Raw genomic sequence first — 105,893 nt, 5'->3', positions numbered from 1 at the left:
AATCTCAACTAAACCAGACGACAACAGTCTGTAAAGCCAATCATTACATTTCCTCGCCCTTGTTTTACTAATCCAGAACTGACAGATATGAATTACTGTCTGTTGATGGCATAAACACATTAATTAAGTGCCTAAGAGAACCTGTTTGACAAAAACAACCTCCTAAACCGGCTACTTGTCTGTGTTTGGACTGCAGTGATCTGCAGCTGTAGCTAACAATGCTAACCACACTGCACTAGTGCATCTCAAAAAACGTAAAAATTAAAAGTTACTTTTTTTCTAGTAGTTATATAGATGTATTACACACAGAGTGCTCTATTTTAAGTGTTTATTTCTTTTATTGTTGATGATTATGGCTTACAGCCAATTAAAACACACAAAAAAGTATCAGAAAAGTCTCTCAGAAAATGTTTATATTATATAAGACCAATTGGTACTTTTGGCAGTGTGGGCAGTGTGCCAAGTCCTGCTGGAAAATGAAATCCACATCTCTATAAAAGTTGTTTTTAGCAGAGGGAAGCTGTAAGGTATGAAGTGCTGTAAGATTTTGTGGGAAAACAAAACTGCACTGACTTTAGACTTGATAATAAAACACAGTGGATCAACACCAGCAGATGACATGTCTCTTTATCCAAACCATCACTGATTGGTGGAAACTTCACACTAGACCTCGAGCAGTTTGGACTGTGTGTCTCTCCACTCTTCCTCCAGACTCTGCTCCCTTAATTTACAAATAAAATGTAAAATTTATTGATGATCAGTGATGGTTTGGAGAGTCATCTCTAATGCTCTTGTCATTGAATGCAATCAAATCCTCACAGCAATGCTTTAAAAAATTAATAGAAAGCCTTCCCTGGGTAGTAGTTCCTCCAACAAAAGTAGCATAAGCTCTTTTAAAATATCATTTTATTTCAGAAGAATCAATGAATGTGTAAATATCCCAATACTTTTATATATATATATATTTTTTTTCTAACACAGGAAGTGACTAATAAACCCAGGGGAGCTCATAACAAAGAACTTTCAGACAACAAATACTTTAATATATTCTAACAACAGCAAATCATTTTACTACCAAAATGCACATGCACCCTGTTTATTCCTTTTTCCTATTCTACAGGTCAATTGCAAATCTGATCAAAAAGCTGTTCAAAATCAGTAGTTCACAAGGATGCTGATTTTTTAATACTGCTTAATTAAAATATATATAAGGCTTTTATGTTTTTTTCTAGTTATTTTTTCCAAGAGACCAAGTTTCACACATTAAGAGAAGAACATCTGGTCTTTTGAGATTTCAATCTGTGACTCAGAAACAGTGATACTTTAATCATATGGTTCTTGAATTTTTCATTAACCAGCAAGGTGTGACAAACTGCTCCTTAGTGTTCTCTGGACCAGCCCTAATGGATGGGGTACTTCTTACAGAGTGTTCATTTAAGGAATTTATGCTTGACAAATTTGCTGCTGTTAGTTGTTAAACTCCATATTTTGTTAATTGAACAGGGCAGACGATCTTAGACTCTACGGCTGTTCTTGTCTTTTACAGAACGCAAAGACTGCCAGTCCACCCAGTCTCTCATTAGTTGGTTCTGGTTGTAAAAGTGCATTGTACTCATATTATTATTATAATTAACTGTAATAACCCACTAAATACTACTAGGGCACAGAGCCAGCAGTGTTTTATAACTTCCGTTTGGTAAGGAGCTACAAATGCCTGTAATTATGGGTGTGTGGCGATTTACCAGTCATTTCCTTGTTGCTAATCTATTAAATGCATGCCCCAAATTCCAGAGGTGCCGTGAAACAACCTACAGCTTACCATCACGCAAGCAAGCTCTGATCTTATTAACAATATTATATATTTAACTGCTACTTAGCTTCATATATTCCCAACACAAGGAGGGTGAAGACTAGCACATGCCTCCTCCGATACATGTGAAGTCAGACTCCGCCTCTTTTTGAACTGCTGCTGATGCTGCTGTAGCATTTCTGAGTAGCATCACAGCACTAACACTCGAACTTGGTTCTGATACATCAGCTCACAGATGCAGCCTTGTGCTGATCCACATCACCCTAGGAGTGATGAGGAAAAAGAGAGCACCATCTACTTTACCCACCCAGAGAGAGTAAGGCCAATTGTGCTCTCTCAGGGCTCTGGCAGCTGATTGCAAGCTGCATGACTGGGATTCCAAACAGCGATCTCCCGATCATTGTAGCAGTGCTGGACCAGTCGTGGCCCTTCTTACTTACAATATAAATCCAAGTTACTAAGTGCTTGCATGTCCTGTACCGTGATTATTGAACATGCATATTTTTTCATAAAGAAATACACAACTTTCCTCATCCATCCTTGATTTATATTAGAATTTTATTCAGAATACTAAAAACTTCTTTAAAAGTGACACTGGAAATTACAATGGTTGCACCCAGAAAAGGTTATTATATCAAATCTCTGAACAAGATACATCAATATAAGAACAAATGGAAGAAAAATATACATATATATATATTAACAGCTGTACCACATTTAAAAAAGTAGTGAACGGGTACTTATGCAGACAAAGTGGTTTACAGAGAGTAGATCGGAATAACCATGTGCATAATATGGTCCACTATTACAACATAAACAACGGCCACACACACACATACACACACACAGCTCCCGTTATAAATCCACAGCTAAAAACCCACAAACTGGTGATTTCAATTCATTAATACGTTCGATATATATATATATAGAACATGCCCGAACTTTGTTAAAAAGTCACTTGGCTTAATTACATCCTATGCCTGACGTTTAAAAAAATGTTTTTTTTTTTTTAGCATGGGTCGTTAAGAATTTGTACAAACACTGAGAAGTGCAGAACCAGTGGATCGAGCCAAGATCATCCCGGGAGTTCAATAAAACTTTTATAAAAGTATCATTGAGTTTTCCCAAGGTACAGTGCTTCTCTAAAGTCTTGTACTCAAGTCTACAAGTGCAGTGCAACCCTTTATTTCTAAAAACAACTGGTCCTTAATAAAAATATAGACATCGTATTTGTCGTTCAGTTAATAAGATTAAACATGATTTAAAAAAAGATCATGTTTTTCTGCCTTAGTTTAGAGACAACAGACAAAACACTGCTTTTGGTGGCAGGACCTTTTAGCTTGAAAACCAACCAAAAAAAAAAAAGCATGTTGCTTATCCTGAACTTAAAAAATGAGGGACGACCCATTTTTCTCCTCACTAAGTCTCCTCCCTCTCCTTAACATGTGCAATGCTCCTGACACATGGCTCCTGCAATACATGTGAAGTCAAACTGCGCTTCTTTTAAAACTGTCAGAAATGCATCATCATCACTGGAGGAAAAACGCTGGACCTCCAGCACTGATACATCAGCCAGCATCACACTGGGAGTGATGAGAAGAGAGAGGAAGGCCAATCGTGCTCTCTCTCTCTCTGACTCTGGCTGCTGATGCCGAAACAGCACGACCCATGATGATAATCTGAACTCGTGAGCCTCACAAGATCCACAGAAGTAGTCTCTTTGTTTGCTGAGCCATTCTGAACCATCATTATCTAACACTGCCCACCTTTCATATCAGGTGGTCACATGGTCACGTTACCCTCGTAAACAAAACAGGAGACAAACGGAAAGATGCGTCTATGTTCAATCTTCATATTTACACTGACATGCCAGAAGTCATGGGATAGTAGTATGCAAATTGTTCATTAAGTGATACTTTGTGAAAGGCTTGGGAAGTTGTAAGTTGTTGAGATGTTGAGATGTTATCTTGTGAAAGAGGCTGAACACTGGTCAACGTGCTCATAGCAAGGCCGTGGTGAACTACTGAAGTTCATGATCGACAAGCCCTGATTGATAGTGTGTACCAGGAATACTTAACAGAAAATATCACCTCCCACATTTGACTGACGTAAGGCTCTGGCAGAAATTACATCCACATTCAATACAAGAGGCCACAAACACATATCCCACAGTTTAGTGTTGCGTTCTTTAACTTCCATAGCACGTGGCAAAGCCATGGAACACAATACTAGATCCTGTCCCTGTCCCATGACATATGTCATGGCATGTCAGTGTAAGATGTAAGCCACATAAAACAAGCAAGAGAGAAAGAGACAGTGGTGTTTTAGATCCTGAGTTGTAGTGTTAAAAAAAAACAGCTACATGTGCAAAACTTTGTGGAACAAGTAAAGAGGAGGTCGATAGATGTGTGAAAATCACTACAGGAGCATCACCCAGGCTCACAGTGATGCCGTTTGTCTGGCGTTTCACATTAAAACTGCCAATCAAATCCAGTCTCCCCTGAGCTAGGTAGTATTCACTCTGTGTACGCTCTCTGAAGAATCATCAGCTTATGGTCAGCCGAAGCCCTGTTCTTAAATAAGAAATTCATTCAGAAGCTAGAAGAAGAGGAAGAGGAAGAAGAAGAAGAAGAAGAGGAATCACCCCAAACATACAGAGAGTTAGAGCTTTGGAGAGGCAGCATGAAGCTTCGCACCAGGTTGTTCAGTTGAGGAGAGAATGTAGAAACACTTGTGTACAAAAATTTAGTATACAAAAACCTTAATGGGTCCAACTAGGCTCAGATATTTATACATATATATACTTAGATAATTTAAAATTAAGCAATCAAGGCATGATAGAAGTTAGACTTTAGTTTTAAATTAAAGGAGTTAACAAAGCGCATCACCAGTTTAGGAATGTGTAATTCCTTTAATCCCTAAAAAGGTTAAATGCAATATTTTGTTAACTCCTTTAAATCAAAGCAAATTAATGTCTTGCTTCCCATTTAATAATTACGGTCCTGAAAAAAATACACAAACACTCAAAAAAAAGTGAGTGGATGTATATCTATCAAATCTGCCTTTCAGTGTGCGCCGGAGAGAACAACAGAGAGAGGTAAAAGGTAAAAGTAGAAAAAAAAAAAAGGGAAAAAAATAATAATAATAAAAATAAAAAAGAGAGAGGGATAGACTGTGTGTCAGTTTAAATCACTGGTGCCCAACAGTAAACATTTGTGTGTGTTGGTCTGTGGGTTAAGGTGGTCCATGCTGGTGTTTATCTGGTGTACTCCGACAGTAATGGGCTCTCGATCAGTCCTGCGGTGTCCATGACATTCTGGTTGGGCTCCACTGTGGCGAAAAAACGCACATCTCTGTCTTTATCCATTCTCAGCTCACACAGGGCCTCCTCCAGCTCGTCAGAGTACGCACTGCCTGGCTCCTTGAAGTAAGCTGGTAACAGAAGGGAGAAAATAAAATAAATCACATATCAGGAATGCATAATAAATATAAACATTTTACTACACACAATAAAATATGAACATTACCTACTAATATATATATATATTGGCAAGTCACATAATGGCAGAATGTATAGGACTGATCACATCATCATGAATTAATTTATATAACCTAAAGCGAGTATGCAAACTGTGTGTCCCCTTTCGAGTTTAAAAGGTGAACAAGTTTCAGTAGTTTAAAAGATCAATATTTATTACACAATCTGTACTAACTCATTATCAGGACGCAGATATTTAGAACCCAGAAGGACTACAAGACAGATTCTAAGCTGAGCTTCAGCTAAAGTTGACATATGCTAGCTAGATAATTAAGCAATAATTAACCACTAATAGGAATGAGCACTTTTGATGTAATTTTAACACTCACTGTTTGTCTGGATTGAATTAAAATGCCTAAATTGTTCATCCACACACCACACATAAAGCAGAAATTATTTAATTTAATTGAAATCTACATTGAAACTAAAACGTTAAATAAAGGAGATAACATTTCATTCCCTTTAGATTACAACACATTTGATGCAAAAAAAAAAAAAAAAAAAGGAACTGAGGTTGTATTTTTGGTCATTGTTAACAAAATTTGTATGGAGAATTTCAATTAATTTGAAAACAGAAAACTGTAAAGAACTCTTATATGGTAGTGATTTACATATTTTACACTTTTCCTTAAATAAAAACAAAAATTACTTGACCTAAAGGGCAAAATAACCCACTCTCCCACCAGCTTCATTTTTACTATAGAGCAAATTGTATGTGTGCAACTGTGTGTGTGCGAACGTGTATATATGTCTTACGTTTTTCCAGCACACTTTGACGTAATGCCTTGGCAACCCGCACGCGCACATTAGGAACAGGGTCTGAGGAGAGGCTGAGCAGACAGGGAAGTAGGTGCTGAGCAAACTGATCCATTGGCATACAATCCCCTTCCACGATGGCCTGGAGACACAGAGTGACGGTAATAAATATTCAGGGATTAGACAGACGTGTCTGCATGAACAACATGAAAGAATCCTGTACCTTTTTAAATAAATGACCATACTTCATCTTTAGCTTAACTCACCTGACAGATGAAGGCAAACGCCTGTCGTCCGACCCATTTCGGACAGTGGCAAAATCTCACTACAAGCTCATTAATGAAGTTCAGACTGAGGTCATGAGCCCCTGAGGAGTAGAGTTTCTGCAGGATCTCCACCACCTACAGACACACATAGAAACACATGATTAAATTAGTGTAGTGCTTCAAAGTATACCAAACATATATCACAGCAACATTAACAGAACAAAAAATAAACAAAATACTGGCTAGTACACATTCACTAGATGGCTGTTGTCGGATTTAAACTGGAATTTGAAATCTGGAAACATAGATTTTGGCCGTTTTCTCAAGCTAGAAATTTCTTTGCAACAAGGCAAGCAAACCAATCAATTGCCTGGGGTCCCGAGCTAGCCTGGGGCCCCCAGACAACGACTGCTTATGAAGTAATTGCAACAACAAGCTGTGAGCATCCCTTTAAATTCTGTGATGGTCAATGCAGGAAACTACAAGGACACTTTTCAGAATTTTCCTCAAGGGGGCGCCTTCCACTAGTTTCTGACATTAGTCAGCCAGCCAGGTTCATCATTCCCTGCAGCCGGAACAATGTGAAAGTTAAGCAATCATGAAGCCAGAAAAGAAAGAAGAAAAGGAGGAGGAAGAAAAGGTCTTGAAGCGGCCCTGATTTAGGGTCTCAGGAGGTTAAAAACTGTAACTGTAAAAAGGGAAACAAAAAGATTCTTCTTCACTGCTGGTTAAGATCTTTAAGGAAATGATTAGCCTGTGCTGACAAAAATTTAAAGATCATTCCAAACAGAGAGGGATTACTCACTAATTTGTAGGAAATCCACCGGACTTCTGAGACTTTATCTGAACACAGGTTGAGCGCTATCTGTCTGAGGTAGTCGTACACGTCGCTGTGGCTGTACAGTTCAATGATCAGGATCAGCTGCCTATACAAAGACAAGCATACATACTTAAAATCAATATGTACTTATATTAGTAGAAAAATAACAGTAAAGTCAATACGAAGATGAAGAACAATGAAAGTGACAGTCAGCAATCAATCAATGAATAAATAAGCAACTGAATTGAAGCTTACTCAGCTAACTCATAGCGGAACCTCCAGTTTCTACTGTTGTCCGTCACCATGAACTCCTGCAGCTGATACAGATACTCCCTGCGCTTTTCTGCATGGAGAAGCTGGTAGGGAGAAAAGTCAGGGATGACGACCACGACATCATCTTTTCAATGTACTCACAAAATGACAGTGTTAAAAGAAGATATTAATTCTAATAACTAAAATATACAAATTAAGAATTTTAATTGCAAAAATAAGTCTAAAATCAGATGATTTTATTTAAACAGACTACAGCAAAAACAATCAGTAAATAAAATGCATCTAAAATAAAAACACAAAGTAGTTCCATACCTTGAGGAAATCATACAGGTGCTTAAGAACTCCGATTCGCACTTCATCCAGGTCTTTAAGGAAGCCATTAAAGATGGGCACCAAATCAGCTGCTGTCAACTGATCCCCCAGAATCACTGCCAGCTCATGGATAGAGAACGCCAGCGTTCGTCGCACTTTCCACTGTTAAAAAAAAAATTATAAATTAAAATTAAAGTACATAAATAAATATATTTCAAGAGGACACAGAATTGATGGTGAATGGTCAGTGTTTAATAAACTGTGCAACATATCATTTAGACTGTAATGCATATCTTATATCTAAATTCTTTTTATTTAATAAATGGTTAATGTAGTTTCTAAATCAGAACTTGAGGGGCCTTGAACACACGCGCACAAAAGACAAACTTGGTGCAACGTATGCTACTTTCCATCTGCTAGCATGAACTTTAACAGAAAGAGATTACACATTAAATTATCCATTTTTCCCCATGTGGATTGATGTAAATTACTGACAGAAGACAATTAAAAGTAGGATCAGATTATGGAGATATGGTTCTCATCTTTACATCTTTTATTCACAGTAAGACAGACAGCTTTACTCACCTGCACATCAGTGGCGAGGGTTTCGTAGGTGTCCTTGAGGCAATGCCAGTTCTGTCTGCCTAGAGTCAGGGCAACACCTGGTAAACTAAACGCACAATGCTTCGCTATTTCAGTATCCACTGTCTGAGCTCGGGCTGGATCAGTCATAGACAAGTACTGATCCAATAACTGCTGAGGAATCACATTCTGCAGGAGTGAAGAAAAGAAAGATAAAGATTCTGATGAGTGCAGTAGTTTAATATACCTTACAAAAAAAGTAGATAGAGAGACTTTAAAATATGTTAAACTGTGGCAACAGAAAGTAGAAAAAAAGTAAAAACAAACAAACAAAAATAATAAAACAATACATGTTTACATTTTTTTGGTTAAGTCACTGAATTTAATATATAGCAAAAAACAAATGCGATAAATCATCAGAATGTTACTGTAGAAATAGGAGGGGATGATATGTACCTAATTACTAGGGGTTATATGGTATGTCTATTAGGTTCGGTGCACAGAGTAACATAGAGAATACACAGTTCACATAATTAGGAGAAGATGGTAAGTGTGATTTCCTTCCATAAAACTTCACCTGTAAGTTCAGATCTGTAAGATCTTGCACTCATACACTTTTTTTATCTTTCTTTATTATTTATGAGTTTAAAAATAATATAAAAACCTCCTATTTATATTCACTATTTTGAAACCTAAAGGTGACAACAGTGAGAGCCCTGTTCTCACCTATAGACTTTAAAATACTGAACATAAATAGGTATTCTGAGACCATTTACATTTTTTAACTCATGAAAAAAAAAAAAAACATATTCCATAGATAAGTTATTATATATCATTGGCCGTGAGATTTACCTGGACTTTAGTTTTCTCTTCCTCATCACAAGACAAGTTCATGTCCATGTCCTTCATTTCTTCAATATTCTCAATCAGACCAGAATTCTGTGCAGAAAGACAAAAATATATATTACAGATTTCTAAACAAGAAAATAAATCAAACTTCAATATTCATAATATTTTGCTTAGAGAACAGTTGTGCTTACCACAAAGGGTGTTTCAGGTGCAGCCTCGTGTGCTGGTGAGGTAGAGTTTACGAGGTGTGCATCAGTCTCTGCTTCCTTATTAGTGGATGTTGGATTTTCAGAAGTTTCACTTTCTGATGGTGGAACATCTTGATCCACATCATCCGCATGGCTCTCCAACTCAGCAGCCTTGAGTGCTGCCGACAAAACCTGCACTTGGGCTACACACACACACACACACATATACCAATTAACTACTGAACAACTAGTTAGCACAGAGAATTGTTTTACTCGTCAAATAAAAAATCTTAACTAATGTGTAGAACTGTATTATTTATAGAAACACAAAGATCACATCAGTTCAAATAAAAAAAAAATCTGGGCTGAAATCTTGATCAGGACATGCCTACCTTGTACATCAGGGTCATCCAGGTGAGGCTGGAGGCTTTCTAGAACTTTCTGAATCTGAGAGCTTGTTGCTGGACCCCTAGAGCATAGTTCTGGAACAATGTCTTCCTCCTTTACCACTTCCTGTTCTTGCTCCTCCTCTTTCTCTGTTACGTGTAGTAGTTCCAAGTCCTGGCTGATATCAGGCAGTAGTGGTCTCCAGTAATTAAAAGAGTTATAGATAGTGTCTATCTGCTGGTTCTGTGTGGGTTTCGAGCTCTCAGGCTTGGAACTGTGGTCATTCTCTGGTGCTGGAGATGGAGGTGAGGTGGCTGTGTTGGAGCCTGGCTGGGATGAATGATGTGAAGAGGCAGTGGAGTCAGGGGTGCTGCAGGTTGAAGCATTGTTGGAACAACTCTGTTGTTCATTGCTGTGGAGATATATTACACATTCAGATTATTTTATTCTACAGGTATAATATATCAAACTCAAGTACAATCAAATGTGTCTGTTTAAAAAACACAAAATAGCTATTGTCTTATTTGTGCAGTATATATATATATATATATATATATATATATATATATATATATATATATATATATATATATATATATATATATATATATTTATTTATATATATTTTTTATATATTTTTTATATATTGTAATTTTTTATATATATCGTAGTTCAGCTTTCTTTTAATTTCTAATGGATTCTGAGAGTGTGACTAAAGAGAGATAGATTTTGCTCATTATTATTGCTTGAGCTGAACAGATTACCTCTCTGAAGGCGGTTTTAGGATTTCATGCAGTGTGCCGTCCTCATGGAAGTGGAATCCTGTGCTGGATGGATTAGCAAACGTAGAGATGAAACGCCCAAGAGACTGAAAAGCAGCCTGGCGTACCTGAAAAAACAAAGCATATAACATGGCATAAAAAAGGGGAAAAGATCTGAGAGTGTGGAAAGTGTGGAAAATCTTGCTTTATTTCTATACGCATTAATAATTTATGATAATTAACTTTTGGTTTCTATACAGTATTGGTTCTACTGTATATACAGCCCTCTCCATAAAGCTCCATTCAATTAAAATAAAGTATAAAAGGGAAAACAAACTACATGCATTTTTCTTCTACAATTAATAAAAAAACACCTTTCTGCAAAAAGCCTTGATTTTTTTTTTTGTTACACAAATATCTGAGGTGTTGGATTCGTTAAACTCCCAGACACAAAGTGAGATACACCAAGAGAGTGATATATTAGAGACCCAGATAAAGGGCTTGTGAAGATAATAGTGAATAGCACTGATGACATCTACAGGCCACAGAAGGGGATGAACTTAAATTTCACCTATTATTTCAAGTAATTTTGTCCTTTAAATAGAAAGTTTTATTCAAACTATACAGCTCTGGAGAAATATATAGATACCACTTAAAAAGATGAGTTTCTTTGATTTTACCAAATGATCACAAGCCATTAAAACTGAACTGCTTGAATTTTTGCACCAGGAGTAAAGACAAAGTTATCCAAAAGCAGTGTGTAAGACTGGTGGAGGAAAACATGATGCCAAGATGCATAAAATTAAAACTGTGATTAAAAACCAACCAGGGTTATTCCACCAAATATTGATTTCTAAACTCTGAAAACTGAATATGAATATGAACTTGTTTTCTTTGCATTATTTGAGGTCTGAAAGCTCTGCGTCTTTTTTTGTTATTTCAGACATTTCTCATTTTCTGCAAATAAATGCTCTAAATGACAATATTTGGGAGAAATGTTGTCTGTAGTTTTTAGAATAAAACAACAATGTTCATTTTACTCAAACATAAACCTATAAATAACAAAATCAGAGAAACTAATTCAGAAACTGAAGTGGACTCTTAATGTTTTTAGAGCTGTACGTGTTTGTCCTGAACATTACTCTTTTTCCAGAGGGTAGTGCTGTAAACTCTACATAAAAACTAAACACTTCTAATCATTTTTATTATTTGTATTTATTATTGTATAAATATGTTTAGATCTTGTCACATAATACTTCCTCCTAGAGCTGATCATTAAACTGCTGTCATTTCTATTGTGGGTAAAAAGCATTTTATCACTTTCTGCCATTGAGAACACAAGTCTGTATACACATGTCAAATGTCAGGAATGCATAAAACACAGCATTTCCTCATGCTTACCCAGCGGGACTGATCGCTGATGAGGTTGATGAACAGGGGCGACAGTTTAGTGCGGCGCACTTCTGGAGACGTACAGTTAGAAATGATCATAAAGCACTCGGCACAGGCCTTACGAATCCCCCACAGGCTGTCTGAACACAGGTCAAAAAACTTTGGCATCTGGAACCAGAAACAAAATAAAGGGAAATTAAATGAGGATCAATTCCCAAATGTGCATCAAGCATTCAGAAAGCTGATGTGGAAAATGAGCTAAAATTGGTCCAAATAAGTTCAAATCTATCCTTACCAGTAGTTTCTCTGTGGCTTCCTGGCCAACAATGGAACAGAACTCGCCAAAATTTGCTGCACAAACCTAATTATGATTTCAAAAAAGGAAATGAGGAAAAAAGGAAACAAACTTTAGAAGTAACTAAAAAAATAAAATTAAAAACAGAGATAAAAATATCCATTAACTATATATCTATACATTTTTATTAGAAAATAAACACATAATGTACAATTAGTTAAAATGTGTTTAGATAAACAGATTATAGTAAACCGTAAACATATCCTTACCTTGCGGACCTGAAAGAGCCTGGTATCACTGCAGAGCTCACAGAAGCGCAGTAACAGCAGCTGCTCCACTGTGTCTTTAGTCAACATAGTTACCAGCTTGCACATGATCTGTTTTGGAATATAATTAGACACAGTTAGCTCATCAATTGCCTAGAAATTAAAAAAATAAAAAATAACTCACAAATTACCAAATAAATATAAATAATCCGGTCTTACAGATAATGAAATATCCCACACTTCCCAAAATGAAAAAAATCATCATATATAAATGTCACTATTCGACCCATATATCAATCATTTATCAATAACACATGCTGCTTCTTTTTCCAGCCAACCACGCAATATACCACAGCAACCACTTGGCAATCACCTGAGATATCACAGCATTTGCCTGGTAAAATCCTGGCAATCACTAAGCAACACCAAAGAAACCATATTATAACACTAAAAGCACGCATTTAGCGACCACTTATCAACACCATAGCAACCACATGGGATATTATAACAACTGTCTAGCAACCACTTAGCTATACAATATCAAATACCTAAATATACTAAATATACTGAAACACTATAGTAGAGCTTCCATTAACAACCACTTAACACCGCCACAGCAACCACAAAGGACACCATAGCAACTGCCTTACACCCATAAAACTGCCAAACACAGCATATACATGTAATACTGAAAGGTATTAAGATTCATCTTCTCTCTGATAAATGCACTCTCTTACCGCAACAGCCTCAATCTTAAAGTCATCATCGCTGTTCGGTTCAGTGAGCTCCAGAAGCGCAGGGCAGACTTTGCCTTCCATGTCAGTTTTGCATATGAGGCCCTGCTCAAGAAGCACCAACAGAGCTGCCTGGCTTGTCTTACGCACCTAAAACATCACAATAAAACACACACAAACACACACTTAGGCACAGATGTAGTGACACTTGTTAATTGTAAGAAGTAAAATGGTTTTACAAAACAACACAGAGAGCTAGTAGAAAATGTACCTGATTATTGGGGTCAGTGAGATAACGGACCACAATGGGCATCAAGTATCGTGAGAAAGCTGCTGGGAAATTAGGCCGATTCTCGTGCAGGAACATGGCAATGTTTGGTACCTGTTCCATTAGCTCAGCTCGCACTGTGGGCTCTAAAACACACAAACATACACATACACAAACCCATCACAAACTTTCTGACTCTGGAATATGCAGCGTCTGTGGCCTACAGGTTTTAAAAGCATGCTTGGGGCCAGAAGAACACTAGTGGTGGATCCTTCAGCATTCATGTTCAATGCCACAGATGGATAAAATGTGAATTTCTATGTTTAAAATCAGCATTTTTCAATAAGCATATTAAATTAAAAATGAATATTCCTCAATTTTGTCTACAATAAGTATTGGAAATAGTATTGAACAAAAATACTTTTCGGTATATTATTTTAAAGTTTAAAACTTTGGTATCATAACAACCGCACATGGTACACTGTGTTTCTCTCAGGGTTGGAGCATTTACAGGAGATGTGATCCGAGATTAGACAACCTGTTGCTCCAAACCAGTTTACCAATAGACACAAGGTAAACGTATTCTCAAAAGCAAAAAAAAAAGACTGTAGAAGCAAAATACTGATAGCATGTTTAAAAAAACATAATTAGTGAATATATATATCTTAAAAAATCAAGACACTGAAAATGGCTAATGCAGATAAAAAAAAAAAACATTCACAAATTCAAATTTGCACTTGCAAAATATGTTTTGAGAAATATTTTTTTTCCCATTTTTAATATTTAAAATTTTTTTGAGAGAGTGCTATTTTTTTTTACATAAAACTTCTACTGCATTAGAGCTGTTTTGGTCAATTTATTTATTCAACTACATAGACTTATTGTTCCCACCGTACAAAAGATTTGTACATTTGTACAACATAAAAAGAGACATACCTGCATCCTCGGACATTCTGCCAACTGTCTCCATCACGCTGATGAAGTCATTCTCATCATCACTGAATTCTCGTAGCACATCTAATAACCCACGTGCAACAATTTGTCTAAGAAAAACACAGTAGAAAATAAGGAGATTAAAGCACTGTTTGAGACAAGGTCATTTATAGTCATAAACAGAGGACAGCCTGCTGTTCAGTGGCTTTTATTGGTTAAGTGCTTACACAGCTGTGCTGTGAACGTAAATTGCTGGTGGTCGGCTTGTTGTCTAATAAAGAGGTCTGTCTGAGGTCCACATTTGTGCTAGAGTGTTTTGTAGAGTTAATTTCTTTAATGACAAGGACATATCATTGTACAACTATTACAAAACTTTTAATGGAAGTCAGTGTAAAAAGATTGAATCTTTCTATTTCTATTTGTCCATTCCCCATATAAAAAAATGCCCAAATGTTTGGGAACCATATGTATGAGTATATAAACACACTACTGTCACTCACCTGTTGAAGACATTCTCACTGAAGGCATATTTTTCTAGCCGGCCCAGAGGAGTCAGGTTATCCTGCCCTGCATCCAGGAATGCTGTGATTCTAATACCATCACACTCAGAACCATAGTCGTCAAATCCAACTGCAACAAACAATAGATTGCTTCAGTTCAAGAACAGGATGTGGCCTTGTGTATCACTAAATTACACCAAAATAAACACTACAATCATCCCTACTATCACATTGCTCTATCAAATTATTTACCTTCACAAACATTTGCCAAATATTCAGTATTTATATAATTGCAGCCACACAAAACTCATGCATGTCTCAATGGGTAACTTTACACAAAACCTTGACACGATGTAGGAAACATTGTCATCACATCTGATCACAGTGTTAAATTATTGAAACTTTACTTCTTAAAATCTTTTTAACAATTTCATACTTTTTATAAGTAAAAATGCTATTAAGTCACAAATTAAGACATAATAACCCAAAGACATACTGTTAAATTACTTTATTTTCAAAGCAAATTATAATATTTCAGCAACCTGGTAGCTTCCTTTGAACTCAGTTTTTAGATATCAGCTAATTTAAATGGCATGTCACGAGTAACAAAAATCAGTTTTTGCTAAAAGAGCAAATCATGTGTATGAATACTTACAGTCATCTAGCTCATCATGACCATCTTCAAAATACAAAGATAGACCTGGAAAGAGCCAGAAAAAAAAAGCTGTTTAAAATATATTCAAACACAATTTAACTAAACTAATAACATACAAAAACATCTGTACTCTTGCAGCGAGTAAACATCCACAGTGCAGAAGTGTGGGTTTCACATGTCTTTTAGAGTTAAAGCAATAAACCAATGAAATGACATTTCTGTTTCTCTCAAGAAAGAATGGGCCAGTTTCCTAAGCATCTTAACATTAAAAACCTCTTAATGAGAATGCATGAGAAAGCGAGACAGAGCTCAGTGTGATGCCACCCCAGGTCAATGAAGGAATGCCACAGCCTATATAAATAATATTGCTATCCATGTGCATCCCTTCATGATCACTATAAAATTAAACAAATGAGGTGCATCTGAAGTGTAGTCTATCCTAAGAAGGTTTCAAATCAATTGTAATGGAATGCAAAGCCTAAATTATGAAGATTGTATCTCTGTCCACATATTTGTATTTTCTTACTAAATGTCAGCACATTTAAATCCTACATTTAGTTGTTTTTATGGTTTTAAAGCAAAAGAGAAAGCTTGGAACAGGAGCCGTAGCAACAGGAAGCAGGTAGAAATAATCATTGACGATTTAGACAAAATAAATATCAGATAAGTCTACTACCAAAATACTCTTTTGTAGCAACCCCATTATATTCCGATTCAAAGTATCAATATTCAATATTAACACGTGACTTGTAAAAATAGCATTAGAGATACAGGTTATGTGGTCCTGGTAATATGCTTAGCCTAACTTAGATCTGGAGATCTGATATTATCGTTACTAGTAAACATTTCACAGCTGATATATGAGATACAACTCTTTATTAATATATCCTAGTTTCATTACAGATATCTTTATTTAAGTTTTTACTAATGAAAACTGAGTTAATACAGAAGTTAACCAGCTAACATAAATACCTGACAGGTAAAAAGCACGCAGGAAACAGTCTGTCACATAGATGAATACAGCTAAAGGGTCTGTTCACATTGTTTTATTCTGTTTAGTGTTTAATTAACGAATATTTAACTAGTAATGCTAGTTTAATATGTTATACGTGTCCCAAACTTTACTCTATATTTTTTAAAGAATGGAAAAGAGCTTAGCTGAAGGATTTAACCAGATAAAGGCTTTGTTTTGCTTCTACGAGGGCGTTAGCTAGCTAAGCTAAGTAGAGGTGGGTAACGCAGGTCCAGAAAGTAAAAATCCATCCCAGGGTTTTGTACCAACTGCTTGGGCGGCCCTGCTGCAGCCAGAAGACTAGCTAGGCAGTTGGTACAAAACCCTGGGATGGATTTTTACTTTTTGGACCTGAGTTACCCACCTCTAAAGCTAGCTACCCTTTGGCATTCTGAGCACGATACTTAACTACAGTTAGCTAGGTTATTAATAAAATATGGATAAACATATATTAGCTATAAAACACAGGTAAATTTTAAAGTTACAGCGAACAGTTACATAAAACCCAACAAAAAACTGAACAATTCTGCGGCTAAACGTTAGCTAACCTAAGCTAAGCTAATCTATGCTAAGCTAAACTAAGCTAGGCTAGGCTAAGCTAGGCTAGGCTAGCTGTTCGCTACCGTGTTGGTCTAAAGCTTGGACTGGAAGCCCTCGTTAATCCACAGAAAAGGCGAGAAACGTCAGATTATTATTATTAATATACACGCTACATGGCCGTGTTATTAAACACGATTATATTTCGATATAATAACGATAGTAAATGATTTAAAAAAACAACAGAAACCTGAGGGAGGAAAGGAATTATTCCACATTACCTGCCATCTTGATGTACACTGTTCTGCTGCGGAGCTGTCATTCACCCCGCAGAGTAAAGCGCCTCCTGAAAATAATTCCTCCTGCTGGAACTCTTTAAACAGGGCTTTAAACATTTATCTAGTATTATTGTACAAAAAAACATGCATATATTTACAAAGAAGGATTGCAAGTAAAGAGAAAAAAGTACGGGTTCAACCAAAGAAGAAAAAATAAATAAATAAAACAAATATAAAGATTTAGGGTTTACATTCTAAAACATTATCTTCAGTTGGCAATGGGCTCCGTGGATAAAACAAAATCCTCAGGTAAATAATAGTGTCCATAATTGTCCCAAAAATGTAAAAAAAAAAAAAAAAAGATATTAGTATGTGCAGTGATATTAAAAGTGCTATTTAAACAATAATTTATTAAAGCAAGCATTTTATCTAACTTCATTATAAGTCTTAAGCCTGACTCAGTGCCTATTTTCACCTTCAGTAACTTTAGAAAAAATGAAATGCTCAAATAGCAAAAATGTGTTAAATTAACACCTTTTTAGTATTTTTTTTTTTTTTACATCTCTAATGCACTGTTAAAACAACATTGATCTGCAAGATTTATTCCACGTGATGGTTTTATATGTCTTGTTTGTATTAATGCTTATTTAACTTACATTAAATATGCATATCATGTAAGTGTAAAATTTAGAAAATCTAATAAAAATCTTCACATAATCTTTTTTAATCATAACAATCTATGAAAACAAAATACTCAAAACTAAGTATCTTCAGAAGATATATTACATTTAAATAGAATTGCAATCTTCAATGTAATCTTTAATGATCTGCATTTAATGATGTTTTTTGTTCAAAGATGGTTTTAAATTTTTATTTTAATTATAAAAAGACAGAATTTTTTTTAGAATTCTTTCTTCATGAATAGAATATTTTGTTAGTATAATAATAATAATCCATAGAGAACAACAGTATGTTGAATTAACTTCACAGAATTCACAGACGCAATGTTGATCTCCGACATTTATTCAATGTTGTTTTTAATTTGTCATGTTTAAAAATATTCAGTCATCTGACTAAAATAAAATAAAGTCAGAAGAATTGTCATAACAATCTTAAAATACTATTTTGCTAATAGTTACAACCTATGAAAACAGAAAATACATGTTATTGACAGTTTTTTATAACATATTTTCAATTAAGTAGATCTAATTTTGTGACTAGTAAATAAAAATAGCACGCTCCTAAAATAAGCAATAAAATGTTCTCAAAATGTAAAGAATTTCAACAAGCTTCTCAATTTTTATGGAACAGCCGATGTCACGTGACACACCAGCCATAACTCAAGGTGGCGCCTCCGGAGTTGTTCGCTGTGTAGCTGTTGGAGCTAATAGCGCAGCTAGCGTCAGTTCAGAGCGCTGATTTAACCGGTAGTTTACAGCGTTTTGAAGTCATAAAACCTTTTGCGGATTAAAGTTATTTTCTCTCTCCAGCTTTACATTCTGCAGGAAGGCGGGTACAATAAAACAGCGGGCAGACTTCCTGCCACATAGCTGTATAAACGCTGGCTATGCTAAGCTAACTGGCTAACACAGTTCAGTGTAGATAAGAGAAGTAGTTAGACAGCTAGCTTAGCTTAGCTTAGCCTAGCCTAGCCTAGCTCAGCTGACTGCTGTGAGCCGGACTGTAATGTTTAGGGACGCTTTATTATTTTGGGGATCGATATGTCTCTCCGAGAGCTGAAAGTCTGCCTGCTTGGGGTAAGATATTTATGTAGCGTTACATTTATTTATCGCTGTGTTTATGTTAATGTGTAGTTAGCATTAAAAGCTAATTCTTCTGCTGACTGTGTTCATATTATATTGCTGTCAACAGATCCACAGTAGAAGAAAACTAATATAGTTAACTAGTTATCTATACTGGTACTGAGTCTCTGTTTTTATTCACACATAAACTGTAACTTAGTTAAAACACAGTGTCAGATTTGCTATAATATAGGAGAGTTAAAAATTATCGTTTCAGTTAGAAATGTTGTGTAAATACTTCAGAAAAGTTAAGATTAGGGATTGAGCTGGGAGGTTAATCCAATTAATTTGATTAATAAAATGAACCGTTTTTTTTAAATTTAGTTATTTATAGGTTTATGTTTGAGTAAAATGAACATTGTTGTTTTTTATTCTACAAACCACGAATTTCTCCCAAATTCCAAGTAAAAATATTGTCATTTAGAGCATTTATTTGCAGAAAATGAGAAATGGCTGAAATACCAAATAAAGCAAATGATGCAAAGAAAACAAGTTTTTATCCATAAAGATTTAAGAGTCCAGAAATGAATATTTGGTGGAATAACCCTGGTTTTTGATCACAGTTTTCATGCATCTTGGCATCATGTTCTTCTCCACCCGTCTTACACACTGCTTTTGGATAACTTTATGCCACTCCTGGTACAAAAATGTAATCAGTTCAGCTTGGTTTGATGGCTTGTGATCATTCATCTTGCTCTTAATTATATTCCGTAGTTTTTTTTTTTACTGAGGTTCACCATTTTTAAGTGGTCTCTTTACTTCTTTTCGAGAGCTGTATAGAAGCTTTGTTTAATATAATAATATAAGAACTACATGTAAGGTTGAAGGGGTCTGCTTACTCTTCGTTAAAAAAAATAATAATTGAACTAAATGTAAAGAAAACAATAGCTTGCAATTTACAAATGGTGTTGTTTGTTATGTAAATTTTTGTTACAAAATTGCCAGATTCGAACAATATGGCAAAAATCTATATCATGTATATTTCTTAATTTCAGTAAATACAATATAGTTCCGATATCAATATGAACAGTATAAAATCCACCACCCATTGTGTACGTAATCACACACTGAGAACTGAGTGATAGTAAAAATATATCACAATATTTAAAGACTGTTTTTACAATATACATAATTTATAGTTATAGCTATATGAGTTAAAGTACAGATAAGCTCATTACCCTAGGTAAAAGTAAAAGTTCTCACATTAGACCTCCACTTAAGTAAAAGTTCAGAATTATTTGCCTTCAAGCCAAATACTGAGGTATTGAAAAGTGAAAGTATCACAATTTATGTTTAAGTTTCAGATTAAAGACTTGTTGTAATATATTGTAATTATTCATTTCTTACAACTTGATTAGCAATGTGTATTTTTGGTATAATTAAGTGATTTGTGATGAGTGAGTATTGTTGTTCCATTGTGTTGTAGGACACCGGTGTTGGAAAGTCGAGTATTGTGTGGAGATTTGTGGAGGATAGCTTTGATCCGAACATTAATCCTACAATTGGGTAAGCTTATCGCTACTTAAAGTGTTCATCTTCACTCACTAGTCATGTTGAATATATGATCACAGAATAGCAATTCTTTTTATTTATTTTCTGATGTGATGGAATTGTGTCTTTACTCAAAAGAAGCAGTAGAAAATAAGTATAATAAGTGTGTGTGTGTGTGTGTGTGTGTGTGTGTTGTGATTAATTTTTTTTTCTAAAATGAAGAAAATGTAAGAATACTGACTGGTATGGGTGTAACAGTACACATCAGTCACATTCATGCTGCGGTTTGACCTCCATGGATCAGTACTAATTTTGTACAACAGGAAATTATAATGTAATATATATATATATATATATATATATATATATATATATATATATATATATATATATATATATATATATATATATATATAATGTCAGTAGGGAATGACGATGAACGCTAGGCTCATATTCATTTTTACACTTTACTTACATAAGTTAAATGAAATGGCTTTTATCAGCTAAACGATATGAGCTGTAAAGGGCCTGTACAGTAAAAATAGCTAAGCTAATTATAGCATTTGATTGTTTACCAACAGACTTGCTTCGTTTCTCTGTGTAAATGTAATTTAGTTTGGCATACTGAGGAATTGAACATTCCCTGAATGCGTCTTCACTTCCTGTATTTATTGTTTCAAATGAAAAGCCTTTGGGCTGTCGTTGCAAAATGACTGTAGTGGAAACATATAAATGGTAAATAAGTTGCTCTCTTGCACAATTACGGTGATTAATGTGTACAGTGTATTCTTCATGTGACTGTATGCACCAACCCATGACATCCATATTGTGACAGTGAATATACCTAGAAACATACTGTTGACAGCAGAATTACTAATAGAACTTAACTTTTTTTTTTAGAGCATCATTTATGACGAAGACTGTGCAGTACCAAAATGAGCTCCATAAATTTCTCATCTGGGACACAGCAGGACAAGAGAGGGTAAGCAAATGCGTAATCCCTGCAAAAGTGTTGCTCACACTTTCACTTTCTATCTTCAGCTCATCTGATGTACAGTGACATCCCTTTTTCCTGATGTTCCTGACAGGGGGCAGTGTTACTTTCATTTAGTCTCTCTCAGGCTCTGTGCTTGTGAAGGGAGTTGCTCCATGCACCTACTGCAGTGTCCCACATGTGCTCATGTAAGACTTACTTGAAGTTTATGCATTACTTGAGGGGGCAAGAATATAAACAGTTATGCTGTGTTAGTGAGTGTAGGTGGTTGGTGCATTGTAGTAATGGGTAACACTGCCTTTCCTGTGGCAGTCGAGGGTTTGATGCCACACATACGATTCCTATTTTCTCAACATTTTGACATCATTTTTACATTCTTAACATTTTCGTTTATGTTCATAGTGCTGAATATTAGAATATTCAGAGCATACACTGTGGTCAACTGTTACAGTTGATACTATGTCCTTTGTAGTTCTATAATAATTTCAGACTGTAGTTCTGTATCTGTTTCTCTGCATACTTTATTATTATCCTCCTTTCGCCCTGTTCTTCAGTACTCAGGACCCCACAGGAGAGAAAACCCTCCACAAAGCAGTTATTTGGTGGTGGGTCATTATTCTCAGCACTGCAGTGACACTGATATGGTGGTGGTGTGTTGTGCTGGTATGAGCATTGTACTCTCTATTAGACAATCCCAGAGATTGTCTTTAATTATAGTGCTACTATGTGTTCTTGTATGGTGTTTTGAGCTCATAAAGTGGAGAGCAAATGAAGAAACAAGTTGATTGGTGTAAATTTTGCAAGTGCACTTCCCTTGTACATTTATTTACATGCTTTTACAGTTTTTGGTTGAAACACAAAAAAGACCTGTGTGGATTTTAAACTAGAATATCAGCCGATACTTTTTTTATATATTATTTAAGACTTTCTTTAGTTTATTTGGATTTGACATCAGGCTTTACTTCTGCCAGTACAGAAGTACAGAAAGCTGAAACTAGGAACAAGCTTGCCAAAACTGACTGGGGGGAAATGAAAACATAGCTGGTCCTATGAATTTTAATTTCTGCTAGGGGAAATTTTAGCACCCACAGCATAATTTTATGCATCCATAAGGAAAGTTTTATGAGGTGAACCTTGGACCTATTAATGCCAAGCATTAGGGATGCACCAAAATAAACATTTCTGTCTTTTGAATTATTCTAAAATTATATGTTTTTTTTTTTTCAGTTAAAGATCTTCTCCTCAGGGTTTTTTATTGTGTTTTTTTATGACATCAGGAAGGAAAATACATCATATAACCTCTGCTCCAACTCTCAAAATACCAGAGACAATACACATATGTGCATTTACATAAAGCCAGGTATGCATATAAAAATATATACACATACATACATATGTATATACATATACTGTATACATACCAATAAATATATACATACATAAACATGTGGGCAAATTAGATTAAATAATAATAAGTGATTAGTTGAAGATTTTCAATTACCAAGTCTTTTTGGTTGCCAAATATTCAGTGCATCCCAACCAAGCATTACTTGTATGTCGCAGCCTATTCGAGTATTATGTGCATCACGTCATGACCCCTCTTTTACCATCTTGTCCAGCTACTTCTTTCATAACAATTCATTTTCACAAAGCAGTTCTTTTAATAAAAATTACAGTGCGATCCACGTTCTTCAGTGGAGTACAGTCACTAGATTTGAATACAATGGAACATCTATGGAATGTGGTTGAACTGGCAGTATGACCGTGCCCTTTGACTGGTTGATGCAGTCATAGCAACTTGAACCAACAAAATGATTAGTCAAAAAAATATCCCCAGTTTCATAGAATACATGTCTTACAGCATTTCAGTTGTTTGAGAGCAACAGGAGGTGTTTCTAATAAACTTCTTGGTAAGTGTACAGTTTAAGGAGGCGTTATATATAGCAGATATGTACGTGACAGGTTAAAAACAAGCAGGAAGCCATTTGTTATAGATATTTATAGCTTTGGCTCTATAATCAGGACACTGCCATTTGGCCTAGGGTAGAATGGCCCTCCCTTTCCTTCAAAGCCAGTGCGAGAGTGTGTTGTCTGTTGTCTGCAGCCTGGCAGTTGACGGTCTCCTCCATCTGTCCAGCAAGTTAGACTGACATATAAAAAGACATTATATTATCTTTTCAATTTATATGATTTAAGATACATTTTCTGCAGGATGACTTAATTCCGCTGGATTGGTTTAACTGATTAGGAGCAGAATTTATGGTTCAATTCGTTATGACAATTTGTCCTGGTTCCACAGAAGCAAAGTGACCCCAGACCTAGACACTACCACCACCATGTTTGACAGGTAGCATGATGTTTTTTATGGTTGAATATGGCACTAGCATTATGCCAGATCAGAGTCAAAAATCCTCCACCGTTGAGTTTCTAAAGATGTTTTTTGGCTGATGTGAGACAAGCTGTGGTTTGAGCCTTTCAGCTAAAACATAGATGCCAGTTTCTCAGTTTCTTTCTTATTGAGGTAGATTCACCTAAATGTTCAATACAGCAACTGCTACCTTGGGCACTTGTGTGCTGTATTGTTGCATTGTCTTCTTTGTTACTTGGTGCTTGTTACTGTTGAGGCCTGACCCAAGCTATCTTTACTGTGCATAGCTTAGTACACCAGAGCTCCATTACTAATACCAATACTGGTATTTCAAGTTTTGTATAATCAAAGCATTACTTATTTATGTATAGTGTAAAGCATGTGAATCAAAAAGTCTGGAGAATTTTATAAACATACCTGGAAATTAATGAGTTGTTATTAATATTATTTTTTTTGTTTGTTTTCCTTAAATATGCATATAAATACAAATACTAAATACCTGTTCCTGTAGATACAGTAGCTGGGGGTCTGTGCCCAGAGAATATTGTGAACTATATTATACCCTAAAAATATGGTGCCATATAACCCACCCCTAATTATCATATCACTTTTTAGCTGTTTTTAGCAAAAGTAAAATTAACACTGTTCTCATTTCCCATTATATATCTAATAGAGACAGATTATATCTGTCCAGTATCATTTATTTTACTTTAATCCTGGATATATGGAGATATTTGTAGTGCATTATTATTATTATCAGGAGAGTCTGGTTCATTGACTCTTATTGTTACAAATCTAATAAAATTCTTGTTTTTAAATATCTTAGTAAGGGGTGTGCCATATCATATCGTATATTGTATGCAATTTTAATTCAGTGTTTTGTCATATCACCAAGAATATTGTTATCGCAAAAATATCATAAAAAATATAATGATATCATTTTAGGGCCATACCGCTCACCCCTAGTTTGTATTGCGCGTTGCGTATGTCTATTGATTTTATAGCATTGACATCATGCATTCACAAAAGTTTACAGCACAAGTTTACAGGGATGTGGATGTGTTAAAAATAAACCTGATAAAGAGCTGAGTTGTATTTCCCTTTTTCTGAAAAGCTCAGGCTGGGCTCTGAGAGTGCAGGGACTGCTCCAAGTGTCTGTACAGGTGGCTGAACATTGGGTGAACTTCCAGTGAGCTCTTGACCACCCTCAACATTTGGACTCTGCTGCAGGGAGGCATGTTTTGGTACGCTTAAACAACGTATCTGTGGTTTACCATGTAAACCACTTTTGGAACGAAGACCTGTGAGCTTCTGAGGCTCTTTTAGGGTCTTTGGAGGCACATGGCTGTGCACATGGCACTCATCTTACTACTGATGGCTCCCACATGTGTTTGTGGCCAGCTTCAGTGATCTGCCATGCCTCTCGCTGCTTCCTGGCAAGGAGAACTGAAACACAAAACCTCTCAGGGCTTTACAGTGGATCTAGTTTGGGTCATTTCCCAGTGGGCGCTGTCCTCTCTAGCCCTCCAGTGTTCTGTAGGATTAAAACTGCCACTTCCACAGATTTCTGTAAAGTGTTAATTTTGTGCTGGGGTTAGAGAAAATTACGTTTTGAAATTGAATGATACGCTTTAAGAAGGCAGTGGTGCTCTGAGCAGGACCTGGGTAATGAATTTGAATGAATATCCCAGCACCAGCACTCTGCTTTCATTCATTTTCTTTAACAACTTAACCCTGTTCTTCACATTCCGTTCTCCTTCATGTTTTTCTGAGCTGTTTTTGCTCTCAATTCCACAAACAGTTCTCACGTGTGCACAACATCCAACACTGGAACACTTGTGCCAAATATCTAGATAATTAGAAGTTTCTTGAGGCCCCTCCTAATCCTTCGCATGAGGTTAATGCTTATCGTACAAAAAGGTTAGAGGTGTAAGACTTCATGATTCTAGTAAAACATTGACATCGCCGTATCAGTTCTTTCTTTTATAAATGTTGCAATATTAAAAATATACAGTCCACTCTATAGACCAAATTTTGGAGTAAATAAACAAATTTCTCCCGATTTCGCTAGTCCAGTTGTCCCACCCATTCAGCTGCTCCTCAACTGTTAATCCCCCATCAATAGTAATGCTACAACACAAGGAGTTTAAAGACTAGCCCCGCCTCATTTGATACATGTGAAGTCAGCCACCACCTCTTTTCAAACTGCTGCTGATGACGAGTAGCATCACAGCGCATTTGGAGGAAAGCGCAGCGACTAGGTTCTGATACATCAGCTCACAGACGCCTTGTGCTGATCCACATTACGCTAGGAGTGATTAAGGGAAAGAGCGCCATCTGCCCACCCAGAGAGAGCAAGACCAATTGTCCTCTCTCAGGGCTTTGGCAGCTGATGGTAAGCTGCATGATCAGGATTCGAAACCAGCAGTCTCCCGATCATAGTGGCAGTGCTTTAAACTGCTGGACCACTCGGATCCCACCTTATAAACATTTTTTTAGTCGGACCCTAAGACTATCTAGTGGTCAAGGTTTAAAACATCACTAAATTAACCACTGTCTGACACATTAAGATAGTGGACACATTAAAATATAAAGATGGAAATTGTTTATATTAATATCAGTTATATCGAATTGTGAAATATATTAATATACTTTTTGCTCATATCTTCCAGGACTAGTTTCCCAGGTGGTTGCTAAAATGTTGATAAGTGCTTGCTAGATAAATGTTATAATATTGCAAGATGATTGGTATGGTATCACATGTGGCTGTAATGATGTTGCTTAGTGGATTCTAGGGTGTTACTAGGTGGTTGCTATGCAGTTTCTATGGTTAATAGGTTAATAGGTTTCAGGTGGTTGCTCAGGTGTTGCATATATTAACACTAAATGTGTCATTCTGACATGTGTACAGATTTTTGACCAGCCATAGTTCATTTATTATTATTATTAAATCATATATATATATATATTGCAATGTAGACCAGATTATTTTGTAAACATTTCTAATTTAATTAGGGTAAATAGTCAATGGTATTTTGTCTATGTATACACAAATGTTGGGGTCACGTCTGTTTTATAAGCTTGGCCTAAAATAAAAATCAGTCAGAAGATTTTTTTTGTTGCTTTAGTCCTTTCCTCTGTTGGAAACCAGAGGGAACAAAGTGACGAGTAATGTCTGACATGTTTCTGTTGGAGCTGTCGCTGTTTCTGGGTTGGCGGAAACTTAAAAGGCTATTTTTTCACTTATGAAATGTTTTATCTTTGTGTCTTTATTTTCTGTTAATCTGCAGGAGACAAAAATTTATAAAAGAATTATAAATGCAGAATGTATATATATATCTATAAATTAATCTATAAAACTAATTTCCTCTCTTTCCCTCTCTGTCCACCTGTAGTTCCGTGCTCTTGCCCCAATGTACTACAGAGGCTCAGCGGCAGCCATCATTGTGTATGACATCACTAAAGAGGTACATTTATTTGCCATCCTATATGATTTAAAAATCTTCATATGCATACTCATTGGTGGTTTACGTTTTTGATTTTTGGGACACGTGCTGATTCATTATTCCTTCTGAATTTAAGGGTATTAAGCATACTGGTAGTTTATCTGCATTTTTTTTTTTTTTGGAGTAATTGTCTTTACTGTCCAGGAAAGTCTTTGTATTAGATTCTGGATGATCACCACCTCACCTCTCACAACTCTTACCCAACTCCCTAACTCCTCCCAAAAGTAGTGGGTGGAGCTTCATCATTCCAGAGAACGCAGGCATAAACCTAAACACACCAGAAAATTCATACCAATAAACCACAAGAGCACATTGTACCTCCTCTGACTGGTCAGAGATGTCTGGGCGGGACCAAGAAAGTAAATATAGTGAGAAGATTCTGTGTTCCTGCGTTCATATCTATGCAGTGTGAAGCTGCTTTAACACAGAAGGCTGAAAATGTGCTGCAGCGCTTTTAAACACAGTGTTTTCAAAAACTCAGTTAGTTTAGAAATAAGAAGCACAAAAGTGACTCTTCTAAAAGACATTACGTGAACTAATTTCCTCATTTCTTTTTCTTTCTCGTAATTTATACAGAGGTTAAAATACATAAATTACTTTATTCCTCTCTTTCTCTCTCATTCCCACTCACTCAGGAATCCTTCCAGACTCTAAAAAACTGGGTGAAGGAGCTGCGCCAGCATGGACCTCCCAACATAGTGGTGGCTATCGCTGGAAACAAATGTGATCTCTCTGACGCCAGGTTCAGTACTCTGACACATGCACAGCTTCCAGAAAAGCCCACCTCATCTTTTAACCCACAATAATTTAGCAGCAGTGTAGACTTAGCTCCTGTCTGCTCAGTACAGAAAGATTGTTCTCCTAATTACTTTGTTTTACTGTAATATTTTATATAGGTAAAATACAAAAAAAATCCCAGATAAATTAAATGAAAGCAGTCAGCACTAAATGAATAGCTGAATGTTCACAACTTTCTCTTTCACACGTTTGTTGTGTTGTTTATTTTAAGTGTATGCACTAAACCTTTTCCTCTTCTGTTTTTTCCTTCCTCTTTTGTTTTACAGAGAGGTATCAGAGAAGGATGCCAAAGACTATGCTGATTCCATCCATGCAATTTTTGTTGAAACTAGTGCCAAGAATGCTATTAACGTGAATGAAATCTTCACTGAGATAAGTAAGCAAGTTCAGTCATTTGTAGCTGTTTACATTTCGATTTAGGATAAGTAAAAAAAAATGTAATCATCTTTAGTGTGCTCATTTTTTATTAATTGGATAAATCTACAAACTTATAACAAAAAATTCAGAAAAAGGTACTCAAAAGAGATCATCCTACAAAACAATGCACACAAATACAAGTTCACATTCATATTTATTACGTCTTAAAACAGAAAGTCCCATTTGTTGGGGAGTAGGTTGGGGCCAGATTGAGACCCTTCCTCTCAAGGTTATTTTGGTCCACATCGAAGTGTAATTGTTGTATTTGCACCTGCCAAAACAAATTAATCAAGATAGAGATTTTTGAAAACTCTTCTACCAGTGGAGCTATGTGGATGGGCAAAAACGAAACTGTTAGAAAATGCAGACGTCACTTAGCAAGTCTGCACAAATCATGTTTATAGCTTAATTTAATGTTACTCTTACATTACCTAACACAGCTGCAAACAGAGATTCTGGACCAGACCTGTATACAATAGCTCACAGACGCAGCCTTGTGCTGGTCCACATCACCCTAGGAGTGATGAGGGGAAAGAGCTCCATCTACTGTACCCACCCAGAGAGAGCAAGGATAATCGCTCTCCCTTTTCAGGCTCTAGCAGCTGATGGCAAGCTGCATGACTGGGATTCAAACGAGTCTCAATCTAATGTAAATCTTTTTGTCGCTGTTTTTTCTTTCAGGTCAAAGGATTCCAGTTCTAGACACAGGCAGCGGCAGTTCAGGAGTGCGAGGGTTCAAGCTGCGCCGCGAGCCGTCTGAAACAACCAGGGAACGCAGCTGCTGCTGATGCAGTCTCGTGCACAAATAGATCAAATATTTTCTAATGTTTCCGTATCTCTCTCTCTCTCATTCTTTTCGCGTAGGAGAATGGTGACGTTACAGAGAACGCTTATGAAGGACTTTCCCCATTCTTAACCTGAATCGATTCTCCTGAGAAATTTCTTTTAGTTTTTGCTGTTTTTGTTGTTTAGGGTCTTTCAGTAACTAACACTCCTTGTTATGACATGAACGGCTGTAGAGCCGGTCACAGCGTATCTGCGCCTCTGTGGGGATCTGCTACGGTTTTATTGGTGCGTAGACTTGAAAGGTTGCTATTCTATGAGCCACTAAGCTTTTTTCTTTTTCTTTTTTTTTTCTTTTTTTTAAGCTTTACTAAAGGCTTACTCTACTCTTAAATCACTACACGTACCAAATCACATGGGCTAACCCAGCCTCTCGAAGAACCTGGCACCCTTAAGACTTTCTGTGCATAGCCAAATGAATTACGGGCACATCAGCACTTAACAGTCAGCACTAAACAAATCGTAGATTATTGTATTCTTTCTTTTGACTATGATCATGCTAATAACTATAAATGATCTTAATTATAAATAATGAAGATTATACACTCATTGCCAAAACAGTAATGCACCAAGAAGGAGTTATTTATACATATATTTTATATATGAATTAAAATATAATGACAGAAAGATATATGTAAGTGATTACATTATTAGAGTTAAAAAAGCAAGTTTATTGGGGAAACTGTACAATTGAAGGAAGCTCTAGTACCATGTTAGGCTCCCTCTAACCTGGATTCATGTCATTGAGTGGCAAACATTTGTTCATAGATGTTGCGTCTGAATCAGTAGTTTTTGCACACTTGTAGGTTTTCGATTGGTGTCCCAGTTGGGACCATAAATGCATGATTAGCATAAAATCTGGCAACCAGATTTTACAGGCTAAGTGTCACAATGTATCACACCAGCAGTTAGATCAGTTTGTTCCTCTACAGGAAAGGCAGGATTGAAACAGAACTTTGATTGGTTGTTGGACAGAATTCAATACCAATTGATAGCAGTCCATTTACAACACCTACAACACCACTGCAAATGAAAAATTAAAAAAAATATAGATTTTTGAGTGCTTAAAAGAGTCATGTCTAGCAGTCAGTGATCTCTCATCAAGAGGTACACTACCCAAAAAAATAGCCCAGGAGACTCTATTCATAAAGCAATTAGGAAAGACTTTTTTACACCCTCTTGTGGTAAAACCCAGTATCTAACCTGTGTTAGACCACACCTGTAATCATTTACATATCTGCCAGAGATATAACTTTATATTGAGATTTGCAGCAGTTTTTTTTTGTTCTTTCAGACTCTGAAAGACTCCTAAACCTTTTAGAACCTAACCCTCAATCATTTTTTTTGTAAATGCACTTGTAAATGTTGGAGTGTGCATTGTCTGTCTCTACATTTTCTGAGTGATCAAGCATAAAAAGTTCAGGGCAGAGGTTTTTTTTTTTTTTTAGAAAGCATTACAGTATTAAGATCATCTTAATTGGGGAACTCAACCACAATGGCAATTTTACTGAAAAAGACTTTAAATAGAAGTCTCTGTAATTCTAAAATCAGGTTCTAAAATCCAAATCAAGGGATGGAATTTCCAGCTTTTCCCATGCAACTAAATATGGTAGGGAAGAGTGTGTGCTAACAATCAAGGAAACGAATGCTCTTCTAAGTTTATAATGTATATAACAGTTTAGTTGTACTGTTGAGTTTAAGGATCCTTTTTAAGAATTCTGTCATTTGCCAGTTACCAAGTGCCATATACATTTTAGGTTTGGTTTTTTTTTTTTTTGGTTAAACATGTTTACAAGAACTTAACTTAAGTACTAGACAAAAAAGAAGTATGTAGGGTATTTCCAAGTGAAAAAGTGAAATATTAAAAAAATGTTATTTTCAAAGTATGTATGAATTAAATCAGTCTAAATCATTTTTTACACAGCATAAATACAGTGACATACAATTGTTTGGGTCCCACTGGTCAAACTTTCTGTTACTGTGAATAGCTAGACAAAAATAAAATTTACAAAAAATGATTTTCAAAAGAAAAGGTTAATTATTTATTATTTATAACAGTATTACATTGTATATTTACATCTAAATTGAAGGGGCCTATAGGAAAAGTCTAGGCACCCTACATGGTCAGTACTTTGCAAGAGGTTTCTAGACCTTTGCTGACTATGATCTAATGTTTCTAGTTTAAAATAACAGTCTGTGAGTTTAGGGGATTTGGAGACCTCTCTGGTGAGAATGTGTAATTGCACTGAGCTTGTGGAAAAGTACTTTTAAAACGTGCATTGTGGTGTGGTATCCTTATAGAGTGGATAAATCTGGTGATTTTATTTGATGACTCTCACTAACTCTATAACCAAATTACAAGTTTGCCATGCTGATTTCTTCTATCAGCCTTATTAGCAGTGTCCTTGTTGCTCAGGTAAACAGGAAAAGCTGTCACGGCCAGAAAAAGCAGAAACAGAACCCTTGTTTTTTTTTTGCATGAACACAGCTCTAGAAAAAATGAGGAGAGCACTTCAGTTTCTGAATCAGTTTCTCTTTGCTATTTATAGGTTTATGTTTGAGTAAAATGAACATTGTTGTTTTTTCTATAAACTACAGAAAACATTTCTCCCAAATTTTAAACAAAAAAAATGTCATTTAGAGACTTTATTTGCAGAAAATAAGAAAAGGCTGAAAAAAGAAAAAAAGATGCAGAGCTTTCAGACCTCAAATAGTGCAAAAAAAAACAAGTTCATATTCATAAAGTTTTAAGAGTTCAGAAATCAATATTTGGTGGAATAACCTTGGTTGGTTTTTAATCACATTTTTTTTCATGCATCTTGGCATTATGTTCTCCTCCACCAGTCTTACACACTGCTTTTGGATAACTTTATGCTTTACACTCCTGGAGCAAACATTTAAGCAGTTCAGTTTAGTTTGATGGCTTGTGATCATCCATCTTCCTCTTGATTATATTCCAGAGGTTTTCAAGTTGGTAAAATCAAAGAAACTCATCATTTTTAAGTGATCACTTATTTTTTTCAAAGCTGTATATTTGGCTTTGCAGGGATGATCACAGAAGCACAATGATTACATTTATTAGAATATTTGCCCCCTTCCCGCTCAGGAATACTAATGCATTCAATTTAAAAGTAGAAATCTTATGGATTGTATCATACTTGTTTAGATGTTTCTTAGACAACTTTTTCTTCAGATAAGTCTTCTATAGAGGTTATAAATATTCGCAGGTGTTGCAGCACAGTAGAACAGTGCATCTTCAGTGCCAATTCTCATGAATCATCTTGAAGACATTCAACAGTTAAATAGGGGATTTTGATTTTCTCTTTTTTTCTTTCTTTCTAGTAAGCCTACAAGCAATTCTGTAGAAAAGTTATCTTTGTTTCCAGACATTAATTTGACCTTCACTCTTCCTGCTAACTTAATTTCCTAATTATTTCCCATTTTGAACTAAGGCAATGGCTACTTGAAAATGAGTTTCTATCTTCAAAAAGCCTTCTTCTGCTTTGTGGACATATGCGATTTTATTTCCAGAGTGTTAGGCAGCTGTTTAGAGCAGCTAAGCCATGGCTGCTAATTGTTGGGATGTTTGAGGGGTCACAGTATTTATAGAACCTCCATAATCCTAACAGGCCAATTAAGATCTGAGACCTTACTAAAAGTGATGTAGAAAATTGCTGTAAGAAATATCTGTTTGAATGCCCAGACTTTTGCATGGTGCTTCTTTTCTATCTCTCTCTTTTTTTTTTTTTTTTACGTTTTTACATTGTACAAAAGAGGAAGCACTTTAACTTTATGCCTTTCTGAGATCACTTCATGTTTTGCTCATTTAACTTTTCACAGTTTCACAGTAACACAAAGGTTAACCGGAGGAACTCTAGGCTTTGCATGACTTTTCCGATAATCACCGCTTTGAATCCCGGGCAATGCTGGTAGCCATCAGCAGCCGGAGTCCGAGAGGGCACAATTGGTCATGCTCTCTCTGGGTCCCAATGTAATGTTGGTCAGCACAGGAGTTTCCTCTTCAAGTGTGTTGGCTACCCAGTGACTCAGTTAAAAAAAAAAAAGAGAAGAGTGCCCCTAGTGTTGGAGCATTACTAGTAATGGGAAGTTCTAGTGAGTGTGGGGCAAATTGGTGTTTAAAGTTGAACTAAGTTTGTTTCTTTTCTTTTTTTGCCAACAAACTCATCATTTCCACTTTCTGCTTTATGTGCTTTGACTTTAAATGAATACAATGACTTTATTATTAACTTAACTGTGATTAGAAGTTAAGAATTGGATGGTTTAAGCTGATCTTTGATGGTCATTTAGGGGGAAACATACCCTATACTGGCGAGCTAGCTGCTTAACCAGCTCCTTACGAGCGGATCGAGTATGTTACACTTGATTTTGGCCATGCTCGTTGACCAGATCATGTGTGTAAACTATCTAAACTATCTAAGCTAAACTATCAAACTTGAGCTAAACTCAAACAAAAACATACTCTATGTTGGTTTTCAGCATGGATTAAACTCCAAAATGTAAAAGTATGGATGGTTAATAACATATCAGGATAGAAACTATAATATAATACACCCTTAAACCCAATATTTGTATTGTGGCATTATGTACAGTATGTGCCTTGGATGGTCTTGCGCTCCCCTCTTTATTAATATGAATGTTAAGCCTACACGTGGCTGTCTTGAAGCCACACTTTACAGTGACTTGCAAAAGTATTCAAACCCCTTGAACTTTTCCTTTTTGAACATTTTGCCCCCTTACAACCACAAACTTAAATGGATTTTATTGAGATTTTATTTGAAACGAAAATGATACACGGTTTTCATGATTTTTATCAAATTAAAAATCTGAAAAGTGACGTGCAAAAGTATTCAGCCCCCATATATCACTTAGTCTTCTTAATGGAGCCACTATTCGCTGCAGTTACAGCTATAAGTGCTTTGAGGTTTGTCTCTTCCAGCTTTGCATTTCTTCTTTATAAAACAGCTTAAGCTCAGCCAAGAATTTTAAAAAACATGTATCATTTTCGTTACACTTCACACTTATGGAATACTTTTTGTCTATCACTTAAAATCTCAATTAAAAAAAATACATTTGAGTTTGTGATTGTAAGATGACAAAATGTGGAAAAGTTCAAGGGGTATGAATACTTTTGCAAGCCACTGTATTCGTGCATCTAGATGGAGCTGTTGGCTCTGTGCACTGAATGTGTGAGAACTATTGGGCATTGTTCTTGTGGCAGAGCAGAGCTGTTTGGCCATTATCCCCTACAGTGATTAGTCAGGACCCGAGACTGAAGACCCAAATCAAATTACGTTATATTTAGTGAAATATATAAATACTACACCTTTCAGAAACTCGTAAAGTGGAATTTGAAGGATTGGAAGATTTAGGATTGTTCATTGTAATGAGAAACTTAACCTAATGAATTTATCTATTTGTATTTTGGTATTTGCAGATTTTATCTCCAAAGTAATCATTTATTCAGGGAAAGTGCTTTACTAAATGAAGATTGTATGGTACTTTTTGTGGTATGTGGTTATTATCCATTTATCCATTTAGCTTGGTTAGAATAAGAACACCATTCATTGTGATGTACAGTATATAAATATAACCACGGTTGTATAGGAGTAGCTTTATACGTATTTTTTTCTTTTTTATATTAATCTCACTCGATGTGTAACTGTCCAGATGTACTACCAGAAGCCTTGCACACAGCTCAGAATCACTTTGTTTTTGTTTTTTTTTACATTTTATATGTATTTTTTTCATTTTTCTTATCTCGTGCCATGTAAAAGCTTCTTAAAGTGTCTTTATAAAAGCAAAGTAAAAAAAGTTTCCATTTTATGTTAGGATGTGTTTATATGTGTATGTTACATTTAATTTGTTGTGGTATTAGCCTACGTTACAGAGCTTTACTCCTCAGCTGGAGCACACGTTCACATATTCACACATTCAGCGGAAGTTCTGTGGGTTTCAGTGGAATAGCATGTTACATTTAGAGTGGGAAGTTTGATTCTTCACTTCCCTTCAGCAGTCTAGAATGAATTAATTTCATGTTACTGAAAATGCCAACAGTCTTGGGCTGGTCCTGAGAATGTGTTGTGAAGTTCTGATGTATTTGGGTTTTTTTTTTGTGTATTGTTACCATGGGGGCATGTTAAATGAATGAATTTGGTCATCTTCAATGGTGTTCACACACAATGTAGTTTACATATATTTACCTTGTATTGCAATATTTACACAACGCACTAATTTAACCCATTGCATTTTAATCAGTTACTGTATAGTTAAAGAGGTTTATTTTTTTTCTTTCTTCGCTTGATTGCAAACAACATTGCTTGTAATAAAGGGATGTTCTGAGCTGTTTAATAGTAATAAAATGGCACAGAAACAGAAACTGCTCCGTGTGAGTTTTGTTTGTGCTATAAAGGAGAGCACACCTTAAAAGTTTACACACTGAGCTCAGTATAAAAAGTGTTCTAACTGGTGTGAAAAGGTGTTTGTACCCCTTTTTTTAATTTAATTTATAAATTTTTGCACGTTTTGGGTCATCAAACTAATCTAAATATTAGTCAAAAACCCTATCCGGACGGGATTCGTTTCTTAGAGGGTCCTGGGGTAATTTTCTCCCTTATGGGGGTACACTGTGATTTTAATCCCGTCCAGAACGACCATGTATGTGTTTTTCTCAGGTGTCCTCTGAAAAAAATTACCTGGTCCTCCAGTAATTTTAGTCCTGTCCAGACTCATATCTCTGAGTTTCGTCTCCTTGCGTTTAATAAAATAGCTACTAATAAAATAGCTAATAACAGGAGGCCACAAAAACATATCTTCCCACAAGTCAGTGCAATATTTCTTAGCTTCAATGGGACATGGCAAAAGTCATGGGATATGATACTAGTTTCTGTGTAATGACACGTGGCATGTTAGTGTATTAATCACTTCATTACACAAACAAGGTTTTGATACAGCTATTAGGTGTAAAATTACAGCTCAATTTATTCATGCACAATTTGTATTTGTATATTTGGACGGTCATTAATCTAACCTCTCATCAAGGGCCACTTTCTGACCACTGGACACTATTGGCTGGGTATTTCTGGTTTGCCAACTATTCTTAACCCAGCAGTGACACTGAGGTGCTTAGCACTCTAGCAATGCTGGTGACACTAATACACTCAAACACAGCCTACAATATACTGCTATCCTGATGTTAATACACTGCATGAACAAAAGTGTTGGCCCACCTGATCATTCATTGTTTCTTTCAATAGAATCGCTATGATGATTTGATTGCATTCAGCAGAAAGAACATTAGTGAGATCAGGATATTGGATGATCACCACCTCATCTGTAACTTCCAGCCAAGTTCCATTGATGCAACTCCATCAATCCAGAGAACACAGATCCACTGCTCCACAGCTTAATGTAGAGGAGCTTTATATCCCTCTACGCCAGGCATGGCATTAGGCATGGTGCCAATACATGTATGTTTATCTGCTGCTGAGAATCCCCTTCAAATAAGCAATACTTCTTTATAGAGACTGGACAATCTGTTTTAGAAATGGTTGCAAATGGTGCAAAATTAATGCAACACTGGATTGAATTAAATCTTGTGACATCGCAGAAGCTACCACAGCGTATGCATGTCACAATCAAACCTAAAGGCGGTCCAACAACAATGACAAAAAAGGTTACACACACCTATATTTCGTTGGACAGCCTTTAGCTTTGATTGCGGCATGCATTCGCTTTTGCGTCGTATCGATAATCTCTCTTCTGCAATGTCACAAGATTATTTTCAATACAGTGTTGCATTAATTTATCACCAAGATCTTGCAGCAGCATTGATGATGCAGTTTGGCATTGTCATCTTGGAATATTGCCGTGTGTATCATCAGGGAAGAAAAAATCTTCCATTGATGGAATAACCTGGTCTGGAATATTCAGCATATATTCAGGTAGCAGTCAGCTGACATCATTCTTTCAGCACAAACTGTTGCTGAACCCAGACCTGCAGACCAACTGCAGCAGCATCAACCATCAACCCCACATCATTTACTTACATAAATCCAGGTGGTGACTTATTTACTTATAATTTTTTTGACCAGGCAGTGTAGTTGACTTGACTTGACTTTTTGTATTGATCCTAATGTAATGTAATGCAATGTGATGTATTGCCTCGTGCACACTCTTAAGTGGCAAAAACATTCTGATAACCTGATGCCTGGGCCCTGTAACAGTGTCAGATTAATGACGGACACCCTTGTACACAGGGGTTTAAATGTCTGAGGCTAAGATAAGATATCCCATATAGGTTACCACCACCATTCCCCACTCTGGCATCACATCAGCCGCTGAGTGGCTGCTGGTGCAGGCGGCGTGACGTCACTCCCAGCCAGCCTCGCTCTCTCCCTCTCTCTCTCTCCCTCAGCCCGCTTTCCTGCTGCATCACAACATAGGGTAGCTAACCTAGCAGCAGCGCCCTGAACTCACTGTTTTTCAGCAGGACAGCTAGTTTTATTCAACCGGACGTGGCTTAAAAATATCGTCGGTTTCTGTAGTTATAAACCCGGCTAGCGTTAGCGAGTTATTAGCGCTGTGTGCGCAGGCAGCGAGTGAATAGTAGAGAGTCTGCGAGGGCTGCTGGTTCGTGTGTGTGTGTCTTTCAGTAGCGCCGTCCGAATCGCTGGGATATGGCCAGGCCGGAGCAGGTCCTGCTTCTGGAACCTCAACACGAGCTCAAATTCCGGGGTAAGACGCCCGCCCGGGCTGGGTGGGGGGCTGTGCAGGCGCGGGGCAGCACGCAGGGCTTCGTGTGTTTTGAAGGGGGCGAGGTAGGGTGGGTATTTTTGGGTGGGAGGGGGGTACTGCGAGATGGCGTTCATGATAGGCCTCGGTCCTGTAACGGTACAAGCTAGCTAGATAGCTAGCCGGCTAGGTTAGCTTAGTGGATGGCGAGCTGTGTTGTTTAGCTAACTTAGCTAATAGCTAACGTTAGGTTAGCTTGCTTGCTAGGTTGACATCCAGCGCCCCAACGCCCTTCACTTCACTTCAGTTCAGTAACGTTACAGTAACAGGAGAATGAGGAATAGACAGCTTGCTGTGGAGAGCTTAACCTGCAGCAGCTAACGTTATCTCAGCTAACCTAATGCTAATAAATTGTTAAGTTAGTTAGCTAACGTTAGCTTGTATAGGTTAGCTATAGCTGTAGTTGTGTGTGTAACAGTTGAGTTATATATTTATTTATAATGGAGCAGGTTTGACTAGACAGCTGGTGTTACTATCTTAGATAGTTTTAACTAACCCTGGCAAACTAGGCCTCTCCATCCACTCAAACGTATGAACTCAGTCAGTTTAGTCTTTCAGTAATAAAACTGAATAAAATAATCCATACCTGCCTATGTTAGCTAGCTAGCTAGCTAGGCTTTCAGGGCCTGTGCCTGGTTGCATTAGCTAATTTAGTTGTTTCCATTAAGAATGCCCTTAACAATTCCTTAAAGGTAAGTGTGTTGCAAAAAAAATGCCTTAAGCTAAGCGTTATCTAAGTATTTTCTTTAGGGAAACCCTTAAATGTTCCCTTAAATATTGATGCTTAATAATTCATGTAATCTTACATAAACTCTCTTAATGCTCTATTCTCTGAAAAGTTGTTTAATGGACCCCAAACCTCACCTAGGCTTGTCACAATAAGATTTTATTGATTAATATCAAACATCAGTAAGGAGAATGAGGGATAGACCGGCTAGTTATGTTAACCTAGCTAGCTAATCTAGATTGTTGGATATGTAACCAACTGGTTTATATATGTTAGCTAGCTATAGTTGTGTGTATTTACGAGGCTGAAGTTGGTTTGATATTCGCAGCTCCAGATTCGTTTGGCTCGATATTCGCAGCCTCGTATTCCCCGGCTGAAGTTGGTTTGATATTCGCAGCTGCAGCTTCACTGAACCACCGTGAACTAAAGGGAGCGTTCACAAACACCCGCTGTTTATATTAAACACCTCACAGATCAACACTGAAGGAGATAGAATGAAGAAAAGCAGTACAGCTGTTTATTAACAATGTAAATATACAATATCTTATTAAATGTAATTTTATATACACGACCTTCCATCACTTATTTTCTCCAGTTTTACTTACAACATGAATTTGCTGTTCTAGTGTAATTCATTCATTTCCTGAGTCAAAAATATCTGAAATAGAGATTTAGCCTCCTACTTTCAAGAAAACCTGGCATTATCCTGTCCGGAGCCAATTGTATATTGTAAAATATTTAATTACTGAATTTATAATTATATATTATAATAAATAATAAAAATATATATTTAATGAAATTATATTTTAAAAGCCATTGCTCTCAAAAAATATAAGGCAGATGTTCAAGTGTGATTTTGAAGAACTTTTTCATGTTGGGCCAGAACAAATACACATGATCTGAAGAGTTCTATTCTTCTAATTTAAGGAAAACCTGGAATTAGCCTGGCCCGAGCTGATTTTATACTTTAAAATGAACTGGCAACATGGAATACCGATCCATAATGCACAAAAAAATTGAATATAAAGCTGATGTTCCAGTGTGATTTTGAAAGACTTTTTTAATCTTGGGCCAGACCAAATACACATCATCTGAAGAGTACTAGTCTTCTACTTTAAGGAAAACCTGGAATTAGCCTGGCCCGAGCTGATTTTATACTTTAAAATGAACTGGCAACATGGAATACCGATCCATAATGCACAAAAAAATTGAATATAAAGCTGATGTTCTAGTGTGATTTTGAAGGACTTTTTAATCTTGGGCCAGACCAAATACACATGATCTAAAGAGTACTAGTCTTCTACTTTAAGGAAAACCTGGAATTAGCCTGGCCCGAGCAGATTTTATACTTTAAAATGAACTGGCAACATGGTATAACGAGCCATTTTGCACAAAAAAGCCACTGTTCCAGTACAATTTTGAAGAACTTTTTCATCTTGGGCCAGAACAAATACACATCATCTGAAGAGTACTGGTCTTCTACTTTAAGGAAAACCTGGAATTAGCCTGGCCCGAGCTGATTTTATACTTTAAAATGAACTGGAAACATGGAATACCGATCCATAAAGCACAATTTTTTTTATGTAAAGCTGATGTTCCAGTGTGATTTTGAAGGACTTTTTCATCTTGGGCCAGAACAAATACACAAGATCTGAAGAGTACTAGTCTTCTACTTTAAGGAAAACCTGGAATTAGCCTGGCCCGAGCTGATTTTATACTTTAAAATGAACTGGCAACATGGAATACCGATCCATAATGCACAAAAAAAACTTAATATAAAGCTGATGTTCCAGTGTGATTTTGAAAGAATTTTTAATCTTGGGCCAGAACAAATACACATCATCTGAAGAGTACTAGTCTTCTACTTTAAGGAAAACCTGGAATTAGCCTGGCCCGAGCTGATTTTATACTTTAAAATGAAACTGGCAACATGGAATAACGATCCATAATGCACAAAAAAATTGAATATAAAGCTGATGTTCTAGTGTGATTTTGAAGGACTTTTTAATCTTGGGCCAGAACAAATACACATGATCTGAAGAGTACTAGTCTTCTACTTTAAGGAAAACCTGGAATTAGCCTGGCCCGAGCTGATTTTATACTTTAAAATGAACTGGCAACATAGCATACCGATCCATAATGCACAATTGTTTTTATGTAAAGCTGATGTTCTAGTGTGATTTTGAAGGACTTTTTCATCTTGGGCCAGACCAAATACACATGACCTAAAGAGTGCTAGTCTTCTACTTTAAGGAAAGCCTGGAAATAGCCTGGCCCAAGCTGATTTTATACTTTAAAATGAACTGGCAACATAGCATACCGATCCATAATGCACAGTTTTTTTTATGTAAAGCTGATGTTCTAGTGTGATTTTGAAAGACTTTTTCATCTTGGGCCAGACCAAATACACATGATCTGAAGAGTACTAGTCTTCTTCTTTAAGGAAAACCTGGAATTAGCCTGGCCCGAGCTGATTTTATACTTTAAAATGAACTGGCAACATGGAATAACGATCCATAATGCACAAAAAAATTGAATATAAAGCTGATGTTCTAGTGTGATTTTGAAGGACTTTTTAATCTTGGGCCAGACCAAATACACATGATCTGAAGAGTACTAGTCTTCTTCTTTAAGGAAAACCTGGAATTAGCCTGGCCCGAGCTGATTTTATACTTTAAAATTAACTGGCAACATGGAATAACGATCCATAATGCACAAAAAAATTTAATATAAAGCTGATGTTCTAGTGTGATTTTGAAGGACTTTTTAATCTTGGGCCAGAACAAATACACATGATCTGAAGAGAACTAGTCTTCTTCTTTAAGGAAAACCTGGAATTAGCCTGGCCCGAGCTGATTTTATACTTTAAAATTAACTGGCAACATGGAATAACGATCCATAATGCACAAAAAAATTGAATATAAAGCTGATGTTCTAGTGTGATTTTGAAGGACTTTTTAATCTTGGGCCAGACCAAATACACATGATCTGAAGAGTACTAGTCTTCTTCTTTAAGGAAAACCTGGAATTAGCCTGGCCCGAGCTGATTTTATACTTTAAAATGAACTGGCAACATGGAATAACGATCCATAATGCACAAAAAAATTGAATATAAAGCTGATGTTCTAGTGTGATTTTGAAGGACTTTTTAATCTTGGGCCAGACCAAATAAACATGATCTGAAGAGTACTAGTCTTCTACTTTAAGGAAAATCTGGAATTAGCCTGGCCCAAGCTGATTTTATACTTTAAAATTAACTGGCAACATGGCCTACCGATCAATAATGCACAAAAAAATTGAATATAAAGCTGATGTTCTAGTGTGATTTTGAAAGACTTTTTCATCTTGGGCCAGAACAAATACACATGATCTGAAGAGTACTAGTCTTCTTCTTTAAGGAAAACCTGGAATTAGCCTGGCCCGAGCTGATTTTATACTTTAAAATTAACTGGCAATATGGTATAACGAGCCATAATGCACAGAAAATTTGAATATAAAGCTGATGTTCTAGTGTGATTTTGAAGGACTTTTTAATCTTGGGCCAGAACAAATACACATGATCTGAAGAGAACTAGTCTGCTACTTTAAGGAAAACCTGGAATTAGCCTGGCCCGAGCTGATTTTATACTTTAAAATGAATTGGCAATATGGAATACCGATCCATAATGCACAAAAAAATTGAATATAAAGCTGATGTTCTAGTGTGATTTTGAAGGACTTTTTAATCTTGGGCCAGAACAAATACACATGATCTGAAGAGTACTAGTCTTCTACTTTAAGGAAAACCTGGAATTAGCCTGGCCCGAGCTGATTTTATACTTTAAAATTAACTGGCAACATGGCCTACCGATCCATAATGCACAAAAAAAATGAATATAAAGCTGATGTTCTAGTGTGATTTTGAAGGACTTTTTAATCTTGGGCCAGAACAAATACACATGATCTGAAGAGAACTAGTCTGCTACTTTAAGAAAAACCTGGAATTAGCCTGGCCCGAGCTGATTTTATACTTTAAAATGAACTGGCAACATGGAATACGGATCCATAATGCACAAAAAAATTTAATATAAAGCTGATGCTCTAGTGTGATTTTGAAGGACTTTTTAATCTTGGGCCAGAACAAATACACATGATCTGAAGAGAACTAGTCTTCTTCTTTAAGGAAAACCTGGAATTAGCCTGGCCCGAGCTGATTTTATACTTTAAAATGAACTGGCAACATGGAATAACGATCCATAATGCACAAAAAAATGTAATATAAAGCTGATGTTCTAGTGTGATTTTGAAGGACTTTTTAATCTTGGGCCAGAACAAATACACATGATCTGAAGAGAACTAGTCTGCTACTTTAAGGAAAACCTGGAATTAGCCTGGCCCGAGCTGATTTTATACTTTAAAATGAACTGGCAACATGGTATAACGTGCCATAATTCACAAGTTTTTTTATGTAAAGCTGATGTTCTAGTGTGATTTTGAAAGACTTTTTCATCTTGGGCCAGAACAAATACACATGATCTGAAGAGTACTAGTCTTCTTCTTTAAGGAAAACCTGGAATTAGCCTGGCCCGAGCTGATTTTATACTTTAAAATTAACTGGCAATATGGTATAACGAGCCATAATGCACAGAAAATTTGAATATAAAGCTGATGTTCTAGTGTGATTTTGAAGGACTTTTTAATCTTGGGCCAGAACAAATACACATGATCTGAAGAGAACTAGTCTGCTACTTTAAGGAAAACCTGGAATTAGCCTGGCCCGAGCTGATTTTATACTTTAAAATGAATTGGCAATATGGAATACCGATCCATAATGCACAAAAAAATTGAATATAAAGCTGATGTTCTAGTGTGATTTTGAAGGACTTTTAATCTTGGGCCAGAACAAATACACATGATCTGAAGAGTACTAGTCTTCTACTTTAAGGAAAACCTGGAATTAGCCTGGCCCGAGCTGATTTTATACTTTAAAATTAACTGGCAACATGGCCTACCGATCCATAATGCACAAAAAAATGAATATAAAGCTGATGTTCTAGTGTGATTTTGAAGGACTTTTTAATCTTGGGCCAGAACAAATACACATGATCTGAAGAGAACTAGTCTTCTACTTTAAGAAAAACCTGGAATTAGCCTGGCCCGAGCTGATTTTATACTTTAAAATGAACTGGCAACATGGAATACGGATCCATAATGCACAATTGTTTTTATGTAAAGCTGATGTTCTAGTGTGATTTTGAAGGACTTTTTCATCTTAGGCCAGACCAAATACACATGATCTGAAGAGTACTAGTCTTCTACTTTAAGAAAAACCTGGAATTAGCCTGGCCCGAGCTGATTTTATACTTTAAAATGAGCTGGCAACATGGTATAACGAGCCATTTTGCACAAAAAAAGCCACTGTTCCAGTACAATTTTGAAGAATTTTTTAATCTTGGGCCAGAACAAATACACATGATCTGAAGAGAACTAGTCTTCTACTTTAAGGAAAACCTGGAATTAGCCTGGCCCAAGCTAATTTTATACTTTAAAATGAATTGGCAACATGACATGAAAGCCATTTTGCACAGAAATAATGAATATAAAGCATTGATTTTGAGAATACCAGAACACTTCATCTCATGTGTATTTGGTCTGAAAAAAAAGTCCAAAATCATACTGGAATATCAGCTTTAAATAATATTTTTTTTGTGCTGCCATGTTGCCAATTAATTGTGCAGTCTAAAATCAGCTCGGGCAAGGCTAATTCCTGGTTTTCCTTAAAGTAGAAGACTAGTACTCTTCAGATCATGTGTATTTGTTCTGGCCCAAGATTAAAAGTCCTTCAAAATCACACTGGAACATCAACTTTACATAAAAAAATTGTGCTTTATGGATCGTTATTCCATGTTGCCAGTTCATTTTAAAGTATAAAATCAGCTCGGGCCAGGCTAATTCCAGGTTTTCCTTAAAGAAGAAGACTAGTACTCTTCAGATCATGTGTATTTGGTCTGGCCCAAGATTAAAAAGTCCTTCAAAATCACACTAGAACATCAGCATTACATAAAAAAAATTGTGCATTATGGCTCGTTATACCATGTTGCCAGTTCATTTTAAAGTATAAAATCAGCTTGGGCCAGGCTAATTCCAGGCTTTCCTTAAAGTAGAAGACTAGTACTCTTCAGATCATGTGTATTTGGTCTGGCCCAAGATTAAAAAGTCCTTCAAAATCACACTAGAACATCAGCTTTACATTCATTTTTTTTGTGCATTATGGATCGGTAGGCCATGTTGCCAGTTAATTTTAAAGTATAAAATCAGCTTGGGCCAGGCTAATTCCAGGCTTTCCCTAAAGTAGAAGACTAGTACTCTTTAGATCATGTGTATTTGGTCTGGCCCAATATGAAAAAGTCCTTCAAAATCACACTGGAACATCAGCTTTACATAAAAAAAAATGTGCATTATGGATCGGTATGCTATGTTGCCAGTTCATTTTAAAGTATAAAATCAGCTCGGGCCAGGCTAATTCCAGGTTTTCCTTAAAGTAGAAGACTAGTTCTCTTCAGATCATGTGTATTTGTTCTGGCCCAAGATTAAAAAGTCCTTCAAAATCATACTAGAACATCAGCTTTATATTCAATTTCTTTGTGCATTATGGATCGGTATTCCATGTTGCCAGTTCATTTTAAAGTATAAAATCAGCTTGGGCCAAGCTATTTCCAGGTTTTCCTTAAAGTAGAAGACTAGTTCTCTTCAGATCATGTGTATTTGGTCTGGCCCAAGATTAAAAAGTCCTTGAAAATCACACTAGAACATCAGCTTTAAATTAAACTTTTTTCTGCCTTATGGATCGGTATTCCATGTTGCCAGTTCATTTTAAAGTATAAAATCAGCTCGGGCCAGGATAATTCCAGGTTTTCCTTAAAGTAGAAGACTAGTTCTCTTCAGATCATGTGTATTTGTTCTGGCCCAAGATTAAAAAGTCCTTCAAAATCACACTAGAACATCAGCTTTATATTCAATTTCTTTGTGCATTATGGATCGGTATTCCATGTTGCCAGTTCATTTTAAAGTATAAAATCAGCTTGGGCCAAGCTATTTCCAGGTTTTCCTTAAAGTAGAAGACTAGTGCTCTTCAGATCATGTGTATTTGGTCTGGCCCAATATGAAAAAGTCCTTCAAAATCACACTGGAACATCAGCTTTACATAAAAAAAATTGTGCATTATGGATCGGTATGCTATGTTGCAAGTTCATTTTAAAGTATAAAATCAGCTCGGGCCAGGCTATTTCCAGGTTTTCCTTAAAGTAGAAGACTAGTACTCTTCAGATCATGTGTATTTGGTCTGGCCCAAGATTAAAAAGTCCTTCAAAATCACACTAGAACATCAGCTTTATATTCAATTTTTTTGTGCATTATGGATCGGTAGGCCATGTTGCCAGTTAATTTTAAAGTATAAAATCAGCTTGGGCCAGGCTAACTCCAGGCTTTCCCTAAAGTAGAAGACTAGTACTCTTTAGATCATGTGTATTTGGTCTGGCCCAAGATGAAAAAGTCCTTCAAAATCACACTAGAACATCAGCTTTACATAAAAAAAATTGTGCATTATGGATTGGTATGCTATGTTGCCAGTTCATTTTAAAGTATAAAATCAGCTTGGGCCAGGCTAATTCCAGGTTTTCCTTAAAGTAGAAGACTAGTTCTCTTCAGATCATGTGTATTTGTTCTGGCCCAAGATTAAAAAGTCCTTCAAAATCACACTAGAACATCAGCTTTATATTCAATTTCTTTGTGCATTATGGATCGGTAGGCCATGTTGCCAGTTCATTTTAAAGTATAAAATCAGCTTGGGCCAGGCTAATTCCAGGTTTTCCTTAAAGTAGAAGACTAGTTCTCTTCAGATCATGTGTATTTGGTCTGGCCCAAGATGAAAAAGTCCTTCAAAATCACACTAGAACATCAGCTTTACATAAAAAAAATTGTGCATTATGGATTGGTATGCTATGTTGCCAGTTCATTTTAAAGTATAAAATCAGCTTGGGCCAGGCTAATTCCAGGTTTTCCTTAAAGTAGAAGACTAGTACTCTTCAGATCATGTGTATTTGTTCTGGCCCAACATGAAAAAGTTCTTCAAAATCACACTAGAACATCAGCTTTACATTCAATTTCTTTGTGCATTATGGATCGGTATTCCATGTTGCCAGTTCATTTTAAAGTATAAAATCAGCTCGGGCCAGGCTAATTCCAGGTTTTCCTTAAAGAAGAAGACTAGTACTCTTCAGATCATGTGTATTTGGTCTGGCCCAAGATTAAAAAGTCCTTCAAAATCACACTAGAACATCAGCTTTAAATTAAACTTTTTTCTGCCTTATGGATCGGTAGGCCATGTTGCCAGTTAATTTTAAAGTATAAAATCAGCTTGGGCCAGGCTAATTCCAGGTTTTCCTTAAAGAAGAAGACTAGTACTCTTCAGATCATGTGTATTTGGTCTGGCCCAAGATGAAAAAGTCCTTCAAAATCACACTAGAACAAAAGCTTTACATAAAAAAAATTGTGCATTATGGATTGGTATGCTATGTTGCCAGTTCATTTTAAAGTATAAAATCAGCTTGGGCCAGGCTAATTCCAGGTTTTTCTTAAAGAAGAAGACTAGTACTCTTCAGATCATGTGTATTTGGTCTGGCCCAACATGAAAAAGTTCTTCAAAATCACACTTGAACATCTGCCTCATATTTTTTAAGCGCAATGGCTTTTAAAATATAATTTTATTAAATATATATTTAATTATTTATTGTAATATATAATTATGAATTCAGTAATTAAAATAAATATTTTACAATATACAAAATTATATTTAATAAGATATTGTATATTTACATTGTTAATAAACAGCTGTACTGCTTTTCTTCATTCTATCTCCTTCAGTGTTGATCTGTGAGGTGTTTAATATAAACAGCGGGTGTTTGTGAACGCTCCCTTTAGTTCACGGTGGTTCAGTGAAGCGGCAGCTGCGAATATCAAACCAACTTCAGCCGGGGAATACGAGGCTGCGAATATCGAGCCAAACGAATCTGGAGCTGCGAATATCAAACCAACTTCAGCCTCGTTGTGTATTTGTATATATTTATTTATAATTGAGTAGGGTTGCTTAGGCAGCTGGTGTTACCAACCAGTTCAGAATCGTCCATGCCTGTATCAAGATGCATCTAAGAATTGAATGTTCACCCACCCCTACATACATAGATGTCTACATCGTTATAAGGTTGCTACAACTTTGTCCAAAAGTTGCATGTGAAAAATGTTTCATCTCCAATGTCACAAGGTTGTAACAACCTCATCATTACTTTTCACTGTCCAAACATCTGGTCATGTTCTGTTATCGGACTGCAGAGCATAACATACAGGCCTGTAGGCATTTATATAGTACAAACCCCAGGTTTTTGAGTGTATTATTTTAATGAAACCCCATTTCTCTTATCACTGTGAATTGTTCACAGTTTCATCAATAATCAGGATTACAATTAGCAGCTCTAACATTAGGATATGTTACAGGTGAGATTGCCCCCATGGTTTACACACTGTCAAAAGGTTTTAAATATTAAGAACTTACTTTTATGTGAGGCAGAATTTTGTTCCATATTCGCCTCTTTGTATTCCAATTATACCTTCTGCCTTAATTGGTGCAGCAGGTCATGACCCCTTTGATTGGCTGATCTAATTCTGTGCCTCAAACCACACTATCTACCCTACTTACCAGCCTAGTCATATTTTTTTCTCTGTTTTAAACACACTGAGTCTTTGTTTAGTGTGCATATGTGTGGTGAAATCTCCAGCATTCAACTTAAAAATTTTGAGATTACTACTTTAATAAATGTAATATATTAAAGACTCTAATGTCAAAAAATGAAAATATATGTACATACAGCACTGGCTTTGTTTCTCAGTTATGTGTTAACCAAAGTTAAGCTTTGGTTAGAGTGCTGAGTTATTGTACGGTATTATTGACATTTCTAAAACATCTCTTAACAAGTTAAGTTTATATGTATTATCATGTGTACCAGATATAAAGCATAAAACCCACAGTTTGGATCCAATCATGGTTGATTATTTTTTGGAGCACTAAAAAGGGAAAAAGAGACTTCTCTGTCTCTCTAATAAAGTACTAGATTATTTTCATTTTAAGAAATGTGTATTGCCACATAGCGAGTTGGACCAGTCACTTTTTGCGTGGGCTGAGTGCTGTTCTTTCGTTGTGTGTATGGGTTTTTGGGGTAAAACCCTTTACTTTTGCTTTTCCCTGGAAGGTTTGATAGTTTTACACATTTTAAAAGTAGCCAGATATGTCCGATATGATCAGATTGCAAGGTCCATATTTCCATATTTATTATAGCATTTAAACAAGGAACTGCTGAGTCCTGTGACTTGCCTACGAATTGCGTGTGAATTATCATATGATCTTGCTAAATACTGGTTGATCATGCCGAAAAATTGACTAATGCCAATACATGGCTGATCAGTCAAATGATTAAAGGCTTTTTGTATAGTCCTTTTAATGAATAAAAATGAAGTATTCGGGCAGTGACTGTTGTAATGCATCCTTTACGTTGGAATAAATGAGTTAGTTTGGCCTTAGATCTTAAACCTTTAGGTTTAATTCCAACATGATTTCCAGTGGTACTGCTTCATTCCATTCCTGTCTGTCAGTTTCAAAGAATGTGCCCAAATACGGACAAAATGAGCAATAATAAGCCATGTTATGTGTGTTTTTACCATATCTCAGCTCTGTATCGTATTGCATCATGTTTTTGACGAAGCCCATAGATGCTTGTTAGGCCTCATTGTGCTGATAGTGATTGAATTTTGCGTTTGAGGCCTTATTTTTTTACTTTTTTATTTTAGATTTTATTAGATTTGCAATACAGCTAGCTGTCTTATTACTGTTCACATGAAATGACCTATTTAAAAAAAAAATCATGGCACTCAGTAGTGCAGTAAATCTGCTGTTTCCATTTCTAGTTCCAGACTCGCAGCATGAGCTTGACTGAAAGCTAAAAAAATCCCTAGTCTTTTTTTCTTCTTCCTCTTCATGTACTCTGTCAGAGCAGGTCCCCAAGCTCTTATCCACAGCTACACTGGCCCATACTTATCTGTTTGTCATTTTTTTCATCCCTCATTCCTGCCATTCATTCCTTTTCACTTTTAACTACCAATTGGAAAACACTTGGAACCACTCAGGAGGTTGCCATGGTGTACCAGAAACAACCTAGCAACACCTTAGCAACCCCCCAACTGTACTGTAACAGCTCTTGGCAACATCTTAGCAACAGCCATCTGGCAACACCTTAGCAACCAACAGCTTTATAGTAGTAGCACCTAACCATCTACAAAGCAACGCCCATACAAAGCAACTGGGTAGCAATACCATAGAATCCACCAGGGAATACCATAGCTTATGTGGGAACCACTTAAGCTGCATATTTATTTTACATTTTCATTAGGAAACACATATTTCTAGTTATTACTACATAGTCACTAAAACAAATAATGAATGCTTCCGGTTTTCTCCCATTGTTGACACAGATGTGCAAATGCACACATGCAGCTTGTCTAGTTCCTGTAGAAAAGTTTTGCCATTAGAATAGGACTCTCTGAAGCAGATAAACGGATAACTGATAAACATAAACTGATTTGTAGGATGGTGTGATAGCAAATGAACTGTGGAGCAGTGAAACTGTGTCCTCTGCAATGATGGTGCTCCATCCAATTCTAGATGAGGTGTGGTGGTGATTATCCAACATACTGATCTTGTAATGCTTTCTGTGACATATTACCAGTGTTTAACCTCATTCACAAGATAACACCTGACAATGTATACAGGTGTACACAAATTATAATTGCTATGCAATTAGTCACCCAAGTTTAGAGCTTTCTTTGGAAGCTAGGAGTGTAATTTTTTAAAAGTTTTCTTTCTTGATCTGTCTGTTAACAGGTCCATTTACAGATGTGGTTACCACAACCCTAAAGCTTGCTAACCCCACAGACAGAAATGTGTGCTTTAAAGTGAAGACGACTGCCCCACGCCGCTACTGTGTGCGGCCAAACAGTGGAGTGATCGATGCTGGAACCTCCATTAATGTATCAGGTATGTAGTTAAACTTAGATTTACACTTACACATACATTTATGTTGTACCTCCAGCTGTAGCTAATAGTGCTGTTACACTTACTTTCATTTAGAGAATTAAAACTAGTCTTGAAAACAGTGATTAAAGTAGATGCTGCTGCTGCTGGTAATACCATATGGCAATATTTAGTATTAGCAGTATAGCGGCAATTAAATTTATCAAAATTACTAGTATAGTGACAACAAGTTTGATCTGTAAGACAAATACAGTTATTTTAACCACTCTTGAAGCCTGTGGTGCTGAAAAAAACTATGTAGGTATATAATGCACAAGGCTCACTAAAATGCAAAGAAAGACCTTGAAATATCTGGTTTAGATGTATTTAATGTAAAAAAAAAAAATACAAACTTATAAAACTCAGATGTCTTGAAAACAGACAAAACCTGCTCAGTATAAATGCACTTTTCCACTCCTAACATTAAGCTGTGTGGTCTTTCCAAGTTTCAAGGGTGACGTTGCTGTGTGTGTTAAATAACTTTTACCCCTTTATAAAGTCAAATTGACTATTGATTGTTCAGTTTAGTCTTTTTTCTCACTCGGATACTGAAATAGCTTCACCTTAAGCAGAGTTTGATTAATCAGCTGATAAAGTGAATCTGCAGTTCAGGGGAAATTTGCCAACACTGGTCTGTGTCAGCAAGAGACTCTCCACTGTAAGACTGGAATTCCAGAACTATGGTTGCATCTAGAGTTCCTCGCTGTGACTTTGGGGCACTGACCAGCAGAGGGGACTGTGAGGTTGCAATCTATAATTAATACTATCCTGTGAGGCCTGAGTAAAATAGTAAAATGGGTTTTTTTTCTTAGGCTAGTTTAGTTTTTCCCCTAAACATCTCATTCAATTCAAACAAAATGAGTTTAAAATAATAATAACGGTAATAAAATTGCAGTTTTAGACTTCAGTTTTGTAATGTCACTTTTCAATTTAATTCAACTTTGCATTGTACTGATCCTTGCTTCTACAATACAACAAAAGAATGTTATGCTAGATCTCGGGTACAGTAATAGATACTGTAGACAGTAGTGCAGAAAGACATTAGTACAAGACAAAGCACAAGGTGAATAGACAATAAGTACAATAGACACAGGCAATAAATACAAGTATGTACATGTGTAATTAAGATGCAGTTATGATAAGTTAATATAATTGAGCAATGTTTTTTTGGGATTCTCGATTACAACTTTAAATCAGTTTGTTAACAGGCAGCACCATTTAATGTGATGTGCTAGCTATTGTTTCCTTTACGTTTAACAAAGAAATATATACAGCTCTGGACAAAATTAAGAGACAACTTTAAAATGATTTTACCAAATTGAAAACCTCTGGAATATAATCAAGAGGAAGATGGATGATCACAAGCCATCAAACCACCAAACTGAACTGCTTGAATTTGTGCACCAGGAGTAAAGCAGCCTAAAGTTATCCAAAAGCAGTGTGTAAGACTGGTGGAGGAGAACATGCCTATATTAATGAAAACTGTGACTAAAAACCAAGGTTATTCCACCAAATATTGATTTCTCTTAAATATTGAACTCTTAAAACTTTAATGAATATGAACTTTCTTTTCTTTGCATTATTTAAGGTCTGAAAGCCCTGTATCTTTTTTGTTATTTCAGCCATTTCTCATTTTCTGCAAATAAATGCTCTAAATGACAATATTTTTATTCGAATTTTGGGATAAATGTTGGGATATGGGCTAAGTGGTTGGTGTTCATATATCACTGTTAAACATCAGTGTATTAAGCCATATAAAGGCTCCATTTGTTTGATTTAAATTTGCTTTCTGTGTGTTGCAGTGATGCTACAGCCCTTTGATTATGACCCCAACGAGAAGAGCAAACACAAATTCATGGTGCAGTCTTTAATCGCTCCACCTGACATGACTGACATGGAGGGAGTGGTGAGTACTGATCCAGAAACAGAAAAAAGGGTCCTGCTATTTACAAATGTTGCGTTACACCTCCAGAACTAGTGGTTTAATGGATCAGGGATGATTGCTGCTGCCTTACGGTTCTGGATGCATATTGATGGACTAATTAATTACTATATGGGCTAATAGCCAAAATGTATCTATAACAGTGTAACCTATTACATTACATTACATTACATTACATTTGGCAGACGCTTTTGTCCAAAGCGACTTACAATATTGAAGTGCAAATAATAGAAGAGGTTAAGTACAAAAATAATAGAAGTTAAAAATAAAGCATCTATAGATAGGGCCTTAAGGAGGTCAGAGGGAAATAATGGGATAGAGATCCTATTACATAGCAGTGTGGATTTATAGTAATAATTATTTATAGTAATAAATCTGGCACAGGGCTGCATTGAAAACATACAGACTGAGCAGTTGTCACAGTTCACATGAACCAGTTTGGTTTGTAATACTTTGTGATGAGAACCGTAAACCACAGTAGTAATGAAGCCTTTAGTCTAAGGCTATTTTCTCGCAGGGTAAAAGTGGCCTAAATCCAATCTAATTCACAATTTTATGTTTTTTTTTTTACTCGTCCTCTTCATGATCAGTGGAAGGAGGCCAAGCCAGAGGAGCTGATGGACTCTAAGCTGCGGTGTGTCTTTGACATGCCAATCGACAATGAGAAAACGGTAGCGGTGCTGATATTCTTTAATTTTTTGCTAATCTACATAAACAAAATTTCTTAGAAAGTTATTAAAAATTACATTGGACTTTTACTGTAGTTTACTAGGTGTGTGTCGTGCTGGGTATTATATTTAATGATATTAGAATGATTAAATAATCATTACCAATAATTCTAATGCTGTAAATCTCATTTTGGTTTGACCCCTTCATCAGTACAGTCACTGTAAACTGTAAAGAATATTCATATTATTAGTTTGTTGTTGGCTCAGGTTGGATATGACATTTTCTGATGATTTTGTATGTATGTGTGTTTGGATCAACAGCATGACATAGACAGCAATAAGATGATGTCCTCTAGTCTTTTGAAATCCGAGTCATCCACGTTGTCCATGAAGTCGATGGTGTCCAGTCTGGACGATGGAGAGGTGAAGAGGATTATGGAGGAGTGTAAGAGACTTCAGATGGAGGTGCAACGACTACGGGAAGAAAACAAACAGATTCGGGTAAGCATTGTGTTACCCAGAATGGTCTGAAACATCTTAGACTAAAAAAAATCTGAATTGTGAAGCCACATAAAATGCACCCAGTGTAAACATACCCGAAATGCATTTAAATTACATTCAAGTTCCATCACTAAATCCACTTCAGGAGGTGATTTCGTTAATGCAGTGTAAACACATCTGTCTGTTCAAGACTCATTTACGAACTGAAACTCCTTTACATGCAGAACCTCACTAGTCATGTGGGTCTGTAAAATTCTATTTTAGAATTTTGGTAGATTTTTAGATTTTAGATCTTATTATTATTAGTTAATTTTTTGTGTTTAAAATTGGTGTACTTGCATATGAAAAATAAAACTTTTAACACTAATTGTTGTTACAGCAGTATATACTACTGCATGTGCTATTTCTAATTTGTGTTAAAAAGTGGGTTTTATTTCATATTGCAATGAAGATTGTTATTGCAAAAATGTCTTGAAAGATCGTGATTTTAGTATTTTAGGACCATATCACCCACCCCTGCTACCAAGTGTAAATCTCTGTGGTTTAAATCTTCTCATGATACAATCCAGATATTATTCACATGAATATACCAGGTGTAAACTCTCAATATCCAATCGTAATTGAATAACGAGTCTTTTTAATGTAAATTTAGCTTAAAAAGGGTCACAATCTGTTTCTTATTGTATCACCACAGCAGGAAGATGACGGTCTGCGAATGAGGAAGAGTACAGTGATGGCAGCTCAGCATTCTTCATCTTCATCAGTTACAGTGAAGGAGGAAGGCTTGAGCATCAGGGTGATCGCTCTTATTGTGCTCTTCTTTGTCATTGGTGTCATCGTTGGCAAATTACTCTTGTAAAGGTTGAGAAGGGAGCGGCAACAGCATGCATTGTGGATGAAACATACAAACAAAACAAAAAACAGCGGATGCAGATTTTTTTTCTTTCTTCAATTGGAATGCCATATCATTTTGGTAGTGTTTAAAAAGGTCAAATTAACGGAAACCATTTACAAGGAGAAACCATTCATTTCATCTCATGTGCAAATAAACATTCAAGGGGAGACGAAAGCTGAATCAGTTCCTACAAAACTATAACAATAATGGCATTGTTCTGGCCTACATCCAAAATGATTAAAGTAAAGAAAAGTCTATTTAAGCTGTTCTAATGAGTTTTATAACACCAGATACCCTAGATGTACAACAAATGTTTAACTGCATTTGGGGGAATGTTGATTATTTTATCCCTTTTTTTATTGAGGGCTACAAATGCAAGCTCCTTATTATCTGTAGAAACACTAAAGCTCTATAAAGTGTTATGTATGCATCCGTCCGTCCTTGAACACAGACCTCCTTTATGAAGTAATTTAAGATTTAAAATGTCAGCGAGGAGCCTGGGAGTGAGGGAGTGCAGGGCTATTGTTACTAAATGATTAAAAAAAAACTAAATCAAGATGAAGAAATCAATGCTCCCGGTGTTGAGCTTTGCACAGACCGAATTCTCTGTTGTTACGATCAAGGTAGTATTACATGTAATATTTCTTTTTTTTTGCTTTTGTTTTTTTGGCTTATCTTATTTAAATTTTTTGGGTGGGGGGCGGGGGTTGATAAGATGATTAGATGATTGATCGCATGTCTCCAACACAAGCAAAGAAGTGTTTTATTTGAATAATTTGAGCTGCTTTTGTAACTCTACAATTATGCCTCACACAGCCCTTCAGCACTGCTCGCTCGGTTCATTCATTTATGCTACATGTGAATTTAAATGTGATATTTATGTTTTTATTTGTTTTAGCTATATATAATATAATATAATATGATATAATAAAATAATGCAGCTACCCTGCTTCGCCATCAGAGCACAACTGACCATGCTTTCTCTGGGTGGGTAGATGGCAGATCTCTCCCTTCATCATACGCGTTGTGACGCTGGCTGATACAGGCATCTGTTGGCTGATGTATCAGAGCTGTGGATCCAGCGCTTTCCCCTGAGAGAGTGTTGGCTGACTGGTGATGCTGCTGTTGTGTTTATTAGTGGCAGTTTGAAAGGCAAGAGGTATTGGTTCATTTCACATGCATCTGATGAGGAGGCATGTTGCTGTATTTATCCTAATAATGTTGGGTTGGGAGCATTTCAAAAGATGGAGGGAGTCTTAGGTCGCGTTCACATTACAAGCCATGTTGCTCAAATCAGATCTGTCCCTGAAACGCTGTCTCACTTATATACATAAATACCTGTATAAACGTTTTCTTCTTCACCAACGACAAAAAAAAAACTCATATTTGAGAGACGACTCGTAGCTTTATAAAGGGAAATGGATGCTTTAGCAGCTCATATGTGGAGAAACAGCAAACAGCTGGTCTGAAATTCATGCTCAGGTTGAGGAGGTGAAAAAGAAAAAAAACAAATAGCCAGGCGGTTTGCTTTTGCTGTTTTTTTTTGCAGCTACAGCTGCACAGCTGCAACAAGAAGCATGTAGCGCTAATGCGTAAAAGCAAATAGATGCATGAATTCTGATTTGACCGTTCACATTCATGTCGCATGTTCATGAATCGAATATGTTTCCAGTTTAGGACCACATATGAAAGTGGCTCAGATCTGATTTAAACAAAATAAATAAATTAGCGCGTTCACACAGCCATGGAAAAAAAATCAGATCTGAGCCACATTGAGCGAAAAAAAAAAAAAAAATCAGATTTGAGTCACTTTAGCTTGGTAATGTGAACATAGCCTAAACGAGTGGGTGGGTTAATTGGCTCAGATAAATTAGGGATAAATTTGCATACAGTTATTACAAATTATAAAACTATCATTAAGCCTGAGATCTGTCAGAATAATGCTTTAGGTTACTGTAACTCTCAGTAACGGCAAATTTTAAAACTTTAGTTGAGGACCTCTTGCCTTGTGATGCTCTTTTCAGAAAACACACCCGATCCACAGCTGACACTATCCCATTAATCTCTCTTCCGATCTCTTGTGCAATACTGCTGGCTAATCAAATTTGTTGCAGTTTTGTGCCACAGCATTAAAAAACACTCTCAGCTCCCTAATGGCCTGTCCCATGCACTGCTCACGCTCATGCTCATGTGTTGTCAAGCCATGCCATCTTGGTTCTGATTTCAGATACAAATGCATGGCTCAGATTGCCTTGTGAGTTCTTTGTGTTGTATGTTCTTACACTGGTTGATCCTGCTGCGTTAGGCTGTAAAGACCTAACTACCCTCTACCATTTTACTCACCCCATTCTTTCTTTCTTTTTTTCTTTCTTCCATGCCCTCTGTTTTGTTTTGATGATTTTTTTGAACTAAGTTATAAATAAAGATTTTATTGCACAGCACTGTTTCTATGAACGAAATGCACTGCATCTGAAGAAACGTTTCCTCAGTATCTTCCCACGAATCCACTTCGTTCTTTCATCCTTTTCACAGTATTTGAGACATAAATGATAACATCTAACAAAAAAATAAGTAAGAGAACTGTACTGTAAGGGACCATTTTGTGACCTGATGTTTTTGTCTCATGGTTTTTCTGTGTGTGGAGGGATGTCCTGTTCATCTTTTTTATCCCCTGAAGGCGATACTTTCAGTATGCCATCTCATTTCTACTACAACCGATTACTAAGAACAGAGAAGCTTAAAACTTTAACCATTTGTTTTGCGAGATTAAGGTTCAGGGAGTAGTCGTAGAGTAAGTCGTACTTATGAGTTTATGAACTGCGGTTTGCTGTAGAGCTGTGGCATAGGATGGATGGCTTTGGAGGCTGATGCACCAGTGAACTGGCTGATGAAAACTCTGAAAAGGAAAAATGGAAAAAAAAAACAAAACAAAAAAATGTCCTTGTGCCCCAAACCTTCACTATGATGATGATATAAAGCAGAAGGTGAACATTTTGTATGTATATAAATAGTTAAGTCTATCTAAGATGAATAAGATATTCCTAGTCAAGTAGTCTATTATGGTGTAAAAAGAAACTCCCAACTTTGTTGGACTATGTAGCATCTTAATAAATTCAATCAATAAAGCCCCAGACATAACTCTTTTTGTGATGTCCTTTGTTCATTTTTTTAAGCACCAAGTGCAGGAATGCCAGAACGCTCGTGCACAATGCTAATGACTAGTTGCCAAGTGAAATGAATTGCTGCTGTTTTTAAAAGATTTTATTACTGAAAGAATTAAAAATATGTAGCTTTTGTGATGAAATTACTACTTCGATATGCAACATAAACAGGCCTTTTACATGTTGAGTGTATTTATTTAGCAGCTCATTATCCCAATGCAAACACAAGGCTATGTTCACACAGCAGGTAAAGGTGGTTTATATCTAGTCAATGTAAAAGAATATTATAACCTACCTTTAGTATTGTTTTTGTCTGCTTCAGAGGCTCAAATGGTGTTAGTTATTTTTTGTTAAATTATTTAAAGCAGCAATACATTATGTATTAGGGTCAATATCAGTTGATATATCAAGTTCTGTCGCAGCGTAGTTGTTTAAATTTTACACAAACACTAACTACATTTTTTGAAGAATTAATACAATATTACAAAAATATTTTTTTTTTATTAAAAAAAATAATTAGGTATAAAAAAGGTGTTCATTTTTGCTATTTTCATAGACAATCTATTTAAACATGTTTTTGGGAACTTCCCCTTTAAGAAAGTAACATTTAAAAAAAGTAACATCTTTAAATTGTTTTATTTTTCATTTATTTCTGCATGTTCAGCAATTATGAATAATATAAAGTGCAAAAAATCCATTGGCAAAAACTAGACAAAATATATGAAATTTGAGATTTATCATATTAAGCAAAAAAAATAAATAAATAAATCCAAGCCCATGGATTTAGCCATTTTTTATTAGTAAGATTTCTAAAAATAAGCAATTGTAAAGTCTCAAAATGAAATAAGTGAAATAAGACTTCAATTAAACAATAAATATTTTTAGTTAAAATTACTTATTTGCAGTGTAGCTTAAAGAGGTAAAGCTTAAGCTGTACGTCATGTACTAGAAAATTATCAAGCTAATTTATTATATTAATTTTAGAAAATCAAAATGTACATTTTAAAAGAGAAATGAGTTGTGATTAACCTGGCAAAATATGATTTCTGTGTATAGAAATATTAAATCTTAAAAATGCTTTTAAAAATATATTTTAGGATTAAACAAATAACTTTTGATGGCCAAATAACAGTTTTTTTAAAGGACCCAATTCCTATTGGGAAGCTTTTCCTAGGGGGATTATTTTATTTGGAAAAACACAAAATAAGAATATATTTCTAATCATATCACTAATACTAATACTAATTCTATAGAATAATCCAGGTATAGTATTAGGTATACTCTCCCACAATCAAAAGTACATATCACACAACAACCTGTAAGCTTGTGATATGTGGTGGAGTCTGTCTAAAAGTCTTGTTCTGTGTGAATATGGGGAGGAATGTTGGTCCCACTGGTACTGAGGAGCAGATTTAACAAGTCCAAGAATGAGAAACAAGAACCAAGGTTCTTCCCGGTTGATGTTAATCCAGGGAATCCCGGCTGGAGCTGAGAGGAATCCTGTGGTGTGCTGAGCAGTAATCTGTCCCCTGCTGACTCTGATCCAGATCCAGTTCTCAGGAACACACACCGACACACAGCTAAATCTCCCTCTATAGGGACTCGCAGTAATAAATAGGAACAAATGAATTCTGTGCATGTTGAGTACAGAACATAAAACCAGCAGATTTCCCAACTTAAAAATGAGCCAAAGACACACTGAGAATACCAGAGAGAGGGAGCACTCAGTTATTCAACCTAATTCTCATTTAAAACCTTTTGAGTCCCCCTGAATTAATGTAATAAAAATTTATGTCAATTTTAATTAATGTAACTGACTTTATAATAATTTACATCCTGTATTTTGGCACTGATGCAGACATCCTGAATTGCAAAAAATAATTTTAGGAAGATACCCCCGGACCTGGACCTGGGTACACAATGCTAAAATCACTATAACAAACTGTACAGCGGGCAAGACTACTACTAGACATGGATATACTTTAGAGTAGTCTGAGGTAAAATCATTTTTAATGGGAGCCATGATGCTCCTGAACGCATCCTATTCAGAAGGGGGAAAAAAAAAAACACTGCTCGCCCACAATAAACACTGATTGGCTGACTCACACAGACTCTTTGCAGAAAACTGGCCAATCAGAACACTCTGTTTTGCATGCGCTTCATGAATATGCACATGAGGGGATTGGATTTCTCTTTCTCTCTTTTTCACATGCTTGTGAACAAATGCTGTACACAGTGTGTCCTGTAGGGGGAGCTGAAAGCACAGATTACACTTCCCGACTGTTGGGGAGCCTATATGCAAAAATCTGTAAATGTGTAATTAACATTGATAGTCTTAAATTTTAGGCAAATTTACCCTGTGTATATAGTTTTGAAGTTACTCAAATAACAAAATTTTATTTTATTTAAGTTCTGAATATGGCATAAAAAAAACATAAAAATGTGAAAATAAATATGTGAAAAATACATGCAGCTTCAGTTCCAGAGGAAGCAAAATGTCAGTCTGGAAAACCTGTAATGAAATGTGTCTACACGTGCCTTGTTTTCTCAGATTATGTCAATCTTCTTATAGTCCACAAAATAAGAGAAAAATAAAAATACAACTTAGATAACATGGCTTTATTCTGAGAAAGTTACATACATGCAGGAAGCAATTTGATGGATGTAAATGACCCAAAACATGAGGTAATATAAATAAATTACATTACAATAAAGAACATACATTGAAATTGAGTTTGCATTAAAGGTGCTGTTTACAATTTTAATCCAATAAATGTTTTCTTAAGATCTCTATTCTTTTTTCAGTTTTTTATCACTGAATAAAAAACAGTGTTCATACGCAGCCTGTAAGCTCTGTAAGTTAAAATAAAATCATTTTGGAACCCCGTCCCCTCGTTACCTACCCCCAGGTGTATCCTGTTTCCTGTTTCTGTTTCCTGCCTGTATTTAGAGCCCCTTTGTTTAGTATCCCTTGTCAGTTGTTGTACATATTACATGTCTGTTAGTTTGATCTGTTTGTTCCTTGTCCTGGTTTCTTTCTGTTTTCAGTCTTTGTAGCCCTATCTGTTTGTTGTCTCAGGTGTAGTATATATTTATCTTGTTTTTGTGATTAAAATTTACTGCTTTGAAAACCTGAAAATGTGAATGTTGATCATGCTAGGGGGTTTCACTTGTTTTTGGATTTGGGAGGATGCTTTTAAAGGGCCACTGATGGGAAAGATAAATATAAAATATTAACAGTTGTTCTCCATCATATCATATACAGCACCTTTAATTTCTGGAATGTTATCAATTGGTCCTTTATTGTCAATATAAGAAAATATAATAATGTGTATCATGTATGCATCATTTCTCTATGTTACAAAAAATCTGTTTAAATGACAAACATATTCAGCTAATGTTACATAACTGATAACTGGAAGGATCAATATATACACTTTCATGAAACATATTATATCATAAATCCCACTTCTCACTTAAAAATAAAGTAGCACCATATTTACACAGCTTTAAACAAGTTGTATGTGTTCTACATAAGGAGTGTTTTAGCACCTATATAACATAACGTTTCCTGACATACAGTACAGGCCAAAAAGTTTGGACACACCTTCTCTTTTTCAACGCGTTTTCTTTATTTTCATGACTATTTACATTGTAGATTCTCACTGAAGCATCAAAACTATGAATGAACACATGTGGAGTTTTATACTTAACAACAAAAGGTGAAACTCATCCCAGAATTACTGGATGGAGCCCCATCATTCCAGAGAACGCAGTTCCCCTGTTCCACAGCTCAATACTACTTTACTGTACCCCTCTTTTTCACATCTGGTGCCAAATTGTTTGTATTTTTCTAGTCCAGGGAGTCGGATTCTATTAGTAATAGGATCTAGAGAAGCTGTCAGCTACTGTGTCAGGAATACTGTGTGATTATTATGCAAATTAAAGTAGTGTTACATGAGTCACTACAGGGGTTGGACAATGAAACTGAAACACCTGGTTTTAGAGCACAATAATTGATTGTGGTGACGGACAGTTCTGGTGGAAACAGGAGAGTTGAGGTGCACATTGAATTCTGTCGTGATTTGTTCAGCCGTGGTTTTATGTTTTTTTAGAGACAATCCGGGTTAGCACCCGAACATCCCTTTCAGACAGCTTCCTCTTACAGCGTCCACAGTTAATCCTGTTGGATGTGGTTGGTCCTTCTTGGTGGTATGCTGACATTACCCTGGATACCGTGGCTCTTGATGCATCACAAATACTTGCTGTCTTGGTCACAGATGCTCCAGCAAGACGTGCACCGACAATTTGTCCTCTTTTGAACTCTGGTATGTTGCCCATAATGTTGTGTGCATTGCGATATTTTGAGCAAAACTGTGCTCTTACCCTGCTAATTGAACCTTCACACTCGTACTGCTCTTACTGGTGTAATAATGTGCAATTAATGAAGATTCGCCACCAGGTTGCTCCAATTTAGCCATGAAACCTCCCACACTAAAATGATGACAGGTGTTTCATTTTCATTGTCCAACCACTGTATTTCATCAATTTAACACAAAATGTATACATGATGTATGTAGCACAACCACAGATTTAGTAGAGACAGCGACAAAATGCCAAAGACTGAGTGCTGTGAACATGCTGAGTTCATTTCTAGCCTCTGTATTGTACTGTGAGCACTGTAGCGTGGTGGTACCGGTGCCCTGGCACTGCATTGAATCATGGGAGTCTGAAAGGATGTAGGCCTTCTCATTGGTCGATCAGGGCTGCCCCCATCTGTAGGCCTTTCTCCAATAAACAGCAAAGCTCTGCCTTTGTGATTCTTCTCCATTTTAAACAGCTCGTATTCTTTGTGTGGGAGTGAAATGCCCAGCACTCTGCAGCCCGCTGTCCATGTGATGTCCTGCTCCACCCCCAGCTGCCACCCTCCTGCCCGCCCACAGCCTCCATCCTCCGAGGAGTTCAGCGCCCGCAGCAGCGTTCTCTCAAACACAGTCACTTTAGCCTGTGTCACTTTGAAGAGCAGCTCAGCAGCTCCTTTCACTTTAGCAGAAGACTCCACCTGTGCGTAATGACCCTGTGCCCTGAGGGTGAAGGTGCGCTGTTGGCACATGGGGTCGGAGTAGTGGGCGTAGGTGCCCTCCCAGCTGCGGTGCTCCTCTCTGAAGATGAAGAGTCGGGTGAGGAAGAGCACAGCCGGACGAGCTTCACAGCGCTGGCTCACCCAGTGTCCGTTTAAGTTCAGAGGAACGGCTGAGGATGGAGGTAAAACGGGAGGGTGATGTAGGGAGGAGCGGTAGACCAGGGCACACACTGGGCACGGGTGAATATGATGCTGTAGAGAAAGAGAAATAAATCATTTTAACCCTCGCTAGTATTCATAAGTATGGAGTAACTTAACAAATTAGTAAGATATTGTATATTCTGTTATTATGTATACAACAATTTCATAAAAAACAGTAGTAATATTACATGTTATACTATGTATATTTAGTAATATATGGAATTGTATGCTCTTTTTTGTTTGTTTTCTTTAATATTTAATTATAAGGCTCTATCAGAAATGAATAGTAACCAATTGGCAATATCATGTAAAGTTTAAATACACAATAGCGGTGCAGTGTAAGAATCGTCAACTGTCATGCAAGTAAGTAGCAACACCATAGCTACCACCTAGAATACCATACCAAACTCTTAGTAGCATTCTAGTAGCCACCAAGCAACATCATTGCAAACACATGGAATACCATAGCAATCACCATGCAATACAATTAGCCTCTATTTGGCTGAGCACTGAGCAACACATAGCAACTACCCTGCAATACTATAAGGCTCCATCTTGAAAGAACTTACCATCACCATGGCAACCACCTATACACACCATAGCAACACCTAGAATAACATAGTAAACTCTTAGTGGCATTATAGTAGCCACCTAGCAACATGGTACCATAGCAATCTCCATGCAGTACAATAAGCCTCTGTCTGCCAAACACTAAGCAACACCATACCAACCACCTAGAACACTGTAGCAACTACCCTGCAACACAATAAGGCTCCATCTATTAAGCACTCAGCAGCACCATGGCAACCACCTGGAATACCGTATCAACTACCTATAAACACCATAGCAACACCTAGAATACCTATAGTACTATAGCATTATAGTAGCCATATAGCAGCATCAAAGCAACCACATGGAACACCATAGCAATGACCATGCAGTATAATAAGCCCAAAGCAACTGCCTTAAAACACCATAGCAACTCCTAGAATACTATAGTAAACTCTTGCAATAGCAACCACCTGAGATACCATTATAACCACTACCTAGCAACAGCATAGCAACCATCTAGCATCAACACAACTGCTTAGGATACCATAGCGATCACCTTAGAATACAATAACGCTCATCTAGCAAGTGTAACGTTTATATACTATATATATATATATACAAAAATATCAGTTTTGGATTTATTCCTCCACAAAACAGTCTGTCAGTAATCCTCTGGCTTATCTTTGTGTTTTTGGGGAAACTTCAGAGCAGCGACAGTAGTGTTCTTTTTGGAGAGCAGTAGCTTCCTTCTTGTTATCCTGCCATACCAATCATTCCTGTTTAATGATGACTTTAATACATGAGAGGACTTCAGTTTTTAGCTATTACCCTGTTTTTTTTCTTGGGACTGTAATATTGTCGTAATATCTGCTTTAATGTGAACTGGATGGAGACCAAACTTTTTAGAAGTGATTTTGTAACCTTTTCCATCTGGTGATGGAGAATACTCTTTTTTTTCCTGAGGTAATCAGGAACCCCATTTGATTGAGGCATGACACACTTCTATTAAAGTGTGTGTAATAAAGACCAGACTGGAACAGTAAAGAAACCCAAATTTATGTCCTTGAAACATGGCAGGCCTGAAATAGTCATATACGATTGCCATCTTCTTGATTTTAAATATACTCCTAAAGTTTTATGTACTTTTTCCGATATGTAATGTTGGGTATTTTAGCAAAAGAAATAAAAAACGTCAGGCTTGTTTAACCTTCACCGCAAAAAGGTATAAAAATGCCACAACTTAAGCAGGAGTTGTGAACATGTGGGCACTTTGCATTGGCTAAATAGATCAGTGCTCTCCTTATGTAAGATAAATATCTGCTCACAGTTCGGGTCAAATTTACACAGAAAAAACAGACGTTAAAGCAAAAATCTGGACACTCTGCATGATCAGAACAGTACAGTACACCCCCTCTGGCAAGTAGCACAGCTTGTAAACGTTTGTAAAGGTCTTTCCATTCTTGTTTTTGGAATTTTCCCTGATATTCCAAGCCAAAAACATCTAGTTCTGTAAGATTATTGGATTCCCTGCTTCACTGCCATTTTGAAATCGATCCACAGTATTTTTTCTGATGTTAAGGTTGGAAGATTGGGAGAACCATCACAAAAAACCTTAAGCTTGGACCCCCTTTATTGGAAAACCTTTATAATGTATTGATTATTATAGGAATCACAAATGATTGTTACACACTAAAATTGATAAATGTTTATAAAGGTCAGTCCTGACATTGAATTTAATGTATTACACACATGAAATACACTAGACCTCCCAGACATTGCTGATCACGTGACGCTTCGGCGTTCTAACTCGCCGAGCTTCTGATTACCCACACCTGGTCCTGTTAATATAAACACCCCCCTGTTTCTGTTCTTCGTTGCCTGGATTTCTTTTATTTATTGTTCTTTTATTACCGACCTATTTTTGTATTTTTGACTACTCTTTTTGTCTTGCCATAGTTCTAATTGTTTATCATTACCGACGCTTATATCATTTTGCTGTCCTCTCTTTTCTCGTCTCCTAAATGTACATTTATGACAGCTGTTGAGTGGGATTGACTTAAATGTTGCATGAATTCTGATCTGTCTGTTCTTAATAAGTCACACCACTATAAATTTATATATATATATTTGATTAAGTACCACATATAAAAGTGGCTCTAATTAATGCATTTTAGCTGCTTATACAGCCGAACACACTTTTTCACATAGGGCTAAATTGGTTTGGATAGTTTTTTTTGTACTTTAAGAAATAAAATTACCATTTAAAAAGGGCCGTTTTTATTTACTCAGGTTAGGTTATGTTGTTCGATATTAAAGTTAGTTTGTTGATAATAGGAATAATCTCAGTATGGCAAAAAAGCAAAAAAGCAACTTAGAATCAATTAAAAAAGTGTATTTTAATTGGTTATATCCATTCCAACCCAACTATCGATAGTGATATTTAAAAAAAAAGTGCAAATAAATGATCTTACCATGATGTTCTGTAAAGGTTCCTGGTACCCCGTTGGTCTGTAGTGAACTCTCTGGCTCCAGTCTGTGTGGACGTCCCCGAGGAAGAGCTCTTTGGTTGGTCGATTGTGAGGATGATTCCTGGTCTCGATCCTCAGCAGCTCCAGCTCCATCATAGAAACATGCAGAGATCCCAGGCAGTCCCTCCCAGCCTTTATATTATAGAGCTCATACAGACGGTGAGGAGCGACGGGAGCTCCAGGATCAGGACCCAGGCAGGAAGAGGGCAGGTGGACGGCGAGACGATGGGCAGTTCTCTGGTTGTGAATGATTAAAGTCACTTTATGAAGGCTGTGTTCTGCCTCGGTCGCTCCAGGTGTGATCCAGGAGGCCTGGCGCAGTCGCACTCTGCCCTGGATCAGTAGAGAGTAGGCCGGGACGTGGCAGTCACTGTCAGAGTAGTAGTGCTGGAGGGCTTTAAACTGCCGCGCTGGACTCGGGTCAAAGGTGTAGGAACGAGTGAGGAACTCTGGGCCAGGCCTCACTTCACACCTTCACAGAAAAAAAATATTAATAATATTCCAGATTATAATCTTATATCTTTTTCTCTGCATGGTTTATTATTCTCCTTTCACTCTGCTTTACACTAATCAGGACTCCACAGGACAGAAAACCACAACAGAGCAGTGTTAGACCACAGTACACTGTAAAAATCAAAAAGTTGACAAAGCTCTTTTAATTTTAAGACAACTTATTGTACTAAAACTCAAAATTTTGAGTTTTGAGGCCAACTTTTACTTTTAAGTTTTGATAAAAACAGCAGAGAGAAATCTTTAGTTCTGATAATTCATTTTTCATATGTATAAAAACTTTAAATATTAAGTCTCACCAACTTAAAAATTCACTTTTGTTTGTTAGTTGGCTTCATTTAGGTTCTATAAAATGTGTTTTGTAGGTTCAACTCAAACAATTAACTTGTGTCAATCACATTTTACATAAATCAAACTCATATGATGATAGCCTGTGAGGAATGACTACACACTGATGGTGAGCGAGAGATGGGAGGACACACTATATGCAATATGCAAATAGTGTGATCAACATCAGGTGAAAACCCTTGCAGATTTGCTCAGTAAACCCTGTTTAACTAAAGAGTCAAACTGAGCATGTGCGGAATAGTTGGCTTGGCCTCAACTAGGGTTCAACTACTGTACAATTTGTAAAATTTGCCAACATAAAACTTTTGAGTGTAGAAAATGTATTCTGATATGAGTAATATTACCTTTTATACTATATTAATATGCTATAATAATAGGAATGTTAATTAACTTGACATAAAATATTGCAGCCATGTATTTTATTTGGGTTATAAAACTTTACAGAAACAGTTGGCACTTTGCTGATGCACTATCCACAATAAAAAAATAAATCAGCATCATTATATTCTAGTTTTTGCATATAAAAGCAGCACAATTAAAAACAAATATTTTACTCTTTTGAACATTTCACATTTTTACCTGGATGAGACCCAGTGGCCATCCAGCTGTGGTGGTATGGTGGCTGTGGTTCTGGACCCATCCTGCAGGTGGCGTAGGTGGGTTTGACACTGTGGCTCCCAGAGAAGCTTGGATGTGATGTTTGCAGGTGAAGGGATGTGTCTGGATGGCACTTCCCATAGGTTGTTGCCTCTCACACACCCAGCTGTTACAATAAGGGGAGAAATGATGCATTTATGGAACTTTTCTGGTTCTGGTTAAAATTCAGTTGTGCAGAAAGGGTTTTTTGAAATTAGTGTGTGTGTTTTATCAGTCTAAAAATAATCTTATTTCTAATAGTTCACTTTCTTGTAACTTTAAAATAGGGATATATGCTACTTTAATGAACACTAATGCCACAATATTTTAATAAAAATAATCAGAGACTCCAGAAAACGGTGATTTATTTTGGAACAAAAGAGCAAAAATCAAAGAGAGTAACTAAAAGATGCATCAAGGCCAAAAAAGGATACTGATTGGTCTCTCTTTGAGCTCAGTAGACCAATCAGCGTTCTCTAATGGGGGGCACTCTTTCATAGTGCATCAGTTCTGTTTGATTCTACAGGTCAACGACAGAAGCTTTGAAACTAGTGACAATAAAACTGTAATATGTATATAATGTATATAAAAAGGTTTTGAGATTAATTTTTTATTTTTGAGATGCTTGCATTCTTTCTCATCCAATAAAATACTTTTCTGCAGGGTGGAATGCCTGGTGATAAAGCAGGGAAATCGCTAAAATGTGCAGAGAAGGGTGCCTCCAGGACCAGCATTAAGAAACCCTGTTCTAAGCTTTAACTCTGATCTTTATAGCGAGTCACGCCACGCCTTTCTGCTGAATTAAACTCAAAATCAAAGCCTTCATTTCTGGCCAACACCCCCAGCAATTAAAAGCCCCAGGAGGAGAATTTTCACCCCAAGCTCTTTTACAGTTTAAACCAGGACTCCAGCTCAGATGTACACAGTTCCAAAGGGTTTCACATTTCGGTAATTTTCCAAGTAATGAGAAATGATGGGAACGATTAAGGCCATATATAGATCTGAATCCCACTCTGACCACATGCGGCGGGGGGTTTGGGGAGGGTGCGGTGGGCCAGAGGTTTGGCTTGTCACTTCAATCACGCAGCATCTGTAACTCACATATCCCCTTTTTATGCGTCTTTTAACGGCAGCGGAAGGGAAACGTGGAGTCAGCTAGCAAATATATCTTATTTCTTTTCTCGTCATTTGACCTTTTTTTTCCAAGCGAAAAAGCAAATACTGTTCCAGTGAGTGAAATCAGTCAGCATGCGAGCAGTCATCTCTGTTTGGTCAGTAAATCTCCTGCGTGTAGGCCTGACCACAGAGCTGTCGTAGAGTAGGAAGCATGTGAGATATATGTTGGAGGAGACGGACAGGTTGAGAGAGGCTGGGTTTAAGCTGTGCTCTGGTTTCAGTCTCATCTCAGAGTGGGGTTTGCTGTTGAACAGAAGCCTCACCGTCCTAAAATGAACTATAGGCAGAACTACACGTACAATCTGGATTGGGCATTTTCACACCTGTAGTTGGTTTCTATGGTCCGGACCAGTTGATGAATTTGGTTATTTGGAGAGTTTCTCCCTCTGTTTGGTTTGTTTTCACACAGGCATAAACCTAAACGCACCAAAATGCCCACCAATAAACCAAGCGAGCACATTGTCTCCTCTGATTGGTCAGAGCTAACTGGCATGGGAGTAAATATAAATATACAAAGTAAATATTGTACTGCACTAAAGGTTCAAGTTAACCAGAGTCCGTTTTAGCCTGACCAAATAGTGCGGGTGTGAAACCGCCCTAATCCTGGATGTTGTAAAGCCTTTGTGAGCATACTCAATCCCTATAGACACCAATAGCTTCGACATTATTTCAGTGGTATATTTGCATGCATGAATATTCATGAACAAGAGCGGAAATCCAGTCTTTCTTCAACGACCTCTAATTCAGTGAAATAACGAAACTACAGAAACTCCAAAAATGGCTAACATGGAATTCACTCATACTAGAGACTACAACTTGATATTTTAAAATGAATGAAAAAAAAATGGAATGAGACCTTTAAATAATAATAATGCAGTTACATTCTGTCTCCTCCAGGTGGCTTAACACTAAGAAAGGTTTATGTAAATTAAATGCTGACTGAAAATGGAAAAACACCCCAAGCGACAATACTAGTTTAATTCACAGCAGATTATATATATTTTTTTATCCGCTCACCCTGCAGAACCAGGAGGACGGAACTTTAGATAGTGTCAGTTCTCAAATAAAAGAAATATAGCTTAGAGACGAGAAAAGAACTGAGAGAAACAGATGAAAAGAACAGCTCTGTTCCCTGTACATTCCTGTTAAACTGTTCTGACTGGATAATTATAGAGCATTTATTGAGCATGACAGACAGAGCCGCCAGCTGTTTGTTCCCTAAATGTGGAAATGATTTCCTTATGATGTTTGGGAGTGATCCAGTCTCTGCAGCGCTTCAGGAGATTTCTGGAACTTGAGAAGAGTGAGATGCTTACTGTAAATATAATGAGATGTACAGACAGACAGGTACGGGTTTTTCATCTTATTACAGGTTTCTCAGTGTTTTCAGTGTTCATAGCTGACAAATTTGTCTTTTTCATCAGGCCAGTTGTATATCATTTTATATCAGTTCCTCAACTGTAGATGATGTTCATAAGTGATGACAAGAAAATTACTTTGAATTGATGTAATTGCAAAGAAATTTTGATCTGGGGCGAATTTCCCGATAATAATTTCACTTTAGAGAAATCTGAAAAAAGTGAACAATTTTAAGAATGATGTAACTTTAAGATTGCCAATTTTGTGAGTCTTTCCCAAAAGCATTTTTTTACTCTTCATTGTATTCATACCCCTTGAACTTTTCCCACAAACTTAACGTAATGTATTTTATTGAGATTTTAAGTTACAGACCAACACAAAGTATTGCATAATTGTGAAGTGGAATGATTTTTTTTTATAATTTTTTTTTTGAAAATTATGACATACAAAAGTATTCAGCCCCCCTATATCAATACTTAGTAGAGCAACTATTCGCTGCAATTACGACTGTAAGTGCTTTGGGCTTTGTCTCTACCAGCTTTGCGCATCTAGAGACTAAGATTTTTGCCCATTCTTCTTTATAAAACAGCTCTGGACACGTAACACGTTTTTACACACTTAAGTCAGAAGTACAGCCTCTAAAAGAGGATCTGGCTCAGTTTTACTGAACGCGAGCGGCTGGTGGAGCAATGGAGACTTCAGAAGAGGAAAGTAGCTCATTCACTCATAGTAAAAACAAATGTTCTGACTGAAGATAACCTGGAATCGGATTCATCCGCTCTGAAAGGAGACCGCATCACACCCACCCAGTTGAAAATGATACTTCCGCATTCTTGGTGCAATTACACATTCTTACCGGAGAGGGCCCTAAATCGGCCAAATCCCAAAACTCAGCTTTAAATTAGAATATTCTTAAGCCCCCCTGAAAACGCATATTTTTGTACGTACTGTGTGATCATCACTACAGCATGATAACCAATACAGATGGTCATGGAAGGATGTGTGCTCTCTGTCTGTCACACACCCACCTACACACACACACACACACACACACACACACACACACACAGGCACACACAGGCTTCTCTCTGTCTGTCATGTCTCTCTGTGAGTGTGTCTGGGCCGGCCTGAGGTGCTTCTGATTTACTGCCAAAGTAACCTGCCTGTACCTAAATCCACCCACACTCACTGCAGCCGCACTCACACTGACTCACACTGCAGCCATTCATCCACACTGAGTTAAACAGTCGCAGAGGATTCAGAGAGGAAATTGTGCTTATTTATCTGATTTTGTTTACGACTGCGGTTTTGACTCAGCTTGTTTCATCAGTGTAGAGAAGTAGAGAAGAAGTGCCAGTGGATTAGAAATCTCTGGAGCAGATAAACATGTAACAGATAAACTTATTGGCACCTAATAAAAGGTGTGAGCTAAAGGGGTATAACTCCCCCCGGTACTGGAGCAGTGTAACAGTGTTCTCTAGAAGGATGGCGCTCCATCCAGTACTTCAGTTGGGAAGTTGGGGGTGGTAAAGGTGAAGTATGCAATCAAATCCTCACAGCAATCTTCTAGTAGAAAGCTTCTCTGGTTAGTAGATACCATAAACTGTGTATAGCTGCACAGAGCATCGTCTCTCAAAAGTGAAGCCACCACAGGTCGGACGCCCCCTGCTGTTCGTTTTCAGAAAGCTGTGTAACCCCACCCATCCCCATAGCAAAACAGACAACTTTCAATCACGTTTTTTTCTAATATACTGTGATTATACCTCCATTATTTAATATTTTTATATCCCCACAGAATTCATTTTTTAAAACGTTGTTCAGCTCTATTCAAAAAGGTGTGGTTATTGTAAAAGGGCTGGTTATGGGCGGGACCAATAACAGACTGTCAGCTCCGCCCTGCTCCGCTCTGCAGCCTGTGACCTCGAGGCAGCCCTCAGGGGCGGGGTTATTTAAATGAGTAGGCTGTCTCTCCACAGTCTTTCTACCTCCTCTGGTCTCTACTGCGCAGACTCGGGTTTCAGGATCACCAACATGGCGATTTTGGCTTCATTTTCATTGAATGAATGGGAATACCAGGAATTATGGATTTATTAATGTAAATTTTACAGAATTTCACAACCAATATTCTTCATTGCAGGTTTACCCTATTCGTTTAATTATAGCGCCACCACATGGAGCTATGAAGCAGTAACTTTAGTCTAGTTAGACGTTTGATGCCACATGACGATATGATACGATACGAGAGTGATGATACAATAAAACACAATATCAATATATTGTCCCACCCTTTACTTATGAGTGATACTAGTGATTGAGGTCTGCCAATGGGTGCCAAATGAATGGGATGTCCCATTACCACAGTTCTGCAGGCACTTAACATTCTTTGATCCCCTGAATTTTGTAAAAAGAAATAAGACGTCTTGTAATGTGGTTTTAAATGGGAGCTTTTAGATGAAGTGTGCAGGTGTTTTTTTTGTCTTTTTACTGTAACCTTTCTCCCAGCAGCCCTTCACCTGCTTCCCTCTGGATTTCAGCTTCTTGATGACAAAATGTTTACACCTCATTTACTTCAAATAGATCAGATTCCTGTGCTTTACACACAGTTTGCCTCTGTCTCTCTCTCTCTCTCTCTCTCTCTCTCTCTCTCTCTCTCTCTCTCTCTCTCTCTTCATCTCTCTCTCTTTCTCTCTTTCTCTCTTCCTCTCCCTCCCATTGCAACAGTTGTAGATTCCACAAATTCAAACGCATGGAAAATATCCTTATATTGGACTATTGCAATATTATGTTTTGTGATCCTGTTTCGATTCTCAAAACCACAGTATTGATTGATAATTATTACTATAATAATAAAATAATAAAATTATGTGCAAAATGTATAGAATTTTCATTTTGTGTTGGGTTTAACACTAAAGAGCAGTGTTTTTTATTTTATTTAAAATTTTTATCCCATTTTCTTCCCAAATTACAAGGCCAATTACCCAACTTCCCTTTATCACTAGAAAGCAGTGTTGTAGGCCTAATCTGTCTTCTGTTCTGATTAATACAAAGTTATTTTTAGGGTTGAACAACATATTAAGTAACTGTAATTATTTAGCTGAAAATGACAAAAAAGCACTTTTGGTATTCGACCAAATAAATGATAACACTAAATAATGTATACCGAACAGTGACATTTTTGGTGATGCAATCAAATCGCAAACAGCAATTTTGTTTAAAAAGTACAGTGTTTAATTAGTATTTAAAATTTTAGTTTTGTAACCAACATTTTATTGGAAAACAAAACAATTTTTTTTCATTTATGCATTGGTGGAAAAAAATAGCAATAATAATGAAAACCTGCATTAAACCATGTTAGTTATTAAGTTTTCAGCCTTTAAAGCACAAATACATGAATAAATAAATACAATATTGTGGCATCCCTAATTTTCCATGCATTTTATGCATATGTTTTTTTTTACTATGAAAGTTTCCCTTAAATTTTAATTTTAGAACACGATCACGATCTGTTCCATTAATCACAGTATTGCGACGTTCTTAGGCACAACATTCCTAATGCATAGTATATCCCTCTTATTCCTTCACAACAAATCTGACCTGTGAAGTCCTGAACTCTGTATAACCTCTGGAGGTGGTGTGGTATCTGACACTGAAGCGTTAGAAACAGAGCATTTTTTAAGTCCTCGCATGAGTTTTAGGGACAGATAGTGATTTCTGAAGGTAAAATTCCATACTTTTACATAAGTATGATCTGAGTATGAGACTTTTGTGCTATTAAGGAAAAGAGTTGCTCAGTACACAGAATGTGTAACAGGACTGTAAAAATTTCACATTTGATTGACTTCTTGATTGAGTTCTGTAAGGTTTTAAACATTTTTGTATTCACTGTACATAGCATTTAATTTGAAACCGATTAAACACTAAATAAAAAAAATCGAAAGGAAATACCTCAAACCATAAAAACACGAATGCCTATAAAAATGGTTCTTAGCTAGATTCTAAAGTAAAAAAAAAACGACGTTAATTCTATAGAATATTTACAGTATCTGGAAATTTGTTAACCTTTAGTATTACTCCGCCTTTACCACCTTTATTTTAGAGAATGTTCAGCAGATTAAACAGAGATTAGGTGAAAGAACGCTGGATTACTGAGTTATTCATACAGACTCTACCATACGTCGACTTCTCCTCGCACGTTTAACAGGGTGGATAGTGAGGTGATGGTCTGTTGATGTTTCCGTCTGGAGATGATTGTGCAATTCATATTTAATCCTCTCTGTGTGGAACTGGGTCCTGGGCCTGCAGTTCGCTCTGTCGTCAGACTAATCATGTTTGACAGACCTTTTCTCCCCTTGATATACTCTGGCACTTTTACGCACAGCGAACATCACAGCGCACAGATCCTTTCAAATGATTCGTAGCTGTGAATTATGGGAAGAGAAAATTGCTGAAGGTTTGCTGAGATGTTGTTTGGCCGCTGGTGTGATGGGGAGGAGAGTTATGATGGGAGTTCTGTGTTAATACTGGACTCCTCGGCTGCTTTTTCTCAGTGTTGTGGATTTTTGCTCTCTTGTAAAGTTGTTCTCCTTTAAATCAGGCGGTGACACAGAGGTCCTGCCAACTGTAATACAGAATCAGTCATGTTTTAGTATTTTGCAGAACATTAAACTTGTAGTTAAGGGCCAGATTCATTGTTCTAATTCTTCAGCTTTAGAAGATGAGCAAATAACTGGAATATGTGTGTATATATATATATATATACTGCTAAAATGTACTGCTTAAAAATACATGTGAGTTTCTGTACAGCAGAGGTCATATTATCACTCTCTAAACTAAAACTATCAGTCCTGTGGAAATGAGTAGCACCTGATCGCCGTCCAATGAAAAACAAGTATCTACAAAACAGCAACTTTACAGGAGAGAGAAAAAATTCTCTAAACTTTCAATTCATTTCTATTGGTTGGTTTATAAATAAATTGAGGCAGTTTGTCTTTTCAAATTAGGTAGTAAACTAAAAATCGACAAATATGGAGATACTTGTTTTTCATTGGACAGCGACGACATGCATTATTAATCAAAAAGTAAAAAAAAAAAATGATGCTCATTGCTATCTTACACCTCACCAACAGTTTATTTTTTACGCCTTGCATCTGCCTTGTTTAAATAGCAACAGAGCTTCTGAATATATCTACACTGATGGGTGTGGTGGTCTGAAAATTTGGTGTGTTCAGGTACATTTCTGGTGTATTGCTCTGTATCTTAGCAACAGAAAACACTGGTGCTCCACTGTCTAAAAAAAGCCTAGGCAGACATCAACATTTAGGTGTTCATCACTATCTTGGCAGAGAATAGCATGCACACATAAAGCAGCATATTGCAGCAGAACAGGTGCCACAATACAAAATAGAATTAAACTACTAGTATTAAACGATCTGCTCGTACACATTCACAGCATGAATTAGCAGATCAGATTTATCTGCTGAGAAGTGTTGGACACGTCCAGGTTGCTGCACCGTTAAAATAGCAATCTGCCAAAGTCAAAATGCACCTGGCTCTTTAAGAGAAATGACGAGCAAGTGACACGCTGATTGGTTTATTTCACGTTACGCCCACAATTAACCACACCCATGATTAATTAAGAGAAATAGTACATGCTTTAATGCATTTTTAGCTACGTAAGGTGTACTTTTCCTGTCGTTACGATAGTAAAGACACACTGATACTTGCTAACAGTGCTAAAATAAGGCCTTAGATGTTTTGTGTTTAATTTCTTTATTCAACTTTTGTTGGATTGTGTTTCAGGGCTGAAATTAAAGAAGAATGGATGCATAGTAACAATTAAAATGAAAAGTTGAAAGTAACTGTGAGAAACACTGCATTTCTTTATTGTTTCGATACTGTCAGAGCTTTTTTTGATTTGAGGTTATAATTTGATTGAGGGTGGCCTGGATTTGAAAATATGCATGTGAATATATATTTAATTCTGGACAAAAATCAAAGGTCATTTTTCTTTTATTTGCAAGGTACAATATAAATACAATTCTTACTATCAGAAAATCTCCTAAAATCAATTGTGGGAGAAATATATACCTAATTTTTTTGTAGTTAAATGCTCGTCAACAAGTTCCACCCTGACCAGATACTTGTTTGATTAATTCAGTCAGTCAAGGGTGTCCAAACTTTTGCATTTGACCGCACACGCACAGTGAAACTGCACATAACCGGAAGATTAATTATACCAAATGACGAGACGCGTTGACCGGAGGGGGCTTTCTAATTGCTGGGGTCTATTTTTCAGCAGTTTAACAGCGACAGAAACGAGGCCTTGCTCTCCTTTATCACTTTAATCATAAACGACTGGAAGCTGCGGAGGAAAAACAGCCACTAACTGCTATATGAAAGAAAAGGCTCAGAAATGGTGTTGCTCTGTTATTCTAATCATTATTATAATGGTGGCATTAGTTCCAGGGCCACGCTCTCCAATGAAACAGTGGCCTCCTTTACACTGAGCTGCTTTCAAAAGCGCTGAGAACAAAAACGCTGTTCAGGTTCTGAAGGAGCTTACTGAAGATTACTAACACTACACACAAGATCTGCTGAATTCTGTAACACTCATTTTAAAGAATTCAATATTTAACATGCATTTCAAAGTATAGATGAATAGATCAAACAAAAGAACTGTTTCTATGCACACTAATCGAACACTATTAAAACCATCTGTTTCTATGCTCATTGTCCGCTTTACCATCTTTAATACGCCAAACAAGGACCCCTATAAGATTTCCAAATCTTATAGACTCATAATTTATTCGCAATCAAACATAAAGCACATATAGGTGCATCTCAAAAAAATTTAATATCATTGAAAAGTCACTTTTTTTTTACATTTTAGTTATTCAGTTCAAAATGTAAAACTCATATATTATATAGATGTATTACACACAGAGTGATCTATTTTTAATTGTTGATGAATGTGGTTTACAGGCAATGAAAACCCAAAAATCAGTGTTTCAGAATATTAGAATATTATATAAGGCCAATTGGTACTTTTGGCAGTGTGCCAAATCCTGCTGGAAAATGAAATCATCTATTAATCATCTATTGATCATCTAGACCATCAGTAAATTTTACATTTCATTTGTAAATTAAGGGATCAGAGTCTGGAGGAAGAGTGGAGAGACACACAGTTCAAGCTGCTCGAGGTCTAGTGTGAAGTTTCCACCAATCAGTGATGGTTAGGAGAGACATGTCTGTCATCTGCTGGTGTTGATCCACTGTGTTTTATTATCAAGTCTAAAGTCAGTGCAGTTTTGTTTTCCCACAAAATCTTACAGCACTTCATGCTTCTTCCCTCTGCTGACTCTTTTACGGATATGCGGATTTCATTTTCCAGCAGGATTTGGCACACTGCCCACACTGCAAAAAGTACTGATTGGTCTTATATAATATTCAAATTTTCTCTGAGATTCTGATTTTTGGGGGTTCATGAGCAGTCCATTTTACACAGTGTCTCAAGTTTCTCAATTTGTTTTGGAAAGATTCCTACAAGAACTGCTAGACTAGACAGATAAAACAAGGTAAGGCTGCTTAATTCATTAATTAATAATTTAATTCGTAAAATTGGCCTGCTTCATGTTTAAATAAAGCTACATAATATTGAAAAATAACTGACATTATAATATATTTTTGTGCAACATATATTCAGATATTAAAATCTCATATCTCATAATATTATAATAAACTTCAACACAGAAATAAACTAAATGTTATGTTAAGCAGATATTAATGTTCCTCTGCTTAATATGTCATGAAAAATGTACATTTTTCACAGTGTCTCTACTTTTTTGGGGAGGTGTTTTCTGCACGCTGAAACCATTAGGTTAAATCACACTGTATGGAAAATTAAGTGCGTATGTGTGAGTTTGGCCTTCACACAATCCTCACTATTGAACTGCAGTAGTGGAACATTTCCTAAAGCCATATGTTAAACATGCACAAGACGGGTCCAGACTAAATAGGGTAGGTGTGAAAGCACCCCGGGGCTACTGATGTAGCCATGGAAAGTGTTCAAAAACTCCAGCAGCACTGCTGTGTCTGATACCAGCTCATTGTACAATAACACCTCATGCACCAACACCATGCTAATCACTGCTAATCACTGCAGTGCTGAGAATAACAAACCATCACCCAAATAATAATAATAGTAATATTAATAATAGCTCCTGACTATTAAATAACAAGGTGAAAGGAGAATAAAAAAGGGTCTACTGACTGTAAATATATATTAGAACTACATTTTTGGTGTAATCTAACCACAGTGCTGAGAGGTATAATAAAAAGGTACAATATTAGCTTGAAAAGAAAATCAAGTGTTCTTGGTGAGTTTAACACATGTTAAACAGATTTTCTGCACACACACACAAACAGGAGCTAATCAAGCCCTGAATGACTTTTTAATAAGCACAATCTGATATGTTAAACAGTCTGTGCAGTCTAATTCATCTTACACTCATTCACCAAACCAGGGCTGCTTTGTTCTGTTATAAAACCATGAAATCTTAATACAACACATCATATTTATAACGCTTCCTAAAGCTACTCTCACTGCTATACTTCTAAAACCCTCCCAGCTGCACACTAACGCTTGATGTTAGATACTAGATGTTATCTGGTTGATTGCAGGTTGTGTTATGTTGAGAGACCAAAAGTTAAATCAGTACATTTATATGTTGTTGGTTTTAATTGGCATATAAGACCTTTCATCGAAAAAAGCATGTATCAAACTTACATTCATCCCCGTTTTGGGAGAAAAACTGTTTTAAAACACTTTTCTTTGCTATAGTAAGTTATTTTAACATAATATCGTAATCGTTTTATTGTAATAAAACATTATATATTTTTTTAAAAGGGAAGATGATTGATTGATATGTGGTTTTTCATTGGAAGGGTTCAAATAACCAAAACCCAACATCATACAAATATTACATGCTATTTCTTTAATTCTTATAAAATACAAACGTTTGGTTGTGAGGTAGGGCTGCAAAATACATAATTTCACAGTCACCACTGTAATATACATATGCACAATAGTCACATTGCTGAATGTGCAATGTTATAATTAACCAAATATTTAATATATCATATATATTTACTTTCATTTTCCACTTTATTTCTGCCAGAAGAAATAAAAATTGGTTATATCTGACCAACATTATATTACTCCAATAATTCATCAGAGTTCATCATTTACATCATGATATGTTGTCTATCAGGCTTTCACACTTTCATATATATATATATATATTTATTTTTTTAATCTAGTCATAGTTGTGAGATATAGTGACCAAAATCCAGCTAAACCTCATGTGTTGAGATCCACATAGTGTGAAATCTCTCAGTGCTGGAGCTCTTAATGTTAACCCATAGTTAGATGCAGAAGGATGTGTGGTAAAATAACTTTATTTCTATTAATAATGTCGGTTCAGCATTGGGTTTTAATCTCATTTTTTTTTTTCAAATAAAATTTAACATAACATCTGTCCAAGGTTAAATAGGATCTCAACATCCCACCAATGTTGGAGCCCAAACATCTTGCTTACATCTAATTGACAATCAGCCAGCAATCGTACTAGAAGTATTAATCATTTGTCTAATTGTAGATCCATGCTGGAGGTGCAAAAAAAAAGAAAGAAAAGAAGCAGCACAAAGGAGTTTTATTCACACTGTAAAAATAATCTGTAGGCTTGTTTGCATTGCTCTGTGAATGATGTGTGTTGCTTGGCTGCTTTTGTAATCTCAGCCAATCTTTCACACATCAGTAATCAACCTGCTCCGCTCCAGCGTCTTTCAGTAAATCTTCAGGAGAGCGGAGCTTTTTAAACCATAATTAAAACCAGACAACTGTTGAAGGTTTGTTTCATATATTAAACCAGTTAAACAGGTGTATATTTGAATTTATACCAAAATGTTTACATTTTATATTAAAAAAAGTATAAATTATTTGGATTATTGGTCCAAATACATTGAGCTGCACTGTATAAATACATCAATTTTGCTTATTTTCATGGAGTACATTTTCAATATACTCCAAGTGTATTTAAAAAAGACTTACGAAAAAAGTTAGATGAAAACAGCACTCAAAATCACAACCTAATGCTTTTATACTGTGTTTAAATATGGCTTAAATACTACTGAAATATACTTAGGTTGCCAGAAGTTGTTCCAAAATAACATATTTATTATGTATTTTATTTATTATGTATTTAAGTACATATTTTAATTTTTAAAAGTATGTACTATTCATATTAAGAGATAACTTCAGTTTCTGAATCAGTTTCTCTGATTTTGTTATTTATAGGTTTATGTTTGAGTAAAAAGAACATTGTTGTTTTATTCTATAAACTACAGACAACATTTCTCCCAAATTCCAAATAAAAATATTCTCATTTAGAGCATTTATTTGCAGAAAATAAGAAATGGCTGAAATAACAAAAAAAGATGCAGAGCTTTCAGACCTCAAATAATGCAAATAAAACAAGTTCATATTCATAAAGTTTTAAGAGTTCAGAAATCAATATTTGGTGGAATAATCCTAGTTGGTTTTTAATCACAGTTTTTTTTTCATGCATCTTGGCATCATGTTTTCCTCCACCAGTCTTACACACTGCTTTTGGATAACTTTATGCTGCTTTACTCCTGGTGCAAAAATTCAAGCAGTTCAGTTTGGTGGTTTGATGGTTTGTGATCATCCATCTTTCTCTTGATTATATTCCAGAGGTTTTCAATTTGGTAAAATCAAAGAAACTCATCATTTTTAAGTGGTCTCTTATTTTTTCCCCAATTTATTCACATTTCTTTACAATTTCCAATAATTACAATAATTAGGAACTGTAGAAATGATTCATGCTCCCAAAATCATAAAAAAAAAATAGTGATGGCCAACTTACCACAACACACCACCCAGAGTAGCTCCAGCAGGTGAATAGGTGATCCTCCAGACATTATTAAAGACTAACACACACTCACACACACTCACACACACACACACACACACACACTGATCTGACAGCAGTGAAAGTCCAGGCTTTAGAATCGCTCCTGTCAATCAGCAGAACATTCAATACACATCCTTCTCCTCCTTCTCCTCCCAGAGTTCAGTGATCTCAGAGTAACTGATAGATAATCCAGTTTAGTGAGTCTCCTCTGTCTGCTGGGGTCAATATACCTCCACTCTCTTCTGTCTCTCTCTCTCTCTCTGTCTCTCTCTCTCTCTCTCTGTCTGTGTGAGATACAGCAGTACAGTGTTGGATCTGCTGCAGATAGAGGAGAGAGTGAGTGAGAGAGAAGGAGGAGTGAAGGGCTGAGAGAGAAAGAGAGAGAGAGAGAGAGAGAGAGAAAAGAGGAGGAGACTCATAACCTCTAAAATGTAACTCTCTGGGGAGCTTGAGCTTGTAGTATGAGTTTCAGAGTTGGGTCAGTTAGTGTGATCTATATGACTATATCTACTAAAAGTCACAATGAATGAATTTAAAGCTGCTACTGTACTTTACAGCCTTTTTTACTGTAGTTTTTAATATGTTTTTAAGTTTCATTTAACTGACAATCAGCAAACTGTATTATAATATACTATTGCCTTTACCCAACCCATCCATTTCCACCCAATGTACTATATATACCCTACTAGTGCATCTCAAAAATAGAATATAATTGAAAAGTTACGTTATTTCAGTAATTCAGTTCAAAATGTGAAATGTATTTATTATATAGATGTATTACACACAGAGTGATCTATTTTAAGACAATGAAAAGTAGAATATTATAAATATAAGACCAATCAGTACTTGGCAGTGTGGGCAGTGTGCCAAGTCCTGCTGGAAAATGAAATCCGCATCTCCATAAAAATTGTTATCAGCAGAGAGAAGCTGTAAGATATGAAGTGCTGTAAGATTTTGTTGGGAAACAAAACTGCACTGACTTTAGACTTGATAATAAAACACAGTGGATCAACACCAGCAGATGACAGACATGTCTCTCCAAACCATCAACCTCTGCAGCAATGCTGGCAGCACCCATGCGTCTATTTTTTAAAAGTCAACCATTGGAAATTGCGATAAACACATGGACTCAACCTCTTTGATCGACTCTTCTGAGTGAAATCCTTCCTGAAAAAAAAAGACTGCTGTATCATCTTTATGGAGTGCAACAATTCTGTTTCTTATACCTTTTTGTGATTCAGTGCCATATTGAATATTTAGTAGCTAGTACGAGGAAATGAAACCCAAAACACCAAATTTAACAGCCCTGCTCATCATTCACACTTCTGACCTCATATAACACTAATGAATCACATGACACCAGGGAGGAGAAATTGCTAATTGGGCACAATTTGGTCATTTTCTCTTACTTACACTTACTTTTGTTGCCTGTGGTTTAGACATTGATGGTTGTGTTTTGAGTTATTTTGAGGGAACAACAAATTTACACTGTTACACTGTTATAAGCTGTTTATTGACTACTTTACATTATATCAAAGTGTCATATCTTCAGTGTTTCCTGTAGAAAATACAAAAATATGAGGGGTGTAATCAATAGTGTGATATACTGTATGTATATGGTTGTATATATTAAATATGCACACAACTTGATGACAAATATTGAATTGAGTGACAAATATTGTATTTTTTTTCTCAGCTCAGCAAATCTGCATGTAATAATATAGGGAATCATATGTATGATATGGATTAGTGAATGTGGTGTTAAGGGTATGTCCAGTCTTATCTGTAAAGAGTCAGTTTGGCTACAGATTTTTATTCCCACTAAAACAAACAACAGACTGAGTGCAACTGAATAAACAGAGGAATCAGCTGTGCTCTGGGCTGTTTAAAGAGACTGGATTAGTGAATAAGACTGACTCCAGGGTTCTAAGTCCTCTCTAATACAGGACCACAAATGTCATAATCCTTTGTTCCTTCGCTTTTTTATCTCCAATAACTTTGACAGTAAGGAGTGTATATTGTGTCTGAGCATGGTGGCACACCTTACAGCTCAGACATTACAAATATACTCATATCTGTTTCCTTTAATGATGGAAAGAAAACCTCTATGGTACTGGATTAATGTTTAACACCACCTTGCTGTCTTTGCAAATGAGATTACAGATGTGCGTGTTTGCAGAGGAGATGTTAATAAAAGTATATCCTAATAGTCGCTACTTTTATTGTTTGGAAGAGCAAAACAATCTTTTACTTTTCTTCAAAACTGACTTTAGAAAAGACACAGAAAATTCTAATTACACTTCTGTTTATTGATTACAACATAAAATAACATTGCTGTTCCCCTTAAATTAACAGCTCATGCACCTTTACACTGTGAACAAGCAGGTTAGTTTCCTCCGCTGAGAAGTGTAGAAGTGCTGCACTGTTAAATTAGCAATCTGCCAAAGTCAGAGCGCACCTGGCTCTTAAAGGGAATGGCAATCGACATGCTGATTGGTTAGTACATGTTGACAAATCAGATTTTACTGTAATTTGAACTTGAATGATTCAAATATTTCGGTCTCTTTTTTATTCATAGAGATCAGAGCCTGGCCTTGTATTTCTGGAAATAACTTTCTGGTGATGTTTACTTTGGCCTTTGTCAATTTTATTTTTGCGTACAGGCAAATAAAATGCTTACAATTTGATTAAAACATTCACATTTATGCTGCGTACTAACATTTTTTGCGTACCCAAATTGGGTTGTCTTTTAGACCATGGCAATATGGCTACTTGTACCTTTCAAAACACCGTCTAAAAACATTTGTCAAAACAATTGTTGACTTGGCACTAAAGCCTCTGATTTTAGCAGACTCCACCCTCAGCTCCAATTTTAAAAAGGCTAAAAAATGGGAGGGGTAGTTTGGGAGGGCCACTGGGTGATGTATGGGTTTAGAGGTGGGGAGAGCATGAGGAAGAGCTGATTGGCTGAGCTTCAGCAGCAGCAGTGTGCCTCTAATAGCGATGAGACCCAGATGATTGATTGATGATATTATTGATTGACTTATTTGCAAATTGTGATGTGTGAGTGTACCAAAGTATAACACAATAAAAATGTTTTTTTTAAGGTTAGAAAATGTTTGAAAAATATTAAACAGGACTGATATGTTTTATTATTCAAATAAACACATTTTAGCTATCAATGGAAAAATACTATTTAGGTTTAAGTGGCCCTTTAATAAATAATAGTGACTCCACACTAGTTTGGTGTACTATAAGATGAGGTTATATCTGACAGCAGCTGTGCAGAGGCAGTTTAGGTCCACTGCCACAGCCTTTCCCGCACCCACACACCCCGATGCAGAGCGGAGAGCTTTAAGTGATAACACACTTCCCAATGTTCACGGCAGCTGGTCCGTCAGATCTCCTACACTTCTGGAGCTCTGCCAGTTCTCTATACTGCGGGGGCTCTCTGTCTCTCTCTCTCCATATCTATTATATCTGCCTATTTGGGCGTAGACAGAAATACATATTTGGGTGGGCCTGTAATCTTTTATAATCCCCTGACCAAGGCTGTGTATCGTTGCTGCTTTTGCTCAATATCAAACACTATAAACTACAATATGCTGCTGGATACACTGGAAAACCTGCTCAGGAGAACAGGATTAGATCTGTCCTGGTTTAGATCTGATTGATATCAGTGTGTCAACGTAAATGCTGAAGCATCTGTACATTAACAGAGCCCGTTAAAAGTTCGGACACACCCCATCTCCTTTAATGTGTTTAATCTCTTTTTATGAATTGTTTAAATTTAATATTGAAGATATTAAAGCTATACATAAACACATACATACCTATTTTTATCATAAACAAATCAGAATCTGTTTCATACTTTAGATCAGGGAATGGGAGTGCCACTATGATGGGTGATTGCTCGAGATTGTTTGAATCCCAGTCATGCAGCTTGCTATCAGCTGCCGGAGCCCTGAGAGAGCACAGTTGGCCTTGCTCTCTCTGGGTGGGTACAGTAGATAGTAGCACTCTTTCCCCTCATCCCTCCAAAGGGTGATGTGGATCAGCACAAGGCAGCGTCTGTGAGCTTTTGTATCAGAACCGAGTCGCTGCGCTTTTCCTCCAATCGTTAGCGCTGTGGTGCTACTCAGTAAGTAGTTCAAAAAAGGCGTAGTCTGACTATTAAAATAAAAAAATAAAGAAAAACACCAAATTGGCTCATAACTTTTGTACTTGCCCACTTTTTAACAGAATAGATTGGCTTTATTAGTATTCTAACTTCTTTTCAACTTTGTAATAGAATATTCTATATATTTTATATTATTTTGGCTTTTTCTTTTTAGGTTTTAATGCACAAATTTGTAGAAACTTTAGGAATTAAAAAATCCACCTCTGTCACTTGGCTTGGCTGCTGAGGCTCAAGCCAAAACTCTCTAAAGCTTCTCTTTAATAACGTTTGTTCTTAAATCACCATATAACTAGACTTTCACACTAAAACCAGGAACAGGAACAGCTCCCAGCTTAAAAAAAGCTTTTTCTCCATCATTTGTTCCACATATGGGTCCTCTTCTTCTCGCTCATTTCTCTCCGGTGTCACACATCAACGTGTAAAGACTCCTTTTTTTCTCCTCAATCTCTTTCCCTCCATCGAGGCGCATTTAATCATTTCTGCTTTGATCAGGAGCAGATTGTGGTTCAGCGTGTGCTCAGTGCTGTGTGACTCTGTTTTGATGCTTACATTATGAAACGTAACTTTTTTCTCCTCTTTTTTAAAGACAGATACCGCAGCCGTTCCGACCCAGCGGAGGAGAGCGAGTGGCAAGCGTCCAAACTGCAGGAGGCCGAGCCAAGCCTGAGGAACGGGGAGAGCCGCTGAGGTTCTGGCAGAGAACAAAAGCTTGATCGTGCCCCTGTTTCACAGATAAAGTCCAGCCTCTAATCATCACACATTCACATCCCTCTGCTCCATCTGCCAGCTGCACCACTAAACACAAACACAAACCTACCCACAAACACTCAACCATCAAAAAACATCTTCTGATTTACGCCTGGCGCTCAGCCAGCTTAAACTGCAGCTTTATACCCTCGCTGTCCAATAAAATATACAAGTATCTCTATTTTTGTCAATTTTTAGTTTACTACATAATTTAAACACGCAGTGTCTTTTACACTGTGCCAAAATATATTTTGATAAACGGACTAATAAAAATACTTAAAAATGACCTGAAATAAACTCTTTTACAAGTTTTTACACTGATTTTTATTGAAAGTTTAGAAGGTTTTACTGCATCTCTCTTCTAGAAAGCTGCTTATTTGGAGTTACTTTGTTTTTCATTGGACAACAACAATATATTCAGTAATAATTCAGTAATAATAAAAATCATCCAGTAAAATTAATAAGAAATTAATGACGTTTTCACATCTTGACTTTTTAGTCTGATTAAATCAAACTCTGAACTGTGAATCATTTAGGCTGGTGTGAATGCAATAATTACACCTGGACATTGAGCCAAAATTACTGCTGTGTTCCATTTGGTATTTACTAGCATGCAATTATAACTGCAACACTTTTAAAGAAGTTAAAAAGTGATAAAAATGTACATTTCTTGAGAGGAAAAAGTTAGAAAACTCCTCCATGCAGCATTCTTTCAGATGTTTATAGGGTTTCTTGCATGCACATCCCAATTTGAATTATTTCTTTTTCCTTCTTTTTGGTGATTCAGTGATGCATTTTCTAGAACATTTTGGGTCTGACTGAGACTGTGATCCCTAAGGATTTGTGGGGTTAAAAAATATCAATGAGGGGCCAAACCCTTTCTAAGTGTAGTAGTGATGTTTTACACAGTTATAAATACATGCACATTTGCTCAAATGTTTATACTAAATACATTCAGCGACTACTTTATACTGCACCCTTTGCTGCAACAGATTTTTCAATTTTTCCTTATGTTTACAAAGACTGAGCTCCTGCTAAAAAAATCAGTCACTCGTTCTAATGCATATGAAAGGATATCATTAGGCGTGTGTATGTGTGTGTGTGTGTGTGTGTGTGTGTGTGTGTGTTTTAGAGCTATGCTGTTGAGCCATGTCATGTTCATGCCAGTCCCAGTTGTTGTTGTAAAGATCTCTCAGGCAGCTGCATCCTCTGCCTAATCCTGCAACAGAAATAAATAATCAGCAACATACATTTCATACATTCTCTCACTCTCTCTCTCTCTCTCTCTCTCTCTCCCTTACACACAAACACACTCTCACTATTTATCTATCTCTCTATTTATCTCACTTTCTGTATCAATCTCTCTCCCTCTCTTTCACACTCCTTTTCCTTTCTCTTTACACTCTCAAAACTTACCTTTTCTGTCTATCTCTAGTTGTACATACACAATCAATCAATCAATCAATCAATCAATCAATCAATCAATCAATCAATCAATCAATCAATCAATCAATCAATCAATCAATCAATCAATCAATCAATCAACCTTTATTTTGACTCAGAAGTACATTGAGGCCCTCATTTTCTAAGTAGCCGAGCATTTTCAAATACAGGGATTGACATGACAAAGAAAATAACTTTTTTAATTTAATCATTTTAAAATAACAGTAAATAAAAGATAATATTTATAATAAAATAATAATAATTATTTTAATACTTTTTTTAATTAATAAAAAATATTCTTATTCACAAGATAACATTTCATTACTTTTAATTTCCAAATCTGTCCCCTAATTCCGTTTGATCGGCTTTTGGCTTTTGGCAGGACTGTGTATTTTAAATCTTCTTTTTCATTTGAAAAAAAAAAAAACACAGTGGTATGACATTGACATACTGTCTCTTATTCTGGTCTTATTATTTTGTATAAGTTCTAAGGTCTAGTCGAGTCACACTCTCTTCAGTACATGCTGTTCTACCTGTTTAAAGAGAAACATGTTTGTATGTTTTTGCCTCAAAAGCATTCCTGAGATTAAAGACCAAAGAGAAAGATATAAAACTCAGGCTTGATTCTGCTTTGGATGTTTATCATTAATCTCTGTGGAATACCTCGATGCTACAAAGCCTTCACAACTGTGATGGTCTGTTTGACTCTCTCTCTCTCTCTTTACCCCCACATGCCGTACCTGGAGCTGGTGATAAGGTCTGCTCACTGAGCAGTTGAGGGCATAGCAGTTCATCGATGTGGTAAAAAATGGGTCATTTCACTTTCACTTCAGTTTCTGAATCAGTTTCTCTGATTTTGCTATTTATAGGTTTATGTTTAAGTAAAATGAACATTGTTGTTTTATTCTATAAACTACAGAACAACAAAAACAAAAAAGATGCAAAACTTTCAGACCTCAAATAATGCAAAGAAAACAAGTTCATATTCATAAAGTTTTAAGAGTTCAGCAATCAATATTTGGTGGAAAAACCCCGGTTGGTTTTTAATCACAGTTTTCATACATCTTGGCATCATGTTCTCCTCCACCAGTCTTACACACTGCTTTTGGAACCTTATGCCACTCTGGTGCAAAAATTCAAGCAGTTCAGTTTGGTGGTTTGATGGCTTGTGATCATCCATCTTCCTCTTGATTATATTCCAGAGGTTTTTAATTTGGTTGTAAAAAATAATCTACCTAGCAAAGGTTAAATAACCTTAGGTAAAGCTCAGTGCTCACATGTTCAGGACAAAATTAGCCAGTGCAGCATTCGTCTTGTAGTCCTTCTGGGCTCTAAGCTGTCATCATTTATAATACATTGCCAGTTGCCATTTATTGAGTTTTATGCTGTCTCTGGTCATTGAGCTTTTCAGAGGGATGCTGTGGCTCCATCACACTGAGTTTTCCTACTATACCTGACATAGACCACCAACACCTGGTGTGGAGCATGTGGAAAAATCATTTTAAACTGGGTGGGTGTGATGTGGTCTCTTTTCAGAGCGGATGAATCCGATTCCAGGTTATGTTCAGTCAGAGAGAGAGAGAGAGAGAGAGAGAGAGAGAGAGAGCTCAGTCAGAAACTTCACTCCTTCGTTTCTTTGGTTTTACTATGAGTGAACGAGCTACTGAGCTCTGAGTTTCCTCTTCTGAGGTCTCCAGTGTAACGTAAGTACGTAAAGACGCGTGATGTGGCCAGACGAAGAACTCCTGCAAAAAGTGACCTGACACCCCAGTTTTTAGAATGAATATATTAGGCTTAGCATTGATTGGTCATTCCAGCGCACTGGTATCATGCGTTTATACATGTAGGCCTCATCGCTTGGACCCATTATGTGGTGGTTATGATATTGATGGACAGAATTTAATGGAGGGAAGAGGTCAGGTGAGGCAGACAGCTGCTATGTGGCAGTGGATCAGAGCGACAAGTAAAAGACCAGCAATTGCTCTCATTTCAGACCTGCTGACAGCTATTTGGCAAAGACACAGGGTGAGCACCAGAGGACAGAGATATATGAAGAGAGTGAATGGGAGGGGCTGGGGGACCCTCTTAAAGGATGAATGAGGGTCATACTCTTTATCTTTCTGTCTTTCTATCATTTTAATCTCAAACGAACTCAAAGATTAAAGTAGGATACAAAAAAGGGTCTTTTCTAGGTTTTTATCACTACAAGTACACAGTATATTTAATAAGAAAATATTTTAATTGATTAAGACTTACATACTATCATAAAATGGTTCCACATGACTACAAAATCAAGCTGAGCAGCATGACCAGCAAGACCAAGCTGTTGGAGAAGTATGACCAGCATGAACAAGCTGGTTGAGGGACATGACCAAAAGAACCAAGCTGGCTGACCATCATGATCAAAAAGTCCAAGCTGGTTGAGGAACATGACCAAAAAGACCAAGCTGGTTGACCAGCATGACCATTAAGACCAAGCTGGTTGACCAGCTAAATGACCATTTAGACCAAGCTGGTTGAGAAACATGACCAGTAAGAGAAAGCTGGTTGAGAAATTTGACCAGAAAGACCAAGCTGGTTGACCAGCATGACCATCAACACCAAGCTGTTTGAGGAATGTGACCAGCAAGACCGGCAAAACCAAGCTGGTTGACCAGCAAAACCAGCATGACCATCAAGACCATGCTGGTTGACAGCTTGGATGACCTTGGTGGTTGACAAGCATGAGGACAGTGATCAAGCTTGACCAGTTTTACTGGTCAGGATCTGGCTAACCAGTATAGAGTATATAATCACCTGGACGACCAGCTTTTCAACCACCATGACCATTTAAGATCAGCTCAAACTATCTGAAAGTGATTACAATCAAGAACTGGTCTTGGGCTGGACCTTTTAGCTTCATATTTACAGCTCTTGCCTGTCGATGTTCTTCCTCTGTGCTTGCTGGATAGATAGTCCTGCAGTTTTACTGCATTAAATCTGGATATACTATAATACTCAGGCATTCAGTTCATGATATGATGTGGCCATAAGCTTATTGTATGTTAACCGAACTCTTCATACCTCACTTCATCCGACACAGTGAACCAGAGTGACTTCATATGTGACCCTGCACTAAAGACAATAACCATTCTGTTCCTCTCTCTCATGACGCTTCATTTCTGGACCTGTCTGGGCTTCACTAAATGGTCCCTTGTCTCGGACTCGAGATTCCATTGTAACTTTATCACATGAAATTTATGACGCTGGCTGCTTTACGATTTTCTGTACCGTAGAAAAAGAACAACCGAGGGCGGCTCAGTGAAAATTTACAGTCTTGTCCTTACCTCAGGGATGTACAGGAATTATACGGGACAGAAAGTATGCAGGAAAAGAATTCCATAACAATTATGGAATCAATAAAATCTGAAAAAAATACCTCTTGTGTTTTGGTTTGCGTTGGTTTACTTGTTCTGCATTGAGTGTCTATGCTGAAATATACATTGCTAAAGGGCACCAAGTGGTTCAGAGGTCTAAAGTGCTGCCACTATAATTGGGAGTTCATGTTTTCGAATCCCGGTTATGCTGCTTGCCATCAGCTGCCAGAGCCCAGAGAGAGCACAATTGGCCTTGCTTTCTCTGGGTGGGTACAGTAGATGGTGCTCTTTCCCCTCATCACTCCTAGGGTGATGTGGATCAGCACGAGGCTGCGTCTGTGAGCTGATGTATCAGAACCAAGTCACTGCGCTTTCTTCCGAGCGTTAGCGCTGTGATGCTACTCAGCAATCAAGAAGTGTTACCTCAGGGAACAGCTTGAGCATGCTTTAGCTTTCATGTCCCAGTGCAATTCTAATATAATTATTAATGTGTATAGAATATGATTAGTCAAGCAAGACAACTAATGAAAATTAACTAAAATTCTGGTAGACATACCACTACAGATAACACACCTTAAATACACACACACACACAGACAAACAAAGTGACTAACAGTAAAGGTGTGTGTTGGTTCATTTTTATACAAATACATTTATTTACAAATATATTTCACATCACCAATTATAAAAAAAAAAATCTGTCCCTCTGCCTTAAACCCCCCCCACATCGCATTCTTTATGGTCGGACCCTTTCCCCTTCTAATCAAGGCCCAGTGGATCTCTCTGCTGCATGCGGGCAGTAATAGCCCGGACAGGTAGCTCAGTCAGGAGGAATTTGGGCTGATATTTGATCCTCTGCCCCTCAGCCCCCGCGGCTCAGACACTGTAGAGCAGAGTTACCTCCACTGCTGCTACCATATCAGCGCTGGATCATAAAAGAGAGTTAGAGGGGTTTTATCAGAGGTAATAGGCCGTGACCCGCAAAGAAAATAAAAGAATGTGTGCCACATGTGGCTGGGAAAAACGTTAGTTTGAAACTGAAAAGAGCTGAAAGCTATACATGGGAGGGGATTTCATATAAAAATATGTACTAAAAGTACATGTGATAAGTAACATCTCTAGTCCACTAAATGTTTGCATTGTTTGGCCACAGTGATGTCTGCCATGCACTTGAAGAAGAATTGAAAAAATAGTAGCTGCATCCCAAAGCTAGTAGAGGTGGGCTACATTTCATCTCAGCTGCTACTAAAAGTACATGTTAGGAAACAGCTCTGGTCCACTAATTGTTTGCACTGTTTTGCTATGACGATATTTGCCATGTACTTGAAGAAGAATTGAGAAAACTGTAGCTATATCCCAAAGCTAGGTGAGCTAGGCTACATTTCTCAGATGCTACATCTCACATGCCTGTTTTAAAGTGAAATACCCTTCAAATACAGCTGAGGTTCTGAATGATTTTGAGGACGCAACCGATGTATCCTTCCTGGCCCTCGGTTTATTTACCATTTTTTCAGTGGAAGCTGGGGGTCAACAGAAAGGTGAATGCAGAATCTCACAGCGATTTGTGAGGAAGAGTGAGAGAGCACTGATGGGTGAAAGACTAAAAGAAAAAGAAGAAAAAGAGGACGCAACTGATGTATCCTTCCTGGCCCTCACTTATTCATTATTATTTGTACATGGAGAAGGGAAAAAAAGGAAATTGTGCAAAAATGGCTGAAAAACAAAGCCTTAATATTAAACATAAGTTTGGCTACAGTTGGGTTTGCGAATAGATGAGCAATTCTGACAAAAATCGAATCTTTAAAACATTTAATGCTGGAGAGCCTGCACGCATATATCATACCACACAAATATATATATATATATATATATTAAGACGTGATTCTTTTCCCATGTCCTACTAAATTTTAGTGTAGCATATCAGTGTAAAATATATACAAATTTTCAGTTCTTATTACACAAAACTTCATGGATTTCTTTTTAAAGTTTCTGAAATAAAAAAAGGTGTGTGTGTGTGTTTATAGGATCATACTGTATACTACTATACTCACCCGTCATTTACACAATCTAAAAGCTCCTTGCGTTTATCACTGACAGTGTTGAGTGAGAGATGATTCATGGCTGTTGAGTAGTGGGTGTGTTGGGTTTCGGTGGGTATGCTGATTGTGGAAACACGATTCTGTCTCTCTTCTCCGCATCATTAATCACACTTAAACGCTCTGCTGATCAGCTATGACTTTAAACTGCTTCATTCAGACACAGAAATAGCGGAGAAGCTCCTGCTCTATTGATGATGCCGAACTGGCTGCAGACAAAAACGTGTTTTAGCCAAACTTTAAAGCGTGTGTGTAAAACTCTGAGCCGGGTCAGTCGTTCACGCTCTGCGTTAAAGTGTGAGGAGTCCTGCTGGTGGGGCTGAGTGGGGCAGTAATGGTGATTTATGGGCAGCGTTAAAGGAATGTTTGAAGAAGCCCATGTGCCGTGTGTGTTCTGTGTGTGCTGTGTGTGTGACAGGTGCACTATTGGGAGGCCCCTCGCTCTACAGTTAGTCTATTTAAGCCAAATATTACCACACTATTACCACACACACACACACGGTTTCTCATTTTTGAGCATCTGATTTTAAATCTTTCATATTTTATTATGTGTAATTAACAGCTTTACTTTATTTGAATTGTTAAATGTTCAATTTATTAAACAACTAGAGGAACGTAGTTAAATTTAATTAGTGTTAAAAAATTCTGGTATATTCTGGTCTGAATCAGTTAATGATTTGGTAAACTTGATTTTTTTTCCCATTGGCTTGATTGAGATTAATTGGATTAATCACATCAAAATTCTAGAATTAATCACAATTAATCACACTTATTACTCACATATATGGTATAGTCTTTTGCTGAAATTTGCTGACATCATTTTGAGGTACTATGTCATAATTACAAGACATTAAGTCATAATTACAAGATAATAAGTCATTATTGTAAGATACTAAGTCATAATTACAAGATGCTAAGTCCTAGTTATGAGATGCTAAGTCATAATTACAAGACATTAAGTCATAATTACAAGATACTAAGTCATAATTACAAGATGCTAAGTCTTAATTATGAGATGCTAAGTCATAATGGGCATTAAAACGTAAATACATAAAGGCTAGCAATCATTCAAACTACCATAATACAGAAAAATACAGCTCTGGAAAAAATAAGAAAGCACTTAAAAATGATGAGTTTCTTTGATTTTACCAAATTGAAAACCTCTGGAATATAATCAAGAGGAAGATGGATGATCACAAGCCATCAAACCACCAAGCTGAACTGCTTGAATTCTTGCACCAGGAGTAAAGCAGCATAAAGTTATCCAAAAGCAGTGTGTAAGACTGGTGGAGGAGAACATGATGCCAAGATGCATGACAACTGTGATTAAAAACCACCAGGGTTATTCCACCAAATATTGATTTCTGAACTCTTAAAACTTATTTTCTTTGCATGATCTTTTTTTGTTATTTCAGCCATTTCTGCAAATAAATGCTGTAAATGACAATATTTTTATTTGGAATTTGGGAGAATTGTTGTCTGTAGTTTATAGAATAAACTACAATGTTCATTTTATTCAAGCATAAACCTATAAATAGCAAAATCAGAGAAACTGATTCAGAAACTAAAGTGGTCTCTTATTTTTTCCAGAGCTGTGTTTAATAGATTAACCAATGTCTTTTATTAATCTGAAATATTCACATTTTTCTCGAGTTTCAACACATATTTTTGTATTATCTCTATTATTATCTCTCTCTCTCCTCAGTTTCTGTACAGCACTAAAAGTCTGAGCACAGCTCTAAATTCTAGGCTGTGTTTGTTAATGCTCATACTCATACGTCAGGGGTACAGTGTGGCTCCAGGAGAGGTAATGAATGGACCAATAGCTGAAGAATGTGCCTGCTGGGGTCAGTGTATTCTGCGCTGGTGTGTGTGTGTGTGTGTGTGTGTGTGTGTGTGTGTGTGTGTGGGTGGAAGCTGGGGGTCAACAGAACGATAAGTGGAGAATCTCACAGTGAATTGTGAAGAAGAGAGAGTGAGAGAGTGCTGATGGGTGAAAGACTGAAAGAGAAAGAAGGAGAAATATTGAGAATAATGAGGATAAATTCACACTTTTTAAAGCCTGTATACAGTACAATTCCCATACCTTTCCATGTAATGTTTTAATTTATTTATTCCTACATAGTAAATGAATAGTAAAGTAATCCAGACTATAAAGGAACACATAAAGAATCATGTAGTAATTTAAAAAAGGTGTTAAAAAAACTAAATACTCTTAAATTGCAGTTTCTTAGGCTGGTAACTCTGATAAACTTATCCTGTACAACAGAGGAAACTCTTGCACTTTCTTTTCTGGGGCTTTCCTGATGAGTGCCAGTTTCATCATCATAATGTTTCTGATGCTTTTTTGGGACTGCACTGGAGGATACTTTCAAAGTTCTTGAATTAATTTTTTATTTACTCTACCTCTTCACAACTTTACAACTGATGTTCTCAAACACATTAACAAGCAAGAAATTCAAGTAATTAACTCTTGATGAGTTTAGCACAGCTGTTAACTGAAAGCCTGGGTTTCAGGTGACTCTATGAAGAGGGTTTTTGAGGCAGTGCTAAAGTGTAGAGGTGAGAAATGGGCGGGGATTTAAAGTTGCACTCCATATTGCAGCTGTAAAACAAACAAAAAAATCCTTTGAAGAACATTAGAGAGATGTTTTGATTATGTCTGTCACACCAGCCTTGTTATTATACCAACAAGTGTAGACAGCTCAGGGGATTTCAGAGGAAACATCTTCATAAAGTAAATTGTGCCACGAGGCAAAAACTGTAAATATAAAACTACCTTTAATTAATCGCCAAAAAGTACATATCTGCAGGTATGTAGGAATAATATATTGATTAAATGTATTGGTGCCACTATTAGGATTAAAAGGCATTTGTTCCTGATTATAAACCTTACTGAAGCTCACAGGTTATTGTGAGTTGTGCTGATACGAGTGGGAGTGGATAAGACAGCGGTGCTGCTGGAGTTTTTAAACACCTCAGTGTCACTGCTGGACTGAGGAGAGTTCACCAATCAGAAACATCCTGCCAGCAGTGTGCTGTGAGTATATAGAAAATAAATCCAATTAACTAAAATATTTAATTGTTTATTTTTATTTCCATTGCATTGCATATTACAGCCTGTGTGTAATATTTTATTTTTTAAAAATTATATATTTTTTCATTAAAAAAGTGTTCTAAATCACCTTAAATTAGAAAAAATTAGCTGTTACTTTGCCTCAATGGCTTTAGTACTACTGTTATTCCAGTGTTTTTACATGTTCGCCTCCCAGCACTGGGGTTTTGGGTTCAATTCCCTATCTGGGTGGAGTTTCCATGTTCTTCCTGTGTCTTCCGGTTTTCTCGCACAGTCCAAAAAAACATGAAGATGGTGTAAAATTGGATACTCTAAATTGCCTAGAAAAAAAATGTATAATTGTGTGTGAATGTGTGTGTGTGCCCTGATATTGATTAGTACTCAGTGCTGGATGCAGTCCTCCAGGTGGACGGTGGTTTCCGGTTGAGAATATGCTGTGCGCGATTGGCTGCTGCTTCTTGCCGGTGTGTGTTGAGTGTGTGTAATGTAATTGTAAGCATCCTTGAGTGCCTTGAGTGGCAGAAAGGAGCAATAAAAGTGTAATTGTAGGTAAGTAAGTAAATAAATGCATTAAAAATGCATGAAGATGTTAGATATTGTGTTCTGTGCATGCACAGAACCTCTCGATGATAGAACGCCAATCTTTATTCTATTCTTTATTTATACTAGACTAGTTGCTGAGCCTGCCACTGCTGCTGAAAAAAAAAAAATCCTAAAGAAAACACTTGAAGCACTGTAAAAAATGAGTATTTACTTCAAGAACCTTAGGTTCCTCAGGTTTTTACGAGTGTAGATTACTTTATTACTAAAATGATTGGCAATAGCAGCCTTACAAACACACAAAAAAATCTGTAAAATTAGTTTTACAAGCTTTAACAACTTTTTTAGGGGTGTTTCAAGTGCATAGGAGTTTAATGTAGCAGTGAGAGAGCATTTCACTGATACCCAGAACACAACACTGAGCCTCTGCTGTTCCAGCTGGGCTGGCTGCGTGTCTCCAGCACTAACTCACCGTTCTTTATGTAGCTTGGCCGGGGATATTCATGCTAAGGCTGTGTTATAAATTGGCGATACGGTGCAGTAAATTTACCTGAGAGCTACCTTTGAGGAGCTGCTGTGAGACACAGGCCAGAGGGGCTCAGGTTTAAACACTGAGCTGCTGCAGTTCCCATATGAAGACATGGCTATTGTCTGAACACATGAACACTGTAATTTTAGTTCACTCTCTGTGTGAGAGGCAGAGAGTATGAGAGAGAGAGCCAGGTGCTGATTTGTTATTAGAACTGGAGGGTCTAAAATATGATGATCATAAATAGACCTTTCTTGTCCGTGTGGATTTGTACTGACTTGTTTTTAAACATCAGACTTAAAATATACGCCTATTTTTCAAATTAGCAGAATTTTAAACACAAAATTTACAGTGCATTAGATGTTTGTGGCTTTAAGGCCGCCATAACATGTACAGTAAATTATTAGTTGTAATACGTAATGTCTGTTAACAGAGGAGTCAATCTGCTCTGGCTCTGGGAAAATAATTGAACCCAAGAGGGCAGGGGTCGGCAATTAAGTTTGGCCGCATGGTGGGACACCAAAAAAAAAAAAAAAAAAAAAAATTCTGGTTTGGAAAAAGTGCTACAGATTAGTACTAGCTCTCCAGCCCAGAGGGTTGTTGAACCCAATTGCAGAACAGTTGATCTTAAAGCAGGTAAACCCAAGAAGAAAGGAAAAATATATATATAATAATAAACACATCGCTCCTCATGCGGGATCAAACCCGTGTCATCAGGGTTGCGGCCCAATACACTACTGCTGCCCCGGTGAGTGAATTGGGACACGGCCGGGGAAAAAAAAAACGCCCTTATAAGGAGATAGGGAGCCCAAGAACGGGTTGAAAAAATGAGAACGGGTGGAAACTAAAGTCACGCCGAGCACGACAGAGAGACAGGGGAGGCATGTAAACAAAAGCTCCCCCGAGAAGCATTTTATATATTATTTTTTTTTTCATTATCGTTCATTATAGTTCAAATAACCTCACAGGCCAGCTGTTTCATACCGACCCCTGCTATAGGGGTTACCAAAAGGCCTTAATGGAATTATTTTTAGAATTTATGAGAATTGGTTTTTTTATATAAAACCTGATACTACAGTGGGTCTGAACATCAAAACCAAAGAGAATAAAACAGAAACACCATTTTAAATAGAGACAATGATGAATAAAAACCTAGCACAAAGAAAAGTGACATAATAGAAAATAAATAATGAGCAAAAAATCAAAACACTCTAAACAAAAAAAACAACAACAAAAAAGCACTAAAAAATAGATATTAAAATACAACAAACATGTGATCACTTACTTTATGGACTAGTAAAGAAAAAAATAAATTTAAAATACGGTGAACATACTTTTAAGGCAATGTGCTTCTCTGCCTGCAGTGTGTGAGGTCTGGAACCAGCCAGCAGAGGGAGCTGTTTACTTATTATCAGGCCTTCAGATAAAATAATAATTTGAAAAAGAATGCAGCTTTATCTTTCTAGAGATGTATAAAGTTCTAGAAACCCTGACTTGAGGAAAAGTACTTTAAGTGCCGTATTAAAAAAGTAACTTGAGTAGAAGTCAAAGCTCCACACTTAATAATAAATTATTCAACTTTTTTTTTTATTTAATTATTGGTATGACTGTAAAATCTTCCATTGTAATACCTCTGGTATGGTACATTTTTGCTAAATGTTGCTATAATGTTCTTTTGGAGATACAAGGATTTATACTTCATGTCTATGTGCATGTGGTTGTGCATATTAATTAAAAGAGCTGATCCTGTAACACTGATAAAGATCCTGCACTGTGTGAACGTGTTAATGAGTTAAAATATCAAGAGAAAAAAATATATTCAGCTGGAAATTAACAGCAGCTCTTTTTTTTAATGCACATGAGTTTATTAAAAAATATATCAGTGAGGATAAATGAGATTAATGAGATCCAATGCAAATGTTTTTAATTGGGAAGGAAATTAAATGTGTAAATGCAGATTTATTAAACGCAGTTGTCTTTGCTGGAGGTGAAGTTCCCTGCTCTCGTGTCCAGGTGGCAGCACAACTCCACCATCAGATTTACACTGTTTTTTTTTTTTTATATTATTCAGCAGGACCATCCACAATCAAACTAAAAACTCCTAAAAGTTCACCTAAGATTGATCCACAGGAGCATATAATATATTTTTACTCACCTGTACACCTATTCTGACATTTGGGTAAAATTCTGTTTTTATCTAACACTAACAATATGTTATTGTCACCAATAAAACCAGGCAAATTCTCAAAACCCAGAGATTTGGATATCCCCTGCTACCAACATGAATTTGCTTGTATAATTTTGTTTTTGATACATTCCAAAATGGTGTGGTGTGCTTCACCTATCCCCAGTTAAAACTGTAGAAAACAATATTATTTACAATCAAATATAGCACTCATCCTTCAAACAAGCACTTCTGTGGGGCTTTAAATATTAAATAATTGAATTAAAAAAACTAATATTGCTAAATTGATGGTTTAAGGAGGTTTATCAGTTAAAATAACATATAGAGTGAACAACATAATATTACAAAAATAACCTAATAATGTTATTATTTCAAAACTATAAAACCCTCCTAATATTAAATGTAATTTGTCTGTAATATTATGGACACAAACGTGTGTTTTATATTTGTATTACAGAACCCCACACATCCATTCAATCGTACAGAGTGACAATTTAACATATAAAAGATCTAGAAAACTTGTAGGATTTTTAGTTTAAAGATTAAGTTGCTACAAAGGGTTGTTTAAGTGAAGTTTCCAGAGGATTTGTTTTTTCATTTTTATTGCTCAAATGTTGATCTTTGATGTCTCAGAAGTTTCTTTTGCAGTGATCAATATTAAAATAGCTGTAAACTTTTATTAATCTTCATTTAACCATGAAAAATCTCAATGGAATTTAAAACATATTTTATTGGATAGGCAGAAGCACATAATAAATTGTTCAAAACAGACAATACAGGACAAGTTTGTAATAAATGTTCAGTAATTAACCTCCAATTAATCATTTAAACGATTTACAAACTGGTTTATCCTCATTTACCTTCTACAGAAGGTTAAAAAAATATATATTTTAATTTCCAAGTTTCCTATAAATAATAAAAAAAAAATGACAGTGGGTGTACACTCTAAAAAACAGAGGTATGATATGAGTACTTTTTTGTACGCGAAGGTACATTCTTTATAATTGTCCCCTCAAAGGTACAATATTGGTCTTTACAGGGTCAGATTTGTTCCCTCTGAAGTACAAAGTCATTTCTAACAGCAATAAGTACAGATTTGTACCATTTAACCTGCAGCCAAAAGGTACATTCAGTATTCTGCATCACTGTACTAATGAACAATATATATTTAAATTGCACATTTTTTATTTGAAAGCCAGACAATTTTGTATCATCAAGTTTTTGAGCCATTTTTAGTTGATGATAATGTTTATAATCTTTATAATCTATACTGACACAAAAACCATGGGTACAAAAAAGGACTTTCACTGAAAGATACTTTTTTGTACCTCAATATAAGGTACAGCCCCAGCGACAAGCTTTGTACTCTTTTAAGTACAAATCTGTACTCATATTTCTTAGAGTGTACATACTGCATTTTTAAAACCACAGACCATACTTTTTAATTCCTTTTGGATACACAGACTTGCATAATGAAGCTGTTCTTTTTTTAAAAGAGTAAACAACCAATATTTAGAAATTGCTCTTCTGAAAAAATAATCTTAAAATGATCACTGTGATATAAAGTAAACAAGTGATTAGATTATATTTACATTTTAAATGCAGAATGATTTAAACAGGATAAGATTACAGATTAATTGTCACTCTTATTATGTCTGTTTCTAATCGAGTGAGAGAGTGTGTGTTTGTGAGGAAGACTAATATTAGAAAGTAATCAGATTAAATATTGTTAATATGGTAATTAATTGGATTATATTTCAAGTAACAAAGTAGCAGAAACAAGTCCCAATTTTATATTTGGTTTCTTAATCAAATGCATAATATGTGGCTTAAATGAAAAACGTCCAAAACCAAAACATTTTATATACATAACTTTTCAATAATTTTTCAATTCATGGTAAAGGTGGGTTTTATATATATATGCAAGTCTATTATACAATCACAGTTCCCCCTAAGCCCCAAACTCTTACATTGGAACTGAGTATAGTATAAGTTCACTAGTTCTCTGGAAGTGAATTCTTTCTACAGGTTCAGTGCAATGGAAACAGAGCGAGTGCATCTATTAAACTGGAGAAAAGGCCTTCAGAAATCATAATTACATCATTTTAAGCTCTTACATGTAGTAAAATGGCCTAAGATCTGGCGTTAATTATAGGAGGATGAATAGAGCAGCTTCACACAACAGAAAGAAAAAAAAAACGTGTCAAATTAGTATGCAGAACAATGCTTTATGTATCAGAAAATTAATCTACACTGGTAATTTGAATTAAAAGTTTTCCAACACAGAATAAGTAGGACAGTTCAGTGGAGAATCGTTTTTTAACTATGTGGACTGATTCATTTTACTCCTTTTAAAATTACCCTCTCCCACTCTCTTTGTCACGAGCAGAGAAAAGCAATTAACAGAAGAATTGAGTGTGTGTTTCTTTTTGTGTAAAAAACTGTCAGCTCTGCAGCGCTGTGGGAGAAAAGGTGGGAGCGGATGAGGGGAGTGTGTGTCCTGTATGGAGATGATTGCCTGCTGTGTGTCTCATTGTGTGTGTGTGTGAGAGAGAGAATGAGTCTGAGAGAGAAAAGATGCCGTGGCCTCTCAGCACTAATTCCTCTGGATGGAAAGTGGTGTTTATCTGAGTTATTGTTAGAGAGGAGATGAGTGTATCTGATAACTTGTCAGAGTTATTAAAAATGACGGTCAGTGCCGTGTGGAGCCGTAGGCCCTGTCTCCATCAGCGCTGTGAAGTTGATCTTTTCAGGCGCAAACATCACCCCTGCTGCAAAATCAGCTTTTTTATAAAGCAAATCGCTGCTGGGAAAGGCCAGAGCATCCCCAGATAACATCACGAATAAAGCAGAACATTTCCTGATTTATTATAATTATTATAATACATGTGAAATCATTTTTCCATCATTTTTTATCAATCACCCTTTATTTTTACTCAGTAACACTTTGAGGGTAACTTTCTTTTTTCAATGCAGTCAAACATTTCCAACTTAAATGGAATTAATTGTACTTTTAAATTAAAATGGTATAAAAAAAGCTCAAATTCAGACTAATGGGTAAAACTGACACATATAATATGTATGTTAAAATACAGGTCATATAATTTTTTTCATTTTTGGTGCATAAAACCTTAACCTTGACCTTAGCCCAATTTAACTAATAAATATCTATATTTTTTAATAAAATATTTTTTTTCAAATAAATAAACCCTCATTTTTTCAGTGCAGCAAAGCATTTAGAACTTAAAGAAAAAAAAAGATTGAAATATAAATTTAAAATTACATTAAAGCATATATTTCTGGATCAGACTGACACATTTAATGTTATGTATACAGGTAAAAATACAGGTAAAATAAGGTAAAATTATTTTAATAAAAAAAAATGTTGAAGCATAAAATCTTAACCTTAACTTTTAGTTTAACTAAATTAATTCAGTAAATATGCAAATGTATAAATATATTTATTTTATTTTATTTGTTTATATAAGGAGTGTGTTGATATATGTTTATATTACACATGCATACACTGTTGTGTTCAATTTGACACAAGACACTGATACAATATATATATATTTTAAATAAACAAACTCTAATTTTTAATGCAGCAGAGCATTTACAACTAAAATGGACTAAAATATAAATTTAAATTAAATTAAAATCAAGTATTTCCGGGTCAAACTTAATAACATACATTTAATATGTATATTAAAAATAAAGGTAAATAATTTTAATCATTTTTGGAGCGTAAACCCTTAACCTTAACCTTACCTGACCTTAATTTATGAACATGTGAACATGTAAATGAAAAATTATTTATTTTATTTCATGCATTTATAATTGCTGTGTGTTCATGTATGTTTATATGACACTATAACATGTGTATACACTATTCTGTTCACTTTGACACAGTGCTTATAATAAACTGATAATAAAGACTAATAAAGAGTAAGAGTACTGAAAGAGATCGAAACTAAGCCCAATTTTAAATAAATAATTAATTATTTAAATAAATTTATATAAAAAAAAAATAATGTGCATGATCATAGTGCAGGTAAGCCATGATCTGTTTTATTAAACTAAACCATGATTGTATTTACTTTAATTGAGCTAAAGGTAATAGCTCATGTTATGTTTCACATTTTGAACTGAATCACTGAAATAAAGTAACTTTTCAAATATATATATATATATATATATATATATATATATATATATATATACTATAAACATTCTAAATGGAATATACTTGCTATGACATGTTATATACATACAGGACTATCTAAAAAAAAATATATAAGCAATTGCTGAGATATCATGTCATATTTAATATTTGATATTTTGGGCACAAACATGTTATTTGAAAGTTGTCAGCTCAGTAGGTCACCACCCCCATACACACACACACACACACACACACACAGAAAGACACATCAACTCACCGTCATCTGGCCACAGCTTGAGTGAGATCTGACCCAGGGGCAAAAGACGACAGTTAATTTCTCTAAAATGTGCTCTTTTAATTAAAGCAAACGGGCTGCAAAATGGCGACGCAGCGACAGCAGCACAATTCCCCTATGCAGAGTTCATTACTGTTCACAGGGCCTGCGGGTTAGCGTACATCGCTCTCTACTGCACCACACACACACACACACACACACACGCAGTACACACACACTTTCTGTGAGGATTTTCTTTTCAATCCTCCTGAAACTTTTGTCATATTGATTCTAATTATGCTTTGACATTTTAAAAATGTATTATTGCACTGGATATTTACCTGCTGTGTTTTACCCCCTGATCTGCTGCTGGTGATGAGTATCTAAAGAAAATGTTCTGTTCCAAATGTTTTTCGGACAAAATAAAAGTTTGGCGAGAACCTGTCTGAGCTTAAAACCAAAATTCCCAAAAGATAGTTAGATAAATACTCAGGTATCACTTTAATTAGATGGTTCACTGTAGACGCCTCAGAGATGCTCAATTAACATTCAACTGCATGTCTATTAAATGCAACTTAACTGTATATTGAATGTAAATGATTCTATGTTGAATATAACCCTATAGAGCTGGGTTTTAGGGTTGATTCATGGTTAAGGTTGGGTTCTATACAGTGAAACAACACCGGCTCTCCAAACCATCACTGATTGGTGGAAACTTCACACTAGACCTCGAGCAGTTTGGACTGTGTGTCTCTTCATCCACTCTTCTTCCAGACTCTGCTCCCTTGATTTCCTTTAAATAAATTATAAAATTTACAGATGGTCAGTGATGGTTTGAAGAGACATGTCTGTCATCTGCTGGTGTTGATCCACTGTGTTCATTATCAAGTCTAAAGTCAGTGCAGTTTTGTTTTCCCACAAAATAAATACAGCACTTCATATCTTACAGCTTCCCTCTGCTGATAACAACTTTTATGGAGATGAGGATTTCATTTTCCAGCAGGATTTGGCACACAGCCCACACTGATAATGGTACCAATTGGTCTTATATGATATTTTACTTTTCTGAGACACATATTTTTGGGTTTTCACTGACTGTAACTGTTACTGAAATAAAGCAACTTTTCAATGATATTCTATGTTTTTGAGAATTACATTTTGTAATGCACACGCCTGTGTAAGTTGTGAGGTTGTATCTTGTGTGTAAGGTTGGACCCAGGCCCATGTCTTCATGGAAAGGCGACATGAATCATGGGAGTTTGAGTGGTTAGTGGATGCCAGGTGTATGGGGCATTCCATTTCTGAAGTTGTGCATGCTTTTAACATTCATCAATCCACATTGTCACATATTTACTTGGAATGCATGCTCAATAGATTGATAGATTGATAGATAGAATTGCCTGTATTAACAGAAAAGTGACTTTTGGGCAG

At 36.3% G+C, this 105,893-nt stretch overlaps 4 protein-coding genes across 4 annotated transcripts; 2 read left to right on the top strand and 2 right to left on the bottom strand.

Annotated features, from left to right (window-relative positions):
* Nucleotides 1-2,350: 2,350 nt before the first annotated feature.
* ppp4r1l (protein phosphatase 4, regulatory subunit 1-like) lies at nucleotides 2,351-17,465 on the bottom strand. Its single transcript, XM_022675377.2, has 20 exons — nucleotides 17,416-17,465; nucleotides 15,586-15,630; nucleotides 14,931-15,060; nucleotides 14,434-14,540; nucleotides 13,501-13,643; nucleotides 13,233-13,379; nucleotides 12,499-12,606; nucleotides 12,230-12,295; nucleotides 11,944-12,102; nucleotides 10,546-10,670; nucleotides 9,787-10,193; nucleotides 9,398-9,597; nucleotides 9,210-9,296; nucleotides 8,361-8,546; nucleotides 7,776-7,937; nucleotides 7,446-7,546; nucleotides 7,176-7,296; nucleotides 6,371-6,505; nucleotides 6,105-6,246; nucleotides 2,351-5,242 (listed from the first exon to the last, which is right to left on the bottom strand). The coding sequence occupies exons 1-20, from the start codon at nucleotides 17,420-17,422 to the stop codon at nucleotides 5,067-5,069; spliced, it is 2,754 nt and encodes a 917-aa protein (XP_022531098.2). The 5' UTR covers nucleotides 17,423-17,465; the 3' UTR covers nucleotides 2,351-5,066.
* A 1,279-nt stretch (nucleotides 17,466-18,744) lies between these two features.
* rab22a (RAB22A, member RAS oncogene family) lies at nucleotides 18,745-35,475 on the top strand. Its single transcript, XM_007244162.4, has 7 exons — nucleotides 18,745-19,169; nucleotides 20,641-20,720; nucleotides 21,606-21,687; nucleotides 27,463-27,534; nucleotides 28,209-28,315; nucleotides 28,638-28,747; nucleotides 29,470-35,475. Exons 1-7 carry the CDS (start codon nucleotides 19,134-19,136, stop codon nucleotides 29,574-29,576), a joined length of 594 nt encoding a protein of 197 aa, XP_007244224.1. The 5' UTR covers nucleotides 18,745-19,133; the 3' UTR covers nucleotides 29,577-35,475.
* A 2,571-nt stretch (nucleotides 35,476-38,046) lies between these two features.
* On the top strand, nucleotides 38,047-58,467 carry vapb (VAMP (vesicle-associated membrane protein)-associated protein B and C). The gene is made up of 6 exons (XM_007244161.4): nucleotides 38,047-38,385; nucleotides 51,135-51,287; nucleotides 53,126-53,229; nucleotides 53,856-53,936; nucleotides 54,255-54,434; nucleotides 55,129-58,467. Exons 1-6 carry the CDS (start codon nucleotides 38,328-38,330, stop codon nucleotides 55,291-55,293), a joined length of 741 nt encoding a protein of 246 aa, XP_007244223.1. The 5' UTR covers nucleotides 38,047-38,327; the 3' UTR covers nucleotides 55,294-58,467.
* A 2,627-nt stretch (nucleotides 58,468-61,094) lies between these two features.
* Nucleotides 61,095-82,199, bottom strand: apcdd1l (adenomatosis polyposis coli down-regulated 1-like). The gene is made up of 4 exons (XM_015604529.3): nucleotides 81,827-82,199; nucleotides 68,292-68,475; nucleotides 66,798-67,326; nucleotides 61,095-63,825 (listed from the first exon to the last, which is right to left on the bottom strand). The coding sequence occupies exons 1-4, from the start codon at nucleotides 81,879-81,881 to the stop codon at nucleotides 63,040-63,042; spliced, it is 1,554 nt and encodes a 517-aa protein (XP_015460015.3). The 5' UTR covers nucleotides 81,882-82,199; the 3' UTR covers nucleotides 61,095-63,039.
* Between the last annotated feature and the right edge of the window lie 23,694 nt (nucleotides 82,200-105,893).

This window comes from Astyanax mexicanus, chromosome 5 (genome assembly GCF_023375975.1).
Source record: "Astyanax mexicanus isolate ESR-SI-001 chromosome 5, AstMex3_surface, whole genome shotgun sequence".
Lineage (NCBI taxonomy): Eukaryota > Metazoa > Chordata > Actinopteri > Characiformes > Acestrorhamphidae > Astyanax > Astyanax mexicanus.
This window is presented reverse-complemented; position numbering and strand designations above follow the sequence as displayed.

Bases quoted from the DNA above. Each gene is read 5' to 3' on its own strand.
- vapb (XM_007244161.4), top strand. From the start codon at position 38,328: ATGGCCAGGCCGGAGCAGGTCCTGCTTCTGGAACCTCAACACGAGCTC. The intron at 51,288-53,125 runs GTATGTAGTTAA...TGTGTGTTGCAG, and splicing joins AACCTCCATTAATGTATCAG to TGATGCTACAGCCCTTTGAT. The intron at 53,230-53,855 runs GTGAGTACTGAT...CTTCATGATCAG, and splicing joins TGACTGACATGGAGGGAGTG to TGGAAGGAGGCCAAGCCAGA.
- apcdd1l (XM_015604529.3), bottom strand. From the start codon at position 81,881: ATGTCTGGAGGATCACCTATTCACCTGCTGGAGCTACTCTGGGTGGTG. The intron at 67,327-68,291 runs GTAAAAATGTGA...TTTTCTGTGAAG, and splicing joins GGCCACTGGGTCTCATCCAG to GTGTGAAGTGAGGCCTGGCC. The intron at 63,826-66,797 runs GTAAGATCATTT...CTTTCTCTACAG, and splicing joins AACCTTTACAGAACATCATG to CATCATATTCACCCGTGCCC.
- ppp4r1l (XM_022675377.2), bottom strand. The intron at 12,296-12,498 runs GTAAGGATATGT...AATCATAATTAG, and splicing joins GGCTCTTTCAGGTCCGCAAG to GTTTGTGCAGCAAATTTTGG. The intron at 7,938-8,360 runs GTGAGTAAAGCT...TTTTTTTAACAG, and splicing joins CCCTCGCCACTGATGTGCAG to TGGAAAGTGCGACGAACGCT.
- rab22a (XM_007244162.4), top strand. From the start codon at position 19,134: ATGTCTCTCCGAGAGCTGAAAGTCTGCCTGCTTGGG. The intron at 21,688-27,462 runs GTAAGCAAATGC...GTCCACCTGTAG, and splicing joins ACACAGCAGGACAAGAGAGG to TTCCGTGCTCTTGCCCCAAT. The intron at 28,748-29,469 runs GTAAGCAAGTTC...TTTTTCTTTCAG, and splicing joins TGAAATCTTCACTGAGATAA to GTCAAAGGATTCCAGTTCTA.